Raw genomic sequence first — 129,573 nt, 5'->3', positions numbered from 1 at the left:
ACACTTCCGGGTGCGTGCAGGAAGCGCGAGTTTCGGAGGACGTCAATGTACGCCCTCCCAAAACTAGCCGGGCACACTATAGCTGTCATTCGGATATGGCACGGTCGGCAAGTGGTTAAGGAGTTGGGCCACTGCATCCTTAACAACTGATGACTCATTCAGCTGTCAGTGGGGTTCCCCTGTTGACAGCTGAAGTGTAAACAAAGTCCTAGCAATTGGAGCTGCCAAAAAAAACAGCAGCTGGGTAATGTTGAAGTCAGTTTAAAGCGGTTCTTCACCCTAAAGAGGAAGTTCCGCTAATTTGATCCAGGTAATTACCAGGTATCTGCATCCACTTCCGGGCAGACCGCCGCAGACGCCCCCCCCCGTTGTGTTCTGGGAAACACACAGTTCCCAGGACACAGCGGGGGACCAGAAGAGACGAGCAGCACGACTCGCGCATGCGCAGTAGGGAACCGGGCAGTGAAGCCGCGATGCTTCACTTCCCGATTCCCTGACAGAGGATGGCGGTGGGGGCAGCAGCGAGACGAGCGATCGCTCGCTATCTGCCGCCGACATCGCTGGACCCTGGGACAGGTAAGTGTGATTTTATTAAAAGTCAGCAGCTGCAATATTAGTAGCTGCTGGCTTTTAATATTTTTTTTTTAGGTGCAGAACCACTTTAATAAACTGTCAAGTAAAACATTTTTTTGCAGCTACAGTCAGCTTTTTCAGCCGGCGATTACCTACACCATAAGAATGATCATAACGGCTGTTCTGCTGCTTGATCGTTCTTATGGGAGGCGAGAGGGGACGTCCCACCCTCCCGTCGTACGTGTTGTACGTCACCGCATTCTTGGCGGTTGGAATTTGGTGTGACCGTGTGTAGGCAAGACAAGCTTGAGCGGAATTCCGTCGGAAAAACCATCATAGCTTTCCGATCATGTGTACGCGGCTTTACAGCCATTACATACCATAGGGCTAGATTATTGGAACTTTCAGATGCGACCCAATGCAAACGATTGGGTACTTTTCGATGTGGGGGATGCCCCTAAATGCTTTTTCAATACATGAATGTAAAATCAAATGTTGTTTTGCCCAATGGCCATCCATATAAACCATGTCACTTTGCCAATTGTAAAACAGTAGGGGTGGTATATCCACTAACAAGTCAATGCAACAGCTTTTATGTAGCTAAAACCTAAGTAGAATTTTGTAAAAGGGCATATAGACACATTCTTAGTATGCAAACCGCAAACCCAAAGGTACCCCTGGGTAGACGTGTTAGGGACTATCATCGGGGTATCTTTCCCTATATTCAGTTTCTCATCCTGGACCGGGTACATCCCAGCTCCAGGAGGGGAGACTGGAACAAGCTCCTCCTCGAGTGTGAGGCATGCTGGATTGTGGAACTTGAAGCTACCTCTCCTCCAGGCCTGAATGGCCAATTGAGTCTTTGTCTGATCCCGGAGGGTTTCTCCTCAGGTGGATGTGAAAAGGGGTGATTTAAGGTTGTCATCTGTGTTCATGGGTATTACCTCAAGGGACTAGATAGATCTCCATCTTTGTTATCCCTTCTCCCCTATTGCCGCTAAGGGGAGTTTTTGGGTTGTAACTACCTACAGTACCTTTCAAAAGTATTCACCCCCTTGGCTTTTTACCTATTTTGTTACATTACAGCCTTTAGTTCAATTTTTTTAAATCTGAATTATATGCGATGGATCAGAACACAATAGTCTAAGTTGAAGTAAAATTATAAAAATATATACATAAAACTATTTTTCAGAAATAAAAAAAATGATAATTGGCATGTGTGTATGTATTCACCCCTTTTGTTATGAAGCCCATAAAAAGCTCTGGTGTAGAGGTCGACCGATATGGGTTTTTCTCTGGCCGATGCCGATATATGATGCCGATTTTTTTGGGCCGATATGTTAGGCCGATTTTATTTATTTATTTATTTTTAATCCCCCTTGATCTAACACACCTTTCCCACTGTGGCGTTTTTCAGGCGCTTTTTGGCTAAAAATAGCGCCTGTAAAGTGCCTGCAAAATGGCTCCCCTGCAGTCTGCGTGAAAGACAGAGTGCTTTCACACTGAGGCGATGCGCTGGCAGGATCTTAAAAAAAAAAGTCCTGCAAGCAGTGGTGTATACCGCTCCTCCACCACTCCTGCCCATTGATATGAATGGGCACCACTGCCGAAGCGCATGCAATGCGATTTGGCAGCGGTGCTTCATGGGCGCATTTAACCTCTTCCTTGGCCGCTAGCTGGGTTATATGTGCCCCACTAGCAGCCAAATAGCACCGCTAAAATGATGGTAAAGAGCCGCTAAAACTTGCGTTTTACCATCAACGCCTGCCCGCTCCAGTGTGAAAGCAGTCTTCAAAAGTGATATAGAAAATTTCTTACATTTAAACATTTATTAAACAAAACAAACCTCCAATCAGTTTACTTGTATGTATGATTTAGATTTAAAAAAAAAAAACCTATACATTAAATAAAAACAGGTAGTCAAAACTTTTGGACAAAAAAAAAAAAAATGGGCTAACTTTACTGTTTTTATTTTATTTTTATTTTTTAAATGGTGTATTTTTTTCCCCAAAAAATGCATTTGAAAGACCTCTGTGCAAATGCCGTGTGACATAAAATATTGCAACAACCGCTATTTTATTCCCTAGGATCTCTGCTAAAAAAATATATATCATTTTTGGGGGGTCTAAGTGATTTTCTGGCAGAAAATACAGGACTTTTACTTGTAAGCAACAAGTGTCAGAAAAGATTTAGTCTTTAAATGGTTAAACTGAGAACTCTACACACTGAGATGACTTCATTCATTCAAGTGTAAACATTGTATCATTTTGTTCTTTTCTTGGCAGGCTGCCCAGAGGAGGAAAGGGTTTCTATGACGACTCAGTCAACTTGCACTGACTTCTATACAGAAGTCATCTCAAAGTCCCGCTGTAGTTCTAAATCGGCTTTTTATCAGCACAATCGGCCGATGCCGATTATTTAAAAAAACGGCAAATATCGGCCGATATATCGGTCGACCTCTACTCTGGTGCAACCAATTACCTTCATAAGCCACATAATTAGTGAATTGATGCCCACCTGTGTGCAATCTAAGTGTCATATGATCTGTCATTACATATACACACCATTTTGAAAGGCCCCAGAGGCTGCAACACCTAAGCAAGAGCCACCACTAACCAAAACACTGCCATGAAGACCAAGGAACTTTCCAAACAAGTAAGGGACAATGTTGTTGAGAAGTACAAGTCAGGGTTAGGTTATAAAAAAATATCCAAATCTTTGATGATCTATAGAAGCACCATCAAATCTATTACAACCAAATGCAAAGAACATGGCACAACAGCAAACCTGCCAAGAGACGGCTGCACACCAAACTCACGGACCAGGCAAGGAGGGCATTAATCAAAGAGGCCACACAGAGACCTAAGGTAACCCTGGAGGAGCTGCAGATTTTCACAGCAGACTGGAGTATCTGTACATAGGACGACAATAAGCCATACACTCCATATAGTTGTGCTTTATAGCAGAATGGCCAGAAGAAACCCATTACTTTCAGAAAAAAACAAAATGGCACGTTTTAAGTTTGAGAAAAGGCATGTGGGAGACTCCTAAAATGTATGGAGGAAGGTGCTCTGGTCTGATGAGACTAAAATTTAACTTTTTGGCTATTAAAAAAAAACGCTGTCTGGAGCAAACCCAACACATCACCTCACCCAAAGAACACCATCTCCGCAGTGAAACATGGTGGTGGCAGCAACATGCTGTGGGGATGTTTTTCAGCAGTCAGGACTGGGACACTGGTCAGAGTTGAGGGAAAGATGGATGGTGCTAAATACAGGGATATTCTTGCGCAAAACCTGTACCACTCTGTGTGTGATTTGAGCCTAGAATGGAGGTTCACATTCCAGCAGGACAATGACCCCAAACACACTAAACCAACACTTGAGTGGTTTAAGGGGAAACATGTAAATGTGTTGGAATGGCCTAGTCAAAGAACAGACCTCAATCCAATAGAAGATTTGTGGTTAGACTTAAAGATTGCTGTTCATAAGTGCAAACTATCCAACTTGAAGGAGCTGGAGCAGTTTTGCAAGGAGGAATGGGCAAAAATCCCAGTGGTAAGATGCGGCAAGCTCATAGAGACTTATCCAAAACGACTTGGTGCTGTGACAGCCGCAAAAGGTGGCTCTACAAAATATTGACTTTATAGGGTGAATAGTTATGCACATTGACTTTTTCTGTTATTTTGTCCTATATGTTGATTGCTTCACAATAATAATAAAAAAAAAATCTTCAAAGTTGTGGGCATGTTCTGTAAGTTAAATGATGAAAATCCTCAAACAGCCATGTTAATTCCAGGTTGTGAGGCAACAAAACACGAAAAATGCCAAGGGGCTGAATGCTTTTGCAAGGCACTGTAAATAGGGAGGCCTGATACACAGCCTCCCTGATGTTGCAGTTATAGGATCAGTCCTGCAGATGGCAGGTGAGATATTAAGTCCTTCCCAGCTTGCTAGATTTATTACACTATGGCCACAACTGGATATTACTGCGTGTTTTCTACCATAGGGGACCCTCTTTGGAAGATGTGGTGTACGCTTGCCTGATCAGTCTAAGGTTACAGTGCAGCATTAGCCCCCCTCTTGTGCATGCCTACTGTCTGCTGAAGGTGAGCTTTGAGTGTATATGTCCTCACGTTATTATTGAGTGATGCCTTGTGTATACTGACTGATGCAATATGCACCATGCCTGTTGGGTATCACATGCCTCTTCTCTTTTGCAATTTACCCTAGACATACCTGATGATAGAAATATACCCAAGGATTTCTATATGCCTATATACTCTACATACTGTTAGATGTAGATGTTTCCACAGGTTACCCGCTTATTCCCTAAGGTCAAGCATATATATATATATATATATATATATATATATATATATACAGTTTGAAGTTTGGGGCTTATTTTCTGAATAGCATATGTCTGAGTGTGATATAATTAAGTAGATGTAAATCCCCAATTTGTTTTTTTTTTTATGCCATGTTATGTTTTTATGTACAGTATAAGATGTCCTATCATTTGAGCCCAGTCTTGTCACAAAGAGTTAATCCATCTCTGAGCAATCCTCTTTTGTTGTTCAGGGAGATAAATCTTGACAAACAGAGAAAAACTTTGTCAAATCCCCCCCCCCCCCTTGCCGTGAGTGACAGGTGATTTACATATCTCATGCACTAGCCTAAGAGACATGCATTATTTTTTAATTCCCTCCCACTCCTTTCTTCTGCTGCTCTGCAAGGATTGGCCATTCCACATCGCAGCATGATTTGGCACGCTGCTCATGTGGGGACTTTTCTGGGTTTTGACTGGACGTTAGTGATCATAGCAGAAGTTTAGTGTAAGAAATACACAGGAGAAAATGCATGTTGCTAAGGGGAGTGTAGAGGTGGGCGGGGAGTCTACTGACATCATGGCTCCACCCACTGAGCCCTGGAAAACAGACCCAACCACAAAATCTGCAGTTTTTTGGGTCTCATAGCAGACAGAGGGGAGACATTTGACAGATAAGTATACATGCAGGAGGCATCTATATCCTTCTAGATAACCAATATTGAGGTAGTTTAGAAAGGATGAGAGTGGGTTTACATCCACTTTAATTTACTGATTTCAAAACCATCTGCTTTATCAGTGTATATATTACTCTAGCCTATGATCCTTAATATACATTTTCTTACTAGTCTGCGAGTTCCTGAATGTGGGGCCCCCAAACCCGTTGGGGCTGACTTGTTCTAAGGCAGCGCGCAGGGGACACTACCATACATGCTTTACATTTACCCAGATGCGGAACCAGCAACATGAAAGGCAACGTTGATGAGGTGAGTGGGTTGAGTGCAGGTATTTATGGAGCGAGACTCCTACAAATTCAGGCTGACCTATTTGTCTTCAGCAATTTGGTAACTTGCCAATTGTCTATGTAATACAATCCTTCTGTGTATTCTATATTACTGAAACATCATCTTAGCTATTCCTTTGAGGCCCTGTTCACATATTGCATAGCGGGAACAAGCATTCCCAGTTTTTGTTGTGTGATTCTGCATGTTGCACATAAGACATCCCATTTACTTAAAAGTGGTTGTACAGTACAACCACTTATACCTATAGGCAGGGCTGTAGATATTTTTTTTTTCAGGTCTTTCAAACTTAAAGTGGAGCTCCACCCTAAAGTGGAACTTCCACTCAGCGGATTCCTCCCCCCTGAAAGGTGCCATAATTGTCACCTTTCAGAGGGGAAGGGGGTGCAGATACCTGTATAATACAGGTATCTGCACCCACTTCCGGGCATAGCTAGCCGCAGAATAGCCGCAGATGCCCCCCCCCCCCCCCGTTGTGTTCTGGGAAACAGTTCAGACACACCGCATTTCCAATTACGGTAAAGAGCCTATGACGTAGTGTGACCATGTGATCAGCTGTGTCCAATCACAGCCAGTGTAAATAGGAAGTGCCTGTTATCAGCATTCTATTGATGCTGATAGGACGGGAGTAGACGAGAGTGGACTATCCTGACGGGGGGTTCTGCATTGATAATCAGTGCAGTCCCATCAGCAATGCCTGCCAGCGCTAACCTGTGCCCACTAGTGATGCCAATCAGTGCCCACCAGTGGTACTAATCAGTGATGCCTGTCAGTGCCGCCTATAAGTGCCCATTGGTGCCGCCTATCAGTGCCCAATATTAGTGCCTCCTCATCAGTGCCTGTCAGTGTAACCTCATCAGCGCACATCAGTGGAGAAAAATTACTCTTGTACAAAATTTTGAAACAGAAACAAAGAAAATATTTTCGTTCTTTTTTCGTTTAGCAAAAAATGAAGAAAAAAAAATAAGCGATTAACCGCTTGCCAACCAGCTTCCGTCATTATACTTCGGCAGGTTGGCATGGCTGAGCAAATAGCTGTACGGCGACTGCTTTAAGAGCAACAGCAATGCGCGTGGCCGGCGGCTGCGATGTCCGATGGTCACCCGCGATCGCTCCACAGAGAGCCAGCATGGGATCTGTCAATGTAAACAAACCGATCCCTGTTCTGTCAGGGGAGTAAAGAGTGATTGTCTGTTCCTAGTGATCACGAACAGCGATCTCTCTCCTCCTCCAGTCAGTCAACTCCCCCCACAGTTAGAAACACCTCCCTAAGGAACACTTAACCCCTTCATCACCCCCTAGTGTTAACCCCTTCCCTGCCAGTGCCATTTATACAGTAATTAGTGGCTATTTTTAGTTCCGATTGCTGTTAAGATGTCACGCGTCCTGAAAAAGTGTCACAAGTGTCCGATCTGTCCACCGCAATCCCACGGTGGACAGATCGGACACTTGTGACACTTTTTCGGGAAGTGTGACATCTAAACAGCAATCAGAACTAAAAATAGCCACTAATTACTATGTCATCGCCATTACTAGTAAAACAAAATAATAATAATAAAAATGCCATAAATATATCCCCTATTTTGTAGACACTAACTTTTGCACAACATACGCTTATTGCGATTTTTTGCGATATATATTGTAGAACAATTTATATTTACCTAAACTGATGGAAGATTTTTTTTTTATACTTTTTTTTGGGTTATTTATTACAGCAAAAAAAATGTTTTTTTTTTCATAATTGTCGACCTTTTTTTTTTTTATTTATAGTGTAAAAAATAAAAAAAAGCAGAGGTGATCAAATACCACCAAAAGACAACTCTATTTGTGGGGGGAAAAAAAAAGGACGTCAATTTTTAGTACAACGTTGTGCGACCGTGCAATTGTCAGTTAAAGTGGCGCAGTGCCGTACTGCAAAAATTGGCCTGGTCATTAAGGGGGTAAATCCTTTGGGCCTGAAGTGGTTAAATACCACCAAAAGAAAGCTCAGTCTAAAAAAAAAAAGATAAAAATTTACTTTGGTTACAGCGGTGCATGACTGTGCAATTGTCATTTAAAGTGTGATTGCGCTGAAAGCTGAAAAGTGGCCTGGGCAGGAAGGGTGTGAAAGTGCCCGGTATTGAAGCAGTTAAATGCGCGTTTTGCCGTGCGACAATCACAGTACTGCATTAATAAAAATGCACCCGAACGTGCTCGGTGTGTTTTGCCACAATTTAGAGTCGTGAGCCAAACTGCAGCGATTCCCAATCGTGCAATGTGAATAATGCCTGACTAAATACATACAATAAATATACGTATATCTTTGTCAATTATTACATGCCAATTTCAATACTAATAAAAATTATTTATAGGACTAATAAAAAAAATGTGTAAACTTTTGAAGACAAATATCTACACATGTATGTAAAGCTGTGCTGTGTGTGGCTATCTAGACAGAAGCAGGCCAATTCCCGCGGTGCTCTATAGGAATAAGACGTTGTACACGGGCAGAGGAAGGGAAAAGCTCCCCACAGCGTCAGCTCTGTCAGAGAAAGAAGACGGGCCGCCGGCTAATCAGCGACGAGCGGCCGGTCAGCCATTTTCTGTGGCTTGGCTTTTGTTTTCCCAGCGGCCATGTTCTGGACGCCTCAGCAGCGTGCCGTGCCCTTGTCAGGCGTGTAGATGGCAGTGTCGGCTTGTCCTCCGGAGCCTGTAGGGGCCGTGCCTGACTGACAAGAGGAGGGGATAAAACATGAACGTGCTATGGCGATACGGCTCGCTTAGGCTGTGCTCGGCTGCCTGGACTCGCCTTGGAAGGCCCGTGGCGCTCCTCCGCCGCTTCAGCATGCAGCGCTATAGCATTGAAGAGAGAGGGCGGCCCAACACCATAGAGTACCGGCTCTACTTCAGTAAGTAGACGCTGCTACCTCCACATGGAGAGGGGCGTCGGGTTGTGGTACGGTCGCGCTGCGCTGGGAATGAGCAGTACTCCTCACAGAACACCCCCTCCTCTTCTGTTCCCCACGTGGACTGTGCCGCAGCTATGGGTTAGTGCGTCACTCGCCAGCCTGACAAGCTTGCTGTGGTCTTCTGTGCTCCCTTCGCTGACCTGACTCACTACAAGGACAGCAGGGACGTGCCCTTGACTTAAAGTGGAAGGATGGCTGCACAAGACAAATGTGTCTTCCCCACTGCTTGTATACTCTCCATAGACAGTCTACTAAATTACTATCTAATCACAGGTCTTGTATGACCACAGAAGCTCCAACCTTCTCTGATATTGGTGCAGGTGGTGAGCTCTCTGCTGGCTGACAAGTGACCAGCTTGGTTTTGGTCCAAACCTGGAGGTTGGCTGTAATTGTGGGCCAATGAGCTGCAGAAGGGGATTCCTCTGCCTCACAGCCCATGTACACGAAGGGGCAGATTTGTCCATGACCTCAGATGGACACCTAGCCATGATAGGTCACTGCCCTTGTAATGTCACAAGTGTTCCCACCCCTTTGTATACATGTGGGCAGGATATATACTGCCTGCAGCTCATTGGTCCAATAATGATTGCTAACTTCAAGGTTGGGACCAAACCCAACATCATGCTCCCTGACCACGGACCCTGGAGCTATGCATGCCAGTGGGTGATAATGCTGCACTATGGGACTTCGCAATGTTATTGGTTGGCAGCAGGGGCGTTGCTAGGTCTACATAAGATCTGGGGCTAGAGCCCACAGCAGCATAGTAAAAAAAGTCCTACGCTTGGGCGGGCATACACATGTATATGTGTTATATATCTCCCCAGAGAGCCTCCCCTCCCCTTGGGGACTCCTGCAGAGATTCGGGGCTATAGCCCCAAAAGACACCCCCTAGCGACGCCACTGGCTAGCAGTGACACATGGACCAACAAAAGCTTTGTAGTCACATGATGACACAGAATTTTTTTTAAATGTGCACTTAGATGGCTATTAGTAGAACATTTCTGCAGGTAGTATAAAGCAGTAGAAAAGCAGAACTTGCTAAACTCAGAAGTTCGACCTCTTTCCCCTGCCCCGGGCCATTCAGAAAGCACAGCGCGCTTTGTCTGCTCAATAGGGAACTGGCTGTGAAGCCACGAATGGCGGTGGCAGCGCCCGAGAGCCAATGGAAGCATCTGCTGTGGTGCCAACATTGCTGGATTCCAGGACAGAATAAGTGTCCTAATATTAAAAGTCAGCAGCTACAGTATGTCTTTGCTGGAGGGAGGACGCCACTTTAACTGCCTCTCGCCAGGCTTATAGTCAAATGATGGATGAACAGGAGCTCTGCCATCCTGGGTGGATGTCATGATGTCCTCCCAGTTGTGTGCACCCTAGGGGCCGTGCTGCAGTGCGATCAGTCACCCGCTGTGTCCACTGGACAGCAGGTGACTGATCATTGTACCTTGCTGGCCCGATTCCATGTGATTGCTGTGACCAATCGCATGACAGTTGTATACAATGAATGGCTTTCATTCATAGCCATTCATTGTGTACTATTGTGTTGATCTCTATGATTGGTCACAGTGATCTAGTACAGACAGGCAAATCAAAATGCTTCTGTACCATGTGATCACATATTTCACAATAGTACACACTGAATGGATGTCATACATTAAAATGGTTGCTTTTATACAAGCAATTATAGTTTTAGTGTTAAAATTAAAAATAAAAAAATCCTGATCACCTTCCCAGAGCAGTACCGTGTGACTATGGTAACACTGCACTTCTCTTGTCACAGTATGTAAAAGAAGAAAATTGTAAAATATATATTAGAGCTGCATGATTCTGGATGAAATGAGAATCCGTTTTTTTTTTTTTCTTAGAATAAAGATCACATAACATTATCTTTCACATTATGCAAAAAAAGTGGGGTAACTTTACTGTTTAATTTTTTTAAAATTCATTGAAGTGTATTTTTTCTAAAAAAAAATTGCATTTGAAAGACCACTGCACAAATAGTGTGACATAAAATATTGCAATGACCGCCATTTTATTCTCTAGTGTCTCTGCTAAGAAAATATGTTTGGGGTTTCTACGTAATTTTCTAGCTAAAATTACTGAGCTTTTTTTTTTTTTTTTTGTCTTTTAAGAAACATGTATTACAGATATGCCTGATTTTAGAAGTGGTTAAACTGACCTCATTTGTAGACCGAAGTTCATCCCTTCTATCTCTAAAATAACTGAATGATACAATGTGGTTTATTTACTAAAGGCAAATCCATTTTTCACTGCAAGTGCACTTGGAAGTGCAGTAGCTGTAGCTCCGAGGGGGACATGCAAGGAAAATAAACAGCATTTTTGCTTGCACATGATTGGATGATAAAATCAGCAGCACTTTCCCTTGTTTCAGATCTTCCCCTCAGATCTAAAGCGACTGCACTTCCAAGTGCACTTGTAGTGCAGAGTGGAATATATAATTACACACGCGTGAGTACACTGCTAAAATATTTACAAAAATTAGATTATATCTTTTCATGTGACATCACTGAAGAAATTACACTTTGCTACAATGTAAAGTAGTGAGTGTACAGCTTGTAAAACAGTGTAAATGTGTTGTCCCCTCAAAATAACTCCACACACAGCCATTAACCCTCTTGGGCATGGAGTTCACCAGAACTTCGCAGAGCTCCTAGAGTCCTCTTCCACTCATCCATGACAACCTTATGGAGCTGGTGGATGTTGGAAACCTTCCGCTCCTCCACCTTTCATTTGAGGATGCCTCAGATGCTCAGTAGGGTTTAGGTCTGGAGACATGCTTGGCCATGTCCACCACCTTTACCCTTAGCTTCATTACTAAGGCAGTGGTAGTCTTGGAGGCGTCCCAGTCTCCGAAGGGAGGGTATCATGCTCTGCTTCATTATGTCACGGTACATGTTGGCCTTCAGGGTTCCCTCAATGAACTGCACTCGTGCAGCCCCAGACCATGACACTACCACCACCATGCTTTACTGTAGGCAAGACACACTTGTCTTTGTATTCCTCACCTGGTTGCCGCCACACATGCTTGACACCATCTGAAACAAATACATTTATCTTGGTCTCACCAGACCACAGGACATGGTTCCAGTAATCCATGTCCTTAGTCTGCTTGTCTTCAGCAAACGGTTTGTGGGCTTTCTTGTGCATAATCTTTAGAAGAGGCTTCCTTCTGGGATGACAGCCATGCAGACCAATTTGATGCAGTGTATGGTCTGAGCACTGACAGGCTGACACCCCCCCCCCCCCACAACAATGCTGGCAGCACTCATATGTCTATTTCCCAAAGACAACCTCTGGATATGACGCTGAGCACGTGCACTCAACTTCTTTGGTCGAGCATGGCGAAGCCTGTTTTGAGTATAACCTGTCCTGTTAAACCACTGTATGGTCTTGGTCACTGTGCTGCAGCTCAGTTCCAGGGTCTTGGCAATCTTCTTATAGCCTAGGCCATCTTTATGTAGAGCAACTTTTTTTCAGATCTGTAGAGAGTTTTGCCACGAGGTGCCATGTTGAACTTTCAGTGAGCAGTATGAGAGGGTGACAGTGATAACCCCAAATTCAACACGCCTGCTCCCCATTCACACCCGAGACCTTGTAACCCTAAAGAGTCACATGACACCGGGGAGGGAAAATGGCTAATTGGGCCCAATTTGGACATTTTCACTTAGGGGTGTACTCACTTTTGTTGCCAGCGGTTTAGACATTAATGGCTGTGTTTTAAGTTATTTTGACAGCAAATTTACACTGTTATACAAGCTGTAAACTCACTACTTTACATTGTAGTAAAGTGTAATTTCTTCAGTGTTTTCATGTGAAAAGATATATTAAAATATATACAAAAATGTAAGGGGTGTTCTCATTTTTATGGAGATATAATATTTCTCCATTTGTATTCTATAATATACATTACTTTTGGTTATTTTTATCAAAAAAATGCAAAATACATTTTGGCTTCAAATTTGTAAAAAGGAATTTTGCAAACAAATCTAACAGAAATTAAGAAACTTTTGTTTTTTGTTTTTAAATTTTTGCTAAATTTGTTTATTTTCCCCTCCTGCATTTTGCAAAAAATAAACAACCCAGTGCTGAATAAATGCCACCAAAAAAAAGCTCTACCTGTCTTAAAGCGGAGGTCCACCCTAAAGTAGACCTCCGCTCATCGGAACCCAGTACAGGTATTCTGCACCCACTTCCGGGATAGCTCTCTGCGGAAAGGGGCATAGATTACGCCCCTTTCCGCAAGTGCCCGCCCCTTTCCGCAAGTGCCCCGCTGCCTGCTGGGAAACACAGATCCCAGAGGCAGCGGGGACCGTCCTTATTGCGCAGCGCGATTCGCGCATGCGCAGTAGGGAACCGGGAAATGAAGCCGAAAGGCTCCATTTCCTGATTCCCATACCCAAGATGGCGGCGGCACCCCCCGACAAGACGATCTAGAGATCGGCTTCGGCTGCCGACATCGCGGGCGCGCTGGACAGGTAAGTGTCACTATTTTAAAAGTCAGCAGCTGCAGTATTTGTAGCTGCTGGCTTTTAAAAAAAACAAAAAAAAACAACGCGGAGTCCCGGCGGACTCCCGCTTTAACTTGCATTTGTGTGGGGTGCCTGACTTGGCATTCAAATTGTGACAGTGCTGAAAGTTGAAAATTGGCCTGGCAGGAAGGGGATTAAAGTGCCTGGTATTGAAGAGGTTAATTGGATGCAATCACAAAAATCTTATATCGTCTTTAACATGTTATTTAAAAAGTAATTTTTATTCTCTTTAAAGGATAAGTTCACCCTTGTAATTAAAAATGTACACATTGCACATGTTTTTGCAGGCAAAAACAATGTGGGTTTTTATTTATCTATTTTACTAGAACCCGCAGGAGATTGCTGCTGCAATGGAGGGCTCTTACAGACTGACAGTGTATGCTGTCTGCTTGTAACTTGTACAGTAGGCATTACACAGTGACAAGAAGCATCAATGAACTACTTGGAGTGCTCAGCAAGGAGTAGTTAATTGAGAACTACAAACCAACAGCTGCAAAGGATGTCGGTACTTGTAGTTCTCCCATTCACAGAATTCTGCGAATGAATGAGGCATCTGGGTGGGCGGAGCCCCACACGATTGAAGTTTTTAAAACATTGTGACAGCAAGTGCTGGGAGAATATCCCCTGCTTGTTGTCACAACAGGGAAACAGGTTGGTTGGCTATTGCAACCGTAACATGTTGCACCTTGAATACAGGTGTAACATTTTACAAAAGGTGAACTTATCCTTTAGATCAGGGGTAGGCAACCTTTTGAGCACGGTGTGCTGAAAAATGTTTTCAAAGAAATTGAGCATGCCAATTTTATAACAAAAAAAAATAACTTTACACTCCCTAAATCACGAAAAGGATTTTTTATAAAGTAAATGCTGTACTACTACTTTAGTAGTGAGGAATTTAACATCCTGCACTCATGCCTCAGATTAGCCACAATTCATGAACCTTCACACCTCAGGTCACTGTACTACCCTGCACATCTGCCCCACTACTGTACTACCCTGCACATCTGTTTCACCAATACACCTTCTTTCACATCTGCCCCACTGCTCTACCCCCCTGATTTTCTGTCCCACCACTGTAATCCCATTCTCATCTGCTGTACCCTCTTCTCATCTATATGTGTGATATGCAGAGTGGTGAAAGGAAGCAGAGATGAGACACATCTACCTGTCCTGGCACACTCATCCTGCTGATCCACCTCTTGCATCCAGCCCATGTTCTTGTATGGGATGTATGTGATGTCACATACAAGCATCTGGAATGGCTGCGCAATGATGAGCTTAGGTTAGGGGAGTTTTCTGAAAGCAGTGGGCCTGTGTGCAGGATCATAAGTTGGGGGGGGGGGGGGGGGCCCTGCAGCTGAGAGAGTGCAGCGCTCTGCACCGCAGCAAAAGGTGGGTGTGATTTATTTTTTTGTTTTTATTGTGCTGAATACTGGCTCTGGCTTAAAGGGACACAGAGTGCAGGGGTTCAGTAGTAAGTGACGCAAAGTTTCAGGAATAATTTCAAAAAAGTTCCCAGAAACTCAACAGTAATGCTACAAATTGTCACATGATTGTGGTTTTCTCAATCCCAGTGAAATCTCCTTTCTGAGATTGGTAGTGGTAACCAAGCGAGCCTACTTTCTTCAGATGGTGGACGGGGCTAGCAGGACTGTTATTGGCTTTCGCAGTCGCCAATGCCAGTCCTCCTCGAAACAGGGACCGCCCCCCCCCCCAGCAGAACTGCACCCAATCTCTTCCCCATCACAAAAGCCGGCAATTGCAGCTACAGCAAAGTTATAGAACCAAACATTTCCCATCTTTTACAATGTGTGAGGACACAGTGCCTCCTCCTCAGTGCAGGTGCAATGTGGGGAATGCATTAGTCTCTCGCTGATGCTTCCCTGCGTTGCTCTGCTGATGGGGGAGGGAGTCGAGTGTCGGCAAAAGAGGCTTTGCATGCCTACCCCTGCTTTAGATGTACAACACCCATTACTCATTGTTCCGGCTCTTCTGTTATGGCGTGGCTATATTCTTTTTTTTCCCAATTAAGTTGTCATCCAGTCACATAGGCTTTTGGTGGAAACTAAAGGGCCTAGGTCAATGGACTAATGTGAAAGCTGAACCTGTCTGATGTCAACAAGTCAGAATGTTAAAACTGCTTGAAGCAGGTCAGAAGAGTCAACTGCATGTCAGGTGTGCCTGTTAATGAATTCAGAATTATCTCAGATGTCAAATGGATGCCATCCATTCAAGCCCAAAGGCCATCATCACAGGCCCATATGTTGCTGCCTTCCCTGCGCATTCACCTACTACTCACACTGAAGCCATTGCATGTTGGCAGAAAATGTCTGGAAGTGGTTAGCATTGAGATGCAACAAAGAATAATAAAAAAAAAAAAGTGAAACTGTATTATCTGAAAATGGGAGGGGGAAGAACAATTAATTATGTCACCAGTGCTTTTGCAAACTCCATGTCATCTAGTTTCGGTTTATACTTGCAGGGTATGGATGTGGCTTGTGGTAGGTGCCCTTGTTGGCCATTAGATGCACCCATAGCATGAGCAAGAGATTTGACTTTGAGAGCTATATGGGTTAACCACTTCCTGCCCGCAGGACGCCATGTGACATCCTTGATTTGAAGGGGGATGATGCCTGTATCAAAATGTTCAGCCAGTGATTCTTCGTTCCTAACACTTTTCCTAGGGAACCACCAGAGTTCCCACCCCTCTTCTGCAATGTCAAACTGGAAGCGATGAGTATTTAGGGACTTCCAGTTTTGGTATGTTTACAAGCGGTTGTCGGCTTGTGAAGCAGCACAAGCGTCTCTGTACTCATGTGCTGGTCCCGCACCGCATGTATATGTAAATGGCGATCGCACCACACATGAGGTAGCCTTTAAAGGCCACGTTCACCTTTTCGGTTTGCATTTCACTTTCCTATAATTAATAAAAGCCTTTTTTAATGTCTTCTCTGCCTAAGCGATCCCAATGAGTTTCTCTCACTTGCCTCGCCCATGGCAGCTTTAAATGTTCACCTCTGTTTGAAATTTAAAAAAAAATGCTTTCTGTTTCTATCACTTCCTGTAGATCAGGGGTGCCCAACCTTTTTGAAGAGTGAGGACCACTTAAATGATTTGGTAAACAGTTGTGGGTTGCAATGAGCAGAGTGGATGGATGACGGTCGGTGTCCATCCACATATGCAGAGCAGACATGAACACAGCCCACTCTTCTCTACAGGCTCCTTCTATCCCCTTCTAGGGTTTTATTTTTTTATTTCTATTTTTTTAATTAAGGATTGAAGGTAGGCAGGTGTAAACAGACACAAATCTGTTTTACATCTGCCACACCATAGAGGTGAATGGAGGGTCCAATTTGGGTCCGCCAGAAAAATACAGACTGACCTGATCAGACTGATCGCGTGAAAGGGGCCTAAGGCTGCTTTCATAATGCTGTGCTGCGGTTTACCCGCACGGCAGTGCACCTGTGGCTTTCCTGCAGGTTAGCTACACCTTGCCATATTTGCTATTTATATCTTGCAGGTGTGTTGCACTTTCTGAAGGCGCACAAAACAAGCAGGTAATGACAGAAGTCTATGGCTCACTGCAGGTGCACTGCACTTTTGGATCACTTTGAAAGCAGCCCAGTGTAGCTAATTTACCAGTGTAGAGAACAGATTTGTCCATTGCTGTTTGATTTTAATTTTAAAACTGACCTCAGTCTTCACTTCTTCCTCAGGATTCCTGCAGGCATGGCTGGCTGTGGTTCCCCCGGCGGGCAGGCATGGCTGGTGGCTGCTGTCCCAGGCGGCGTGCATTTTGATATCGCTCTGCCTGTGACAGGAGCCATGCTATACCAGAAGCATCGGGCTCTGCTCTCTACTGCAGCCGCATGCTTCCTCTATTGCCGACACTTTTCTTCACACTGATGCTCTGGGATGGCAAGTCAGGAACACAGTCTGGGCTTACCGACCCACCATTCCAGAGCAGGAGGTCGCAGACAACATCAGAGGGCACTGCAGGCCACATGTGGCCACCCCTGCTGTAGATCATATCCCATCATGCACTGCCTTGTGCATCACAGAACAGGGCATGTATTATGCTGGACCACACCTTCCCCATTACTATACCACCTCTTGTTTTATTTCCACCCGCTTTCCTACTTGGATGACCATACACATTACAATTTGTACAATATCCTTTAAATCTAGCATCAACTATGTAGTGCAAATGCCTACCTGATTTGATACAAATTTAAATATTGTTCAGGTGGGTTTTCATAATCCATAGCTTTGGTAAATCTAAAGGAAATTTGTACAGAGAATGTACAATCAGATTGTATAGTGTATGGGCATCTTTAAACACGTGCATACAGTAGGAGGGAGTGGTCAGTCACCGTTCACATCTCCATGTAGCTGGAACTCTGATTCCTTTTTTCCCAAATCGTCTTTTGGGACAGCCTTGGAGAGAGTGTAGCTTCGCCCATTTTTCCAGGAAACACTTGCAGCCTTTAAAATCCCTCTTCTTCCACCATGGCCTCAGTTATTGTGTTTCCTCCACCGTGGTAGAAGTGCTGCAGAGAACCAAAGGGGGGGGCTTACCTCCTAAGAATCTTTAAAAAAAAAAGGGACCATTCCAGCATCCCCTCGGTACGAGCAGGGGGTGTTCCGGAGTCTCTGGCCTTCCTGGTTATGGGGAGTGATGGCCTGCAGGAAGGACCAGGTCTGTGTGCCTGGGGGGGTGTGGGTTTTGGCTCATGGGGCCAGGTGGGATGCTGTGATCGCACAGCTATCCCAGCATGACGGTCACGGCCGGCAGGTGACATCATTTACGGAGGTGGGAATTCCTGTTTGGGCGTGGCAACAGTGGTTCTTGTCGCCTGGAATGCAGGGGTCCGGTGCTTCCGGTTCTGGCCCTTGGGGAAGATGCCGGAACCAAAAAGTTAAAAAGCCAGGTGGTTTTTTCCAGTACCACGCTCCACTCTAAAGATGGAGGAGAGATCTGTAGCATCGGTGGAAGCAGGTGCCTCAAGCACCGGCCAGGCCCAGGTAAGAGGGGTACAGTGGTGCCCCTATCTTCCCTATTGGCTGCAGGAGGTGACTTCGCTCTGGCCCTGCAGTCTGGACAGGTGGTCTGTCAGCTGGTCTGGTGCACTTTTCGAGGGGTCCCTCTTCTTCCCCGGTTGTGTCCGGTGGGGAGGGGGGGGGGGGGGGTTCTCTTGGGTATATATATTTATGTACATCTCCCTGCCGGTGGGTGAAACTAAAGCTGATAACTGAACTAAAGGGAATATCTACTGTACCTTACCTAGACAACCTGTTAATTTTGCAGACTCCAAAAGCCAGGTGTTTTCAATTCTACAGGTGACTCAGACTCACCTCAGAAGCCTAGGTTGGCTCCTAAACTTAGAAAAATCATATCTGTCCTCAGCACAGGAAATGCGGTTTTTGGGGGTACACAAACTTGGTGCTCCAGAACATTTTCATCCCACAGGAGAAGGTAGAAAAAATTCAGTCTGCGGTAAAACTGATCCAATCTAACCTCTGTGACAGTATGGACGGCAATGGCAGTCTTGGGACTGCTCACCGGATTTATACCTGTCACAGTGGGCCAGGCTACATTCCCATCCACTCCAAATGGCTATCCTTCAGAAATGGTCACACCGGAAGCCTCTAGAGAAACGGATCAAGATCGCCTCGAACTTGGAGGGCTCACTGGTGGTGGTGAGATCCGATCTAACATGGGATTTCTCCTGGACTTTTCCCCTGGACAAACGTCTAACAATGGATGCAAGTGCTTGTGGCTGGAGAGCCCACCTAGATGGCCAGACCGTGCAGGGTTCCTGGACCAAAGTAAAGGCCCAGAAGTCATCAAACTGGCGGGAACTCAAGGCCATCTTTCCAGGAGTCCTGTACTTTCAACAATCAGGGGGCAACATGTACAGGTCCTTTCGGACAACACAACGGTGTCCTATGTATTGAAACTGGGAGGAACAAGGGGCAAGCGGCTCTTAGCGTTAGCCAGGCTATCTACATGAAAGTATGGAAGAAATGTAATTCCTGGTGCTCTTCTTCTTCTCTTCAAAAATACTATTTCATTTCTGGAATTCCTCCATTATGGAATGGAGGAGGGGCTGGCAGGCGGCACTCTAAAAACCCCAGGTGGTGGCTCTTTCGTGTGGGGGTTTTTTATTTATTTTCCCTGATGGATTTGTATTGTGTTGCAAGGATTCACGGAGGCTCCTTTCGACTCCATACAGGAGATGTCCTTGAGAAATTTATTCCTAAAGACAATTTATTTGGTGGCTATTGCGTCAGCCCGAAGAATCAGCGAGCTTCAGGCTTTGGTGGTCACAGAACCCTCTTTATTGATTATTCCCGGTTTGGGTGATCCTTAGAATGGACCCAGCATTCTTTCCCAAAGTTGCTACATCTTTTCATCGTTCACACGAGCTAGTGTTGCCCACCTTCTCTTTGGCCTCAGCCAATCCAAGAGAGGAAGCTTTCCATACATTGTAAGAAGATGCCTGTTACAATACCTAACCATGACTAAAACGTTTAGAAAGTCAAATGCACTTTTTTTATAATCTTTTCAGGACCCCACAAAGCTTCTAAGAGCACACTGGGAAGATGGCTTAAGTGGGCAATCATAGAGGCCCTACACAGTTAAGGGAGACGTGCCCCCTTAAGGTATTGCTGCTCACTCTACAAGATCTACTGCAGTTTCCTGGCCCGAAAGGGTCGGTGCTACGCCTGAACAAATATGCAAGGCCGCTAACTTCTCTATGTTCCTCCGGCACTATAGGCTGGACTTATTGCCATCTGGAGATCAGGCCTTCGGTAGAAAGGTGCTGCAGGCAGTAGTCTTACCCTAGGGTAAGTTTCTCAGTCATCTCCTCCAAGGCTGTCCTGAAAGTCGATTTTGGGAAAACCTTAGACTTACCGCGACAGTATTTCGAAGAGCCTTTCAGGACAGCAGTTACTATCCTTCCTGTTCTGTGTCTTAAAGTGATTTGTAAAGCTTTGTGTGTGTGTGTGTGTGTGTGGTACCTTGCAGGCACGCTCCTGAGTCCAGCATTTGTGTTCATAGACTCAGAATGCCAGACTCGGCCTTGCCACCTGCGTCATTGGATTTGATTGACAGCAGCGGGAGCCAATGGCTGCACTGCTATCAATCTATCCATTCAAGAGCTGAGACAACAGGCAGAGGGGAAGTGCGCGTCTGGTGGTTATTACAGGGCTCAGTTGAGTACAACGGGGGCTGGTGGGGGTGGTCAGTAACAGAAGTTTTTTCACCTTAATGCATAGGATACCGTGATGCATAGATGCCAAATCATTAAGGTGAAAAAAACATGAGGGTTTACAACCCTTTTAAGTATCAGTCGTGGGTGGCTGCTTGGTTTCTGTGCTTTGTTTTCTAGCATGTCGGAGGCCACACAATAACTGAGACCATGATGGAAGAAGAGGGATTTTAAAGGCTGCAAATGTTTCCTGGAAAAATGGGTGGAGCTACACTCTCTGCAAGGCTGTCCTGAAAGGCTCTTAGAAATACTGTCACAAGTAATTCTAACTAAGGTGTGCGGGGTCCATTCGTCAGGAATAGGATATCCTATTCACTTCAATGGTCTGCCCTGCATGCATCAAACATTCCAAAAAAGCTCCAGAACATTCTTATAACAAAGCGTGATACATTTTTTTTTTTTTTTTTTTTTTTTTTTTACTACACATTATTGTGTGCTTGCAGCACGCTTGTTGTATGGCAGACTCATGCCTGCTACCTGCGCTTAGGGTGCTTATAACATTTAATGCAGCGGTACCTTGGATTATGAGCATAATTAGTTCCAGAAGAATGCTTGTAATCCAAAGCACTCGTATCTCAAAGCGAGTTTCCCCATAAAGTCAATGGAAACTCAGATAATTAGTTCCACAATGACTTCTATTGTATGCAGTACAACGTGTGGCCAGAGGTGGGAGGGGGTGCTGGAGACACTCAGAAACCTCTGAGGCTTGGAAACACTTGAACGGCGTGTTTCCTAGTACATCCAAGTGGCTCCAAGTGTCATTGGCGCCCCCCGCACCTCTAGCCAAATGCGGTACTGCACATCGCAGAGGCTTGAATCCTGCTAGTTTTTGTGAGACTGCTCACAAACGGAGTCAGGATTTTAAAAAAATAGCTTGTATTGCGAAACGCTCATTAACTGCGTTACTCGCAATCAGAGTTATTGCTGTACTGTGATTCTGTACTTGTCAAATATTCAGTGGAGGGAGGTTTCTACAGAAATCTGGCTGCATCTATTTTGACTGTAAGCAGCTGAAGCTGCTGCCTGTTCACTTCCTGGATTTACACTGACACAAGGAGGCACACCTCCAGCTCTGCAGCTTTCATTGGTACTATTATGACTCGTCCACCCCTCCCTTCCTGGCAAACGCTCACTATAGAGCTGTGCATGTCATAAGCCTAAGTTGTTCCCTTTTGATCTCTAAAAGAACTAAAAATTAGTTTGCATCTCTTGGCTCTCTCAGCGTTGAGGAATGTTGATAAACATTTGTCGTTTTCTTTTTAAAAATTGACAGCTCTGCACTGTTTATATAGAATCGTGGAAAGGGCCAATTAGGATCAAGAGGGGGGTTGAAACGAGATTGCGTGGGGGATTTTTTTTTTTTTTTTTTTTTTATTTGGCTAATTTTTCCAGCAACGCACACAGGGCAGCCCCTACACATGCCAAAGTAGCTTATGGGAAATTTTGGTGTTGCACTTTTTTTTTATTTTGATGCGTTTGCTTGTTTTTTTCACAAAAGAAATGTTTTCTTCCACATTTGGGGTGCCATTGCCAATTAATGGCACCATAAGTGCGACTAGTTCATTTTAGGTGTATGAAATTGCCATACACTATACAATCAGTTTGCACAATCTCTGTACAATTTCCTTTTGTAGATTTATCAAATGAATATCATAGGATTACACACCTATCTATACAATCACAATCGCACTGTAGCCAATCAGGCAGGCCCTTGCACTACATAGTTGATGGTAGATCTAAAGGAGTTTGTACAATCAGATAGTGTATGGTGAGTTTTATAGACTTCTTCTAGGGACTTCTCATGTTTATCCACATAGGTTGTTATGTGATCACCCAGCACCTGCACATTGTTAATTTGGCACAATCTATTCAAGATGGCGGTAAAGTGCAAAACAATCGATAGCTATGTATTTGGTGAGAACAGTGCTGACTAAGGATCAGCTCAGGCGTGTTCGCACAGACCGTGTGCAGAGCCCGCCAGGAAGTGGGCGCAGCGCTGCACTAATCACAGGCAGTGAGACGTTGCCCGATCTCTGCAGTTGCGCATTGGGGCAATGTCTCACTGCCTGTGATTAGTGCAGCGCTGCGCCCACTTCCTGGCGGGTTCTGCACGTGGAGTATGCAAACACGCCTAAGCTCATCCTTAGTGCTGACATTGCCTGCATTGGAAAATGTGTAACTGCAGAAGTGGGTTGGAGTAATCTGGAGGGGGTGGGCAGGTTAATGAAGTCAGCTGGTGAACTACTTCTTGTAACAGTATTTCCATCCCACATGACAGATTTAGGCCGAGTTCACACTAGTATGACATGGAAATTTGGACGACTTCTGCTCTGACTTTGCCCTGTGACTTCATGTCAGACTTTAATGCAACTTCAATGAATGGGATCTGACAATACCAGGCCCTTTGAGTCTGGTATGAATCTTGAGGGGAAAGCCCACACCAAAATAAAAAAACATAAAAACCATACCAGGCCACATGCCCTCAACATGCGGGTGGGGGGTTGAGTCGATGGGGACAAAAAGGCCTCTTCCCAACAACCCTGGGCTGTGGTTGTTGGGGTCTGCAGGGGGGTGGGCTTATAGGAATCTGGAAGCCCCCCCGCCTTATGTGAATGAGTAGGGGTACATGCCCCTACTAATTTGCCCCAAAATAAGTGTCAAAAATCCAGTACACAAGGTTTTTGACAAAATCCTTTTATTAACAGGTTCCCGACCATCTTACTGCGGCACAATGGCGCCACTGCACCAAATCCCATACCTTTACGGTGTGTGCTCTCTCTGCGTGCGCGCGCATCGGATTTATTTCAGAACCCATCAATCTTCAGGTCCAGGCCAATCATTTCTGGCAAATGAAATGCTTCCCCTGCCTGTAAGTGCAATCACGGGGGGGGAAGTGATGTTGTCCTCCCCTCGTGGGGGAGGACAACAGAGGAGATCTAACTGTAAGTTACACCTACACTAACACCAGTAGACATAGGTACACTTGTTAACCCCTTCACTCATGTCAGTGCCACCAAGTGCAGTTGTCAGATTTTTCATTGTACTGGTGTCATTTGTGACACAAATCAGTGTTAGGGCAGTTAGTGGTAGGCCCAGGTAGCTTTAGGGTACCCCCCTTAGTAAAGGTTTAACCCCTTTTCACCCCCTGTCACCAGTGATCACCGTATTGGTGTTATGGGTGACTCTGATTAGTTTTTTTTTTTTTTTTTCTATAGCATCAGGGTACCTGCCATATATTGCCCGATATACTGGTGGGTGACATCAGTTAGGGTTTTAGTGTTGGGGTCAGCGTCGCCCCCAGGCAGCATCTGATTAGTGCCAGCAGCGCTAACCCCCCCGCGCACAATACAACCCCCTCACTAGTATAGTGTCTGAACGGATCAATATCTTTGATCAGATCTATACTAGCATCCCCAGTAGTTTAGGGTTCCCAAAAAGGTGGGGTTGGCGGGATAAGTCCGGATACCTGCTATCGCCTGTGTTGGGCCCCTCTGCCCAGCCCACCCAAGTGCAGTATCAATTTATTACTGTCACTTACAAAACGCATAGATCTCTACGAGAGAGAGAGAACCAAAGCAATTTGTATGCTGGTCAAGTCATCGCCGCTAATCCCCGGTTGACCCTTGCCAGGGATTGGAGACCTATTGTGGTCTCTGAATTTAAGACATTCATGGGCATAACTTAAAAAAAAGTGAGTTGCGGTCATATTGGTCCACTGACCCAATTCACCATATGCCAGTGTTCTCTGCCTCCATGACCAGGACACAAAACAAGCAGATCTTGCGGTTCATGCATTTTAATGACCATGAACTGTCATCCTCGGGGTGACCCTGAATACGATCGGCTCTACAAAATTCGGGCCCTCGTAAACCACTTCAACCAACAATTTGCACCCTTGTTTACTCCCAATCAAGTCTGCATTGAGTCCCTGATTAAGTTTTCAGGCCACTTGGCATTCAAACCATATCTTCCCAGCAAGCCTGCCAGATATGGGGTCAAGATGTATAAGCTCTGTGACAGGGCAATACATATAGTTTTATGGTTTACAAGGGAAGAGATGGTTCCGTCGATTCGGAGAACTGCCCAAACTACATGGGGAGCGCTGGTAAGATTGTGAGGAACTTGGTGTCACCCATATTCGGAAAGGGGTACCACTTGTACATGGACAATTATTACACGAGCGTGTCACTTGTTTGGTCATGGAAATGGCGCATGTGGAACTGTGCGATCTAATCGCTGGGGCTTACCCTAGAGGCTTGTAGATTTCTATCTTAGGCTGGGGGAGAGTGCCTGCTTGAGATGTAGTAATTTGCTTGCAGTAAAGTGGAGGGATAATAAGAATGTTTTTGTTCTGTCCTCCCTTCACGCAGATTTGACAGTCCAAATTACAACGGCGACTGGTGTTGTGGAGAAAATCCTATGTCCACAACTTCAACCTTAATATGGGAGGGGTGGGCCTCAACAACCAGTTGATGGCAGCGTACTTAATTGCCCATAAGGCCAGGCTCTGGTATAGAAGTGTCTATATACTTATTCCAACTTTCGCTCTGCTGAACGCTTATGTGCTATACAAAACATCAGGACGAACTTGATCCTCAAATTCCAGGAAGAGATCATCACAGCCCTTCTGTTTCCAGATGGTGCTGTGGCCCACCTTCCCAATGCAAATGCAGTGAGCTGGCTGCATGGGAGGCATTTTCCGTATGTCCTCCCTGGTACCCCTACCACTCGATCACCCCAAAGATGTGTCTGTAGCAAGTGCCAATTTAGGCGTGACACCCGGTTTTTGTTGTCCCTCCTGTCCTGACCAACCTGGTCTCTGCATTTAGTGAATGTTTCGAATGCTACCACACACTAATGGAGTATTAGCGTAGGGTACAGCACTGCACAGTCTAGGACACACTTTCACGGGGTCTCCAAACATGCCATTGCATTTTCTCTTGTATTCACCGACTGACACAGCTCCTCTCTTTAGACCATTGGGTTGTTACCTCACCTTTTAGGAGAGGACTAGGCTTGACATGTTAACATGTATTATAAAAACCAGAACTTTCTAGTTACACCCAAGGGGTGGTCCCTTGGGTAACAACCCCACAGCCTGCCTTGCAGCTTCAGTTTTTTTTTTTTTTTTTTTTTTTTTCCCTGCCTAGTGAGGGACCTAGGAACCATGTGGGCCCATCGGTCCGTGGATTTTTTTTTGCAGAAGCTTTGCTTTTTGTGCAACATTAAAGATCTTGTGGTCTATCAACAGCCGGCTGGGTGACGGGCTGGATGTTCTTATCCTTTTAGTCTCCCCAGCCTGGCCAGCGAGCGTGTGCAGACCAGAGCTACGCACTGGGTCGGCCACGACATGCCTCAGCTCCAGAGGCGGTCGGTGAGCGTTAATGCTCCGGGGCACACAGTTTGTTTCAGCGCCATTTGCAGCAGCTCTGCACAGCACAGTGTGGTCTCCTATGCACCTGAGAGCTGACACAGGCACTACTAGCTGGACAGCGCAGAACCAGTCAGGGTGGTGAGTCCTGCAGGAAAGAGCCCCTCAGCCAGCCAGCAGCAGTTAGGAGGGTGGGACCATCGCTGTCCTAAGTCCCCATCAGGTGGCAGACAGGGTAGGGTCAGCATGTCTTTAGAAACTGGTGTTTCTTCCCCCGAAATCCAGGCAATTGCAACCAGTTTGCCTGCAGACTGTGCAGTGCCTGCAGACGCTTTGTCGACGGTCCTCAATTCGTTAGTTTCGAAGATGGCGGCGGTGCGCGGGAGAGCTCTGACGCAGACTCGGGCCCTGCTGAGGCTGGTGACCCCTATTGTCATTTCAGATGATGCTGACCAGGACCGACCGGACAGTGAGGATGAGTCCCTGTCTGGGTCCGTGCGCAACAGAGCACTTGCTGGAGCACTTATCACAGCTGTGCATGATACCCTCAAGATTCAGAAGCCAGCAGATCCTTCTGCTAATGTAACGGCCCCTTTTCTGTCCCGTAAGCCAGCCCATTCACCCAAGGTGTTCCCGTATCCGACTTTTTTGATAAGTTAATTTTACAATGAATGGGGTTGACCACAACAGACCTTTTCGGTCCCCAAACACATGGTGGTGCGTTACTCCTTTGAGGAGAGCCTCCTCAAAGTGGTCGGCTCCTCCGGTCGTGGACCCCCCCGAGTATCCAGGTTAAACAAAGTAACCATGATCCCGGTAGAGGACTCCTGCCTTTAAGGACCCCACAGACGGGAAGGGAGAGGCAGTAGCTCATTCCTTGTTTACAGGTTTGGAGTCAACCATGTGACCAGTACTGGCATCCACACTTTTTTATCTCAGACACTAACCGAGTGGGCAAAACTTTTTTGCACTGCGAATTGGGGGAGCAACAGGGTTCTCCTGTCTGTGGAACTGGCAGACCAACTAGTGCAAGGCCTGAAGTACATTTGTGACGCAGCCCTGGTTACCCTTCCTCTGTTATCCAGGGCTTCAGCGTCAGCAGTGGTGCTGAGGTATATAAATAAGTGCAGCGCTTAGGCACCTATCTCAATAAGTGGAAATATACATATAAAGCAAGCAAACAAACAAATCGTAGTGATAGAAAAGTCCACTAGATTCGCAAATAGGTGTAAACAGTCCCAAAAATGCCCCTGTTGATGACTTAGAGGTCGAAATGCGTAGGGACAGCAGTTGTTTGTTCCCCACATTGCAATTACTTTCTTTTTATGTATCGCGTGATTTTATTATTTATTTATTTTTTTTGACTTAGTCCTGTTTTTATTTGAATTTTTCAATAAACCATCATTGGTTGTATTTCACCATGCGAGGCGTTTTTTATGCTTTGTCCCCCTTTATGGTGAACCCTTACGAGAATTCTGGTACCAAGTTCTACAGCGATTCACGGTACGGAAAATTCATTCACCTTTTCCACCTGGAGATCGCAAGGAATCCCAAGGGGAAATCATCATCCGGCCGGTGTATTGGGGTGGCTGGAGCCCCTCCATAAGCTCGTAAGACACACTACTATAAGGTGGATGTGTCCAACCCATCTGGTAAGAGTACCTACCTTCTTTAACTTGCCTAAAATCCACTCTCGAGGTTCTGAGGTCTGAGAACGTTGCGATTTATTCTGCCATGAATACCATCTGACAACTTCAAAAAAGCCCCAGATGCACCAGATCCATAGCGATTAATTTTGGGACTGTTTACACATTTGTGAATCTAGTGGACTTTTCTATCACTACTATTTGTTTGCTTTATATGTATATTTCCACTTATTGAGATAGGCTCCTTTAAGCGCTGTACTTGTGTATATATGTTAATTTAAACTTGGTTTGTTTGTGTGCTAGCAGCTTGGCTGTGTTCTTCACAGGAATATTGTAGTTTCACCATTTTTGTATTTGAATTAGCGTGGTGTTTTCCTTTTCTTTTGTATTTGTTTAGAGTGGTGCTGAGGTACCTGATTTGGCTAAAATGCTGGTCTGCTGACCAGGCATCCAAAAAAGCCCTGACGGATCTTCCCTTCCTTGGCGGCTGGCTCTTTGGAGCCTCATTGGTTGACCTTATTAAAAATGCCACCGGTGGTAAGAGTACTCTACTCCCACAGGCCAGGAAGGCTAAGGAGCCACTCCATAGGCAAGGGCCCTCCTTCTCCGCTCACAATCGGCTTTTTCATCTGCCCAGGGCTTCGACCAAGCGTCCCCAGCCCGACAGGATGACCTCTGAAAGACCAAAGCGTCCCTGGAACCACAAGCTGTGAGCAAAAGTGCTACCGCATGAAGGTTATGCCTATCCACATGGTCGATAAGACTTTGAGGGCGTCCGATCAGGATCCCGTCAGACGCATACGTCAATCGCCAAGGAGGAACACTAAGCTCGGCTGCAGCACGGGAGGTCGCTCACATCCTTCAGTGGGCAGAGCGACATGTACCGGCCCTGTCGGCCATTTACATCCCGGGAGTGGAGAACTGGCAAGTGGACTATCTAAGTCGCAAGATGCTGGACCCAGTAGAATGGGCGTTGCATCCGGAGGTGTTCAGGCTACTGTGCTTGCGATTGGGAGATTCATATTCAGGACAAGAGATCCTTGGGCAGACACGTTAGACGCGCTGGTGGCTCTGTGGGATCAGTACCAGCTGATCTATGCTTTTTTTTTTTTTTTTGTGTTTTTTTTTTTTTATTTTATTTTTTTTTTTTTTTTGAGGCGGAGGGCATTCCAGTAATACTGATTGCTCCAGCGTCCCTGGTGGCAGACGCCCCTTGGCGACTGCCGTTACGAGAAGACCTTCTGTCTCAAGGTCCGATTCTCCATCCTGCTTTACCATCGCTGGTTTTAACGGCATGGCTATTGAGAGCCAGGTGTTGAAGAACCGGGGTCTTTCGGACTTTGTGATTCCAAACTATGCTGAGAGCTCGGAAATCTTCTTCCCGGAAGATACATCATACCTGGAAGGCCTACATCTCCATGTGTGAGGAGAAAGGATGGTGTCCGTGCTCCTTTTTTCTATATCCAGGATCCTGCTGTTTCTCCAGCAAGGAGTAGAGCAGAAATTGGCTTTAAGCATCATTAAAGGACAAATATCAGCTTTTGGCTGTTTTTTGTGTGTGTGTGTTTTTTTTTTTTTTTTTTTTTTTTTTTTTTTTACAAACACAGAGACCCCTGGCGTCTCACTCTCTAGTGAGCACTTTTGTTCAAGGGGTCTGACATGTAGTTCCTACGGTGCGTCCACCGTTAGCCCCATGGGATCTGAACCTGGTGTTGTCGGCGCTTCAAAAACCGCCATTTGAAAATATCAGAGAGATGATCCCTCTGACTCTTTCCCAGAAAGTGGTCTTTCTAGTGGCCATTACTTTGGCCAGGAGGGTTTCAGAACTGGCAGCCTTCTCTTGCAAGTTACACTATCTGGTTATCCACAAGGATAAGGCGGTCTTGCGTCCGCAACCTTCTCTTCTGCCAAAGGTGGTTTCGGCGTTCCACAACAATGAAGACTAGGGATGGCTTTGCAGTTCGCCCGGTGGTCGGTTCGCTGCGAATTTTGCGTGTTCGTGATTCGCCAAACGGACTTCTGGCGCTGTTCGCGCGGCGTACATATGCGTTTACATTGTGAAAGAACTTTGACCCATGATGACACACATCGGGTACAGGACAGCCAATTGAGACATTTCAGCACATGGACAATTGGACATTCCCCCTACCTTATAAATAGACCTGATCTGGCGGCCATTTTACATTCTGTCTTTTGTCAGTGTAGGGAGAGGTTGCTGTGTGGAGCAGGGACAGACTGTAGTGACACAAATCGCTAGCTATTGGGTCCACAAAAGTCCAGTGACAAGACAGTGAGGTAGATGGCAGCGGAGAAGCCAATCGGCAGGCAGTGCCCGCACCATGGCTGAGGATCAGCACTGGACTGGCACCTCCGGACCACCGTAGTGGAGCCCTGCATAGGTGGAGGTAAGGGCCGGGCAGAGGGAGGGGCTCAAGCACAGGTTGGGACACTGGAACAGGACTGCCCTGACTGTGGCACTGATCATCTCCTGCACCTCCTTTTTATAGCCTAGCCTGCCCTGACCTTTCCTCTCCTCAATGGCCTTCATGTACTCCTGAATTGTCAAAATTTCACAGGTAAAAAAAGTGTTTGTCGTTGTCTATCCCAGATTCACTTAATACTTTTTGTTATGTCAGTGTCCATGTTGTGGGACTATGTGTGCACAGCTAGTAAGTATTTTGTGGCTGAAAATATGACCTGGAGGTTTTTAAGGTTCGCCTGCCATTAGTCAATGGGGTCTGCCGCAAACTTTGTGGTTCTCGAACTTTTGGCCGCGGTCGCGAAACATCCCGTCGAAGTTCGTCCATCACTAATGAAGACCTTGTGTTACCATCTGTGTCCGAAGCCAACACATCCTAAGGAGATGGCCCTTCACTCCCTGGACGTGGTTCGGGCTCTGAGGGTGTAATTGTTTGCCACGGCTCCCTTTCGGAACTCGGACTCCTTGTTTTGTTTCATTGGCTGGTCCAAAAAAAAAAAAACGGTCTCGTCGGCCACCATTTCCAGGTGGATCAGACAGATTGTAGTACAGGCCTACGCCTTGAAGGGGCAGGGGCCCCCCTTTCCTGGTACAGCCCACTCCTCAAGGGCAATCGGGACGTCTTGGACCTTCCGACATCAAGCGTCTGTCGCTCAAGTGTGTAAAGCAGCGACTTGGTCGTCTGTTCACATGTTTACAAAATTCTACAAGGTAGATGTCAGTGCATCGCCTGATGCCTGTTTTGGCCGCAAAGTTTTGCAGGCGGCTGCATAATTGCAATTGCACATACATTTTTTTTATTTTTGTGGTAAACACGCAGCTTTAAATGCACTGTTGCATTTGTTACTGCAGTTCTGGTGCAGTTTGAAGGTAGTGCCTCTGTTGAGGAGCACCCTGTGTTTTTTACCCACAAAAAAAAAGTTATTCCCACTGTTTTTGTGGGCACTGCTTGGGGAGGTCCCAATGGTCCAAAGAGGAGCTGTCAGTGAATATAAGAGAAAATAGGATTTTTTTTTTTTTTTCATTTTGTACTCGCCATAAAATCCTTTTTCTCTGTAAATTCACCGACTGACCTAGCACCCGCCCCTCCTATTTTGCTCTTCGTTATACTGCTTGTTGACGTACTGAAGCTGCAAGGCAAGCTGTGGGGTTGTTACCTAAGGGACCGCCCCTTGGGCGGAACTAGAAAGTCCTGTTTTTTTATATTACATGTTAACATGTCATGCCTAATCCTCTCCTAAAGGTGGCGTAACAACCCAATGGTCTAAAGAGGAGTTGTCAGTCAGTGAATTACAGAGAAAAGGATTTTACGGTGAGTACAAAAAAATCCTATTTTTTTAGAGACCCAAACCTGGAACCGTTAGTTACAAATAAAAGTGCAGCACTGATTTATTTATCTTGACAGCAACAGCATTTGCTTTCATGATACATAAATAAGCAACTCCAGCGCTGTACGAGGTGATTTCACCACTACAGTTAAAAAATGTAATGTATGCTAATGGTGGGCATACCCAACGATTCCCTCCCCCCCCCCCCCCCCATAAGCCCAAAAAGAACATTTACAATATATGCCCAACAGGGACCAGCAACGTACTGCCTGTGCAGGTTTAGGTATCATCTTGGTATCTTTCTTTTCAGCCAGCGGTCAGCATTCATGTAAAAGCAATCCTAGTGGATAATTTTCCGCTAGACTGCTTTTTATAAGCAGTGGGAGGGAACATTTAACCTCCACCCCCCCCCCCCCCCCGCCATCTTCCATGGTTTTCTCAGGCTCTCCTGTCCCACCGGGGAACCTGAGAATGCAGCTGGTGGGTCTGCCAGCTGACCATAGAGCTGATCGAAGACCAGAATGGCTCCAGTCATCTCTATGGCCTAAGAAGAAATCAGAAGATACAAGCATTTCATTACTTTGGTTTCGGCAGATATAAACATCGCCATTGAGAAAGCATCTTATCACGCCTATCAGACCCCAATTAAGTCTAACAGACCCCAATTATTAGAAAAAAAATAAAAATAAAAAAAGTACCTATTGCTATCATAGGGGATATTTACATTCCATAACAAAAAACTGGCCACTGCCCACACCCATAACTGGCCTTCACAGTGAGGAGCCCATGGAGAGCATAAACATATAAAACAATTCCATAGCTCAACTCACCAACCAGTCTGCTGACCAACCAAATTAACCTGTCTAACCGTCTGTTAAAAGCAGGGGGTTTAGTAAGCACCTTCTTTTAACAGACAGTTAGACAGGTTAATTTGGTTGGTCAGCAGACTGGTTGGTGAGTTGAGCTATGGAATTGTATTTGTTTTTATAGATATTTACATCCCCTGTGATAACAATAAAAATGATTAAAAAAAATCAAAAATGAAAGGAGCAGTGTAAAAACAAAAAGCACCCGTGCCCCATTCCCCCCCCCCCCCCTCGATGCATGCGCGCAATGGCGAACGCAAGCGTCGGTCTCGTGTCATATGTAAACAGCAATTGCACCATGCATGTGAGGTACCACTAAACACCAGCTTGAGGGCAGTAATTTTTGGCAGTAGACCTCCTCTGTAAATCTAAAGTGGTAACCTGTAAAGGCTTTTAAAAAAGGTATGTAGCCTGTCGCCTCTGCACTTTTGTGTGCAGTTTTAACGCATGTTGTGTTTGGTATCTATGTACTCGGCATAGGATCATCTTTTAGATTTTACCAAACATTTGGGCAATACAGTGTTTTTAGTGCATTAAAATTCAATAAGTGTGTGTGTGTGTGTGTGTGTGTGTGTGTGTGTGTGTGTGTGTGTGGGGGGGTCAAAAAAAGTTGCAACACCCATTTTAAAGAAGGCTACATTTTGTGGTTAAAAAAAGACACATTTTGTTTGGTATTGCATGACCGCGCAATTACCAGTTAAAGCAGCACTTTAGGCCAACACATACATTTTACAGCACAGTCTAGGGCCCCAGTAGTTTCCAAATCATTAGGTACAAATGTGACTACTACGTATGTCAATTATTTGGATTTGTGTGTATGGATAGCTAAGAGCAAAACGACTAAGCGAGAATTTGTAGGGCTTATTTAAAAATGTAAAATCACGTGTGTGTGTGTGTGTTTGTTTGTTCCCCCCCCCCCCCCCCCTCTTGATTTATGTAATCTGATACTGAAGTAGTGTTTCTAACAGTGTAATTTATTAGTGTCCTCTGCAAAAACAAGTTGTTCCTGCCTTGACTACCGTACAGGATGGGAGTTCAGATTATTTAGACAGAACTGGCTGCATGCGCATTTCAGGGCAGTGAATCGCAAATAAGGCCCCTTTCACACTGGGGTGGGGGGAGTGTCGTTTTACCGTCTGATTTGCAGCACTATTCGGTCTGAGAAAGGGTTAAAAACCACCGCAAAGTGCCTCTGCAGAGGTATAGCCGCTCTGCCCTATTGATTTCAATGGGAAGGAACGGTGTTTACACCGCTCCAAAGATGCTGCTAGCAGTGCTTTTTTAATTTTTACCGTCCTGCTAGCGCACCGCTCCCTCTGAGCTTTCACATTGGAGAGACAGCAGCGGCCGTTTCAGGTAAATTTGCAGGCACTATTTTTAGCACTGTAGTGCCTGCAAAACGACCCAGTGTGAAAGGAGTCTGAGAGCCCCTTTCACCCCGGGGGGGCGTCGGCGTTAAAGTGCCGCTATTTTTAGCACTGCTTTACCGTCTTAGCAGCGCTATTTGGCTGTTAGCGGGGTCGGTTTTACCCCCTGCTAGTAGCTGAGAAAGGGTTAAAACATCCGCAAAGCGCTGCGCCGCCCCTTCGATTTCAATGGGCAGGAGTGGTGTATACACAGCTCCAAAGATGCTGCTAGAAGGACTTTTTTACCGTCCTGCTAACGCACCGCTCCAATGTGAAAGCCCGCAGTGTGAATGGGGTCTTAATGTTAGGTTGACAACTGTGATCCTACTACATCAGCAATGGAAACTCCTTGTTTCATTTTAAAGCCCCTCGCCATGTCAATGTTCGGTCCCATTGAATACAAACTAGGAGGGGGTGTTGTGCTCACCTGGTTATAATAAGATTCAATGGTACAAAATATTCAGGAATAAAAGCTCCTAGTGTCTCCAAGAGTAAGAGCTCCCCTTCTATTCCTTCTACATTGCTGCTCTTTCCACACACAACACCCCTGTCAAGCTCTTCTAACCTTGAATAACAACAAAGGGGAAAGGCACAGAAGATCGCATGCCGTAACAGTCGGGGATTGCATGTTAAAGGAACACCCCTGCTTTACAACCATCTTTGCTGCTTCTCACAGTCTGTGCATGGAGGAAAATGCAATTGGGTAGATCCTCAGACACCAATCGCAACCTGTCCTGTCTTTAAATTGTTAAATGGATTAAATGTGATCGGTGATAATATAGGGAGAAATATATGCTGCTTGGGCCTCTGGAAGTTGACATCTCCTGCCCTCCTACTGAAATTTTTGGATGGTCTGTGACATCCAGATGTAGTGGAATAAAGAGATCTCAATTGTTGTTCTCTTGTACATCTCGGGTGCCACTGCTATCAAACTTCCAGGTATCAGATAGCGTGTACTCACCCAAGCGTTTGAGGCACCTAAACACTTTGCAAGCGTCAAGAATATTTAAGCCAAAATACTGCTGCCAGGAGGAAAGGCGTCTAGGAGACACTATCTTGTATGCATGAGAACTTGATGGTGAGGATCTTTTGCTTTTGACCCAAAGGTGTGTGGGGTTTTTTTTTTTTTTTTTTTTTTTGTGTTTCATGCTCACTTGTGGGGCCAAAAAGCACATTAGTGGCGCTGAAAGAAGCATCTGCACCTTTTTCCAAATTTCATAGACGCGTTTGTATAGGTGGGACAATAGACAATCCCATAGTTTAGACCAGGGATCTCCAAACTTTTTAAACAAAGGGCCAGTTTACTGTCCTTCAGACTTTAGGGGGGGCAGATGTTGGTGCCAGTGGGAAGAATAGTGTCCCATCATTGGTGTCAGTGGGAGGAATAGTACACAATCATTAGTAGTGGGAGGAATAGTACACAATCATTAGTAGTGGGAGGAATAGTACCCCATCATTGGTGTCAGTAGGAAAAATAGTACCCCAATCATTGGTTTCAGTAGGAGGAATAGTGCCTCATCATAAGTAGGAAAAATGGTACCACATTGGTGTCCGTAGGAAGAATGGTGCCCCAAAGTTGGTGTTAGTGGGAGGAATAATGTCTCATATCGGTGAGGGAAACAGTGCCTCAAGGGCTAGATAAAGGCACACAAAGGGCCGCATCTGGCCCCCGGCCACAGTTTGGAGACCACTGGTCTAGACAATATGGTTCCTCAAGTCAAGTGCCAGGCGAAGCGTGAATGCAGACTAAAGCCACGCACACACTTAGATTTTCGAACGTCCTTTTTTTGTGGCCTGCTAGTCTCGTGTCGAAAGTGAAGAGGTTACTCCCCATACGAAAATTTTCATACGTCAAAAGTGACGTAATCTGTTGAATAGTTTTGTATGTGTTCCTTCATTTCTGATCATGCATAGACTTGCTCTTACGATTTGTTTTGTATGAAAACCATACTAAAACAAAAAACGGACATTGAGTTCACATCCGATTAAATGTTATAGTCTGCATATCCAGCTTTTGTCTGACAAAAAGCTGAAATCGGCTGTCGAAAAGCACCGTCCTAACGATTCGAAAATCATCACTGCTTGTTTTATAAATTTTTTCCATCCAATTAGCGTATCGTGTGTACGGGCCTTGAGGGAACATTGCCCTTCCTGTCTTACTTTTCGATTGCTGTCTGGTACAGAAGTTTAAATAAAATCTCCCCTTGGATAGGAGTGATTAAAAAAATCCCAGCGCTTCCTCTAAGCTTACCCTATTCTATCCAAAATTAAGAAAAGTTCTGCTTCGATGAACAACCTTTTTTATAGCAGGACAACAGGTACTAAAAGACTCTGACTTCTTAAAACACAGCTTTATTGTGTCACGGGAGCCTGCCAATGCCTGCTGTATAGACATCACTAGGCTACATCCAACAATCTAATGCTGTGTGCCAGAGAGGCTTGGGCATTGTCACTTGGGACATAGGAATGTTTGTGCTTTCAACTTTTACAAACTTGGTAATGGCCCAAAATATGTACATACTTGAACATACACCAAATGTTGCTTTAAATATTACTAAGAAAAGCAAGATGTGATGAGCCTTTTTTTTTTTTTTTTTCTGGTTTTGGAAAGTTGGCACTGTGAATTCATGGCTTAAACACACGGTCTTCATTTAACTTTGTAGTCGGTACTGCTGCAGAAATGTGACTTGAGATCTTGGATCTGTGCCCTTTTTTTGGCCGTTTTTCCTTTCCTACTGTATGCAGTACTTTGTTTGACACTGGATGAGATCATTTGACCGGGTAAAACTTGCTGTGGCACACCAAAAGCACTGCTGTAGCCCAGCTTTGAATAGATATTAGCTCAGCCATACAGCAGTGTTTGTTTTAGTGGAAGGGTTCTTTTCCTGCATTGAGTTCTTTTGATTTAAATGCGTAAACAGGCTATTATATTATTTCAGAATTCCTGTGGGTAAACTTTGCTGTCACCGATCAGCATATAAACTGAATTGCAGCATAATAAAAGCCACCTGGAGCATATGTGGATTTTATATATACATTTTTATTTTTTTTGCTAGCAGTACAGTATTGGGAACACATTATAGAAAGTATATATTTTTAATCACCAGGAAAGAAATGTCAGTACAGAATGTGGATACTTTACACCCCTTACAACTAATTGTAATAAAGAATCCTCAAATGTTTAATGAGATATTTAACCACCTACAGATTTTACCTTTAAAAGCATATCACACAGAGAACTGAAAAATCAGCAAAGTCGGATGGGCAATATCTTTTTCCTGGGGGGAGGGAAACGACCCTTTTAATTCTTAAAATAGTGTATCTACTAATCTGTAATATATCTGTAATCTGTAACCCAGCCATCCCGAGAAGGTGCCGCTCACCAACTCTGTGCATTAGTATGTAGATGAATGTGGCCTCAGCCAGCACCGCTCCAGCCACGCCCTAGTGAGCAGGTCGCAACATGTCAGGGGGGCGTGGATGGAGCAGTGGCGGCTGAGGCCACATTCATTTACATACAGTGCCTTGCAAAAGTATTCACCCCCTTGGCATTTTTCGTATTTTGTTGCCTCACAACCTGGAATTAACATGGATTGTTTGAGGATTTGCATAATTTAAGTTATAGAACATGCCCACAACTTTGAAGGTGTGTATTTTGTGTGTGGGTTGGTGTGTAGCAAACAAGTAGGACAAAATGGTGCATAACTATTCAGCTCCCTTAAGTCAATACTTTGTAAAGCCACCTTTTGCGGCTATCAAAGCTCCAAGTCGCTTTGGATAAGTCTCAATGACCTTGCTATATCTTGCCACTGAGATTTTTGCCCATTCCTCCTTGCAAAACTGATCCAGCTCCTTAAAGTTGAATGGTTTGCGCATGTGAACAGCAATCTTTAAGTCTGACCACAGATTTTCTATTGGATTGGGGTCTGGACTTTGACTAGGCCATTGCAACACATTTACAGGTTTCCCCTTAAACCGCTCAAGTGTTGCTTTAGCAGTGTTTGGGGTGATTGTCCTGCTGGACGTTAAACCTCTGTCCAGCCTCAAATCACACACCTAGTGATATAGGCTTTGCTCAAGAATATCCCTGTATTTGGCACCATCCATCTTTCCCTCAACTCTGACCAGTTTCTCAGTCCCGACTGCAGAAAAGAATCCCCACAGCATGTTGCTGCCACCGCCATGTCTCTCTGTGAGGATGGTTTCTTTGGGTGATGTGATGTGTTGGGTTTGCGCCAGACATAGCATTTTCTTTGGCCAAAAAGTTAAATTTAAATTTCCTCAGACCAGAGTACCTTCTTCCATACATTTTGGGAGTCTCCAACATGCCTTTTTTGCTGAAGGTAATGGCTTTCTTCTGGTCACTCTGCCATAAAGCCCAACTCTATGGAACGTACGGCTTATTGACATCCTATGTACAGATACACCAGTCTCTGTGGAACTCTGCAACTCCTCCAGGGTTACCTTAGATCTCTGTGCTGCCTCTCTGATTTAATGCCCTCCTTGCCTGGTCCCTGAGTTTTGGTGTGCGGCCGTTTTCTATGTAATGACAGATCATGTGTCACTTGGATTGCACACAGGTGGACATCATTTCGCTAATTATGTGACTTCTGAAGGTAATTGGTTGCACCAGAGCTTTTTATGGGCTTCATAACAAAGGGGGTGAATACATACGCACATGCTAATTATCGTTTTTTTATTTCTGAAAAATTTGTTTTTATGTATGTACAGTGGGGCAAAAAAGTATTTAGTCAGCAATCAATTGTGCAAGTTTCCCACTTTTAAAAAGGAGAGAGGGAGAGAGACCTGTAATTGTCGTCATAGGTATACCTCAACTATGAGAGACAAAATGTGGAAACAAATCCAGACAATCACATTGTCTGTCTGTTTTTTTTTTTTTTTTTTAAAGAAATTTATTTGCAAATTATGGTGGAAAATAAGTATTTGGTCAATATCAAAAGTTCATCTCAATACTTTGTTACATATCCTTTGTAGGCAATGACAGAGGTCAAACGTTTTCTGTAAGTCTTCACAAGGTTGTCACACACTGTTGCTGGTATGTTGGGCCATTCCTCCATGCAGCTCTCCCCTAGAGTAGTGATGTTTTGGGGCTGTCGCTGTGCAACACAGACTTTCAACTCTCTCCAAAGGTTTTTTATGGGGTTGAGATTTGGAGACTTGCTAGGCCACTCCAGGACCTTGAAATGCTTTACGAAGCTACTCCTTCGTTGGTCGGGTGGTGTGTTTGGGATCATTGTCATGCTGAAAGACGTAGCCACGTTTCATCTTCAATGCCCTTGCTGATGGGAGGTGGTTTGCACTCAAAATCTCATGATACATGGCCCCATACATTCTTTCATGTACACGGATCAGCCGTCCTGTTCCCTTTGCAGAGAAATGGCCCCAAAGAATGTTGCCATCCCCATGCTTCACAGTAGGTATTTTGTTCTTTGGTTGCAACTCGGCATTCTCTCCTCCAAACACAAGAAGTTGTTTGGTAGAAAACAGTTCTACTTTGGTTTCATTGACCATATGACATTCTCCCAATCCTCTTCTGGATAATCCAAATGCTCTCTCTAGCAAACCTCAGACAGGCCCGGGCATGTACTGGCTTAAGCAGGGGGACACGTCTGGCACTGCAGGATCTTGGTCCCTGTCGGCGTAGTGTATTGCTGATGGTAGCCTTTGTTATGTTGGTTCCAGCTCTCTGCAGGTCATTCACTAGGTCCTTCAACAGCTCTTTGGTCTTCACCATAGTGGAGTTTTGGAGTGTGACTGTTTGAGGTTGTGGACAGGTGTCTTTTATACTGATAACAAGTTCAAACAGGTGCAATTAACCACTTCAATACAGAGCATTTATACACCCTTCCTTCCCAGACCAATTTTTAGCTTTCACCGCTCTCACACTTTGAATGCCAATTACTCAGTCATGCAACATGTACTCAAACACAATGTTTAATCTGTGTGTGTTGGTGTGTACATTAGGCAGTAACGAGATGTTACCGCAATCTCCTCACACACTATCGGCGTGTGAGGGGGAGAACCCGGTAACATCTTACCACGGTTTGTTTACATGCTGTGATTGGACACAGCCGGTCACGTGGTAATTTCATTGACTCTTTACTGCAATTGGGGTTGGGCTGTGTCAGAGTGACAAGCTGCATCCCCGATCGCCGCTCGCCACGCTCCCTAGGCGCGTGCATGAGAGCTGTGAATGTACAGTACATGTGACCGGCTGTGATTGGACACGGCCGGTCATGTGTATCGGGGGGGGGGGGGGTTGGCTGGCTATGAAAATCCAACAGATCGGGGAGGGGCTGTGTCCAAGGGACACACCTCATCCATGATTGCCCGCAGGAGCTCCAAATTAGAGGATGTCCTATGATGCCCGCCCAGGATGGGAGATCCCATCTGTGGGGGTCATTTGACTATGGCCCGGTATTGAAGTGGTTAATACAGGTAATGAGTGGCGGACAGAGGAGCCTCTTAAAGAAGAGGATCCAGGTCTGTGAGCCAGAAATCTTGCTTGTTTGTAGGTGACCAAATAATTATTTTCCACCATAATTTGCAAATAAATTCTTTCAAAAATCAGACAATATGATTGTCTGAATTTGTTTCCACATTAACTCTCTTAGTTGAGGTATACCTATGATGACAATTACAGGCCTCTCATCCTTTTTAAATGGGAGAACTTGTAAATTGGTGGTGTGTATGTATGGATATATGTATGTATGTATGTATATGTGTGTGTGTATATATATATATATATATATATATATATATATATATATATATATATATATAAACAGAATTCAGATTACAGCCTTTAGTTCAATGTGTTTTGTTACATAAAAAAAAAAAGCCAATGATGTGCATACTTTTGTGTGGCACCTTGTCATCTTTGATAAAGTTCTTACACCTCTGGTGCACTGATGCCAGCTCACTTCACTGCAACCTGCGGGGAGATCTGTCTCACCTGAGAGCGGCATGGCAAGCTTAATTTGAATCAATCAGCCGGCCATAGTTTAAAAAGCACTGCTTATTAATGCTGCCATTTGTACTTTTTTATTTTTTTTTTCCTAGTTGCTGGTTTTTATTCAGGTTACATTCGAATAGTACTATATAATTTTATTATTTTTTTCACTTTCATATTACTATTTATTTTTGTTTGCCTTTTCTTTACAGAGAATGCTGATGGTAAATTCATCTCACCCTTTCATGATATCCCACTACATGCAGGAACTGATGAGGTATGTTCTTAAACTTAGATTCCATGACAAATCTAAAATATAACGTGCTTTCTTAGTTGCAGCCGCCTTATTTGTTACTGTGTAAAATGCCTTGGAGGGGGAGATTCCAGTGTGGCGTGAGTTAAGGATGTCTCTTACTAGAACTCTCAGATCACTTAAACCACTTTCAGACCGGACCATTTTTCTGGCTTAAGACCAGACCACTTTTTGCGATTCTGCACTGCGTTGCTTTAACAGACAATTGCGCGGTCGTGCGACATGGCTCCCAAACAAAATTGACGTTTTTTTTTTTGGTTTTTTCCCTTATATTCATTCACCGACTGACACAGCTCCTCTCTGTAACAAAATGGGTTGTTAGCCCTATCACTGGAGATTACTAGGCAAAGTTGTAATACAACACTTCAGAACTTTTAGTTCCGTCCAGGGGCAGTCCATAGGCTACAATCCCCACAGTCTGCCCTAGCAGCCTCAGTTTTATTTTGCCTAGTGAAGGAGATACACCTAGGAACACTGCAGGCCCATAGGTCCGTGTGTGTGTGTGTTTTTTTTTTTTTTTTTTTTTTATGCAGGAGCTTGGCTTTTTGCGCAAGATGAATGATTCTGTGATCTTCTATCAACAGCCGGCTGGGTGACAGGCTGGTTCACTTATCCTTGTAGTCTCCCCAGTCCAGCCATCGAGCGTGTGCAGATCGCAGCTATGGCTCGGTGGGCCACGACATACCTCAGCTGCAGAGGTGGTCGGTGAGCTTTTATGCTCCGGGGCATACATATGACCGGGCTACTGATGTCTGCGTCACAGTATGCCGGGCCAGTAGACTTCTCTGTACTGATCAGGAGTTGGCTACAATGGAATGTCTCCCAGCTCTTCAAGACTGGCAAGTACAGCTCTCCCTTTTTTGGGGTCTCCCTTTTTTGGCAGGGTTGAGCAGCTGGGCACTCCCTGGAGGTTGATTCGGGGGGGGCCCCCTCACCCCCCTTTCTTCTGTGCCCTGTCCCTAACGCCCCTCCTTTCCCCCCCTCACAGAGGGGCTGTAAATGTACTGAGTGGTGTGGGTGGGTGTGGGTGGGTGTGGGTGGGTGTGGGTGGGTGTGTGTGTGTGTGTGTGTGTGTGTGTGCGCCCTGGGCTCTCATCTGGGTTCTGGCTGTGCTGGGGTGCCTGGGTCCTGTGTGCTTTAATCCCAGAGGGTGGGAGGGTGAGGCTTTCTGTGTAATCTGGACACGTGTTTCAGATCGCTCAGCGATCGTTCAATGATCGTGCTGATGGACTGCCACCGACACAGATTTGGTCCCTCTGCATCTGGGAGCGCTAGGGATCTACAGGCACTGCTGTAAAACAGCGCAGAACTCCTCAGGGCGGTGAGTCCGGTGGGTTAGAACCCCTCAGTCAGCGGCAGCAAGGAGAGTGGGACTGTCACTGTCCTAAGTCCCCTTTGGGTGGCAGACAGGGTAGAGTCAGCATGGCTTGGTGTTTCTTCCCCCAAAATCCAGGCAATTGCAACCGGGTCAGCTGCGGAATGCGCAGTCCCTATGGACACCCTGACGGCGATCCTCAATTCGTTCGTTGCCAAGATGGAGGCGGTGCATGGGAAGACGGGTGCTAAAAAACGGCCCCTGCCCCCTGTCCTCTGGGGAGAGCTCTGACTCAGACTCTGGTCCTGCTGAGGCCGGTGACCCCTGCTTTGTCTTGTCAGATGACGGTGTCCAGGACCGTTCGGACAGTGAGGATGAGTCCCTGTCCAGGTCCGTGCGCGACAAAGCGCTTGTTGGAGCACTTATCACAGCTGTATGTGATACCCTGAAGATTCAGGAGCCAACGGATCCATTTGCTGATGTACCGGTCCCTTTTGGGTCCCGCAAGCCAGCACTTTCACCTAAAGGTATTCCCGTATCTGACTTATTTTGACAAGTTCATTTACAAGGAATGGGGTCACCCACAATGGACCTTTTCGGTCCCCAAATACATGGCGGTGCGTTACCCTTTTGAGGAAAGCCTTCTCAAGAAATGGTCGGCTCCTCTGGTCGTGGACCCCCTAGTATCCAGGTTAAATAAAGTAACCACGATCCCGGTTGAGGGGATGCCTGCATTCAAGGATCCCATGGACAGGAAGGCCGAGGCGGTGGCTCGTTCCTTGTTTACGGTTGTGGGGTCAGCCGTGCGAACTGTACTGGCATCCGCATTGGTGTCGCAGACACTGACTGAGGGGGTAAACTTTTGCACCGCGAATTGGCAGAGCAACAGGCCTCCCCTGTCTGCGTGGAACTAGCAGACCAACTAGTGCAAGGCCTTAAGTACGTCTGTGATGCGCCCCTGGATACTCTCCCTCTGTTATCCAGGGCTTCAGTGTCGGCTGTGGTGCTGAGGTGCCCGATTTGGCTAAAATGCTGGTCTGCTGACCAGGCATCCAAAAAAGCCCTGACGGACCTTCCTTTCCTTGGCAACCGGCTCTTTTGCAGCCTCGATGGATGACATTATTAAAAATGCCACTGGTGGAAAGAGTACACTACTCCCACAGGCCAGGAAAGCTAAGGAGCCACGCCGTAGACAAGGGCCCTCTTTTTGCGCTCACAATCGGCTTTTTCGCCCGCCCGGAGCTTCGACGAAACAGCCCCAGCCTGTCAGGATGCCCACGGACGGTCAAAAACGTCCCTGGAACCGCAAGCCTATGAATAAAAGTGCTACGGCATGAAGGTTTGCCCCCACCCATGTCTCGGGTGGGGGGTCACCTTCGGGAGTTTGCAGCCCGGTGGTCCTCCCGGTTATCCGACCAATGGGTCTGCGATCGGATTTCCACAGGCTACAAGATAGAGTTCCTCTTTTGGCCGCCAAATAGATTCTTCCCCTCCAGCATACCCGTATCAACGGTTCGCCGGCCCTGTTGGTGGCGGTAAGGGATTTGCTTAATCGTGGGGTGATTGTACCAGTTCCGGAACGCTTCCAGGGATTTTACTTAAATCTGTTTGTGGCTCCCAAGAAGGAAGGGGTACGTCCGCTCTTGGCTTGAAAGCCCTCAATCACTTTGTAAAAGTGTAGAGGTTCAGAATGGAATCGGTTCGCTCAGTCGTCGCTGCGCTCCATCAAGGGGACTCCCTGGCGTCCTTAGACATCCAGGAAGCGTACCTGCACATACCCATATGCCTTCGGTATCAACAATTTCTGCATTATTTTTTTTTGCAGTCGGGGAAGCCCATTACCAATTTGTGGCTCTTCCCCCCCCCTTGGTCTGGCATCAGCCCCCCGAGTCTTTACCAAAGTTCTGGCTCCAGCATTGGCGTTGCTGAGACAACGTGGGATTGCAATCGTGGGCTACCTAGACTATCTCCCACCTGAGAGCCTCTTCCGCCTCAGAATTAGAGGAGGATGTGGCAATCGCCATGTAGACCCTGCAAGAATTTGGGTGTCTGCTGAACCTAAAAAGTCGGTGATTGTACCGACCCCAGCATCTGGCGTACCTAGGTTTGCTGTTGGACTCCAGGGAAGCGAGAGTTGATCTCCCTTCAGACAAATTGCAGACTCAGATCCGCGGTCAAACTACTGAAGAACCGCAAGTGGTCGTCGCTCCGATTTTGCATGCAAGTACTGGGACTCATGGTAGCCTCCTTCGAGGCAGTACCCTACGCCCAGTTCCACACCAGAGTGCTGCAGAAGGAGATCTTGTTAAAATGGGACAAATCTCAGTTGTCCCTAGATCGACAGATCCAGGTGAGCCAACCAGTCAGGGACTCTCTGATCTGGTGGTTGAGGTCCCTGGTGATTCAGTCCAGAAAATAGTTCCTTCCTCTGAAATGGACGGTGATCACTACGGACGCCACTCTATCCGGCAGGGGTGGAGTGATGGGGTGTTCAGTCGGCGCAGGGCCTCTGGTCGATGACAGAATCCGAGTTGAGAGAATTGAGAGCGATCAGGCTGTGTCTCCACACATGGTCTGTGAGTCTTCAAGGGCGTCCGATCAGGATACAGTCAGACAACACCACGGCTGTGGCATACGTAAATCACCAAGGGGGAACAAGAAGCTCAGCCACTGCTCGGGAGGTCGCTTACATACTTCGGTGGGCAGAGCGACACGTACGGGTCCTGTTGGCCATTTGCATCCTGCGGGTGGAGAACTGGCAGGTAGACTATCTATCTGAGTCGACAGATGCTGGACCCAGGAGAATGGGCATTGCATCCGGAGACATTTAGGCTGCTGTGCCTGAAGTGGGGAACACAAGATGTGGATCTACTGGCCTCCTGTCTCAATCGGAATGTGCCAAGATTCTTGTCCAGGACAAGAGATCCGTGGGCAGATGCGTCAGATGTGTGCTGGTGGCTCCGTGGGATCAGTACCAGCTTATTTACGCCTTTCCTCCATGGAAACTGTTGCCACGTGTGCTTCGCAGGGTGGAAGCCGAGTGGATCCCAGTAATACTGGTTGCCCCAGATTGGCCTCAGTGTCCTTTTGTACACAGAGCTGGTGCGTCTGGTGGCAGACGCTCCCTGGTGACTGCTGTTGCGAGAGGACCTCCTATCTCAAGGTCCAATTTTTCCATCCTGCTTTAACGGCATGACTATTGAGAGCCAGGTGTTGAGGAACCGGGGTCTGTCGGACTCGGTGATTCCAACTTGTTGAGGGCACGGAAATCTTCTTCTCGGAAGATATACCATCGTACCTGGAAGGCCTACATCTCCATGTGTAAGGAGAAAGGATGGCAGCCGCGCTCCTTTTCCATATCCAGGATCCTGCTGTTTCTCCAGCAGGGAGTGGGCCAGAGATTGGCATTAAGCACCATCAAAGGGCAAATCTCAGCCTTGGCTGTCTTTTTCCAATGACCCCTGGCATCGGACTGCTTAATGAGTACCTTCGTTCAGGAGGGACGACACGTCGTCCCTCCGGTGCGTCCATCGTTTCCCCCATGGGATTTGAACCTGGTGTTGGCGCTTCAAAAACCGCCGTTTGAGAATATCAGGGAGATTCCCCTTTTGACTCTTTTTTTACCAAAAAGTGGTCTTTCTAGTGGCCATCACCTCGGCCAGGAGGGTTTCGGAATTGGCGGCCTTGTCCTGCAAGTCGCCCTATCTGGTTATCCACAGGGATAAGGTGGTGTCGGCTTTTTATATCAATGAGGACATTGTATTGCCATCGCTGTGTCCTAAGCCGGAGCACCCTAAAGAGGTGGCCCTTCATGCTTTGGACATGGTTAGGGCTCTGGAGGTGTATTTGTCTGCCACGGCCCCCTTTCGGAAGTCGGACTCACTGTTTGTTTGTTTCAGTAGCTGGTCCCAAGAAAGGCACGGCGGTCTCGTCGGTCACCATTTCCAGGTGAATCACACAGATTATAGTACAAGTCTACACCTTGAAGGGGCAGGTGCCCCCCCTTTCCGGTCATGGCCCACTCCACAAGGGCAATTGGAAACGTCTTGGGCCTTCCGACACCAAGCGTCGGTCGCTCAGGTGTTTAAGGCGGTGACCTGGTAGTCTGTCCATACGTTTACCAAGTTCTACAAGGTAGACATCAGTGCATCGGCTGATGCCTGTTTTGGCCGCAAAGTTTTGCAGGCGGCCGTGTAGTTGCAATTGAATATGCAACCGATATTGTTTCCTTTTTTTTTTTTTTTTTTTTTTTTTTAAACGCAATACTGTTATGTTAATGCACTGTTGCATTACTTCAGCAGTTGGCTACGGTCTTGGGGATCACTCCTGTTGAGGATACCCTGTTTTGTGGTGGTTTTCCACGCACTGCGGTTTTTCTGTGGGTTTAGTTTCACTAGTTCCCACCTGCCATGGTGGATCAAGTTTTTATGCTGTTTTCCCACCTCGTTTGGCACTGCTTTGGGACGTCCCATTTTGTTAGAGAGGAGCTGTGTCGGTGAATATAAGAGAAAATAGGATTTTTATACTCGCCATAAAATCCTTTTCTCTGTAATTCACTGACCGACACAGCACCCACCCCCTCCTCCCTTTTTTTTTTTTTTTTTTTTTTTTCCGTTCTACTGCTTGTTGATGTACTGAGGCTGCTAGGGCAGACTGTGGGGATTGTAGCCTAGGGACTGCCCCCTGGGCAGAACTAAAAAGCTCTAAAGTGTTGTATTACAACTTTGCCTAGTAGTCTAACTACTAACTAATGGGGCCAACAACCCATTTTGTTAGAGAAGAGCTGTCGGTCGGTGAATTACAGAGAAAAGGATTTTACTGTGAGTACAAAAATCCTATTTTCTTTTTTTCCCCCCACAAATAGAGCTTTCTTTTGGTTTGTTTGATCACCTCTGCGGTTTTTATTTTTTGCGCTATAAACCAAAATAAAGCGACAATTTTGAAAAAAAACGCGTGGTGTTTTATTTTATTTTTTTGTTATCCCCAAAAATATATAAAACAGTTTTTTCCCTCAGTTTAGGCCGCTACGTATTCTTCTACATATTTTTGGTTAAAAAAAATCGCAATAAGCGATTTATTGATTGGTTTGCGCAAAAGTTATAGCGTTTACAAAATAGGGGATAGTTTTATGGCATTTTTATTATTATATATATATATATATATATATATATATATATATATATATATATATATATATATATATATATATATATATATATATATATATATATATATATATATATATATATATAAATTTTTTTTTTTTTTTTTTTTTTATTGTGACTGCGACGACATGGCAGACACATCGGACATTTTTGGGACCATTGTCAGTTTATATAGCAATCAGTGCTATACAAATGCACTGATTCCTGTGTAAATGACACTGGCAGTGTCGGGGTTAAGTGTTCCTAGGGGCGTGCTACTAATTGTGGGGGGCTGCGCTTTGTGCTAGTGAACACTGATCTCTGCTCCAATCACATGGAGCAGAGATCAGTGTCACTTGTTGCTAGGCAGAAAGGGGAGAAGCTGTTTACAATGGCATCTCCCCGTGAGACGATCGCGGGTATACCCGCGGCGATAGTCCGCGGGACACACGACCAGACTTGCTGGGGCCCCGACTGGCACGTGAGTGTGCCGGTGCGCATGCGATGGCAGGGCGGCATATAGAAATGGATGTACCTGTACACCAATATGCCTGTCCGTGCCATTCTGCCGACGTACATCGGCGTGCGCCGCTCGGGAAGTGATTAATGCATTTGGCTTGATTAAACTGCATTGCAGTATGTAAAACAAAGTTCTTAAAACGAATGATGGAGCTGGCAACTCCAAAATCCATATAAATTTTGTGATGGCCAACCTTGGCACCCAAGATGTTTGGGAACTAAGTTTCCCATGTTGCTCATGCACTCTGCAGTGTAGTTGAGCATCATGTAAAATGTAGTTTCAAAACTTCTGGAATGTCAAGGTTCACCATCACTGCTCTAGAGTATAAATGCGAACACGTTTTGGCAGGAAGTCTTCACAGCACACAACAAAATTGAAAACCAGAGCATATATAGTAAAAAGTTCACCACTGGATGAATCCATTAAACAATTGTGTAATTAAAAATTGAAATGACAGGTGTGACGCTGAGAAATGTATAAGGGTGCATAGACTTAAAGTGGAGGGCCACCCTGAAAAACAAAAACATTTTAAAAATTAGAAAAAAATCTAAAAAAAAAAATTAGAAAAAATTTTTTTTTTACTTACCAGAAATGCCTGTTGCTAGGCACTTTATCCTAATCTTCCTCTTCCTCCTCCGCGGAGATCTTCTGTCTTCTGTCTTCGTCGCGGCGTCTTCTGGGTAATGAGTCGCGCTGTGTTCTGGGAACTGTGTGTTCCAGAACACAGCGCGTCCCATTCGGAAAGCGCTGCGGGACTCGCGCATGCGCAGTAGCTGCGGGACTCGCGCATGCGCAGTAGGAAACGGGCAGTGAAGCCATAAGGCTCCACTGCCTGTTTCCCTTACAGGGAATGGCGGCGCCGGGACCCGAGAGCCGAGGGACAGGTCGGCCTCGGGCGGCCGACATCGCGGGCGCCCTGGACAGGTGAGTGTGTTTATTAAGTCAGCAACTGCAGTGTTTGCAGCTGCTGACTTTTTTTTTTTTTTTTTTTTTTAACCGGCCCTCCTCTTTAAAGCCGAGTTCCACCCATTTAAAAGTCAGCAGCTACAAAAAGTAGGGGCGTGCGGAAAGTGGAGCTGAGTGCCTGTAAAAACGGGGTACCCGCTGCTCCCCCAAAAAAATGACATGCCAAATGTGACATGTCAGGGGCTCACCAGCACTTAAAGCGGAAATTCCATTTTAATGTACTATCATGAGAACTTATTTATTTATTTATTTTTTTTTCATTTTGAATAGAGTAAGAGGAGGGTCATGACCCCTGTCAGTTTATTTTATGCCACCTGTGTCCCATTGGAGATTTCCCTTCCCTTCCTGCCCCATAGCCATAGCAGAAAGTGAGATGGAATCCTGTGGGGACCCCCAGTTCACTAGAACTAGTGTCCCCATTGGAAGGTTTCTCCCCTTTTCTGGGGACAACCCAGAATTCTGGATTTTTTTTTTTTTTCACTTTTTAATGATCTAATAGTAAATGGGACAAACTGAGTGGGTGAATCTCCCTAGTAGGGGCACAGACATCAATAAAAACTGACAGATGTTCTAATCTATGTCTCTGTCCATAACTAACATAAAATGTTTTGCTTTAATTCAGAATCTTCACTATAATAGTATTCTCAAAGTGGGGGATATGTGCCATTGGTGGAAGGTGTCCCTATACTATAGGGAGACCATTGAAGAGCTCTGGGTTTCTACTCTGTTGTCAGCTGTCGGTGAAATTGGGCATTGTCCTAGGAAATATGGTGAAACGTTAAAAGAAAAGCATTCTTGTTGGATGCCTTCTGTTTGGGTATGTGGGTGCATTTAGAAACTTCAAAGGTTGTGACAGTAGTGCACAACTGAGAAAAGTGGGGGAACCACTACATCCTACACCCGAAGGTTCAGTTTATAAACACAGTGGTTTAAGGTTGTAGCACTACTGACCCTTGTTTCTGTAATGATTCTTTCCAAATGTACTGTATATTGGTATGTAAATAAATTCCAGGCCATTCAGGATCACCATGGTGCCTTTCTTGGTATTTTAGACTGGAAACTGTCCTGAATTGCCTTCATGCTTTGGTCTCTAATACAAAATAATTTTAAAGTCAGCCTAGCATTTAGGTACTTGCTATAATGACATGTTTGATTGCTACATATGTGGATTTTTTTCTTTATTTAGAACAATGATGTGCCAGCAAAGAAATCAAAATCTAACTGGGATAAGGTATGATTAAAGGAATATTGTGTCTAAATAGTGAAAGAAATATACATGGTATTTAAAGGATAAATGTTTTTTGGTGCTTTGTGTTTTTTTTTTTTTCTTCAAAAACCATATAGCTTTGACCCTGCATCTCATTATGCATACTGCCACACTGTCGGCATATTGATTTTAATATCCATTTCTTTATTCCAGACTGTATTCAACATGGTGGTTGAAGTTCCACGATGGACAAATGCTAAAATGGAGGTAGCTGGCACTTTCGATATACATTAGATTTGGTATACATCAAATTGCAAGTAGTACTTTTGTAACACTAGGAATACCTACAGTTATTGCTCCTTCTTCTTTTTTTTTTTTTTTTTTCTTTAGATTGCAACTAAGGAGTCCCTGAATCCAATTAAGCAAGATATAAAAAAAGGAAAACTTCGATATGTGTCGAACGTCTTCCCTTACAAAGGATACATATGGAACTACGGGGCTCTTCCGCAGGTCTTATCAATTTTTTTTTTTTTTTCTCTTTGACATCCAGCCAGCTACTATGTATTGCAGTTTTATATATGGGATTTCGCATAATTCTCATAACATCATTTTGTAGTGAACTCAGTACTTCTCCTCCTTGAAGTCTGCCTAAAGCTTGAGATCAAATTGGTAGCATCCTTAGAAATGCCCCGTTCTAATGCTGGCAGTGTACGTAATGGTTTAAGAAAAAAAAATTAAGAAAAATTCAAACTGTCTTTTACTGCTTATTTAGTTTAGAATAAAATATAGGTTTAATGATTTAACGAGAAACTTCACTCTGGAAGTCTTGCCAAAGGAGGGCAGAGGTCTAGTGTTTTCCCAGCAGCTGATCTTTTCCCCATTACAGACTTGCCATGCCTTGTTCTGCACTTGATGGAAGCAGGGCTTTGCTTCCCTTGTCAGAGCCTCCACCAAGGAGAACCATGAGAAGCACAGTAGTGACATTCCCAAATCTTCAGAGTACAAGTCAAAGGACTTTTTCAGAGACTCTCCAATCCTATGGACCTCCTTACTCCAATCTATCTGCTAATCGCCTACTCTATTAGCTTTTAGACGATCCCTGAAAAGCCTCCTCTTCAAAGAAGCCTATCCTACCCACACCTAAGCCCTTGTACGCACTGTTAAAAAGTGAATGTAGAGAAGTAAAATGCAAATGTAGTGTAGATGCAACTCTACATACTCACTCACAGGGGCGTTTCTTAATGAATAGCAAAGTCTTTGTGTTATATGTGAATCAGTAAAGTCTGTCTTCCTTCCAAGGCATTTCAAACGTACTTTCAGGAGTAGTAATTGAAGAATCCTTCGTTCGTCCAATAGTTCGTTTATTATTCAGAAAGACAAGCAAAGACAAGATTGACATCTGGTAACATATGGCATGGTGATGGCTTCAGAAGGAGGATAGGGTCATCTGATCTACATTCTCCAAAGTGTAGAATCCTTTCTCTTCCCAACAATCCTCCCTTCTCTATAACCCTAGTCCATTCTTATACTGTTTCAAGATGTTATGTCAGCATATCCTAATAACACCCACATTTGCATATATACCCAATATGGTTCAGTCTATAGATAAGTAGCATAACTCCACCCATTGTCCTGACTAGTAACTCAAAATATAAATACCTACTCAGCAAATCCCCTCCTCCCTATATGATCTGCTGTTGTGTGACCTTCAGAAACCATCACTCACCACCAAACATATAACTTGCATATATTTTCAGAAACTTATCTTTTAAGATATTAATTACCTCAAAAACTTCTAACACACACGGTCAGACATTCCGACAGAAAATGTCAGATCGGACCGTGTTGTTGGATAATCCGACTGTGTGTGGGCTCCATCGGACTGTTTCCGTCCGGATATCCGACGGACAAAGTTTTAGAGCTGGGCTATAAAACTTTCCGACAACATGATCCGATTGGACTTTGTCCGATTGTGTGTAGAGAATTCTGATCGAACAAAGTGCCACGCATGCTCAGATCAAATTCCTAGACCAAAACTATTGGCTACTAGCCTGAACGTAGTCCCGTCGTAACTAAACTTCGTCCCGTTACGTTCGATCGGATTTTCTTGGCTGTGTGTACAAGGGCTAACAACTATATTTTCATTTTCTCCATCTGATCACCCCCCATAACTGTTACTTTTTGTTCCACTTGACCCTCCCTTCTAGACTGTAAGCTCTAATGAGCAGGGCCCTCTGATCCCTCCTGTAATGAATTGTAACTGTTCTGTTTGCCCCATTTTGTAAAGCTCTGCGCAAACTGTTGGTGCTATATAAACCCTGTATAATAACAGGTGAGGTCATTTAGGTGGTTCCTTTTTTGCGAAAACTGGAAGATACTGTTATCTTTTTATTGCAAATATGAACTGGTCTCTCTCTGTCTCTTTCTCTCCTTTTTGGCATTAATATTATACAGGATTTATATAGCACCAACAGTTTACGCAGCACTTGACAATACAGAAAGAATAGGAGGGCCCTGCCCATGGAGCTTACAATCTAAAGGGAGGGAGAGGTGGTACAAAAGGTAATAGCTGCAGGGGGTGGTGACTCGGGTACAGTTCTTAGGTGGAGGTGTGGTAGGCTTCCCCGAATAAGTGAGTTTTTCAGGGATCACCTAAAGGCAGACATATTGGGGCAGAGAGTTCCAGAGGATGGGAGAGGCTGTGGAGAAGTCCTGGAGGTAACAAGGAAGCTAGAGAGCAGGGGGTCTTGGGAGGAGCCGAGAGAGATTTGGGTGAGTTTTGTGATGTGTATGTTGTGGTTCGTATTTTGAATTTTATATGATGGGGAAGCCAGTGAGGGGGAACAGAGGTGTAGCAGTCACAAATTGGTTTGTAAGGTGTGTGTGTGTGTGTGTGGGTGTGTGTGTGTGTGTGTGTGTGTGTGTAAAAAATAAAATTATATATATATATATAATTTTTATTTCCACACACACCTTACAAACCATTTTTTAATGATTTAATATATATTTTTTTTTTTTTTACATACCATACCCTGGCAGAATCTGCCATTTTTTCAGAGAATATGAATAACAAACTTTTTTCACTTATTGTTAGTGTTTGGCTGAAGCCGTTTATCGATCAACTATGTTTATTCTTTTTAAATCGTAATAACAAATTATCCAAATAACCCAGATCAAAAGTTTACATACCCCAGTTCTTAATACCGTGTATTGCCCCCTTTAACATCGATGACAGCTTGAAGTCTTTTGTGGATGAGGCTCTTTATCTGCTCAGATGGTAAAGCTGCCCATTCCTATAGGCAAAAGCCTCCAGTTCCTATACATTCTTGGGTTGTCTTACATGAACTGCACATTTTGAGATCTCCCCAGAGTGGCTCAATGATATTTAGGTCAGGAGACTGACATGGCCACTCCAGAACCTTCGCTTTATTCTGCTGTAGCCAATGACAGGTCGACTTGGCAAAATGTTCCTCCGGTATTTTTTGATGACATACTGAATTCATCTTGCCAACAATTTAGCCCAAATTTCCTGTGCCTTTTTTGTAGCTCACACCCAAAACCACCAGCGATCCACCTTTTTCATCATGGGCCTTATGGACTCCTCTCCAAATGTAGCATTTATGCTTGTGGCCAAAAAGCTAAATTTTGGTCTCATCACTCCAAATGACTTTGTGCCAGAAGGTTTCAGGCTTGTCTCTGTGCTGTTTGTTGTATTGTAAGCGGGATACTTTGTGGCATTTGCATAGTAATGGCTTTCTTTCTTTCTTTCTGGTGACTCAACCGTGCAGCCCATCTTTCTTCAAGTGCCTCCTTATTGTGCATCTTGAAAAAGCCACACATGTTTTCAGAATCCTGTATTTCACCTGAAGTTATTTGGGTTTTTCTTTGTATCCTGAACAATTTTCCTGGCAGTTGTTGCTGAAATTTTAGTTGGTCTACCTGACTGTGGTTTGGTGTCAACAGAACCCCTCATTTCTACTTCTTGATTAGCGTTTGAACAGTGCTGATTGGCATTCTCAATTCCTTGGATGTATCTTTTTATATCCCTTTTCTGTTTTATGCAGTTCAACTACCTTTTCCCACAGATCCTTTGACAATTCTTTTGCTTTCCCCATTACACAGAAGCCAGAAACATCAGTGCTGCACTGAATGAAAGATGCAAGGGTCTGTCAGGAGTCCAGAAACTCATTGACCTTTTATACACACACACAAACAGATCACAGATGAGGATGGTTACCTTTAATAGCCATTCAAACCCCTTTGTGTCAACTTGTGTGCATGTTATCAGCCCAAAATCACCAGGGTATATAAACTTTTGATCAGGGTCATTTGGGTAGTTGCCATTATGATTTAAAAAGTAAACACAGTTGATTGATAATAAATGGCTTCAGCCAAACACTAACCATGAGTGAAAGCTGTTTTTGTGTTAACGTTCATATTCTCTGAAAAATGGCCAAGAAATCATAAATTCTGCCAGGGTATGTAAACTTATGAGCACAAATCTGTCTCTCCCTCTCGCCCTCTCTCTCCCTAGCACAGACCCCCTACCTTCTTGCATGTCATAGTGCTCCCCTCTTCTGGGATCATGCTCTTCTGTGCTGGCCCTTTTGACATATCTTACTCCCCTCTTCCCCCTTTTCAGTTGCCACTGACTACAAATGTCTAGCTGCATAAATGAGGCTGTGCATGATCCCTTGGTGTCTGAATGGTTAATTGCAGAGTGCATCACATTGGTGGAGGTGACTGCACATGGCAGAGGACAAGATGTTTTATCTTTGCAACCATGCTGGCAGTTGAGAGGGGCAGAGGTGGTAAGTATGGGCTTAGGGTGCCGATGCAGAAGGAAAGAAGTTTTTTGTTTTTTAGTAAATGTTTGATTTAAAATCTTGTCCGTTGTCCTTTATAGCTGGACGACCCTACATTGCATGCTCGATGATGGGTTTCAGTCTGGTAACCTGCATTCCTCTTCCGTAAGCAGCGTGTGAAATGTTCATGTTTGCTGATGTAACTTGCTGTGTGTTTATTTTTTTTATTTTTTTCTTAACAGACTTGGGAGGACCCTAGTCACAAAGACAAGGATACAAATTGCTGTGGAGATAATGATCCTATAGATGTCTGTGAAATTGGCTCCAAGGTGTGCTTTACGTTGGGTTACAGTTTTTAAATTGCATTGTACAGTTTTTAATTTGTTCTGTTATCCTAATGGGGGGGGGGGGGCGCGAGGGTATTTGCTAAAAAATGACATGTCTGTACTTGAATAGTGGTTCTGATTACTACTTGCAAAACAACCAGTCTGTCTGTTAGCGTTTCTAAGTGGTGAAAGCACTAGCAATCGAATCCACCATTTCCATCCTGTTGCAAAAATCTGACAGCGGCCCTTTTTTCCCCCCATGGGAAATCACCAACTCAAACTTTAGAAAAAAAGTGCCCTGATTATCAGTGTACATGTGCCTTTTTAGAAAAGCCAGCTATTGGCTCTTTTCCTTTCCTCATGCTGTCAAATGAGGAAAGGCGTGCAGATAACCAGCTTCTATTCACATCCGTCATCAGCTGTGATTGGACACTGCTGTTTACATGGTAAAGAGCTGCTGATTGGCTCTTTACCTCAATCTGTGATCAGCAGTGTCCTCAAGACACTGTGATCAGATTGCCGACAGTGGGATCTAATACGGGAGACTGTCTCATGATGGTATTTTGGAACTACTCGTCTGCACTGTAGCCATCATTCGGCTACAGCTTGGTTAAGTGATATAGCTTGATCCCTATAGACAGGCAGTAGAGCAAAAAGAGCTTCCCATTTCTAGAACTAATCCTAGTATAGCATTACTCTTCGATGTCCTGCATGTCTATGATGCAGCATATGCCTTGTACTTTAACGTCTTATTTGACTTCATAAAAAAAGAGGAAGACTGGGCACAGCTCACAAATTCTCCCATTTAGATAACACCTTAGGCCATCTTGAAGCACTAATTATTATGCTTCGACAGGAGTGGAGAATTACAACGCTGTACTGTTTATGGTATAAATCTACATGGAACTGTTTGGAAAAGTAGAAGGTACATCCATTAAAGAAAAATTTGCTAAAAATTTTGTTGAAAACTGTCCGTAATACTATTTTGTTTGAAGAAGGGGGTAAACCCTGAAAGCTTGGATGTTTGTGCAAAGTCGGCTACAATTACCTAAAACTGTAGGGTAGGCTTTAGGAGTATCTAGCTTGCCTAAATGGTCGCCTAGCATTTTATATGTGCATGAAGTTTAAATTTGGAAGGGTTTTTTTTTTTTCCCCCCCACTTTAGCTTCAAATTATCTAAGCATGTCTTAAACAAGGTCTTCGTTTTCCTATAGCTAGTAATTTGAGCTGTGAACGGGAACTTCTAATTAGAGGTATCACTTATGCGTTTACTCTTCAGGAAAAAGATACAGATGTTTGCTTTCTTGTGCTGGGAGTCTCCTGGGCGTTTTTATGAATGACATGCTTCATTGTATCTCTGAGTTTTTAATGAGCCACAGTTAATTTTCAATTGTGAGGGCTTATTGCAATGATTTGACTTTTTCTGAGAAAAGCATTTTTTTCTTAAGTCGGTGTGCTCCAGAAAGGAGAGATTTTAAGATTGGTGTATTCCAATAATAAAAGTAGCTGTTCAGTAATAGAGCCCGTGAAGCATGCTGACAAAATGTTAATGTCTACAGCTATTCTATACCTGCATGGGTGGCCTGTTTACATGAAATTCAGGCATTCTGCCTCAGCAGATGGATTACATCCAATGTCAGGAGGCTCTTTGTGTGGTCAGAATATGGCTGCACAAGTTCTGGTTTCAGTGATAAGATGATTATTGAGCATTTACGGGCTTCTTAGTCAGCACATGCATAAGTCCCAACATTAGACGTTTAAAGGAGGGTAAACTAGAAAGGAGAAAATGTGCAGCTAAATTGTGCTGAATGTTGGGCATGGTCTAAAGGAACATAGTCATAGAACACGCTTACTTATAGCACACAAGCTGCAGGCCTTCTACCCAAAAAAATACTCCTTAACTACTGTAGCACATGTGCATTTCACCGACACACATAAACCTAAAATGATCATCTTCAATATCTTAATTTTAGTGCTACCCCCGCAGGAGCCACTTGAATATTGTTGGTTCCTTGACCCCACTGGCACACCGGTCAACAATGTAGTATAAATACCACAGTAAATGGGCACTGGTTATAGTGAACACAGAGTATCTTTACTGTGAACTTGTTTTAAAGAAAAGCAAACCATAACCATAATATTGAGTAGTAAGCAAATGTGTATATGTAGAAGAGAGAGCAAAAGTTACTGGAAAAACTCCAAGATCAATTTGTCTGCTTTCAGGGAAATCCTTTAAGCCCTGTCTCCCATTGTGTTGAGTATAGTTCTAGTTATTTGAAGGTTTGAGTGACTAGAGCGGAGGGGACATGTGTTTTGGGGTTTGAGACGTTGTTTGAGGTGGGGTGGGGGGGCGCACGCACATGTCCATGTGTGCATTGGTGTGTGAGGAGGGAAACCTTGTACTCAATCCTGGCAGTGACAGTAATCCAATGGAGTGAGTGGAGAATGGGGGTAATATGCTCATGTTCCTGCACTTTCACCAGGATCCTTGCTACAGAGACTTGGATGTACTGAAGCCTCTGCAGACTCCTTCTAGGAATCCCAATGAAAAGTGTGTTAGCCCACGTACACACGGTCGGAGATTTTGCCAACCAAATCCATCGGATTTAGTCAGACGGATTGTGTCCGAAACTGTTGCATACACACGGTTGGGCCAAGTTGGCAAAAAATCTGATCTTTCAGAACGTGATGACGTAATTTCGTTACGATGGGACTACATTCAGGCTAGTAGCCAATAGCTTTGATGTAGGAATTTGATCTGAGCATGCGTGGCACTTGGTCCGATCAAAATGCTCTACACATGATTGGATTAGGTCCGTCTGGCCCAGTTGGTCGGGAAATATTTCCAACATGTTGGAAAATTGGGTCGGACGGAGATTCGGACAGAATCAGTCCGATGCATACCACACAGTCGGCTTATCTGATGACACGGTCCGATAAGACTCATTCCGACAGATTCTCTGACCGTGTGTACAAGGGCTTCCAGTAGTCCAGTCTGGAGGAGACAAAGACATGAACCAGCTTTTGGGCATCTGGGAGGGAAAGAATGGGATGGAGCTTAGAGATATTAGAGGTGGTAAAGTCTTGCATAGGTGATTTATATGGGCTTCAAAAGTGAGTTGTAAGTCCCATTTTTTTTATTTTATTTTTTTACACCAAGAATTGTGACTGTTGATGAGAGGGAGATATTGGGACCAGAAAAGGTGATGCTGGTTATGAATGATTTGGTCTGGTAATGAGTGCTAATCATGATGACTTCCGTTTTGGAACTGTTTAGTTGAAGAAAGTTGTGCTCCATCCATACCTTTTATTTTTTATTTATTTTTTTTATCTCCTCCAGACAGATGGTTTGTACTGATAGGGATGACTGTGAAGGTGAGGTTTCAGCTGTTGTATTTACATATAGCTGTGTGTCATCGGCATAGCAATGAAATTACATTTTGTGGCGGCTAATAATTTGGCCAAAAGGGGTGAGGTAGAGAATGGGGCCAACAACTGACCCCTGGGGGACACCGCAAGTAAATGTATGCGGTTTTCATTTGAAGTGGCCCAGTCCTGTTTGTGAGAGATGATTTGAACCAACTAAGGGCTGTGTCATTGAGTCACCAAGCCTCGACCTCGATTGACATTACTATGGCAACAGAACCATCTCCGATAATGACATGGCAGGCAGAGGAAGCTGAAACGGCACACATTGTGTGTCGTTAAGGAAGAAACCTAGTGAGCGACGTCACAGGACCGATAATCACAATTTGCATCTCAAAGAAAACGGAGTGCACTTTCACAGGCAGTGATCAGCTGCCTGTGCTATGTTGATTAGATTGATGTAAAGTTGTTGTAGAGGAGGTTTACAACCACTTTAAAAACACCAGTAAACGCTCCAACGCATATTAGTGTTCAGCGTTCTAATTTTTTTTTTCAATGCATTGTGGGATTTTTGGAGTGTCCGCTTTTTTTATTAAAAAATCCCATAAATGCTAACGCTCATAAACATGCATAAATGCCAGTTCAAAGCTCTGTATGCGTGTTTTTCAACCAGTGTTTTCTGCCAGCAATCTGGCATCCAGTGTACAATGGAGCCTTAGATGGTGCTGCAAAGATTCTACAGAGTGACAAAGCTGGCACATGCTAACACAAATTGTGCTGGTATGCTGCATTGTAGTAGTATGCTGTAGTGTATTGGTTGGCTAATGGGTGACAATATTGTAGGACTGATTTGAGGATTGTCACAGGAAAGTATGCCAGAAGTTCTGCTATGTTTAGTATGCCAATTTGTCCTGCATCAAACGGATGGTTATAATTGGAGTTATGCGAACCTTCGATATGCTTTATTTCCCTTTTTTTTTTTTTTTTTTTTGACTTGCACATTAAAGATCAGTGATGGTGTAACATTATGACAGTTGTTGAAAAGCCTTGAGTGTTGTATGCTGTTCTTTAAAAAAAAATTATAAGGAAACATTAACATAAGCTGTTGTGGTGTTGCAGGTTTTCTCCAGGGGAGATGTAATTCAAGTGAAAGTTCTGGGTGTTTTGGGACTCCTAGATGAAGGAGAGATGGACTGGAAAATAATCGCAATCAATATTGATGATCCTGAAGCCGATAAGTTCAATGGTTGGTTGTTCTACTCTAGCATAGATTGCAGAGATTATATGTACCTGCCTCCTAGGGTTTTTAAACAGGACTTTAGTATATAAAAAAAAAAAAAATAGTGAGAAAATTAAAGATACTATGGAGCTGATTGAGTAAATGATAAATGTGTTCTTTAGCCTCTGTTCACATCTAGCATACCATCAGTTTTAGAAAAGCTTGAAAACAGAAATTTTCCGTAAACCTGATTACATATTTAAAATTTAACGTGCATTGGGTTAAGCGATACCCTTTTGTTTCACCAAAAAAAAAAAATCTAATTGTTTTTATTGAAAATCTACAATAAAAGAACAAGGCACCAAATGAGAAGGTGATTTAATTTGTACACATATGCAAACACGTGCGTCGATCCAGAACAGTTACAACATTCCCTGAGTTGAGCATTAAACATTTCTATGTTGAGTCATCTAGGCACAGTGTATACCCTAGTTGGGCCCAAAAACACCAAGATTATTACGTCAGTTAACTGCATTCCTGTGCGGGATGGAATACCCAGGGCGGCCCTCCCATAACCAAAACTCCCTCTGGTAGGTTGGAGTGACCAAGAGGAAGAAATGTAGAGAAAAGGGGAAAAATAAAGAAGGGTTTTTTTTATGCTAATTGCTTTCATCTGTAATTTTGTGTCATTGTGTCTCGTTCTGTTCATTTTTGTGATCTTGTGTTGTCTTTGAATGCGACTGTGTTACAATAATTTCCCTTTGATATTAATAAAGTGTTCTGATTTCTGATCTTTCAATTGGGACACTAGTTCTGATTACCTTTTTTATATTGCAGGTATTTCCTTTCACTTCCTGTTTGGCTATGGGAAGTGAAGGGAAATCTCCACAATGGTACTCCAATGGGGGGGGGGGGGGGGTGCTCGATCCAAATTGGGGAAAAAAAAAGTTTTGCCCATAGCTCTACTTTAATACCAGCAAGGAAATCACTTGTAGGTATGGTGTTTTAAGTAATGAATAGCATACGTTTGCGCAATGAATACCCAGCTGTTACAACAAGGTGTGAAAACGGAGGCAGGTTAAAAATAGTCAATTATGGCTCCGCAAAGTATGGGAAATGTCTGTCTTGGCATATAGGATCAACATGGACAATACACAGGACAGGTCTCCTCCTGCCATTATAAGAGAGGCTTTCTTACAATTTTAAAAGGTGCCTAGCTGGCAAGCAGACAATTTTGCTTTTTCTACCTATAGCAGTCCACGTGCATTTATAATACTTTTTTTGGTGCATCATAGAACACAAAATGGGCATTTCTTTTGAATCCCATCATACTAATATTATATAAACACTATCAATTCTGTGAAATTCTGGGTCGATGGCTCAAAAGTACTGAATCCATATACTATGCAAAAGGGTCAACAGTAGTAGCCTATGTATTTGTCTCAACACAGGTCTCCCTTTTTTTTAGATTATAATTGGAAGTGATTTCATGATTTTTGTAATGCTTTTGTTTTCCCAAAGTAACCCTCACTCACAAGTCTACCCCTGAGGATGCATCTGTTCAACTTCTAAAAAAATAGAAAACTGGTATACGTGGGGAAATATCCCCCATTTTGCAAAGTCTATACACCAAATGAAAGCTAGAAGGATGGACAGGAAATTTTTTAACTAGCACCTTGAATTGGAAATAATTAAAGTCCCTTTTTAAAAGCTTCTTAAATAGATGATAGATTATTTTATTTTTTTCTTCACATCTAGTGAGGGTCTTTAAAATGAATTGAATATATGCACCAAATTGCCATTTGACTGTATGTGTTGTAATTACTCTGATTTTTGGTTTGTCAACTAATTGACTTAATTTATTTATTTTTATTTATTTTTTTGAGGCAGAAAAAATGGGCAATTTAAAACTTGTGGTCTGTATCAAGAATTGAAGCTTCTGAATTGAAGCATTAACCATTTCAGATAAACCCTGTTCTATCTAAATTCCTACCTAAAAAAACAGATTTTTGCTGATGGAGGAACTTGCACTCTGCTCCATCAAAGGGTTTTGCTTTACTCTGTTCACAAAGCACAATATGTATGGAAGAAAAGGGGACCCATAAAGTTTAATAGTATTCAGGATTAGGATTACCCAAATATGGGAAAAAATGTATGCATGTGTATAAAAAAATGGAACATATGAACATTTAATATAGCGTTCTAGCCAGGGCACAAAGATATAAATATATGCTGTATTTTACATGGTACAGTCATCAAAGAATAGAACAGTCAATTGTATCATCCCCACTTGTGTATTAAATGGGGTGTTTATTTCTTGCAACTTCAACATGTTTCACAGGACAAAAGCCCTGAAAGCAATAGATGCACCTGTGAAAGTGTAAGAAATGCATCAAAACAGTCAATTCAGTAAGTTTTCTATAAATCAATATTTCCAATGGATGACCACAGTGGAGAGAATGGATCCAAAAGCCGTTGTCTTCCTCACAGCAGAAGAAACCAATGTCCTTCAGCAGTCCAGTCTATAGATTGAAAAAGATTACATGCGGGCCCCGGGTTACAAACAAGATAGGGTCTGCAGGTTTGTTAAGTTGCATTTGTAAGTTGAAACTGGTACAATTTTTTTTTTTTTGTATCCAGCCTGAAGAATAATTTTTAAGATTTTTGGATGGCATAGGGAAAGGTTAACACTGCTGTAACATTTGTTTTGCTGTCTGTGACCCTGTTCAGAATATTTCACCTCACTTTCTGTCCCACTGACAGTTGGATTTTGAAAATTATAGGGGAAGGCCTGTATAGAAATGATCCATTGTGTGTTCTATACCCTTATAATGAAAAAGGAGGAAACTTAAACTGGGCTTAACATAGGACCTATTTCAGTGATTGCAAACCTTGGAACCCCTGATGTTTTGGAACTAAATTTCCCATGATGCTCATACACTCTCCTGTGTATTTGAGCAACATGGGGAATGTAGTTCCAAAAACATCTGGGGTGCCAAGGTTCGCCATCACTAATCTATTGTATAAGCAGATGGAACTGTATAATCGGCAAGGGCCCACTGGAATACCAACTACATCCCTACTCATTCAGAGAACTGAACATGTTCACACAGCCAATTTCTATCCAAATTATTATTATTTTTTTTTTCATAAGGCATGGATGGTGGTCGCAAGATCAAAAACTAAAGAGACTCAAAATATGTGCCTGTGGTACATGGGTATTTGTCTCAATAGCTTTGTTAGAACATGACTATCATTGTTGCAAACATTTTTCAATTTACAGGGTCATAGTAAAGTTGTAAGTGCACATCTCGGTCTTGGTGAGCTGTGTAGTCCTGGATTATAAAATGGGTGCAACTGTGAACCTATGGATTGCTCTTGTAGGAAAAAGCAAAACGTCAAATTTTTTAAGTATATGTAAAGCCTAACAAACTTCTGCTATATGCTCCCTTGTAGACTTTTTATTTATTTATTTATTTTTTTAAGTGTTCTGTTCTATATGAATAAAAACAGATACTGGCACATTGCTGTCATGTGTCCTGTGCACTTTGTAGGCTTATTTGCCCCTGATCAGCACAGATTTGGCCAGCTCTCACAATGACCTAAAAATAGTTGCGTTAAATGCCTATCTATACTCAGGAGTATATGGTATTTTTCTTTGGTTCTCAGAGCTGAACAGGGTGGCAAGGCGGCAAAGGAAAGGTTAGCATTCAATGCAGGAGAAGGGTAAAGCAAACGCAAACAAATACTGTAGCTGCTGATCTTTAATAAAAGGATGCTTGCCTGTCCAAGACTGTCCTCGCCAGAACCGGTTCTTTGCTTTTCTCACCATTTTAAAATTTTGTACTTCAGTGGTAATCGGTGGAATGTGTTTTTTAGGTTTTTATTTGCTGCTGGAGTATGGTGATGGAGATGTTTTGTTCAGTAAATTCAATTTTGATTGTATAGCATGTCATGCTTAGGTGGTAATGTATTCAGGTCATCTTACTCTTTTTTTTGGCTTTTTCACAGATATCGAAGATGTAAGAAAGCACAAGCCTGGTTATCTTGAGGCTACTGTTGATTGGCTGAAATCCTATAAAGTCCCAGATGGCAAACCAGAAAACCAGTTTGGCTTTAATGGGGAGTTTAAAAACCAAGTAAGGCCAAATGTGTGTGTGTGTGTGTGTGTGTGTGTGTGTGTGTGTGTGTGTATATATATATACGTTAAATGTTAATAGAACCAAGGGTTTGCTTATTCCCAAATATAATTCTATCTGCATGTATAATGGCTTTTAAGTATGACTGTAGAATGGTGGAACAATTCCAGGCTAAGGCTGCTACTTTCCATTTATTACATAGTAGGTAAAGTTGAATAAAGACCATGGTCCATCCAGTTCAACCTATGTAGGTTTACGTGTGCCAGTGTCGATAATCATTTCCCATATCCCTGTATGTTGTGTCATTAAGATGCACATCCAAGAAGCTTTTACAAACATCCATATTCCCTGCTGATACTACCAATTGTGGGAGAGTTCCACGTCCTTATCGCCCTGACAGTGAACCCCCGCCCCCCACGCAGCTAAGATTAAACCACTTCTCCAATCTCATTGTGTGGTCCCGCGTCCTTTTTACGCTCCCTGAGACTGAATACTTTTTTTCCTAGGCTGGGATCACCATTTGAGGTATTTGTATATTGCTATCATGTCTCCTCTCAAGCGTCTCTTCTCCAGGGAGAATACCTTTTTGTGCTTGTAGTCATTCCTCATATTTGAGGTCCTCTAGTCTCCTCCTTTATTATTTTTGTTGCCCTTCCCTGGACTCGCTCCAGCACATCCTTCCTGAGGACTGGTGACCAGAACTGGACTCCATACTCCAGATGTGGGCTAACCAGAGTTTTATATAGTGGCAAAGTATTCTGCCAGCTGAGGCCCACGGGGGATGGGGGACATGTGTGGCCAATATACCGTAGTGCAAAGTGAAATTTATGAAAAGCTGTGGCTGAGAACAGACTTGGATAACTGGAAGTATGCATTCATTTTCCATTGTTGAGCTTATCTTATTTCACACTCCGAATCATCTGGTCCTTATGAACTGCTGCTTTCTTGTTTCCAGAAGGTTTGCTGCTGAGTATTGCTTTTGATGTGAAATGTGCTATACTGTGTGATAATTGATTGCACTGAAACTCACAGGGGGCTTAGAATATAGATGCCATAACTTATTGTGCGTGTGCTTCTAATTGCGGTAAGAAGGTGTGGTAACTCTCATCAGCGGCACGTGACCTTGGTTTATTATAGTGCACATCTTACTGCTTTCCAGACATTCCAAGATGTAGGAAGCAACTAAATGTTCTCACCTTTTTTATAGTTTATTTGTGTATGCATTTAAAATATTAGTTATATAGATTTTTTTTTTTTTTTTTTTTTTTTTTTTTTTGAGCTGGGTCAATGGGTATAAAAAGATAAAAGGAAAAGGAGGTTTAAGATAGATGTGGACTTATAGTAGGGAAGATAAGAATTATAACAGATAGAGATGGAAAGAGAGAAGCAGAGTGGATAAGAAATATATATAAAAAGATTAGTGCCTGAACAGATGGCTCTGAGGTTCTACCATTGGGTGGTAGAAGGTAGCGTAAATGGGATGGGTAATGTCCTCTTGGATAGTAGTATAAAAGCTGCCTTTCTTAACTGGTGTTAACTTAAGTGCAGAATCCAGGGCTGTCGTTTTTTCATCCTCACTATTTGGGTCACTGGACCAAGCACACAGCAGGCTAAGTCTAGGAACCTAAATTTCCATCCTGCATACTTTGTAGCTAGTAATTCATTTCTAGGTAGTGAAGTCAGAATTCAGGTTGACCTTGCAGCCAACACCTTTTTCATAAAACAAAACGGAAATGGCAGTTTACAGCTGTCTTCAGTTTTTCTATCTGTATTGAGATGATTCTGACAAATCAAATAACCTTTTTCATGACTACTAGCACAATTTGCCTTGTGTTTTCCCCTTGATAATTTTGTAGGAATTTGCAATGGAGGTCATCAAAGCTACTCATGACTTTTGGAAAGACATGGTCCATAACAGATCGGAATGTGGTGAGATACAATGGTATGTGTCCTGCAGATATTCTTGAATAAAGTGTGTTCCCCTCCCTTTTAATGGCCTGATTTGTATATCTTTGGTAATGCACACTTCTTCATGTATACTGGCCTACATTTACTGCACAATTTTGCTGAATATTGTGTTTTCTTGCGGCCGTCGGTCAAAACGCTCCTTTCCTGAATGTGAATTTTCCGCCACCAGGAGAGGGAGGTCGAACACTGCAGCTCCTAAACTCTGCTAAGAGTGAGTACATTGACATATAGGCTTTTATGGAGTTGCGTTTAGGATCTTTGGCAAAAAAAAAAAACTCCAAAAACAAAAGCTCCCAAACTCAAATTTTAGGGGCTGCTAGTGGACATAAAGCTTTATAGCCTGAATGAGCCATTGTTTTGAAAGTATTTCCACTTTTGTAGTTTGTTTGGTTTTTCTTTTTTTTTTTTTTTTCTGAAGCGAATGTACCATGGCTGACTGCAAACATTTCTGAGCTAGCTCAGAGTGATCTGTCCCATTAGCCAAGCTAGGGACTGGCCAGTCTAGTTCTCATTAAAATACAATAGAGGCGCTCAGCGCCTAATCCTTTAACTTTTTGTTAAGTCCGTCTTCAAATCTAGTACAGCTATTTCAGAAATTTGTCACTGGCCAGAGTACATTATGGTAAACACAGCTACACAGTTCCCCCTCATAACAAAGGGCGCTAAATAGAATTTTTCCTTGTTGAAAGTTCCAGAAAAGCACATCTAGAAGGCGTAAGTTGCAATTTTTTAAATATATTTAAGTTTTAGTATGGGAATCGGGACATGTACTGAATATAAAATGGGTATTGTCCAAATTTAGCAGCAGGAATGGAAATGCCCTTTTAAGATTTTATTCACAAAACCTTGTATCTTTTGTATAAGTCTTGAGTAAAGTCCATATTTTCAGTATATTTTTATTATTTAGACCAAGAAGTCTGAAACGAGAAACTGGCTTCTCTTTCTGCATTTTCTTGGTAGTTGGTTAATGCTAACAAATGACAGGGATAAAATGGTTAAGATTTGGTTTTCTTTAAAAGTTTTTTGGATTTAACCACTAGCCGACCAGCTGCCACAGTTATACTGCAGCAGGTTGGCACGGCTGCGCAAATTTCTGTAGCTGTACATTTCTCTAAGACCTCACAGCAGGCGCGTGCACCGCCAGAGGCATGCACCCGCCGCATGTCCCTGGAGCCGATGCACATGCCCGGCGGGCGCGATGACTGCCGGGCACCCACCTTCGCTCATGACAGAGCAAGAACCAGGATCTGTGTAGGTAAATGCACAAATCCTGGTTCTCTAGGGGAGAGGAGACAGATTGTGTGTTCATACAAAGTGTGAACACCAATCTCTCGCCTCCCCTAGTCAGTCCCATCACCCCCTAGTGTTAACCCCCTTCCTTGTTGACATCTATACAGTAATCCATGGCTATTTTTAGCTTTGATCACTGTATAAATGACAGTGGTCCCAGAATAGTGTCAAAAGTGTCTGATCTGTCCACCGCAATGTAGCAGTCCTGATAAAAATCGTAGATCATTGCCATTACTAGTAAAAAAAAAATTGCATAAATCTATCCCCTATTTTGTAGACGCTATAACTTTTGCGCAAACCAATCGATATACACTTATTGTGAAATTTATTTATTTTTTTCACCAAAAATTTGTAGAATGCATATATCGGCCTAAACTGAGGGAAAAAACTTTGATATTTATTAAAGCGAAAAAACAAACTGCAGAGGCAATCCAATACCAAAATGGCACCAAAAGAAAGCTCTATTTGAACTTTTCTGGTCAGGAAGGGTGCAAATCCTTCCGGGGCTGAAGTGGTTAATTGTTGGCTCAGTCTGTTTTTTAGTAGATTGCTTTTTAGAACTTACAATTTTCACTTTTTTTTTTTTTTTATTTTTTTTTTTTTCTTCCAGTAAAAATGTTTTGATTGGAGAGAGCCCTTTCTGCTGCAATGAAAAAGAAGCTACAGAAATAGTGCATTCTGTAAGTGTTGTATCAACTTTTATACTCTTCAAATGAACACGCAAACCTTTTGTAGTGAATGTAATGCTAAAACGTTATTTCTCTGATGCAGTCATTTATCAAAGTATATGACTTTGCTATAAAGTGGAACTCTAGCCCATTTGTGTTTCTCCTTCTGACCTAGTGACAATGTTTTATGTGGCACAGAAAGGTAGAGGAAATCTCTTTAGTGCCGCGTATACACGGTTGGAATTTCGGCCAGCAAAAGACCAATGAGATTTTCATCGGAAAATGCGACCATGTGTATGCTCCATCGAAATTTTGCTGGCCGAATTTCCGCCAGCAAAAGATTGAGAGCAGGTTCTCAATTTTTCCGATGGAAAAAATTTCGTTCGGATTGTGTGTATGCAATTCCGACGCGCAAAAAACTCTCGCATGCTCAGGTTCAACTACGAAACGGAAGTCACCGCGTTCTTGACGGTTGGAATTTGGTGTGACCGTGTGTATGCAAGACAGCTTGAGCGAAATCCCGTGAGAATTCCGTTGGGAAAACCATCAGAGCTTATTCTGATCATGTGTACGGGGTATGAGGTACAAAACCTAGAAAAGCTGTTTCTTTTCGTACATCAGGGGACACAGAGCCATAGTACTTACTATGTGGGTTATAGGGTCACTGATGGGTGATGGACATTGGCACGACCTTAGGCAAGAAGTGTACTTCCTATATAACCCCTCCCATTACTGGGAGTCCTCAGTTTTTTTCGCCAGTGTCTAAGGTGTTGGTCACGAGTAAAGATGTGCTGTGCTCCACTGGAAGCTCCTTGCTGGGGCTAGCCATGCTGACCGGATCCATTCTGATGTCCTTTTCATGGGCTAAATGGATGGTACCCGGGCCTCGTGTCCGAAGAAACGAGGTTTTGCTTGCAAACGCTTCTTTTAGAGAGCTGGACCCTGAGATTCAGTACTTTTTGGTAGTAAAGCCATAAAGTTGTTTTTTTTTTTTTTTTTTTTTTTTTTTTTTACTGGCAGGGTAAAAGGTCCAGGGTTGTGGGTAACCTGAGGTTCCCCTGTTCCTGAAGTTTTCGGAGCCCACTGCGAAGGGTGAAGATTGGGTTTCATCTCAGATAGACCTGCTGCAAGGAAAGGTAAGGGAGATTTTCTCAGGAATTTCTCCTTCTATGCATAATGTTGTCATGCCTATGTGTCACCATCCGGGCGCTCAGCGGAGGATTTACCCCCCCCCCCCCCCCCCCCCCCGCCATGTCTGCTGTTTCACTGGATGCCGCTCACACGGGAAAACACTTTCCTTTGAAAGGAAAGGTGTAATTCGTGTGGGGGAGTGGCTAACGGCGTCAGAAGTTGCAGGAAGTTGTTAAAGCACTGTATGTGTACCGCTGCTGCTGGCTGTGAAGGGACAGAGCAGAAGGATGGCTTGTTTCAGGTCAATGACACAGGCATTTTCCCTTTGACACATTATACTTTACCAGGCTAGGATTAATAGCAGCTATTAGCGCTGGACTATAGCCTAGCAATGTACATTCTTTTGCTGATAGTGCCTCTGCTTTATACTTCAGGCTATGAGTGGTAATGGATCCAGGAACTCCTCTAAGGGTCCTAAAGGGGTCAATGGTTTCATGATAAACTAAATCCATTTCCAAAAGAATGTCGTCATCCTCTGAGAGGGATGCGGCTGGTCAGATTGAGCCGTCGGGGGGGGGGGGGGGGGGGATTGTTGTTGCAGCTGCGCTAGACACTTCAGTCCCTTTTATATATCACACAAGGTTTTCTCTTCTACCATTTTTAATTTGGATGCTTTGATATCTCTCCATAGTTGGGCCAAGCATGGCAGATCCCCATCTAGTGCGCAGGACTCTTATTGAGGTGCAAGAGTCTGGGGATCAGGTAGATCTTCCCAAAGATCTACCTGATCTTCCGAGGATCCTAGTTGGTTCGTTCAACTTTTTTTGCTGCCTCTTGACACAGGCTCTTGAGGAACCCACCTCTAATTTGGGTTCATTAGAACCTCCCCCCATCTGGGGATGTTTTTTCCTATTCATGAATGGGAACATCAGAATAAACAATATCCTCCTAAGTAATTCTCCACACTTTATCCTATGGAAGAGGATTAATATAAAAAATGGGGCGTTCCAGAAATTGATGCTGCAACCGCCTCAGTGAGCAAGAATCTCACATGTCCGGTGGATAATGGGCTGATGTTAAAGGATCCAACAGATAAAAAGTTGGCACTTCTTTCTAAAAGCAATATGTCTTTAGCAAGTTCTTTAGCGCAGACGGTTCTTGCTGCAATGGTTGTATCCCAGTCCTTTAAGGGACAGTTTGTGGAGATACTTAAAGTTCTGCCTGATCAGCAGGCCCAGCAACGAGCTGGTGTATCAAACGCATGGTTTCACAGTAGATGCTATGAAAGATTCTATCATTAAGCCTCACGGCTTATGCTTGGACTAGTGCATTCTCGCAGAGCTCTATGGCTGAAAGAATTGGTCAGCCGAAGCACCCTGTAAAAAGCTCCTAGCCAGTTTCCCCTTTTCATGGTAAATGGCTATTCGGAAATGATCTGGATAAAATGCAGCCAAAGGATCTCTAATGGGAAAAGCTCTTTTACCAGTAAAGAAGTTGTTCAAATATTTCTCCTTTTTAAGTGTGCTACCTCTCCTGTGCCAGGGGCATCAGCCTCTAGGCAGTCTCGACGGCGTCAACTGTCATGTTCAAGGGGAAGACCCCAAGGTCAGCACCAGGGTCAGAAGAGATTTTGGGGCAGAAAGCCCACAAAGCAGGATGCTAAAGCCTCCTCATGAAGGGGTGCCCCCGCTCGCTCGGGTGGGGGGTAGGCTCCTGCAATTCTCAAAGAGGAACAATGTCAAGACAGATGGTGGCTTCTGCAGTTTTCTCTAGGTTACAACTAGGGTTCCGAGAGTTTTTACGTCTCCTCGTTTTTTCTTAGGTCAAATGTTCCCAAGGATCCAGAGAAAAAAGTCTTTCTGGATCATCCATTATCTCAATCGGTGATATCAGAGGTTCCCTTAGTGGAACAGGGCACAGGTTTTGATTCAAACCTTTTCACAGTTCCAAAACCAAAAGGAGAGGTAAGACCCATTCTAGATCTCAGAGGTCTGAATCGACACTTATACATCCGATCCTTTCGCATGGAGTCAATCCGATCGGTTGTGTCCATCCTGCAAGGAGGGGGAGTTTTTGGCTTCAGTCGATATCAAAGATGCATATCCCCATGTGCCAATATTTCTCACCAGAAATTTCTGCGCTTTGAAATAGAAAATCATCATTTTCAGTTGTGACCCTGCCATTCGGTTTAGCCACATCACCACTGGTGTTCTCAAAGATTCTGCCACCTCCTTTAGCCAGATTAAGGGCTCAAGGCATAACGGTCCTAGCCTATTTAGACAATCTACTTTTAATAGATTATTCAGTCTCGGGTCTAAACCAGAGTCTGATCACAGCTGTAAACTACCTGGACTCTCTGGGTTGGATACTCAACCTAGGAAAATCCTCCTTAAACCCCATCAAGGAGATTACAGTACTTGGGGCTGGTTATAGATACCGTACAGAAGAAGGTATTCTTACCCCCAGACAAGAATCGGTTCCATTGTAGGACTAATTCAAGTTATCAAAACAAGTAAAATCTTTTCATTCGGCTGTGCATGAGATTGTTAGGGGAAATGGTGGCCTCCTTTGAGGCCGTCCCTTACGCGCAGTTTTCACTCAAGACTGCTTCAAAACACCATCCTGTTGGTCTGGAATAAAGATTCAGGCCTTGTTTTTTTTTCCCAAATACACTTGGCTCCTGACATAAGTCAGAGCCTAAATTTTGGTGGTTGTTATCCAGAAAAAGGGAAAATCTTTTCTACCTGTATCCTGGAAAAGTGTTAACAGATGCCAGCCTTCTAGGCTGGGGAGCAGCCCTGGAAGAAGATTCTCACCAGGGGAGATGGTCCAGGTTAGGGGACCTTGCCTATCAACATTTTGGAAGATTCGAGCAGTACATCTGGCCCTAGAATCTTGGACGGTCAGATTATGGGACTGTCCTGTCAGGATTCAGTCTGACAAGGCCACGGCTGTGGCTTGCATCAAGCACCAGGGGGCCACGAGAAGTCGTGCAGCCCAAAAAGAGGTGCATGATGTTCTAGCTTGGGCAGAACACAACATTCCTTGCCTATCGGCAATTTTCATTCCAGATATAGAGAATTGGCAGGTGGACTACTTGAGTCACTAACAATTATTTCTGGGAGAATGGTCTTCTCACTAGGGAGGGTGAAATGTCAGAGATGGGGGGTATTCCGGACATGGACCTATTCGTGTCCAGATTCAATGACAAAGTCGACAACATTGTGTAGAGAACAAGGGATCTGCTAGCAGGTGGAACGTACGCATTGGTCTTCCCATGGGATCAGTTTTTACTGATCAATGCGTTTCCTCCAGTTCTGCTACTTCCGCGCCTTGTCCGCAGGATCAAGCATGAACGAAAGGAGGCGATTCTGGTGGCCCCAGCAGGTCCCAGAAGATCTTGATTTACCGAGATCATAAAGATGGCAGTAGGAGTCCTTCGGGCTCTGTCGTTATAGCCAGACCTTCTCGCACAAGGTCCGGTATTCCATCCTACCTTACGGACGAAAGATTTAACAGGTTTGACTGTTGAATCCCACTTTATAAAGGATTGTTGGTGATCTCCTTCGGTAGTGTCTACTTTGATTAATGCCAGGAAGCCGGCTTCCAGAATCAATTTACTATAGAGTCTGGAAGGCATATGTTTCTTGGTGTGACTCCGGGGTTGGCACCCCAGGAAGTATGTCATAGGCAGGATCCCTGATTTCCTGCAAATGGGATCTGAAATTAAGCTGGCCTTGACTTCTATCAAGGGCCAGATCTCGACCTTGAGGTGTGTGTGTGTGTGGGGGGGGGGGGGGGGTTGTTTTGTTTTTTTTCAGTGGCCTCTTGCTTCCCAATCTTGGTTCATAGCTTATTCAAGGGGTAACACAAACTAATCCCCCTATCAAAGCACCTCTAAATCCTTGGGATTTAAATTTTGGTCTTATCGGCTTTGCTGAATCAGCCGTTTGAGCCTTTACGAGAAATTCCCTTGGTTCTTTTGACAAGAGAGATAATCTTTCTGGTTGCCATTTCTTCTGCTAGAAGAGTATCGAACTAGCGGCTCTGTCTTGTAAAGAGCCATATTTGATCATGCATAAAGATGAGGTGGTTTTTATTTCCTCATCCTAAATTCCTACCAAAAGTGGTAACAGGTTTTCATTTAAACCAAGATATTATTCTTTCTCCTTTCTCCCCAGAGCTTTAATCTAGGGAAGAGAAAGCACTAAATTCTCTTAATGTAGTAAGAGCGATCAGTCTATTCAAGGGTGACCGCACAGGTTCACAAAACACGTTTTGTTTGTACCACCAGGGGGTCCAAAATGTGGACAGGCAGCGTCAAAATCCACTATTTTTCCAAATAGATTTGCCAAGTGATTGTTCAAGCTTTAGCTTAAAGAAGAAAATTCTTCCTTATGTTAGAGCACACTCATCCAGGATGATTAGTGCCTCTTGGGTGGTGCATCATCAGGCCTTTGGATCTGTAAGGCCGCGACTTGGTCTTCAGTTCATATGTTTATCAAATCTATATTAAAGGTCATGAGGATATTGCCTTGGGCGCAGTATACTGCAGGCTGCAGTATGAGTCCTCTGGCCTCCTTTTTGCCCTACTTTTTTGTTGTCTCCCTCCCCTTCAGTTGCCATTGCTATGGGACATCCCACATAGTAAGTACTATGGCTCTGTGTCCCCTGATGTATATCAAAGAAAAGGATTTTATAGGTAAGCTGTTATAAGAATCCTGTTTTTCCCAAGTTCGTCTTTCAGGACAGCCACCTTAGAGAGACCCTGGCTCCTCCCCTCTCAGGAAACACCGCCTTCAATTTCAAGATTTAAGCCTCGTCCTCCCTCTGTTCCTCAGTTATGGTGTTTCCTCCGGCGGGGAGACGCCGCTAAGGAACCTTAGCTAAATCAGTTGGCGAAACTGAGGCTACGTATCTGAAACGGAGCTCTGACTCCGTTCGGCAGTCCGACTCCATCGTACTGACCGTCTTGCATGTACTCTATCTTCGCTTGGTGAAAGCAGGAAGTTTTAGAGGTTCATCCGTTCGTTCACCCAGGCGGGTGTTACGACGGGTTCGGCAGTCTGGGCGGCCAGAGAGCTGGTTTTTGACTGACCGTCTTTTACATGTACCCTAATCTTCGCTTGGGGAAAGCAGGAAGTTTTAGAGGTTCTCCTGTTCGTTCGCCCAGGAGGGTGCTACAACAGGGTAGGCAGTCCGGTCGGCTGGGGAGCTGGACCCTCGTACTGACCTTTTTTTTACACGCACTCTAAACTTCGCTTGGGGAAAGCAGGAAGTTTGGGGCGGTCCATCCCTTCGTTCGCCCAGGGGGGCGCTGCAACGAGACGTCCAAGGTCCCCCTGTGTTAGCAGTCGGCTTGGAGCTGGAGGCCGGACCGGATGACGGGCGACGTCAGTTCCGGTGGGGGCGGACTTCTTCGTTGTATCCGCGTCTTCCGGACGCGGCACGTGAAAGGGGACCAAGCGTTCGGCTGGTGCAGCCTCTCTTTCTAAAGTTGTACAGGCAGCTGTAGGAGGCACGTTCGCACCACTCTTCCTCAACAGGAGAATGTCTGAAGCAGAGGCTCCAAGAGCTCCTGGAGATAACAGCGCCAGCCACTCAAAGGTAAGGGGAACCCTGGGGAGGTGTTCCCTTACATTATAACCAGTAGCTCCACTGGTGTTTTTTCCCCCTTGGTGGTCGGGGGGGAAGGGCAGTGCGTCTGGGATCCTGGTGGTGGTGGTTGATCCTGGGGGGGGGCACTCCCGGTGGTCCTCTATGTAGCGCTGGTGTTTCTTTTTCTTTTTTAATTTTATGCTGCTCTCTCTTTTATTTCTGTTTTTCAGAAAGCCACAAGCAAGTCCCCCCATGGTTCTAGGAAGAAGTGTCCTTCATGTAGAGCCTCTATGGGGGATTCCTGGTCCAAGGCACTTTGCAGAGAGTGTATTGAGGGATTGGTTAGAGAGCAGGCAGCAGAACAGGGGGCAGATCTGGCGGCTTCTGTGAAGGAACTCTCTAATACTTTCCAGTCCTTCAAGACACTTTTTTCTAGTTTACAGTGGCCTCAGCCCCAGAGCACTCCTACACCAGCGCAGCAGAGTGTACCATCTAGCCCTGTGGATGTTCCTCCTGCAGGTGGATAGAATCCAGGGGGTCCCAGAGAGGAAGCTGAGGAAGAGGTTGACAGTGTCGGCTCAGACTCCCAAGGGGAATCTGATGATGAGGGGTTGGATGGGGAATCCAGTAGAACCTCACGGTATAAGCTTTCCCTGGAGGAAGTGGATGAGCTCTTAGGAGCTATTCATACCACTTTAGGCATACAAGAGGAAAAGAAGGCACTGTCACTCCATGATCAGATGTACAAGGGCATGGGGGAACAGAAAAAACGGGTGTTCCCGGTGCATGACATCTTGATCGATGCCATCAAGAAGGAATGGCAGGATCCTGAGAGGAAACCTTTCTTTTCTGGGGCATTAAAACGAAGGTTTCCTTTTTCGGAAGAGGAGGCTCTCGTCTGGAATAAATCTCCCAGATTAGATGCTGCTTTTTCCCAGGTGTCCAGACACACTGATCTGGCCTTCGAGGACATGGGGGTGCTTTCAAACCCTATGGATCGAAGGATGGATTCACTCCTAAAGAAAGCCTGGGACTCATCACAGGGGAATCTTAAACCGGCCATGGCAGCCACAGTGGTGGCTCGTAATATGGAGTATTGGCTTACCCAAATTAACGCGCACATTGAATCAGGGACGGCAAAGGAGACCATTTTATCCTCCTTTCCCATGCTGCTTAAGGGGATAGCATACATTGCGGATGCTTCAGCTGAATCTGTGCGAATGTCTGCAAGGTCCTCGGCTCTTACCAACTCAGCTAGGAGGGCTTTATGGCTGAAGACCTGGCAGGGGGACAATGTGTCAAAAGCAAAGCTTTATGGGATCCCCTTTACAGGAGACTTGCTGTTTGGGCCAGGTCTTGAAGCAGTGCTTGATCGCACAGCGGATAAGAAAAAGGCCTTTCCTGATAAGAGGAAAATCGGGGAGCAGTCAAAGAAAAAGACTCTTCCTCAGAAGAAGTTTGAAGCCCCTAGAACTAGTCGGCAGAGGAAAAGTTGGGGGCTCAAGGGCAAAGGGCGCGGGGGAGCAATTTTTCGCCCTCCTGAACAGCCCAAAAAGTCTCAGTGACAGGGTCACAGTGGGAGGAAGGTTGGGGGCTTTCCTCCCACAGTGGGAGATGATCACCTCCAATCAGTTCGTGTTGGGGAGTCATCAGAAGAGGTTACCGTTTGGAGTTTTCAGAACTCCCCCCTCTGAGACTCCTTGTCACCGAGCTGCCAAAATGTACAGAAAAATCGTCTGCCCTTCTTTCCTCTCTGCAGGAGTTAGAGGAACAAGAAGTGGTAGTACGGGTCCCAGCAGGAGAGACAGGCAGGGGCTTCTATTCCCACGTGTTTGTGGTTCGCAAGCCTTCGGGAAAGTTCAGGCTTATCCTGAACCTGAAGCCTCTGAATGTCTCAGTCACCTACAAAAGGTTTCGGATGGATTCAGTTTACTCGGTGAAAGCACTTCTTCCACCAAACTGTTTCATGGCATCGATAGATTTAAAAGATGCATACCTGCATATTCCCATCGCAGAGACCCACCAGCGTTTCCTCAGACTGGCAGTAAGAACCTCGGTAGGGGTGCTACACCTACAGTTCAAGGCTCTTCCCTTCGGGCTATCCTCTTCCCCCCGGATCTTCACCAAAGTAATGACAGAAGTTCTGGCTTATCTGTGTCTCAGGGGAATCTCGGTGATCGCGTATCTCGACGATCTTCTCCTGTTTGCCCCTTCTCCGACACAGTTGACTCGAGATTTACAGACAACAAGAGACCTGTTAGTAAACTTGGGTTGGCTTCTGAACCTGGAGAAGTCCAACTTAGATCCTTCCCAGAGGGTCACCTTCCTGGGATATGTGTTGGACTCAACAGTACAGAAGGTCTTCCTCCCTTCAGAAAAAATTCAAAAGGTAGACAAGGCACTGTTGTTTCTCCAGGGCAGCCACCAGATCTCAGTAAGGAAGGTCATGTCGGCATTGGGTTTGCTGACGTCCACGCTCCCGGCGGTCCAGTGGGCGGGATTACATTACCGTCCCCTGCAATTATTTATACTGAAGGTTTGGGATCACAGCCAGGGGTCCCTGGATTCTTTGGTGTCGGTTCCGGACCAAGTAAAGAGGTCCCTCTGGTGGTGGAGAAAGGGAGCAAATTTGTCCCAGGGCCTAGAGTGGGTTTTACCAATATCCAGGGTGGTCACAACCGATGCAAGCAGCTCAGGTTGGGGTGCACACCTAGACTCCCGCCTGATACAGGGTACCTGGGGAGAGGAGGGAGTCGAAGAGATCCTCGAATTGGAGGGAGCTGAGGGCAGTAGATCTGGCTCTCAGGACCTTTCAGAGAGAACTCAGGGGGCATCACGTAAAAGTCAGGTCGGACAATTCCTCAGTGGTAGCCTACATCAACAGACAGGGGGGCAGCAGGAGCGAATCCTTATGGGCCCTAACAAAAGCCATCCTCGGGTGGGCTGAAGCAAATGTCCTGTCCCTGTCAGCAGTTCACTTGAAGGGGGAGCAAAATCAGGTGGCAGATTTCCTCAGCAGGAGAACATTGAGAGAAGGCAACTGGGTTCTCAAACAGGAGGTTTTCGAAATGATCACCCAGAGGTGGGGGATTCCTTCGATAGACCTCTTTGCCTCGAGGGAAAACGCGAAGGTAGCCAGCTTCTTTTCTATAAACAAGGGGGACGGGGCGTTGGCGGTGGACGCACTAGCACAGAATTGGGGTTTCTCCAGGTGCTATGCTTTCCCCCCTCCCGTACTGATTCCGGCAGTGTTAAGGAAGTTTCAGGTGGAGAACACTACCCTTATCCTAATCGCACCTCACTGGCCCAGGAGGCCGTGGTTCTCCATTCTGAAGGGCCTGTCTGTAGAACCCCCCCCCCCCTGGATTCTCCCAGTCCAGGAGGATCTCCTTTCTCAGGGTCCAATCTGCTGTCCTCAGGTAGAGCGGTGGAACCTTGCAGCTTGGCTTCTGAGGAAGAACTGTTGAAGGGCAAGGGCTTCTCAGATCGCTTAGTAGCCACGCTCCTAAACTGCAGGAAAAAGGAAACCAGGACCATTTACTTAAAGGTATGGAGGCGGTTCAATAGCTGGTGCTCAGAGAGCTCCTTCAATGTGCACAGCTCTGTAGCCGTTCTAGAGTTCCTACAGGCTGGGACAGATAAAGGTTTAGCCCTTGGAACTCTGAAGGGTCAGGTATCCGCTTTAAGCGTGTTTTTAGAAAGGCAGCTAGCTTCAGACCCTTGGATAATGAGATTCTTCAAAGCCCTAAGTAGGCAGAGACCTGTTTCAAATTCCCCCTTCCCAGTTTGGGATCTTTCTTTTAGTTTTACAAGTTCTCACAGGAGAACCTTTTGAGCCATTGGAATGTTGCTCATTAAAACTGATCACTCTCAAAACTGTGTTTTTGGTGGCGATCACTACAGCAAGGAGAGTGAGTGAACTCGAAGCCCTTTCTGTTAGGGCACCTTTTTTTCAGGCTTTTCCGGACCGTTTGGTTTTTAAGACGGATCCGGCCTTTTTGCCTAAGGTAGCCTCTAGTTTTCATAGAGCCCAGGAGATTGTGCTACCTACTTTCTGTTCAAATCCAGTAAGAGAACAGGAACACATCTTTCATAGATTGTTTGTTAGAAGATGTGTCCTTCATTATTTAGATTGCACAAGTCAGTTCAGGCAGTCTGATTCACTTTTTGTGTTATTTTCAGGGGTTAGGAAGGGTTCCAGAGCCTCTAGACGTACGATAGCCAGATGGTTAAGGTTAGCCATTGGGCAGGCTTATGTGGCAGGGGGGTTAGAACCCCCAGTTGGGATTAGAGCACACTCAACCAGGGCAGTGGCAACTTCTCAGGCAGAGTGGGCTGGTGCATCTCCTGAACAGATCTGTAGAGCTGCAACGTGGTCCAGTTTTGCTACGTTCGTGAAACACTATAGACTGGATCTTCTGTCAGCCAAAGACCAGGCCTTTGGTCGTAAAGTGCTGCAAGCAGTGGTCCCACCCTAAGGTAATGTGCTCGCTTATCCTCTCTAAGGTGGCTGTCCTGAAAGACGAACTTGGGGAAAAACTGAGTTACGTACCGGTAACATCCTTTTCCGGGAGTCTTTCAGGACAGCCCCGGTTCCCACCCAGGTTTTTGGAGATCGTCGGGAACTCGTCACACGAGACCGTCAGGTAAGATTGAAAGTTTGTTTGTTTGACGTGTTCTTGTGTCTCCCCAGTTGGCCGGAGGTACTCTGGAAGAACTGAGGAACAGAGGGAGGACGAGGCTTAAATCTTGAAATTGAAGGCGGTGTTTCCTGAGAGGGGAGGAGCCAGGGTCTCTCTAAGGTGGCTGTCCTGAAAGACTCCCGGAAAAGGATGTTACCGGTACGTAACTCCGTTTTTTTTGTTTTTTAAATGAATGCGATGGAGGGCTGGGGCCTTAGTCTGCTTTTATTGCTGTGTCCCTATTTACACACAGTTTGAGGAAAATGTCCCAAAGATGGGTGGAAACCTTCCAGAAGATCTGACTCTTACCCATGACACTAAAAAACTTTTAGATGGGGTTAACTTAAGTAGGTACCATCACCCATGCAGAGCAAAGTAATAGTGTGTCTGTAAGGACCACACTTAACCTCCTTATATAATAATTATCTTTCACCAGTGATCACTTGCCCTCATTTACCAGCTTGCATTAGAATGAGCAGTGCTGGCAAGCTAGGAAGTAGCATCCCAGGATCACTGGTTACAAGAGTATATTGGGGTCAGCATTGCCCCTGTATGGGAAAAGGTCACGGTGTCTTTTTTAAAACTACACCTATGGCTAGTACGTTTGTACTAGAAAGATGACATCTGTTGACTCTTATTGAAAATATGGTATTTATTGAGATGTGTATATAATCAAACTATTAATAGACAAAATGTAAAGACCATGTAAAACTAAAAGCTATTAGAATCTTTACATTTTACTTTTGCTGAACGTTATTGTTTTTATTAAATACATGGTGACCTGCCAATCCACTGCCCACCCTCTGTTGTTAATGTAGCAGTTGTACAACAGTGTTTTTGACATACACTGAGGAGCGGGTTTATCAGCTTTGTCACTACTGATCGCCCTCACCGAAAATCAGAGCAGTACACTAAACCTTCCCTTCTGTCACTGCATTCACCTACCACTCCCTTCACCTGCTGTTGCCCTTGGTTATACTTGGACGAGTAAGTGACCTATTGCCCCTTCTCCCTTGATGCATTTCTTTGTCAGTTGTCAGGCCCATATATTGTCACACTGAGGATGGGGAAAGGGGCAATAGCACTCTACATGGGTAGATCAAACTCTAACAGAAGGCCAAAGTGGGATCGTGAGACGCACTCAGGCTTTGTCTACTAAGACTATGGGCTTTAAGCACCACCGCAAAGATGTCTGTGGGCATCATGTCTTGCATTTTGAAAACCATTGTTGCCCAAGTGCAGTATGCACACAAAAAGCTATTAAATAAAAAACATGGCTGCAGTTCAAGAAAGCAGAGCAACTTTGTGGTTCTGTTATCACACCTGAGATTTTTAAATAAAGCCTATATTCTTTGATATTATTTAATGATTGTATTATTTAACCAGGCTGCATCTCCAGGAGAATCGGTTCCAGTCTCTTCTGAAGGTAGATACATATTTACATATTCAAACCTGAAAATGAAATATTTCTATAGTAAATTTTAAATGTTTGCAAAGTCAGAACAGTAACAGCTGAACTTTAATATATAACTAAGAGAATTACTGAGTTTGCACATCGTTCCCTTCCTATTAAAATCAGCCCAAGTATGCAAGCCTGAATTAAAGCTGACTATACTGTAGGTATTCATTTTTCAAACATTTTACATTCTGCTCTCCCCAACTACATCTTGATCATGTTAACGATTTCTTGCTTGCAAACTGATTGCTTAGTGATGGCTATCCCCTAACCCCCAACCTTTCTAAAATGGGGAAAAATGCTGTTAGTTACCGGGGAATAACTTATCAACACAGGAATTGTCCAAAAAGAAGTAAAAAAATAAATAAAATTGTCCCCAAACTTTAATATCAAAATCTCTCTGTCGTAATTCTTTTTTTTCTACCTGGTAGCTCCTGTTGTGTACCCCATAATATAACGTAAAAAAACCTATTGGGCTAATGAAAAACCTGATGGTGGTTAAAGCAGGTGTACCAAAGTATACCCAGGAACTTGAGCACTCTCACCAAAAGAAGTCTGGTAAAGTAATACTCCAGGATCCGCCAAAAATTTAAAAATTCATTTTGGGCATCCTGACCCTTTGAGTCCCATTTTATTCATCCATTGCAATAGGTAATTTTTGTTAAACATTTGATGTGTTTTTTATATATATATATATATATATATATATATATATATATATATATATATATATATATATATATATATATATATATATATATATATATATATATATATATATATGTTTTTATTAATGTGGCTGTCCTTCTCTTACAGTTGATGTCTGGCATTTCCTCAGGAAGTAATTCAAATTGACATTTTTTTGAAGAAAATCGATCGTCTATCTTTGTGTGTGTGTGTGTATATATATATATATTATGTTTTACTACCACTTAATGGAATATGATGACGTGTAAATAAACACATTTTTTCGTTTAGTATTCTCTTTATCTGCTTGATCATTTTATTATGCTCTCTTGTGCATTTAAAGGTATAAAGTGCAGCAGCCCATAGCAACAAACTTAATATCTGATTGGAGAAATATGAATTCTGATGGGTTGGTATTGGTATCTTATTGAACAAGCCTCTGTGTGCAAGCAGGGAACCCCGAGAAAAAAGTCTCTTGTCTCTATAGGAGGCAAATTGCTAAGCAGATAAACATACACAGACTGTGCATTTTGCAAAGTTAAGCTTAATCTCAATTACTGAGCTCTGGAGCAACTTCATATTTGATTGTGAAGCAACTGCACTTGCAAAGTGCGCAGTATATTTGCCTTTAGTAAATTCACCCCAGTGTCAGCTGCCAAGTCCATATTCAGAACCTCTAAAGCCTATTTAAACCTTTGCAATATGCCTCTTTAATGATTGGTATATTGCACATTACCGTGTTTCATGAAGGCAGCTCGTTTTGTTTTTAATTGGCTGCCAACTGACCAAAAACAAGACCCACAACATTTATTGGCGCTTGCTTTATCAGTACATTGAAATGCCATTGCACAAAAGGTAAAATGTACATATAACCGTTACCAAGGGTCTTATGTAGCTTTAAAGAATTTCTTTACCCAGAGCAGACTGCTTTTGCTAATTCTTGGGCCTGGTTCACATATTTAGATTGCAGAAACCATGTACATTTTACTGCGTTTTTACAAAAACGTACCCAAACAAACACATACAGACCAGAGGTGTATTGCAGTACCAAGGCACAACAGACCTATGTTTTATTGCATACAGCCAGTGTATCTGCATGCTGCTGCGTTTGTGACTCGTGGCACTCATAATTTCAGGCTCAGCGGTACATGTATTGCAAGAGTAACCCCAAATCGAATCCTGAATCTTGCACTTTTTGTATTTTAGAAACTTAAGAGTTATTTATGATTAGCGTTGCATTCATTTGTGTCTTTAACCGCTTCGCGCCCGCCCTATAGCCGAAATACGGCTGCAGAACGGACGCTAACTGCCGGGAGGCCGTTCCTGAACGGCCTCCTGTTTACTTCCGCAATGTGCGCTCCCGCGAGCGCGCATCAGGGAATTTCTGTGCTGGCCGTGTCCCTCAGACACAGCCAGTCATAGATCGCTGTAAACTGCCAGTCGCAGCGGCCGTTTACAGCGCGATTGGCGTGTCCAATGTGAGATGATCTCATATGTAAACATATGAGATCATCTCTCAGCGCCGCTCTCCCTCCTCACACAGACAGCATGTGAGAAGGGAGAGATCAACGGCTGCAGCAGCTGTAAGTTTAAAAAAAAAGGAAAAAAAGTGCCATCCTCCCCAGAGCCACCTGCCCCCAGTGCCACCTGTTAGTGCCACCTGTCCCCAGTGCCACCTGTCCCCAGTGCCACCTGTCCCCAATGGCACTTATCAGTGCCATCTGTCATCAGTGTCATGCGTCATCGGTGCCACATATTAGTGCCATCTGTCGGTGCCGCGCATTAGTGCCATGTGTCATCAGTGCCATGTATTAGTGCCACGTGCCATCTGTCATCAGTGCCACGTGTCATTGTCCTGGTGCTCCAGGGCCTTCAAAAGAGTAATGGGTAAGTCAACAAGTTAGATGTGTAATTTATGCTCCTAGAACATGTGACGTGCTCCCTGCATGTTGGGCCTCTCTATGTGGCCAGGCTGAAAAAGTCCCACACATGTGGTATTGTAATACTCAGGAGGAGTAGCAGAATTTTTTTTTGGGGGGTGTCATTTGTGGTATACACATGCCACGTGAGAGAAATAACCTATTACAATGACAAATGAAAAATAACATCAAAAAGCTCACCATGCCTCTTACTAAATACCTTGGAATGTCTACATTCCAAAAAGAGGTCATTTGGGGGGTATTTGTACTTTCCTGACTTGTTCGGGTCACAAGAAGTGAGATAGGCCACCAGTACATCAGATGTGATCAAGTTTGTGCGATTCGCACCACAGCTTGTGGACTTTCTAACTTCCTCAAAGACCAAATAATATCCCCTAATTTGGATTATTTTTACCAAAGACATGTAGCAGTATAAATAGTGGCCAAAATTTATGACGAAAAATTAAAAATTTGCATAATTTTGTCACAGAAACAAATTTTTTTATTTTTTTTTTATTATTTTTTTTTTTTTCTTCAAAATTTTAGTTTTTCTCCTAAAGAAAAAAAAACACAAGTGGCTAAATGCCACCAAAAGAGAGCTCTATTTGTGTGAAGGGACTGCATACAAAAGCTGCAGATGGACACCGGTGGCAAGAAAGTGCCCTGAGGCGATTCAGTTCGCATAGGTAGCGCTATACAAGTCATTCATTCATTCAAGAAAATTGTAAAAATTTTCATTCAAAGTGGACAGTTCTGAAAGCTGAAAAATGGCCTGGGCAGGAAGGGGGTGTAAGTGCCCTGTATTGAGGAGGTTAAGAGCTACCCTGTTTCCCGGAAAATAAGACCTAGCATTAATGTCGGTGATGGCTGCAATATAAGCCCTACCCCCCAAATAAGCCCTAGTTAAAGTCCTTGTAGGTCTTATTTTTAGGGAAACAGGGTAGGGCTTTTTGGGGGGTAGGGCTTATATTGCAGCCATCACTGGCAATCGCGCTAGGTCCTATTTTCGGGGAAACCGGGTATAGCATGCACGAGAGCCAGAGTGTGTGTGTGTGTGTGTGTGTGTGTACACAAATCCTTGTTCTGACAGGGGAGGCGAAACAGATCATCTGTTTCTACTTAGGAGGAGCCAGACTGTTCCTACCGTCAGTCACATCCCCTCACAGTTAAAAACACATCTAGGGAACACATTTAACCCCTTGATCGCCCCTAGTGTAACCCCTTCCCTGCCAGTGACATTTAGTCGCAGCACAGCAGGGTTCAACACAAATACTGTCAGGTACCCTTTCCAGAGATGAAGGCACTCCTGGGGTTTCCAGGGAGGAGGCTGGGGTCCTCAAGGAATTACACTATAGCACAGGGACACCCCTAAGCAAAAAATAAAAAAAAGTCATGAGACACGGTGAAGAATGAGACAATGTAATTGCAACTAGACAAGAAAAGAGCTCATTGTGCCTTTCTGTGAGAGGCATTTAGCCTCAGACAAGAATGTGAGATTCTTATGGTCAGTAAAAATAAAAACTGGCACAGTGGTACCTTCAAGGAGATGTGTCTATTCTTTCAGGGCTAAAATGATCGCTAACAGCTGTCACCAATCTCGTAATTGCACTCCGCAGGTGACAATTTCTTAGAAAAGTAGCCACAAGGATGCATAGCTCTCTCAGCTGTAGGACGTTGAGACAGGAGGGTGCCAACTCCATTCTCAATAGCATCAACCTCAAGGAAAAAAGGTAACTTGGATAAGGATGTGCCAACACAGCAGCAGAAACAAGGGCAGCCTTCAGACTCTCAAAGGCCTTAATGGACTTCGGAGATCAACTCTGTGGGTTACCATCCTTTTTGGTCATATCAGTCAGGGACTTGACCAGAGACGAGCCGTTACAAATAAACGTCCAATAATAGTAGTTGGCAAAGCCAAGAAAACGCTGCAGAGGATGTAAACTCACGGTTGGGACCCCTGTAGGACTGCTGAAAGTTTCTCTGGGTCCATCGGAAAACCAGCAGTGGAAATTGCATAACCCAAGAATTTAACCTGTTTACAATGGAATTCACACTTCTCCAATTTACAATAGAGATTGTTCTCTCTTAGTTTCTGAAGCACATGACAGACATATGTGTGGTGGCTCTCCAGGGACTTGGAAAATATATGAGGATATCGTAGAGCTAAACCACCACACATAACTGCAACAAAGAGGACGTTGTTAATAAATTCCCGGAAAACTGCTGGGGCGTTAAAGGCCAAAAGGCATTACGAGGTACTCCTAATGGCCTGTTCTGGTATTAAATGCAGTTTTCCACTCATTGCCCTACTTAATCCTCACAAGATTGTATGCCCCTCTCAAATCAAGCTTTGTGAAAACTGTTGCTCCCTTGAGGTGGTCAAATAACTCTGTAATCGATGGAATTGGATAGGCATTCTTAATCATGAAACGATTGAAACCCCTATAATGAATACAAGGTCTCAGTTCACGACTCTTCTTGTTCAAAAAGAATAAACCAGCACCAGCAGGAGAGGAGGATTTGCGAATGAAGCCTCGAGAAAGTGCGTCTGCAACATACTCCTCCATTGCCCTATTCTCCAAGACCGACAAAGTGTAAACCCGGCCATGAGGGGGTATGGCATCAGGTTGAAGGTCAATTGTGCAATCATACGACTGGTGTGGAGGCAATCTACCGGCTTGACCTTTGTCAAAGACATCGCTAAAATCACGGTACTTGTCTACCTTTTGGAAGCATTTCTTGCTGCATTGTGGCAACCAGGAGGGAACCTCAGCACAGAGCCATTCAAAAGAGGGGTTGTGCCTCTGTAACCAAGGATAACCAATAACCAGCGAAAACTTAGGTGAGGAAGTAATTTGGAATTGGATTATCTCATGGTGAAGAGCCCCTACGGCCATGGACAATGTAACAGTCTCATGAGTCACATGGGCAGGCTGTAGAGGTCTCCCATCAAGAGCCTCAATGACAAGTGGAGTGTCGCACAGCTGCAGCGGAATCGAGTGCTACGATACAAAGGCAGCATCAATGAACAGGCCTGCAGCTCCAGAGTCGCTTAGAGCCTGTATCTCTATGGACGACTCAGCCCAAGAAATGGTAGTCAAAATAAGGGTCTTATCCTTCTGGATAACTGGGGATGAAACAACGCCACCTAAGGTCTGTCTGTGACAGGACCTCAAGGTTCAGGCATCCCCTGGAAGGGTAGAACAAGACTTAAAAAAAGTGACCTGTCTGGCAACAATAAAGGCACAATCTCTCCCTCCTAAGGGTTCTCTCATCCGCAGGTAGACATGTGACGCCCCCCGAGTGCATGGGTTCATCTTCACAGACCAACTCAGTACCAGGAGGCATGGGAGGTGAGAGAGGCAAAGGTGGAACTGCAAAGTTTGGAGACAAATGCACAGGAGGCTTCTGCAAGCGCTCCTTTAAAGGAAGTCTTTTTCTGAGTCTGGAGTCAATGAGGATGGCAAACGTGATCAACCTCTCCAGCTCAGTGGGTATATCTCTGGCTGCTATCTCATCCTTGATGGTATTTGATAGACCATGAGAAAAAGCAGCCACAAGGGCCAGCTCTGATGGACATGAGGCACTTGGAAGCAGAAACAGAGCGTGCGGGAGCGTCAACTACCCTTTTAAAATAAGCCACAAACTCTGGGTAACGCAAGACAGCAGTTTGTTTGCATCTCCCATAGAGGGTTTGCCGAGGCCAAGGCTCTCTCAGAAAGCAAAGATATCACAAAACCTACTTTGCTTCTGTCCGTGGGAAACACCTGGGGCAGCATCTCAAAGTATATCTCAGCCTGATTGAGAAATCCCCTGCATTGGACTGGATCACCCCCAAATCACTAGGGAAGCGGAGCGGAACCAGACATACCTCTTGGAGGTAATACTCAAGGCGGGAGCTGCAGCAGGGATGGCCTGCAGCACAGGTTGTACCTGAGCAGCCACAGTGGGGGATTCCAGGTGAGCCGTGCGACTCGGGAGCGTTTTCTAAAGCCATGGCAAACTGATCCATGCAATGATCCTGCTCATCAAATCTGGAAAAAATATTACCAACAAGTGGATTGACTGCATCTTCTGAAACCATGGTCTTCGCCTACTGTCAGAAACCATGAATAACTGAGACAGAAGTACAGTTAAATACCACTTGTTTAATAATAATGATGATAAAAAGGTAAACGAAGTAAATGTAGTCAAAACATAGCCAGAGTTCAGGAACCGTAACGGATAGTCAGAAAAGCCAAAACGTCAGGAAGCCAGAGGACAGCGTACTAGAACAGCAAGCAGGATCTGGAGCCAGAAGGAATGTCAACCAAGCAAGTCTTTGACAGGAACACAGGAGAGCGTCTCTAGAGATGTGACCAAGGCGAAGGCAGAGATCATCTGGGCTGGACGGCTTAAGTAAACAGGAATGACGAGCAGGATATCAACAGACGAGTCACTGTGGAGAGAAAGGAGCTGGTAATTAGCCAACAGCTGTGCAGCCAGCTTTGAGGAGGAAGGGCTGAGCCCAGCCCTGAGACATGATGGCTTAAGCTGGCTATTTGAAAGGCGTATGTCAGTACTGGTTAGAGGCTCCAGAGGGAATTTCTGCACATTTTACTAGGACAATTTTGCAGAGAAGGCTGCTAGTCCAGGACAAATTTGTAGAACCGCGACCTGGAGAAGTTTTGCCACATTTGTCAGGCACTATAGGTTCAATTCAGCTCACGTTCACACTGCCTGTGGCTTTGAATTTGTGCGACTTCATCTGAAATCTCACAATTTCAAAGCAGCATGTCGGTGCCACTTGGAAGACATCTGTACGGCTTCATGCACAGATGTCTATGCAAGTCACACCTGAAATCACCAAAAGTAGTGCAGGAACTACTTTTTTCAAATTGGTGTGGCACCACATTTGTACCAATTTGAACAGTGTGATTGCCGAGAATAGGGTGCGACAAGTAACTCTAATGTGAACGGGGGCTAAATATCATCTGAGGAGCAGGTCTTCGGGTGGAAGATTCTGCAGACTAGTCCTGCCCCAGCTGGTAAATTCTCGGTTATCTCAGAGCTGCTGTCCTGAAAGAAGCTTTTGGAAAAACCAAGTTACGATTACTGGTAATGTCTTTTCCAGTAGTCTTTCAGGGCACCCTTTTTTTTATTTATTTTTTTGCTGAAGTGAAGGTATTTTTTTTTTATGGTCCATGTTATGCTTGCCTGTATTTTGTGTCTTCCCACTAGGCCAGAGGTACTCTGAACAAACTGAAGATCTGACAGGAGTCATATTTTTTAAGGTTTTGGGAATTCAGTGTTTTTTGGGAACATAGAGAGGAGCCATTTCTTAGGTGCTGTCTGAAAGACAACTTTGGGGAAAAAAAAGAATTGGGCTTCACGTATACTTTTAAAGTTGAATTCTGGATAGCTAAAAAGTCCTCCTTTGCAGTAGGGGCTGTACCTACACTGCAGGAGTTAGCTGCTTAGTCTAGGGAAAAGTCACATCTTTTAAGGTTTTGAGAAAGCAGCGTTTCCTGTGAACAAGGAGAGAAGCCTTCTCTGTGGTGCTGTTCTGAAAAACTGCTGGAAAAGTTACTGGCAAGTGTTTTTTTTTGCCATCTTTTTTTCAGCAGGAGGTAATAGGATAGCTTTACAATTTGAGGGAAATACCCTCCTAGAGGAAGTAGCAAGTGTGCCTATTGAGAGATCTCCCCTCTATTCCTGTTCTGAGAGAAACTCCAAAACCATTCACTTTACCCTCACTTTCATTTCATGTGACAATGGTGATCAGGGCAATTAGTGAGTCTACCCAATAAGGACACAGGCAGCAATAAATACTTGACAGGGGTTCTAACCCCTTACTCTATTCTACATCATGGGAAAACTGTTTTGGCTTTAGTTATGCTTTAAAAGAATCAAAATTGTATCCTCTTGAATAAATTGGAGTGCTACTGGGTCACTTTAGAAACATAGAGCTTATACATTTATATCGCCACATCCTCTCAGTAACCCCTGTCCCTCACAGGGGCAAGGCTAGAGAGAGTAAGCTGTGGAGGTTCTGTGGGCTTCTTTCTCAGAAGCTTCAGCCTGGTTCCTTCTGTTCCCTGAACTCATAGATAGAGAGCCAGTTGAGGTCTCAAGCTGAGGGAGATATGGGAGGCCATCTCGCCTGGTAAATCCTAGCATACGTTCTGCAGGGCAGACATCTCTAGGTGGCATTGGTGGTGTGCAATGGTCCTTCCTCACTTTCCTAAGGCTCAGCGAGGGGGTGAAGCCTCAGGGTAGGGCTAGAGCAGGAGTAGGCAACCAGTAGCCCTCCATCTGCTGTTGAACTACATTTCTCATGAGGCATTGCAAGGTTGGCAGTTAGAATTACTCCCAGAGGGCCCCAGGTTTCCTTCATCTGGGCTGGAGTATAGTGCTTGGTGTCCCATATGCTCCCCTGTGGATGCCTGGTTCTAGAACCATGGTGGAATGCAATTCCACTCTGATGGTTTTGTGGGACTTTGTTGGCATTCTGTTTTCTTAGAACAGTAAGTAGGTTTTTTTCACTTTTTTTTATGTAACCGCTTTTGTTCCTAAGAGTCTGTAAGCCAATTTTATGCCTTTTTGTATGTTGCTGGACTAGGATTAAGGAGAGGTGGGTAGGGAGCAGTATAGGGGAATTTGAAACTGTAGGCTTTGAGGATGAACTTCAGCTTTCAGTTAATCTTAAAGTGGTTGTAAACCCTTACAACACACTTTGACCTACAGGTAAGCCTAGATTAAGGCTTACCTGTAGGTCCAAGAAATATCTCCTAAACCTACACGGTTTAGGAGATATTTGCCGAAAGACAAGCACCGCTGTCTACGGCGCATGCGCCGTAGACAGCGGCGCGCAGGCCACTGTCAACGGCGATATGCCGCGCGTGCCGGCTCCCGTGCGCATGCGCTGGAGTGACGTCATCGTGGCTTCGCCGAATGACAGCAGCGAGACCCACCGAGAAGATGGATGCGCCGGACTACAGGGGACAGCGGTGACATCGCTGGCTCCTGTGTCAGGTAAGTGACACATAATGGACTACTATGCGATGCATAGTAGTCCATTATGCTTTACCTTTGCAGGGAATGAAAGAGGAAGTAAACTCATCAGGGTTTACTTCCTCTTTAAATAGTTTGGACCAGGCTGATCCAAACTAACTATTTATTTTATGAACACTTGCACCCCCTATCAGTTCTTTATAAACAGTGTGTAGCATCAGTTACGTGCAGTATACAGTTCTGTGTTTCGGGCAGCGGGATAGGGACTTCCCATTCCCAGAACAAAATTTAGTTGGACTGGGTGCTGCTAAGTAATTTACGGAAAGCCTTGTATTTTATTAATGAATACAAGGCTACCTCTGGCTGAGGTGGAGATAGTGATGTCATCCACCTGCCTCTCCACCCCGGTAAATCAGAGGAGGCCTTGCACTTAAAAAACTAAACTAAAAAAAAAGTGAAAGGTTAAGCACTTCTCAGCCAAACTCTATTTTGTTCTAGGAATGGGAAAGAAGCTCCTACTATATCTACTATCTCAAATTTTTACTGTATAATATAAATAGGTATAAAATTCTATCTGTGCTTACACAATGCACTGATGGTGTTATTTGATGCCCAGACTGCAGGTGCTGCGTGCTTGCCCTCACGCCCCTCACTTGGCCTTATGTTACTTTTTCCATACATGTAACTCCTCGTAAGATTCGTAGTGGTTTTTTGCTCTCTCCCTTGACGTGCTGGTCGATTGGGGACCCATACTGGGACCGTTATGGTGGAGAATTCGAGAGGATCTTAAACTCAGGAGAAACCTGCTAAACACATGTGATTGGTAAATATATTTAACTATATTTAAAATAATGAATTGCTATACAACTATTATATTTACTGTGTACAATTTTTGTTTTTGAGTGGTGATAACGATATAGTTTAATAATTGTGAATTTCTCTATAGCACTCAATCCTCTGAAGATGACCCGTTGGGGTCGAAACGTGTCAGTTTTTCACTTTTTCATTTCATCATAGCGCTTGAATAGCTTATAATACTGTGTTTAGCTTCATATGTGTTGTGCCATTATCTCCTGGATCATAGCTCATATTTTTACTATTATTGTTACCTTTGAAATGATATGTCCTATTAAAGTTTATTCAACTTTTAATCATTGCCATCATTTCAAAATTTTGTTGTTGCCTAGAAAACCCCACCTTGGGGGACAATGCCCCTTTTCTGTTAATATTTGGGTATGCAGCACTTTTTTTTCCTCTTTTCCTAAGTGTCCTCAGTTCTACAGAAGTTCCTATTCTGCTGTCAGAGCACAGAGCTGTAGCAAATGCTACAGCGTATACACCAGTGTTAATTTTGGCAGCAAATTTCCATTTAGTTTTAGTCTTAGGATTAAAGTGGCATTTTAGTTTTAGTCCCATTTTAGTCTTCTGCAATTTTTTAGTTTTAGTTGTATTTAGTCTACTAAAATCTCCAGTATATTTTAATCGTCTAAAATCTAATGGATGTAATTCAATTGTAATGCATTCGTTAACAATTCTCTACAATTTGAAAACTCATTATATACTGCTGGAGTGAACAATCTAATATGTTATTTATTATTACATTGAGGTATGAACATGCACTACAGATCAGTGTTAATTTTGAAGCCAAATTTCAATTTAGTTTTAGTCTTTTGACTAAAATGGCATTTTAGCTTTAGTCCCATTTTAGTCTTTTGACTAAAATGCCATTTTAGTGTTAGTCGTATTTTAGTCACCTCAGTTGTTTTAGTTGTATTTTAGTTTACTAAAATAATATTAATTTAGTCGACTAAAATGTTTTAGTTGACAAAATTAACATTGGTATACAGTACTGACAGGGGGCCCAAGTGTTGGTCAACAAAATAGTTTGCACCCGCTTCAAAATTGCGCCCACTCGTGGAATGGCAACAAACGTATACCCTTAAAAATCTCCATAGGCGACGTTTAACATTTTTTAGACTAAAAATACTTACACTAAGAGCATTACACGAAGAGTATCCACCCTCCAATGCTATGGAACTGAGCGGGGGCCATCATTCCCTCACTCGTCATCCAAGCAGTGAGGGGAGAGGAACCGAACGGCTCCGCCACTACCAACGGCTCCAGTAAGCGGTGGAGTTGACCGCAGCGCAGTGGTAAGGGGGGCCCCCCGATAAAAGTGATCTCGTGACGGATCCACCGCAGAGACCACTTTTATCTTAAAGAGGGCTTTTTTTATGTTACATTCCGTTGTTATGGCAGACGTGTTGCCATAATTCATTCATATAAATCATATATGTGATTAATATTTTTTTTAATCCTCAAAGTACCTTATCCCTGTAGAGCTGTTGTGTGGTTACATGATCTTTGCCACAGATGGTCACAGATGCTGTTTGGCATCTGCAGGGAAAGATCTTTGGGAGAGGCTTCTATTACTCTGCCGTTGTATGCTGATTGGTGCTGTGCCAGTCACATGACTAAAAAAGTTAGAGTTAGAGTATAACTATCAAGTAACTGTTTTACAGCTCCCTATAAATCTTCATCATCAAATGTGTAAATTTGTGCATTAATATGGTGTAGGTAGAGTCAAAGATAATTGACACTAACATTCATTTTGTTCAGAGGGAATCTGCACTCAAGGCTCTTTTTTACTTTACAGATATTTGCAATTACATGTGGTATATTTAACCGCTTCAGCCCCGGAAGATTTTACCCCCTTCCTGACCAGAGCACTTTTTGCAATTTGGCACTGCGTTGTTTTAACTGACAATTGTGCAGTCATGCGATGTTGCACCCAAACAAAATTGTCTTTTTTTCCCCCACAAATAGAGCTTTCTTTTGGTGGTATTTGATCACCTCTGCGGTTTTTAGCTTTTGCACTATAAACAAAAAAAGAGAGACAGTTTTGAACAAAAACACATTATTTTATACTTTTTGCTATAATAAATATCCCCCAAAAATATATATTTTCCTCAGTTTAGGCCGATATGTATTCTTCTACATAATTTTGATTAAAAAAAATCATAATAAGCATATATTGATTGGTTTGCACAAAAGTTATAGCATCTACAAAATAGGGGATAGTTTTATGGCATTTTTATTATAAATTTTTTTTTTTTTTTACTAGTAATGGCGCCAATCTTCCGATCAGTTCTATAAAAATGCATTGATTACTGTAAAATGTCACTGTCAGGGAAGGGGTTAATGTGTTCCCTAGTGTGTGTTCGAACTGAAGGGGGAGGGGACTGTTTAGGGGAAGAGATAGATTGCTGTTCATACTCTGTATGAACAATCTGTCACTTCTCCCCTCAGAGAACCGGAAACTGTGTGTTTACACACACAGATCCTGGTTCTCCACATGCCCCAAGTGATCACAGGAGCCCGGCAGTGATCGTGACCACCAGGCACTTGCATTGGCTCCCTGGGCGAGCAGGGAGCGTGTGCGCCCCTAGTGGACAAAAAGGGAACTGACGTAATATGATGGCGATTCGCACAGCCGAGCCATGCTGCCGCAGTCTAACTGCGGCGGCTGGTCAGCAAGCGGTTAAAACTGATTTAAATAGAGAAAGAGAGGGGGTGAAGCGCAAGCTAGCTTGCTGTGGGAGCACTCAACAGAAGAGAGTGGCCAGGAGCACAGAAGAGGCACCCCAGAAAAGCAGGATCTGGGTTGCTCTGTGCCCAGAAAAAAACAGACTTTTACAATCACTTTAATTCCTGGTGGAGTGATATGGTATCTAACACTAAATTCTGTAGTATACTCATGGAAGGAGAATTCTTGGGCACAATCTTGGACAAGAGGGGGATGAAAAGGAATTGCTGAAGCAAAAGAAACAGTTTAAAAGAAAATCATCCCCGTAGAGATTACGGTAATTCAAGTACAAAGGGCAGTTTCAGAGAAATTCCAGAAAAAAGAACCTAATGGCACCTGCTGCTATCAATCTATGCAATGAGGACCCGAGACAGCGGCTGGAGCTGATGGGCTCGTCCCATCACTGGAAAGATCAGGTTCGGGTAAGTTAAAGGGGGGCTCTGGGGGGCTGCTGCACTACAGAAGGTTTTTCACCTTCATGTCCCCAGTGCAACTTATCAGTGCCAACTGTCCCCAGTGCCACATCAGTATCACGTGTCATCAGTGCCACGTATTAGTGCCACGTATTAGTGTCGCGTGTCATCAGTGCCATCTGTTATCAGTGTCATCAGTGCCATGCATCAGTGTCACGTGTCATCAGTGCCACATATTAGTGCCATCTGTCATCAGTGCCACGTATTAGTGCCATCTTTTATCAGTGCCACGTATTTGTGCCATCTGTCATCAGTGTCACGTGTCATCAGTGCCATGTATTAGTGCCATCTATCATCAGTGCCACATCAGTGTCACATGCCATTGTCCTGGTGCTCCAGAGCCTTCAAAAGTGTAATAGGTAGTCAGCAAGTTAGGTGTGTAATTTATGCTCCTAGAACACGTGATGGTGCTCCCTGCATGTTGGGCCTCTCTATGTGGCCAGGCTGTGAAAAAGTCCCACACGTGGTATCGTAATACTCAGGAGGAGTAGCGGAATGTATTTTGGTATCATTTGTGGTATACACATGCCATGTGAGAGAAATAACCTATTACAATTACAATTTTGTGGGGAAAAAAAATCTTCATTTTGCAAAGAATTGTGGGAAAAAAATGACATCAAAAACCTCACCATGCATTTTACTAAATACCTGGGAATGTCTACTTTCAAAAAAGGGGTCATTTGGGGGGTATTTGTACTTTCCTGGCTTGTTAGGATCACAGGAAATGAGATCAGCCACCAGTACATCAGATGTGATCAATTTTTTATGATTTGCACCACAGCTTGTAGACTCTCTAACTTTCACAAAGACCAAATAATATCCACTAATTTGGGTTATTTTTACTAAAGATATGTAGCAGTATAAATTGCGGCCAAAATTTATGAATAAAAATTAATAATTTGCAAAATTTTACCACAGAAACAAAGAAAAATGCGTTTAAAAAAAATAAACAATTTCATCTATAGCGCAAAAAAAAACAAAAAAAAAAACCCAGAGGTGATCAAAAACCACCAAAACAAAGCTCTATTTGTACAAAAAAAAAGGACAAAAAAATGTATTTGGGGTACAGTATTACTTGACAGTAATTGTCATTCAAAGTGTGAGAGCACCGAAAGCTGAAAATTGGTCTGGGTAGGACGGGGGTTTAAGTGCCCTGTAGGCAAGTAGTTAAATTAGGGGTGTGTTGCCAGAGGTTTAGACGTTAATGGCTGTGTGTTGAGTTATTTTGAGGGGACAGCAAATGTACACTGTTATACAAGCTGTACACTCATTACTTTACATTGTAGCAAAGTGTGATTTCTTCAGTGCTGTCACATGAAAAGATATAATAAAATATATATATTACACACACACACACACACACACACACACACACACACACACACACACACACACACACACACACACACACACACACACACACACACACACTATAGCACTAACAACGTACATATTGTACACACAAGAAGCTTGCAATCTAAGGTCACATGCATAATACACATACTAGGACTAATTTAAGCAGGAGCCAAGTAATCTGCCAGCTTGTTTTTGGATTGTAGGAGCAAATAAAAGTACCTGGGTGAAGTCCACACAAGCACAGGGAAAACATGCATGGTATCATGGTTGGGATTCAAACTGCTGATTCTAGGGCAATGCAGACTTGCTAGCCACTGTGTTTTAGTGTACTTCATGTTTCCTGTATTCACATGCATATGAGCTCTTTCACACATTGCTAATTAAATACAGTGGGCTTCTAAGGACCCATTCACACTACATGCCTTGGGCTGCATTGCTCACTGCAGGCCCAATGCAATAAAAAGCTGAAATTCATTGTTTCCCATAGGCTCTGTTAACACACATTAAGTAAATAAAAATAATGTATTGTGGCTCCTGATGTTAAAAAAAAAAAAAAAAAAACCCTCATCAATGCAATGGGTTAAAAAGAATGTCAACACACATCAACTCAAATGCATCCATTGTGCAATAAATGTGAACTGAGTGCTATGGGTGTGATGTGAATCCAGCCTAAATAATGCGGAAGGCATGCAGTTTAGAGCTTCACAGGTGAATAAATCTATTACTTACATACAGTGTTTGTATATATACTGTAAATACACTGGAGATCAAAATTAGAGAACAACCTACAATTTCCTAAATTTCAAGGTCACTGCTTAGTCCTATTTGAAATTAACTAAACAGGAGTAAAAGAGCAGTTTTGATAAGCATATTTCATGAGTTACATATACTGTATGTTGAAGCACAGAATTGAAAAACTTCAATGAGATTTGAAAAAGAACATTGATCAAAATTAGAGAACACTTTCAGATACTGCCCAGTTATTGGTGTTAATCTGGCACCTTGTGCTAAATTCTTACATTTTCTGTCGCTGTCATCGCCGGCAAGGTTGAGAACACAGTCTAGCTGGGTGTATTGAATGCCACTGTTCTTTTGGAACCAGCCCAGTGGGAGTGTTCTTCTGCTGTGCATTCTGGGAGGTGGTATTTAAGGTACTGACATCACGTGCTTCGGGGTCTGTTCTGCTCTGTCGGAGAGAATATTTTCTGCCTGTGTGGTTCTGGTCCTCCTGACCAGCCCCCATGGCCTTCCTGGCCTGGGGTGCGGAACCATGCACTCCAAGTCTTCGGGCTGGCTAGCCCGAGGCAACGCAACTGCAAGGACAGGCCTGAATGGATTTCGGGGCCTATTGATCCAATGGTGGTCTGGTGCCGTCTCATGCAAGGGAGAGGCCCAGCAACTGGAGAAACCCCAAGGGTGGACTCTTCAGGAGAAGGCAGTGCAAGGCTGGCTTCTCTGAAGGAGCCTGGAGGCTTAGTTGAAGGACACTACATGGATCTACACTCATACCGTATCGCCGGATCGGCTGAGAGATACTGGTATTGTATGATAGCTCTTTAAATTTGTCTATGTCCCTCAGTAACGCTAAAGTCTGTGGCAGAGACTTTTCTCAAGTATCCTATGCTCAAGTCTGTGGCAGAGACTTTTCTCAAATATCCTACACCAGTGATGGTGAACCTTGGCACCCCAGATGTTTTGGAACTACATTTCCCATGATGCTCCACTGCACTGCAGAGTGCCAGAGCATCATGGGAAATGTAGTTCCAAAACATCTGGGGTGCCAAGGTTCGCCATCACTGTCCTACACGCAAGTCTGTAGCAGAGGCCTAGTGAGAGGAGGTCTATCCGGGGGTTGTAAAATCCAGCTGTGAAACGGCTGCTATTCTCTGGATTTTTCCTATAAGAGACTTTCCATTTTTGCAGTCTAAAGTACCTGAGCTTAATCCTAACCCTCTACCCTTGCCTAAAGACTCTGTTTCTGGTTCAAATAAATAACCCAAAAGAAGATTCAGTGTCGGTTTCCACATTTCTTTGGGCCATCTACCACAGGAACCCCTAGACAAAGAAGAGGTCAAGAAGGTAACGGTAAGCCCAATAACACCAGCAGCTCCTTCGGAGGTCAGTGCTACATTTGTAACGTCACAAACTCATTCAAGTCCCCCAAGAAGGCTGATCATCCATGAAAGACAAATGCAAGAGAGGACAGGATAATGCAGAGAATCTCAATGGACAATCGGTTCAACACTGCGATTGCTTGCCATTTCAGCGCTGAACAGAGTAAGGATCTGTTTTGTCATACAGTGTCTCGCTGTTTAAGAAAACTTGGACTGAAAGCTCACATTACAGTGACCAAACTTCTCATTAGCAGAAAGAATCAAGACTAGACTAACCTTTGCTGAGGAGCATGTTGTGTGGACAGAGGAGAACTGGTCCAAAGATCACGTGATAAAAGCAAGTTTAATTTATTATTTTCGACAGGTACCCACAGCCCCTTCCGCTTCGGTCGCCTTATGCCGCGTACACACGACCGGACTTTCCATCGGAATGAACTCGTTTAATGTGATGACGTACGACGGGACTAGAAAAAGGAAGTTCAATAGCCAGTAGCCAATAGCTGCCCTTTTGTCGTCATTGGTCCGTCGGACCTGCATACAGATGAGCGGCTTTCTTGATAGGAACTGGTTCCGGCCGAAAGACTTGAAGCATGTTCTATTTCTAAAGTCCGTCAGATTTTTCAACAGAAAAGGTCAGATGAAGCCCACAAACGATCGAATTGTCCGAATTCATTCCGTTGGAACTTTGCTGTCGAAAAGTCCGGTTGTGTTTACATGGCGTTCTCCTTCCCCCTCCCTCCCAAAGTCTTCTGGGACACAGGACAGGTCCTAGAAGACTTCAGGACCAATCACAGACCACAGCTCCACTCGCACTTGTGCAGGTGGGCACCCGAGTGTGCAGCTGCAAGCTGTCACAGCTGGGTGCCCGTAGTAGAGATGCTGGCACCCCCGAGGGAGGAGAGAGGAAGAAAACTGAGTGAGTGCATCGCTGGACTGTGGGACAGGTAAGTGTGTGTTTATTAAAAGTCAGCAGCTGCAGTTTTTGTAATAACACAAATGACTGGAACTCCGCTTTAAGGACCCATTCCCACCATGTGCGGTTTGCCTATTATAACCTGCTAAATGCACGGAAGTGAATCCAGTCCTAATCTCTGGGTCATAAGAGATTTGACTGCCTATGCAGCCCTAGCCTTAAAGAACCAGAATTGAGATTCACTGATGCAGAAATCTAGTTCTGCGTTTTAAGATGTAACTTGTTCCCCATACTCTGTTTATCAACAGCAAAATGAATGACTGTTAACCACTTAACAACCGCCCATTGCCGATTAACGGCTTCAGGGCGGTTGTTTAACTCTGAGAGGCCGTTAATTAACGGCCTCCCAGAATTCTGCTCTCGCGCGCCCCCTGGGGCGCGCACTCGAGAGCATCCGTGACCGCCGGGTCCACAGGACCCGGCGCATCACGAATCACGGTAAACGGCCGCTCGGCGCGGCCGTTTACCACGTGATCGCTCCGTCAAATGACGGAGTGATCACTTGTAAACAAACCGGCGTCATGTTATGACGCCGGTTCCTCCCTCCCCTCTCTGTACCGATCGGTACAGCGGAGGGGGAAGAGATCGGTGTCAGCAGCGATGTGGGCTGCATCTGCAGTGCCCACATCGCTGCGCACCGAAATTTAACCCCTCAATTCCCTGCCAACACTCTGCAATACCCTGCCATTACTCTGCATTACTCTGCAATACCCCCATTACTCTGCATTACTCTGCAATACCCCCATTACTCTGCAATACCCCCATTACTCTGCATTACTCTGCAATACCCCCATTACTCTGCAATACCCCCATTACTCTGCATTACCCTGCAACACTCTGCATTACCCTGCAGCACTCTGCATTACCCTGCAGCACTCTGCATTACCCTGCAGCACTCTGCATTACCCTGCAGCACTCTGCATTACCCTGCAGCACTCTGCATTACCCTGCAACACTCTGCATTACCCTGCATTGCCCTGCAACACTCTGCATTGCCCTGCAACACTCCGCAATGCCCTGCAACACTCCGCAATACCCTGCAACACTCCGCAACACCTTGCAACACTCCGCAATACCCTGCAACACTCCGCAACACCTTGCAACACTCTGCAATACCCTGCAACACTCTGCAATACCTTGCAATACCCTGCAACGCTCTGCAATACCCTGCAACACTCCGCAACGCCCTGCAGCACTCCGCAACGCCCTGCAGCACTCCGCAACGCCCTGCAGCACTCCGCAACGCCCTGCAACACTCCGCAACGCCCTGCAACACTCCGCAACGCCCTGCAACACTCCGCAACGCCTTGCAACACTCTGCAATACTCTGCAACACTTTGCAATACCCTGCAACACTCTGCAATACCCTGCAACACCCGCCAATACCCTGCAACACTCTGCAATGCTCTGCAACACCCGCTAATACTCTGCAACACTCTGCAATGCTCTGCAACACCCGCCAATACCCTGCAATGCAATACTCTGCAACGCCATACTCTGAGATACCCAGCCATAGTCGGTGATACCCTGCAATACCCAGCCATAGACATCCCCCCCCTCCCGCCGCCCTCCGGTGCTTCTATCGAATCGCTAATACGATCAAAGACAATCTTTTTTTTTTTTCAGGCTTCCCAGCTTAGAGGTGAGATGCAGGGTCTTATTGACCCCACATCTCACTGTAAAGAGGACCTGTCATGCCATATTCCTATTACAAGGGATGTTTACATTCCTTGTAATAGGAATAAAAGTGATCAAAAAAATTATTTTTGGGGAAAAAAATGTCAAACTAAAATAAATAAAGTAAAATGAACAATAAAAAAAAATGTTTTTTTTTTAAAGCGCCCCTGTCCCCATGTGCTCGCATGCAGAAGCGAACGCATACGTAAGTCCCGCCCACATATGAAAACGGTGTTCAAACCACACATGTGAGGTATCGCTGCGAACGTTAGAGCGAGAGCAATAATTCTAGCCCTAGACCTCCTCTGTAACTCAAAACATATAACCAGTAAAAAAAAAATTAAATTGTCGCCTATGGGGATTTTTAAGTAGCGACGTTTGGCGCCATTCCACGAGCGTGTGCAATTTTGAAGAGTGACATATTAGGTATCTATTTACTCAGCGTAACTTCATCTTTCACATTATGGAAAAATTGGGCTAACTTTACTGTTTTTTTTTTTTTTTTAAGCCCAAAACTGTTTTTTTTTCCAAAAAAAAGCATTCGAAAAATTACTGCGCAAATACCGTGCGAGATAAAAAGTTGCAAAGACCACCATTGTATTCTCCAGGGTGTTTGCTAAAAAAAATATATAATGTTTTGGAGTTCTATGTAATTTTCTAGCAAATAAATGATGATTTTTACATGTAGGAGAGAAATGTCAGAATTGTCCTGGATGCTCCAGAACACCTGATGGCGCTCCCTGCATGTTGGGCCTCTGTATGTGGCCACACTGTGTAAAAGTCTCACACATGTGGTATCGCCATACTCGGGAGTAATAGCAGAATGTGTTTTGGGGTGTAATTTGTGGTATGCATATGCTGTGTGTGAGAAATAACCTGATAATATGACAATTTTGTGAAAAAAAAAAAAAAAGTAAAAAAAATCTTGATTTTGCAAAGAATTGTGGGAAAAAATGACAACTTCAAAAAACTCATCATGCCTCTTACTAAATACCTTGGAATGTCTTCTTTCCAAAAAGGGGTAATTTGGGGGGTATTTGTACTTTTCTGGCATGTTAGGGTCTCAAGAATTGAAATAGGCCGTCAGTACTTCAGGTGTGATCAATTTTCAGATATTGGCACCATAGCTTGTGGACTCTATAACTTTCACAAAGACCAAATAATATCCACCAATTTGTACTTATTTTTACCAAAGATATGTAGTAGTATAAATTTTGGCCAAAATTTATGAAGAAAAAATTACTAATCTGCTAAATTTTCTAACAGAAACAAAGAAAAATTCATTTTTTTACAGAATTTTCTGTATTTTTTCCTTTATAGCACAAAAAATAAAAAACCCAGCGGTGATTAAATACCACCAAAAGAAAGCTCTATTTGTGTGAAAAAAAGGACAAAAATTTCATATAGGTCCAGTGTTGCATGACTGAGTAATTGTCATTCAAAATGCGAGAGCACCGAAAGCTGAAAATTGGTCTGGTTATTAAGGGTGTTTAAGTGCCCAGTGGTCAAGTGGTTAAGAATGAGTTCCAGAATTTTCTGATGGTAGCATTGCATGCCTTTTTTTTCCCTAATGTAATAAGCCACACTAAAATGAGATTGAGAATAATGCTGATATATAGGTTGTACCTTCTTGTTGGGAGAATAGCTATCTCTACTGCCAAGATAAAAAGCCAAAGTGTAGTGTGTCATCGTAAAACCACATACATTTTTTTCTGAAGCATCCCCTTTTGTGTGTCATAAATACATGTTTAAAAAGAAAAAATCATGCAGGGAAAAGCAACGCAAGATATGCTTTAAAGCAAAGCTCCACTCAAAACGGAAAGTTCCACTTTAAGTACTCGCCCCCCACTCCTCTTGAACAATTGGCACTTTTGAGGCGCGAGGGGGGGTACCCGTGACAGGTCCCAGAAGACTGCATTTACAATTCACGATGCACAGCACCGCTCACGCAGTGTGCACCCGGCTGTGAAGCCGCAAGCTGTCACAGCCGGGTGCCCATAGTGAAGATGCCAGGGCCAAGGAAAAAAGACAGCGGGTGAGCTTGTCTGAGGTGAGCACTCCGCTGGATCATGGGACAGGTGTGTGGCTGTTTTTTAAAAGTCAGTAGCTTCAGTTTTTGTAGCTGCTGAATTTTATTTTTTCCACAGGGGACTGGAATCCTGTTTTTAAACCTCCATCCATAGCAGCCCATAAACACTTTTTCTTTGCTCCCCCAGTGCTTTGTTCAGGCACAAGGGACAATACTGCTGGTCAAAGAGAAACGTGATTTCATGTCCCTTCCTCTCCCATGATAGCATTGGTAATTGATTCTGTGCTATGAATTTGGACTGGAAAAAGCGTTTCAGTGTAAGCTCTAACTAGAATAACTCTAAATTTACACAGTGCACATGCATGCAAACCTGTTGCTTTGTTTTAAAGGGAAGCTGTCAGGAAAGGTTCATTTTTCTGGGGATCTGTTATTGTTATCCTGCCCTCACAATTCAGTGAGTCACTGGCCTGGACAAGCATGTGCACATTTGGTAGCGAAGGGTGCGAAGATTCTAATGCAATGATATGGATGTATTGTTGATCTGCTGATCTCCCTGTATAACCTGCTATATTGTTATGCCGCGTACACACGACCAGACTTTTTGACAGCAAAGGTCCGACGGATCGACTCCGTTGGACAATTCGATCTTGTGTGGGCTCCATCGGACCTTTGCTTGCCAAAAATCTGGCGGACTTTATAAATAGAACATGTTTTAAATTTTTCCACCGGAACTCCGCCGGACAGAGAAATCCGTTTGTGTGTATGCTAGTCCGATGGACAAAAACCGACGCTAGGGCAGCTATTGGCTACTGGCTATGAACTTCCTTATTCTAGTCCAGTCGTATGTCATCACGTTAGAATCCGTCGGACTTTGGTGTGATTGTGTGTGGCCAAGTCCCTTCATTCGGAAAGTCAGTTGGAAAGACCGTCGGATCTAGTCCCTCGAACGGTCCAGTCGTGTGTACACGGCATTAGTGTACATAAACCTTTCCTATGGGCAAGATCACTTCCTGTAAGAATGACTTATGCCGCGTACACACAACCGGACTTTCAGGCAGAAAAGGTCCGATGGAATCATTTCATAAGATATTCCGATTGTGTGTGGGCTTCATCTGACTTTTTTTTTCAAAAATTCTGATGGATCTACTAATAGAACATGTTTTAAATCTTTGCGAATCGGGAAAACCGTTCGTTTGTATGCCATTCCGACGGACCAAAAACGACACAAGGGCAGCTATTGGCTATTGGCTATTGAACTTCCTTTTCTAGTCCCATCGTACGTCATCACGTTCTAAATGAATGGACTTTGGTGTGATCATTTGTAGGCTAGTCCATTTCAGCAGAACTCCGTCGGAAAGACCATCAGAGTTTATTCTGTTGGAAAGTCTGGTCGTGTGTACGCAGCATTACCCTACTACACATCATCAAATGCTTACATTTTTCTTGCAGCAAAGGCAACTCTTGGCTATATGTCATGGGCATATACAGAAGCACCTATGATATATTACTTAAACAGGAATTTGTGGAATAATATATCATAAAAGGTGCCATGATCAAAGTAAAAAAAATACCTGTTTTAACACTTTTTATTAATGTTGTTAAATTATCACAATATTTCCCAGTTCATCTCTGTTCACAAGAGCGGGGGATGTGGTCCTAGCGACAACTTCCCACCTGTGGCAGTGTTGTAGCTGTTAGCTCAGAAACTACCGGAGCTGAGGTCAGTCATGCTATGCAGACAACAGAATCAGCAGGTATCAAGGGCCTATGCACATTGTTGCAAGGGCATGTTACTGTAACACACGTTACAGTGGCATTCAATAGAAATAGCATCCCAATGCACATGCCTTGCAACATACATGCATGTCTAACATTTTTTCTGTTGGCAGTCCTTTCATTTAAGTAGGCTAGTTTATCATAATGCCCTTTAAATTAAGTACCTGAAAATACAGATGAGAGTTCAGTCTTATTCTTTGTTCTCAATTACAGTACAGCATGCAATATGAGTAATAACTATGACAGAGGAATAAAATAAGTGCTTTTATGTAGGTGTACAGACACCTTAATGTTATGCACAGTATCTCAGAAAAGTGAGTATACCCATCACATTTTTGTAAATATTTTATTATATCTTTTCATGTGACAACACTGAAGAAATTACACTTTGCTACAATGTAAAGTAGTGAGTGTACAGCTTGTATAACAGCGTAAATTTGCTGTCCCCTCAAAATAACACAACACACAGCCATTAATGTCTAAACTGCTGGCAAAAAAAAGCGAGTACACCCCTAAGTGAAAATATCCAAATTGGGTCCAATTAGCCATTTTCCCTCCCAGTGTCATGTGACTCATTCGTTTTACAAGGTCTCAGGTGTTAATGGGGAGCAGGTGTGTTAAATACTGGTCACTGGAAGTCCAACATGGCACATCATGTCAAAGAACTCTCTCAGGATCCGAAAACAAGAATTGTTGCTCTACATCAAGATGGCCTAGGCTATAGGAAGATTACCAAGACCCTATAACTGAGCTGCAGAACGGTGGCCAAGACTATACAGCGGTTTAACAGGACAAGTTCCACTCAGAACAGGCCTCGCTATGGCTGACCAAAAAAGTTGTATGCACATGCTCATCATCATATCCAGAGGTTGTCTTTGGAAAATAGATTTATGAGTGCTGCCAGCATTGCTGCAGAGGTTGAAGTGGTGGGGGGGGGGGGGTAAGCCTGTCAGTGCTCAGACCATACACCACACACTGCATCAGATTGGTCTGCATGGCTGTCATCCCAGAAGGAACCCTCTTCTAAAGATGATGCACAAGAAAGCCTGCAAACAATTTGCTGAAGACAAGCAGACTAAAGACATGGATTGCTGGAACCATGTCCTGTGGTCTGATGAGACCAAAATAAATGTATTTGATTCAGATGGTGTCAAGCATGTGTGGCGGCAACCAGGTGAGGAGTACAAAGACAAGTGTGTCTTGCCTACAGTTATGCATGGTGGTGGTAGTGTCATGGTCTGGGGCTGCATAAGTGCTGCTAGCACTGGGGAGCTACAGTTCAATGAGGGAACCATGAATGCCATCATGTACTCTGACATACTGAAGCAGATCATGACCCCCTCCCTTTGGAGACTGGGCTGCAGGGCAGTATTCCAACATGATATATCACCACAGGTACCAAAAGAAGAGCACACACGGCTCCAGGCAAATCTTCAGGTGTAAATGGATGACAGGTTCAGGCCCCAGCTCACCACCATCCAATGCGAATGAAATGAAGAAATGGTCGCACTCTGAATTTACAAAAAACTTGCTTGATGTACCTTTATTGTCACAAGTGTATCAGACAAACACAGGTCAAGCAGTTGGTTGTCTTGTGTTTGTCTGATACACTTGTGACAATAAAGGTACATCAAGAAAGTTTTTTGGAAATTCAGAGTGCGACCATTTCTTCATTTTATTCCAACATGATAACGACCCCAAACACACCTCCAAGACAACCACTGCCTTGCTAAAGAAGCTGAGGGTAAAGGTGGTGGACTGGCCAAGCATGTCTCCAGACCTAAACCCTATTGAGCATCTGTGGGGCATCCCCAAATGGAAGGTGGAGGAGCCCATGGTCTCTAACATCCGCGAGTCGCGCTGTGCTTTCTGAAGTTTTCAGAGACCTCTGTCTCTTCCAGAATACAGCGGGGGAGGGGGCCCGACAGGGCTTAGTTTGCCGGAAGTGGGAGCAAATACCTGTATTAGACAGGTATCTGCGCCCCCCCCTCCCCGCTGAAAGGTGCCAAATGTGACACCGGAGGGGGGAAGGAACCGGATCATCGGAAGTTTCATTTCTGGGTGGAACTCCGCTTGAAGACCGTGCTGGAAAATAATGGTGGCTAATTTGGACATTTTCACTTAGGATTGTAATCATTTTTATTGTCAGCGGTTTAGACATTAATGGCTGTGTGTTGAGTTATTTTGAGGGCACAGCAAATTTACACTGTTATACAAGCTGTACAACCACTACTTTACATTGTAGCAAAGTGTAATTTCTTCAGTGTTGTCACATGAAAATATATAATAAAATATTTACAATAATGTGGGGGGTGTACTCACTTTTGTGAGATACTGTATATGGCCACAGGATGAGCTCCATATACAATGTAAGTACATATGAAATGTGCTCTTTGTTAATAGCCAAATATAGGTCTGATAAGCACCTGACATTTACCTTTGTCATCAAACTTTCCTATAGGAAGACATGATAGAAATAACAAAGGTTCCATTGCTGCTCGACTACAAAAAAAAGAAAAGAGTATTGCTGTGTCCCCATTATAGATATGTTCTGGAATGTCTATGACATGATGATAAGTTAGGAAAAATCTCCCTAATATTGACACAGACAACAATAAAAACAACTTCACAGAGGTTTTTATCACTCACTGTTCTAACCCCTTTGCTTTTTGAAATTAATGATTTGTCTAGTGTACATCCACAATTGTATGAATTTGTATTGGTTTTGTGTGTTTCTTGCCAAACTGTATGAAACAGGGGTGTCCAACCTTTTGACCTTCCTGGGCCACTTTGGAAGAAGAGGAATTGTCTTGGGCCACACATAAAATACACTAACAATAAGGATAGCTCATGAGCAGAAAAAGTTGGCAGATCACAAGATAAAGATCACGGACATAGAAAATGAGTAATAAAATGGAATATTTTTTTATTATAAAAGTAAAAAGAGGGCAACATAAAATGAATGTGATATTTGAAATATTTGTTTTTGATAAACTAACACATCATTATCTGGTTTAATTTACAAATTGTCAATGAATACTCAAGGTGCTCATATTTTGGTTTTAATTTTGCCTTTCACGTGCTTCAACCATACTCTTCCATACTTTACTTTTCCATACTTGTGGTTATTTTACCTCCAGCTGTCCTATCCATGTCCTCCTTTGTCCAGTATACTTAGGGACAGGTGAGCAGCAAAGAAAGCTTCCTAAGCAAGAGCCCATGCCTGTCTAACATCTAATGTATCTGTACATCCATATAAGAAGCTAGTGAATTACGTGTTGAAGTGTACGTAGTTTTGGAGACTGAAGGATAAGAAGGGTTTATAGAGAGTAAATTTATGGACAGCCTTTGTCCATACATTGTGGTTATTTTACCTCCAGGTGTCGTATCCATCTCCTCCTTTGCCCACTGTGCGTTGGGACAGGTGATCAGCACAGAAAGCTTCCCAAGGAAGAGTTCATGCCTGTTTACCATCTAATGTGTCTGTACATTCATACGAGTATGAGAAGCCAATGAATTATGTGTTGTGGAGACTGAAGGATAAGAAGGGTTTAATGCATTCTGAAACCTGAGCAAAACATAATGCAAACACAAGATCAGTATTTTCCTCTGCTTAAATGTTTCCTGTGAGTATTCTTAAAGCGCTCATTGATTCTTTGCAGATGTTCTTTGAATGCTAGTTATTTCAAATTCCATTCCCCAAGAACCTTTCAGTATATTGGCGTGGAGTCAAGTGCTTGGCGTTCACAGTTTCCACTGACAGCAGGCTATAGATTGGCAAACTGTTTGGCCCCACTTTTAAAGTAATTCTTGATTCATTTTATGTGTGAAGATATTAAGGTTTCCCTGTGGACTGAATCGCCTAGAGATTTATCCAAGAGGTTCTACACAGTCGCATCGAGCTGTGTTGTTCACCAGTAAATCTCTGTGATTATTAGTCCCTCCAGCAGATTCAACTGTCTTATCCATTGCTTTCCAGAAGCAATGTGGTGAAATAAGCACTTTGACTGAGGTCATTTTTAGTGTGGTAAATGATATCCTGGAGGGAACCCAGTATAAACTTCATCTTCTAGACAGTAAAGAGCTGCTGGAATGAGCAATGCAGCTTTTACCTTCATGTATACCGCCAAATAAAGAAGCAAGACATGATGACCTAATGGTAAGGTCACTGCATCTGTCCATAGTACACTTCAGGCATTCTGTAGTCATTCACTATTTACCAGAGCTGAGAAATATGCACAATGCAAGAGTCATCTAGATGCTTGGAACAGAGATAAATGATCTATTCCTTACCCACAGATTTGTGAACCAGAGATGTTTGTTTACTAAAAAAAAATATTGCACTATTCTGCCTACAGAACAGTTACTATGCACTAAACTAATAACAGACATACAAATTTCTCTTGCAGTAAAAGCTGGAAGTAAACCTATATAACAAAAAGTTATTTCAACTTAGGAGACATCTACCCATACCTATGTAAAGTCAAAGCCCAATGCTGTGTCTCATGTGACTCATTTGATAGACTCAACATTGTTCATATTCCCATCGCGCACGTTCCTGAATTAAAGACTCATCTGTAGTGGGTGCTGCAGCGATCACCAGCTGGGCAGACACTGGATATATCACAGATAAATAGACATGTTCACCAACACACCATGGATCTCGAAGTGCAGTCCAAAGCTTTTGTTGTAGAAAGATCACAGCAGGATAAGTGCAACATTTCATAGCCACGCAACACCCCTTCATCAGGAACATGTCTGGCGAAGGGGTCCTGTGTGCCTCTGAAACGTTGCACTTTTCCTGTTGTGATGTGATCTTTCTACAATAAAAGCTTTGGACTGCAATTCGAGATCCATGGTGTGCTGGCAAACACGTCTATTTTTTTTATTTGATAGATTAATGCCCTGTACATACGATAGGATTTTCCAAAACAAATGTTGGATGTGAGCTTGTTGTCGCAAAGTCCGATCATGTGTATGCTCCATAAAACATTTTCGACAATTTCCGACAACAAATGTTTGGGAGCAGGTTCTCAAATTTTCTGACAACAAAACTTGTTGTCGGAAATTCCGAGCATGTGTACACAATTCCAGTGTTCCAAAATCTGAATCAAGCAGAAGAGCCGCACTGGCTATTGAACTTCATTTTTCTTGGCTTGTCATTGTGAGGGCTGGCTTAGCCCTTCCTTCTCTGGGCTGGCTACTCAGCTGTCGGCTAATTGCCAGCTCTCATCTCTCTCTCCACAGTTACCCAGCTGTCCCTGATCCTGCTCGTCTGACCTGCCTACTTAAAGCTGTCCAGCTCACTTCATCTCTGCCTTCGCCTTGGTCACAGCACAAGAAACCAACTCTGCGGTTCTGTTTAAAGACTGACTTGCTGACATCCCTTCTGGCTCCTTATCATGCTTTCTGTTGCTCCCCTTGGATCCCTGACTTCTGGCCTGGCTGATTACCCGATCTGGTATTGAACCCTGGACTGGATGACTACTCAATCTGGTTACTGGACTCTGGCTATGCTTTGACTACGCTTACTCTACCTTTTTATTTTTTATTAATAAACAAGTGTGGTTTAATTGTACTTCTGTCTCGGTATGGTTCATGGTTTCTGACAGTCGTACGTGTTGTACGTAAGCATGTTCTTGACGTTCGGAATTTACGACAACATTTGTGTGACCGTGTGTATGCAAGACAAGTTTGAGCCAACATCCTTTGGAAAAAAAATCGGTGGTTTGGTTGTTGGTAAATCCTATCGTGTTTACAGGGCATAACAGTGGGCCATGTATGTTCAATGCACAGCATTTCTGACACCTAAGACACTTGTTTTTGCTTTCTTGAGAAAACCTATATGTCCTGATAGCAAGCTGTCCAATTAAAGTAGTATTAATCCCAAAAGCAAATATTTATTATAGGGTTGCACCGATATTAGTATTGGTATCGGTGCCGATACCGAGTATTTGCACAAGTATTGGTACTCGTGCAAATGCACCGATACCTGAATCTGATACTTTCGGGCTTGGTTCTTTGAGCTGCCAGGGATGAACAAATGTTCCTGTTTAACCCCTTATTAACCGATTATTTACTCTAGCCTTAATTAACTCCCTATTCTCCTCCATTTAATTGTTATTTTCCTACTTTTTTTTTTTTTCACATCTATTTTATAAACGATAAACAATGAAAAGTTTTTTTTGTTTGCTTTGTTAGTGAATATTTTCACACATATATATTAACATATATTTACATATATTACACATTTCACATTAAAAAAAGCGCAAAATGAAATCAATTTATTTCATTTGTAAATGACTTTTCAATGCTTTGTACCATTGCTGACAGCTGAAGTGTAAAAAAAACAGTTGCGGTAGGTATCGGCGAGTACTAAAGATAAAAAAGTATCGGTACTTGTACTCGTAAAAAAAATGGTATTGGCACATCCCTAATTTATTATACTGCAGCTTATCAATTCTTATGCCACGTACACACGACCGGACTTTTCGATGGACTAGGTCCTACGGTCTTCCCGAAGGACTTTCAGTGGAGGTCCGATGGACTTTCCAAACAAACAGACTTGGCCACACACGAATGGACTAAGTACATTCGAAAGTCCGTTCGGTTTGAACGTGATGACATAAGACGGGATTAAACAAGGAGGTTTAATAGCCAGTAGCCAATAGCCGTCCTTGTGTCTTATTTGGTCCTTCGGACTAGCATACAGACAAACAGATTTTTCGACCAGACTCGAGTCCGTCGGAAAGATTTGAAACATGTTTTATTTCTAGGTTTGTTGGATTTTTTTTGCCGAAAAACGATTGGACTAGCCCACACATGATCGGATTGTCCAACGGACTGATCCCGTCGGACCTAGTCTGCCGGAAAGTGTGTACACAGCATTAGATGTGGTAGCTGCATTTGTTATGCAGTCTTTTTTAAAGCTTTCTTTCCTTTATTATCACCTGGTAATCCTTTGAGTAAGTCTTTTGTTTTTCAGCAGAACAAGCTGCCCTTCAGACGTAGCAGTTAGAGGGTTTAGACAAATCATTTACCACTGACAGATCAGCTTTTATTTTATGTAAAACCTTTATCCCAAAGCAAAAAAATAAATAAATAGCTGTAATTGCTTATAAAGTGTTAGCTGGAGTTTGCCTTCAGCTTGTTTAATGTATATAAATCTGCTAGTGCAGCCACCACACTAAATGATTGGTAAGCTGCAATATATTACATTTTTAGTTTTGGGTTTAATACCACTTATATTGGTCCATTCACATGGGATTTGTCCTCCGTGAAAAGATCCCCTGCTGAATCAGTGCTGAACAGGGCATCTGTGCCTGTTCGTTTTTTTTTCTCCACATTTTGACAGCAAACTCAGCCAGACCTGTGTTGGATATATAGGCTGCCAGGCTTGTATTCATATCAGGCTACCTCTGATTAGAAATGGGAAGGCCTGGAAAGAAATGGAAAAATTGTAAAAAAAACTTTTTTTTCACATTTTTTTTTTCAATGCTGTTTTTTAAGGGGAGGGGGGGGGGGGAGGGTTCCAGAAAAAAATGAAAAAAAGAGGTGGAATACGTTTTTACAATGATAAATTTTATATATATATATATATATATATATATATATATATATATATATATATATATGACATGGTATTCAAACTATATAACACGAAGACCTTAATTAAAAAATGTATGAGACTTTATGTGAATTCTTGCTAATTCTCTCAGCTGAAGACAAGCAAATCTTGGAACACAGTTCAAGTAACACTACTTCTCAATGCAGTTCACAAACAATATAAATGTGTGTTTCTGCCACTTGGGGGCACTGCAAGGGAAAGGCTCCAGTTTAGTTTGCTTGTGGGCTCCATCATGTACCTCCTACAGTTGGGTGATTGTTAGGATACAGTAGATGATAGTTATCCTCTCAGGTTTTAATTGACAGGTAAGAGGGTAAATTTGTATGACAAATTAGTTTTATCTTTATAACTTTTAAAGCAAAACTCTGGACAAATTTTTTACCCATGTCCTTGTTGATCTCCTACTTTCACCCACTTTGTCATTCATGTTCTTCTGAGTTTTGTAGTTCCTCTGTAATAGGTTGCTGAACTTCCTGAATAAACGTTATTGCCTACTGACATCCTGTTTATAAGATTGCTGGCTTCTATCCCTCTCCTCAGCTCAGCCAGCAGTCTGCACGCCCCCTTGAAGTCCTCTGAAAGCCAAGCAGGAGGAAGCAGACATGTTGTGGGTGGAAGGGATCTCACAGCCCCCGGTCTGTGCCGCCCTTGGAGGAGGTGTCCACCTTCTCCTCTCTCCTCCCTCCTCCTCCTCTGCTCCTGCCAGCAATCCACCCCCACCCCACCTCCACTCAGCCCCCTGCCACTCTATCCCCACCGCCCCCCCTGAAACCGCACCGCCCCCCCGCGCCTTCTATCTCCGTGCAGACCGGTGATTATCATCAGCAATTGCTTGTATATATACAGTGGGAATCTCCTGCAGTGTCCGGTATTGTTATATGAAAACACCAATGCTGATGTCCCACCCTCCACCATTATAAGAACAGTGCGCTGTCAACCATAATAACAGCGGGGGGGGGGGCAGGGAATCAGCTCTCAGCATTCTCATATGACAATACCGATCACTGCGGGAGATCCCCGCTGTGTATATACAAGTAATTACTGATGATAATCCCTGCTCTGCACTGATGGTCCCTGACAAGTGCCACTGGTGATACCTGACATGGTGGTCCCTGACAAGAGGCAGTAGTGGTCCCTAACATGGTGGTCCCTGACACGGTGGTCCTTGACATGGTGGTCCCTAACAAGCGGCACTGGTGGTCTCTGACAAGCGGCACTGGAGGTCCCTGACATGGTGGTCTCTAACAAGCAGCACTGGTAGTCCCTGACATTCGACACTGGTGGTCCTTGACAGATGGTCCCTGCCATGGTGGCCCTTGACATTCAGCACTGGGAGACACTGATAAGCTGCACTGGTTTGCATTTATATTAAATGCATTATATTTATTAATTTAATTAAAATGTATTTATTAAACGCATTAAATTAATATATTAACTGGTTCCCGACCAGCGCACGCCGATGTACGTCGGCAGAATGGCACGGGCAGGCATATTGGCGTACAGGTACGTTCAATCTTCAATGCCGCCCTGCCATCGCGAGCGACTCGATCGCCGCGGGGATACCCGCGATCGTCTCACGGGACGGCCGAATGGAGAAATGCCGTTGTAAACAGCATTTCTCCATTCTGCCTAGCAACTAGTGACGCTGATCTCTGCTCCATGTGATTGGAGCAGAGATCAGTGTTCACTAAATGAAAGTCCAATCCCCCACAGTTAGTAACACACCCCTAGGAACACTTAACCCCTACACTGCCACCCACTGGTTAACCCCTTCACTGCCAGTGTCATTTACACAGGAATCACTGCATTTATAGGGCAGTGAATGCTGTATAACTGACAATGGTCCCAAAAATGTCCGATGTGTCCGCCTTAATGTCACAGTCACAATAAAAATCGCTGATCGCCGCCATTACTAGTAAAAAAAAATAATAAAAAATTATTAATAAAAATGCCATAAAACTATCCCTATTTTGTAAACGCTATAACTTTTGCGCAAACCAATCAATAATCGCTTATTGCGATTTTTTTTTTACCAAAAATATGTAGAAGAATATGTATCGGCCTAAACTGAGGGAAAAAAATGTTTTTTTATATATTTTTGGGGGATATTTATTATAACAAAAAGTAAAAAATAATGCGTTTTTTTCAAAATTGTCGCTCTATTTTTGTTTATAGCGCAAAAAATAAAAACCACAGGGGTGATCAAATACCACCAAAAGAAAGCTCTATTTGTGGGAAAAAAGGATGTAAATTTTGTTTGGGAACCACGTCGCACGACCGCACAATTGTCAGTTAAAGCGACGCAGTGCCGAATCGCAAAAAGTGGTCTGGTCTTTGACCAGCAAAATGGTCCAGTCTGTAAGTCGTTAATATGCATTTATATTGAAATGCTTTGCAATTATAAGGCTGTGACCTATCATGCCGTGCGTTATGTATGGCTTGATGGCTGCAGAATTAGGGGTGTGATTTATGTTGAAGAGGGCGAGTTCACATTTACATGTACAAGCCTAGTGTTCCCTCCCACATTCACTCCCATCCCAAGGATTCATGGGAAATATAGGCTGATTACAGTTACAGAGAGAGAGAGAAGAGGATATGATGCAATCTCTGTTCTAACACCTACTCTTGGGCAGAATACAGGCTGCATTTTTTTAATCTGAAAACTGACTTCCTGAAAATAAAATCAGCCATATATCTTTAACCACTTGCCACCCGCCCTATTACAAATTGACGGCGGCAAAGTGGTTTCATAATCCTAACCGGACGTCATATGACGTGATTAGGATTATGAGCCGCTGCGCACCCCCGGGGGCGCGCATCGCGGCGATCGTTGTTGCGGGGTGTCAGTCTGACACCCGGCAACTACGATCTCGGTAAAGAGTCTCCGACGGAGACTCTTTACCATGTGATCAGCCGTGTCCAATCACGGCTGATCACAGTGTAAATGGGAAGAGCCGGTGATCGGCTTTCCCTCACTCGCGTCTGTCAGACGCGAGTAGAGGAGAGCCGATCGGCTGCTCCTCTGACAGGGGGGGTCTGTGCTGATCGATTATTAGCACAGCCCCCCCGAGCATGCCCACACTGGACCACCAGGGACACCACTAGACCACCAGGGAAAAGGTAATAAAAATCCATAATCCTCCCTAGACCACCAGGGTGCCAGTCAGCACAATGGGTGCCAATCAGTGCCCATAATGGATGCCAATCAGTGGCCACAATGGGCATCACTGATTGGCATGCATTATTGTTTGGCACTGATTGGCATCCATTACTATAACACCGATGCCGCCTATGAGTGCCCACCTGTGCCGCCTATGAGTGCCCACCTGTGCCGCCTGAGTGCCCACCTGTGCCGCCTGAGTGCCCACCTGTGCCGCCTATGAGTGCCCACCTGTGCCGCCTATCCATGCCCACCTTTGCCGCCTATCTATGCCCACCTGTGCCGCCTATCTATGCCCACCTGTGCCGCCTATCCATGCCCACCTGTGCCGCCTATCCATGCCCATCCGTGCCGCCCATCCGTGCCGCCCATCCGTGCCAGCTATCAGTGCCAATTTGTGCCACCTATCAGTGTCCGTCCGTGTCGCCCATCCGTGTCGCCCATCAGTGCCGCCTATCAGTGCCACTTCATTGGTGCCACATTGGTGCCCATCAGTGCCACCTTATCAGTGCCCATCAGTGTAGCCCCATCAGTGCCCATCAGTGAAGGAGAAAACGTACTTATTTACAAAGTTTTGAAACTGAAACAAAAAAAAACATTTTTTTTTTCAAAATTTTCGGTATTTTTTTATTTGTAGCGCAAAAAATAAAAACCGTAGAGGTGATCAAATACCACCAAAAGAAAGCTCTATTTGTGGGAAAAAAATGATAAAAATTTCATTTGGGTACAGTGTAGCATGACCGCGCAATTGTCATTCAAAGTGCGACAGCGCTGAAAGCTCAAAATTGGTCTGGGCAGGAAGGTGTTAAAAAAATAAAAGGTGTTGAAGGTGTTGAAAAAATAAAATAATATGGTTGCAGAAGTGTGCACACTCTTAATCACTTCCCGCCCAGGCTTATAGTAGATTGACGGCCGGGAAGTGGTTCTGTTATCCTGACTGGGTGTCATATGACATGCGCGCGGCGATCACAAGTGCGGCATGTCAGCCTGACACGTCGCATCTCCGATCATGGTAAGGATTCTCTGACAGAGGCTTCTTACCACCTGATCAGCTGTGACCAATCACAGCTGGTCATCGCGTGAACCAGGAAGTGCCGGTAAACACCATTACTAGGTTTGCACCGTCAGGGAGAGCTGATCGGTGGCTCTCCCTGTCAGACGGGGGATCTGTGCTGATAATCAGCACATTGACAATCAGCACAGCCCCCATCAGATGTGCCAATCAGTGCCCAACTGCTGCCAGTGCCCCCTTAATAAAGACTTAGTGCCAATCAGTGCCCAGCAGTAACACCTGTCAGTACCTCATCTTCAGTGCTGTCCATCAGTGCCACCTATCGGTGCCCATCAGTGCTGCATATCAGTGCCTCCTCATCAATGCCACCTTATCAGTGCCAACTCATCAGTGCCCATCAGTGAAGAAAAAAACTGAATTTTATGACAGAAACAAAGAAAAACTTTGTTTAGCAAAACATAAATACCCCAGTGGTGATCAAATAACACCAAAATAAAGCTCTATTTGTGGGAAGAAAATTATAAAAATGTAGTTTGGGTACAGTGTAGCATGACCGCACAATTGTCATTCAAAATGTGACAGTGCTGAAAGCTGAAGATTGTCCGCCCAGTATTGAAGTGGTTAAAGTATAACTAAAGGCAAAACTTTTTTGGGGGATTTTGGATAGATTGGAGATGAATTTGAAGACCTTTTAGGTTTTTATTGCTACATCTGTCCCCGTTAGATTCACCATTTCTATTTTTCCTGTTTACCATCATTAGGGATGAGCTTCGTGTTCGAGTCGAACATACGTTCGCCCATTCGGCGAATTCCGAACGTTATGGGCCGTTCGCGCCAAATTCTTGTGCCGCTCACGGCCCACAATGCACTGCGCCATCGCAGTGCATTGCTGGCTCATGATTGGCCAAGCATGCACTGTGACCCCGCATGCTTGGCCAATCACAGCGCCGGCAGCGAGGAGAGCCATGATTGGCCACAGGCAGGATGCCTATGGCCAATCATAGCTCAGGCTGTGTAGTACATGCCCCACACTATAAAAGGCCGCCAGCGCGGCGGCCTTGTGTAGTGTGTTGGCGTCTGTAGGAGTTAGTGGGTGTTCTGTGTACCTTCAACACAGTATACACTGATCGTTATCGGCCGATTTTTTCATTCTTGCTCTTCTGTAGTGGTTGTTGTCTGCGTGCCCTGACCACAGTATACACCGCTATATCCACCTATATAGCTAGCTATATTTCTCTTTTTTTAATAGAGCTTGTAGTCAGTGGTAGGAGATTGTGCTTGCTGTCTGCGTTCTCTGAACCCAGTATACACCGCTATATCCATCTATATAGCTAGCTATCTTGCTCGTTTTAAATATAGCTTGCAGTCAGTGATAGGAGATTGTGCGTGCTGTCTGCGTGCTCTGAACCCAGTATACACCGCTTTATCCATCTATATAGCTAGCTATCTTGCTCATTTTAAATAGAGCTTGCAGTCAGTGGTAGGAGATTGTGCGTGCTGTCTGCGTGCTCTGAACCCAGTATACACCACTATATCCACCTATATAGCTAACTATCTTGCTCGTTTAAATAGAGCTTGTAGTCAGTGGTAGGAGATTGTGCGTGCTGTCTGCGTGCTCTGAACCCAGTATACACCGCTATATCCATCTATATAGCTAGCTATCTTGCTCGTTTTAAATAGAGCTTGCAGTCAGTTGTAGGAGATTGTGCGTGCTGTCTGCGTGCTCTGAACCCAGTATACACCGTTATATCCACCTACATAGCTCTTCTCTAATTGAACCATCTGCCATCTGCAGGAGTTAGTGATTGTTGTGTGTGCCTCCAGCACAATATACACGACCCAATTGCTGGTTTTCCCAACTCCCTTCAGGCCGTTACCATGTCTGGAAGGCCAGCAAGGAGAGGCAGACAGGCGCAAGCCGATAAAAGAGGGCAAGCAGGCTCTGTGTCTAGAGACAACAGTGTTGGTCGTGGACGCGGTGCATCGTCATCATCAGCACGTGGCCATGGGACACGATTGTCCTTCTTTTCGGCAGCTGGACATGTTGAGCCGCAACATGCCAACGACTTGGTAGAGTGGATGACCAAGCCCTCTTTATTCTCCTCATCCTGTCTCACCCAGGCTCAGGGTACTAGCAAAGCAACTGCCAACGCATAGTCTTCCCTCCTCTCAATGTCATCATCAGTGACTCCTTCCCTAGACCCACCACGTCCTCCTGAGGAGTCTCCTGAACTCTTTGAGCACAGTGTTGGGTACATGCTCCAGGAGGATGCCCAGTGTTTTGTAGGCTCTGATGATGATACTCAGCTAGAGGAAGGCAGTAGCGTGAATGCAGAGAGAGGGGATGCTCAAGAAGGACAGCAATCTGGCATTCATGTTCCACAAGCTGCAGCATACTGCCAGGTTTGCTCCAGCGAGGAAGAGGGAGGGGATGATGAGGGCACTGACTCCACGTGAGTGCCTGGTAGGAGAGAGGAGGAGGAGGAGGAGGAGGCACATGTCCAACTAGGCAGGATGCCCTCCGGGGGCCAGCTTAGGGGCAGCACACCGACTGAATCACACCGCAGAGCTCCGCCTGTGCAGGGCGCTGCCTCTGCGCGTTATTCTAAAAGTTCTTTGGTGTGGGCCTTTTTTGAGACGAGTGCATCAGATCGCACCGCTGCTATTTGCAACATATGTCTCAAGCGTATCTCGCGTGGCCAAAACATCAGCCGCTTGGGCACCACATGCTTGACCAAACATATGTTGACCTGCCATGCAGCTCGTTGGCAAGCGTACCTCAAAGACCCACACCAAAGAACAAAGCGGACCTCTCCTTGCTCCTCATCAGCTGGGATCTCCAACCCCACTAGACCTTCAGTCCTCTCTGAAACCTGCTCTGAGAGGAGTGAAGGTGTAGAATTAGGTGTGTCACAGCCAAGTGCACTCTGCTAGCATTACACCCATGTCCGATTATAGCAGGCAAATATCCCTGCCCCAGCTGCTGGACTGGCGAAAGAAGTTCACTCCCAGCCATCCACATGCCCAGCGGTTGAATGCTAGCTTGGCTAAATTGCTAGCACTTCAACTGCTGCCTTTTCAGTTGGTAGACTCTGCCCCCTTCCGTGAGTTTGCAATGTGCAGTTCCTCAGTGGCAGGTCCCCAAACGCCACTTTTTCTCACGGAAGGTGATTCCGGCTCTCTACCGGCATGTGGAAGGCAATGTCCTTGCCTCGCTGGACAGGGCAGTCAGCGGTAAGGTGCATATTACCGCTGACTCATGGTCCAGCAGGTATGGACAGGGACGTTACCTGTCTTTCACGGCCCATTGGGTCACTCTTCTGGCAGCTGTGAAGGATGCAGGACAAGGTGCAGTAGTGTTGGAGGTTGTTCCGCCACCACGCCTCCAAAATGCTACTATTGGTTGTGACACACCTCTCTCCTTCACCCCCCTCCTCTTCTTCTTCCTCCATGGCCTCTTCCAGTGCTCTGTCCTCAGAACCAGCAGTGCTCCGTAGGCGTTCCAGGGGCTACGCAAGTACGCAGGCAAAACGATGCCATGCCGTGCTTGCGCTGGTTTGTTTGGGGGACAGGAGCCACACTGGGGCGGATGTTTTGTCAGCTCTGCAGGGGCAGGCCGAGAGGTGGTTGACGCCAGCTTAAGCCTGGAATGGTGGTTTGCGACAATGGCACCAACCTCCTCCCCGCCCTCCGACAGGGACAACTGACCCATGTGCCCTGTGTGGCTCACGTCCTTAACCTGGTGGTGCAGCAGTTCTTGGGCGGGTACCCGGCTTACAGGATGTCCTGAAGCAGGCCAGGAAAGTCTGTGTGCATTTCCGCCAATCATTTAATGCCTGTGCTCGGCTGGCTGAGCTCCAAAAGGAGTTGAACCTGCCCAAGAACCGCCTTATATGTGACATGCCCACCAGGTGGAACTCAACGTTGGTCATGCTGCAGCGGCTACACACGCAGCAGAGGGCCATCAATGAGTACCTGTGCGACTACGGCACCAGGACAGGGTCAGGGGAGCTCGGTTTTTTCTCACCACGCCAGTGGGGCATGATCAGGGATGCATGCACTGTCCTGTCACCGTTTGAGGCCACAAGGATGGTGAACAGTGACAGTGCATGCATCAGTAACACTGTACCTCTTGTCCACCTCTTGGAGCATACGCTGCATGGAATAATGGACAGGGCACTTGAGGCAGAACAGAGGCAGGAAGAGGAGGACTTCCTTGCCTCTCAGGGGCCCCTTTATCCAGACAGTGTTCCTGCTGTGCCACCCATCACACAGGAAGAGGATGAGGAGGAGGATGATTGTGTCAGAATGGAGGTGGAGGCTGGCACTCAGCATCAGCAGCAGCAGCAGCAGCAGTCTTGTAGGGATGATTTACAGTCCCAAGAAACCCGTGGACTTATATGTGGCTGGAAGGAGGTAGCTGCAGATCATGTTGTCCTTAGTGACCCAGAGGACTCCGGACCGAATGCCTCGGCTAACCTACGCTGCATGGCCTCCCTGATCCTGCAAAGCCTGCGGAAGGATCCTCGTATTCTTGGGATCAAGGAGAGGGGCCATTACTGGCTGGCCACTCTCCTTGATCCACGGTACAAGGGTAAGGTTGCCGACCTTATCTTGCCATCGCAGAGGGAGCAGAGGATGAGACATCTCCGGGAGGCCTTGCAGAAAGGTCTGTGCAACGCGTTTCCAGAGACTGGGAGGTTACAAACTCCTGGTCCTGGACAACGTGTTGCTGAGGCATCGGTCAGAAGGAGCGGTGGAGAAGGTGGCCGTCTGACCGATGCTTTCAGACAATTTTTTAGTCCGCAGCCCCAAGGTATGATCGGTTCCAGCAACCATCGCCAGCGTCTGATTTACATGGTGCAGGAATACCTAGGGGCAAGGTCAGACTTGGACACCTTTCCCACCGAAAATCCTCTGGATTACTGGGTCTTGAGGATGGATCACTGGCCAGAGCTTGCACAGTATGCAATTGAGCTACTGGCCTGTCCTGCATCCAGCGTTATTTCGGAACGCACCTTCAGTGCTGCTGGTGGCTTTGTTACCGATCACAGGGTGCGCCTGTCCACCGAATCAGTTGATCGACTGACCTTCATCAAGATGAATCAGTCTTGGATCACCCACAGCTACAGTGCCTTGCGAAAGTATTCGGCCCCCTTGAACTTTTCAACCTTTTGCCACATTTCAGGCTTCAGACATAAAGATATAACATTTTTATTTTTTGTGAAGAATCACCAACAAGTGGGACATAATTGTGAAGTAGAACGAAATCAATTGGATTTTTGAAACTTTTTTAACTAATAAAAAAATGAAAAGTGGGGCGTGCAAAATTATTCGGCCCCCTTGCGTTAATACTTTGTAGAGCCACCTTTTGCTGCGATTACAGCTGCAAGTCGCTTGGGGTATGTCTCTATCAGTTTTGCACATCGAGAGACTGAAATTCTTGCCCATTCTTCCTTGCAAAACAGCTCGAGCTCAGTGAGGTTGGATGGAGAGTGTTTGTGAACAGCAGTTTTCAGCTCTTTCCACAGATTCTCGATTGGATTCAGGTCTGGACTTTGACTTGGCCATTCTAACACCTGGATACGTTTATTTGTGAACCATTCATTTGTAGATTTTGCTGTATGTTTGGGATCATTGTCTTGTTGGAAGATAAATCTCGGTCCCAGTTTCAGGTCTTTTGCAGACTCCAACAGGTTTTCATCCAGAATGGTCCTATATTTGGCTGCATCCATCTTCCCCTCAATTTTAACCATCTTCCCTGTCCCTGCTGAAGAAAAGCAGGCCCAAACCATGATGCTGCCACCACCATGTTTGACAGTGGGGATGGTGTGTTGAGGGTGATGAGCTGTGTTGCTTTTACGCCAAACATATCGTTTTGCATTGTGGGCAAAAAGTTGGATTTTGGTTTCATCTGACCAGAGCACCTTCTTCCACATGTTTGGTGTGTCTCCCAGGTGGCTTGTGGCAAACTTTAGACAAGACTTTTTATGGATATCTTTGAGAAATGGCTTTCTTCTTGCCACTCTTCCATAAAGGCCAGATTTGTGTACGACTGATTGTTGTCCTATGGACAGACTCTCCCACCTCAGCTGTAGTTCTCTGCAGTTCATCAAGAGTGATAATGGGCCTCTTGGCTGCATCTCTGATCAGTCTTCTCCTTGTCTGAGCTGAAAGTTTAGAGGGACGGCCAGGTCTTGGTAGATTTGCAGTGGTCTGATACTCCTTCCATTTCAAAATGATCGCTTGCACAGTGCTCCTTGGGATGTTTAAAGCTTGGGAAATCTTTTTGTATCCAAATCCGGCTTTAAACTTCTCCACAACAGTATTACGGTTCTGCCTGGTGTGTTCCTTGGTCTTCATGATGCTCTCTGCACTTTCAACAGAACCCTGAGACTATCACAGAGCAGGTGCATTTATACAGAGACTTGATTACACACAGGTGGATTCTATTTATCAACATCAGTCATTTAGGACAACATTGGATCATTCAGAGATCCTCGCTGAACTTCTGGAGTGAGTTTGCTGCACTGAAAGTAAAGGGGCCGAATAATTTTGCACGCACCACTTTTCAGTTTTTTATTTGCTAAAAAAGTTTAAATTATCCAATAGATTTCGTTCCACTTCACAATTGTGTCCCACTTGTTGGTGTTTCTTCACAAAAAATTTAAATGTTATATCTTTATGTTTGAAGCCTGAAATGTGGCAAAAGGTTGAAAAGTTCAAGGGGGCCGAATACTTTCGCAAGGCACTGTACCAAGCACCTGAAGCTGATGTAACTGAATAATTTTTTTGAAATATCACATCCCTTCAAGACTGCCTATGCTGATGCTGAGTGACTGTCCTGTTATGTTGATTGTCTATCCTCTTCCTCCTCCGCTGATATGTTGGAAGAACATTTTTGGTTCTGGGTGATGCCATCAGCCCAATTTTTCTGCCCCTGTTTAACAGGGGCGTTTAATTACAATTTTTGATGCAATGCTTTGCAGCAGGGCTAATTCCTGCACTAAAACTAGAGTATATGGGAGAGGTTGCAGTGTCGTGGCACCAGCACCAGTGCCTAAGGCCCAATTTTTCTGCCCCTGTTTAACAGGGGCGTTTAATTACAATTTTTGATGCAATGCTTTGCAGCAGGGCTAATTCCTGCACTTAAACTAGAGTATATGGGAGAGGTTGCAGTGTCGTGGCACCAGCACCAGTGCCTAAGGGCCAATTTTTCTGCCCCTGTTTAACAGGGGCTTTAATTCCAATTTTGTATGCAATGCTTTGCAGCAGGGCTAATTCCCGCACTACAACTAGAGTATATGGGAGAGGTTGCAGTGTCGTGGCACCAGCACCAGTGCCAGCAGCCCAATTTTTCAGCCCCTGTTTAACAGGGACATGTAATTACAATTCTTGATATAATATTTCACAGGAGGGCCCGTTCCTGTGCCCACCCAGAGTAACTGTGAGGACTTATAGTGTTGTGGCACCAGCACCACAACCACCAAAGCTCAATTTTTCTACCACTGTTCAACAATGGCATGTAATTACAATTCTTGATATAATCGTTCACAGCAGGGCGCTCCAGCGCCCACCAAGAGTCACTTTGAGGGCTTACAATGTTGTGACAAAACCAACACCTTGTTCCGCCATTTCTGCAGAGCATATAGGGCAGGCCCCTACTTTCAAACATCCAACTTACAAACATCTCCTACTTGCAAACGGAAGGAGACAACAGAAAGTGAGATGAAAAAAGACGGACGGCAAAACAAATTATGCAGGGGTGATAACCCTTCCCTATGTTTTCCAAAAAGCTTAAAAATAGTTTTTTTGACTGGAACTACACTTTAAAAATGTACCAGTTGAAAATTACAAACAGATTCTACTTAACACAACAAATCTACACAGTCCCTGTCTTGTTTGCACCACCTGTATACTGCTGTTCTGAGTATATAGGGCCTGGGGGCCACACGTATTTCCTTTTTTTAATATGGGTACAGGGTTCCCCTTAATATCCGTACAAGACCCAAAGGGGATGGTAATGGGCAGGGAGGGCTACCCATGCCATTTTTCTCAATGATTTTCAACCATATTGCAGGAACCAGATATAACATTAAAACCGCAAGCAGTTTTAAATGACGTTATTTCTGTTAAATGTCATTTTGTGCAGGGACTGTTCTAAACACGGGAAACACGTGCCACTTCACAGGCATACTATAGACACACCCCAGGCACGATATTTAAAGGAATATTTCACTTTTTTTTCACTTTAATCATCATTAAAATCAGTGCTCCCGCCAAAACGATCGTTTTTAAAACTTTTTTTTGCATTGACCCATGTCCCTTGGGGCAGGAGCCAGGTCCCCAAACCCTTTTTGGGACAGTATCTTGCATATTAGCCGTTAAAATTAGCACTTTTTATTTTGAACGTTTGAGTCCCATAGACTTCAATGGGGTTCTAACGTTCGTACGAATTTGGGGTCCGTTTGAAAGTTCTGGTGCGAACCAAATCGGGGGGGTGTTCGGCTTATCCCTAACCATCATCATTAAAAGTAAAAGAAAAATCTAATTTTGGGTTATCCCAATGTAATACAGGGGAAAACCTCCAATGGGAACACTAGTTCTGGTGACCTGGGGGTCCCCAAGAAAGTCCCTTAATTTTCAGGTATTTTATTTCACTTCCTGTTTGGCTATGGGACAGAAAATGGAAGTAAATCACCCCAATGGGACACAGATGGAAAAAATAAACTAACAGGGGTTATAACACTCCATTACTCTATCCAAAAAGAAGAAAAAAAGTTTTGCCTATAGTTCTAATTTAAACTAACACTTTGTTGAAGCACCTTTTGATTTTGTTACAGCACTCAGTCTTTTTGGGTATGAGTCTATCAGCATGGCACATCTTGACTTGGCAATATTTGCCCACTCTTCTTTGCAAAAACACTCCAAATCTGTCAGATTGCGAGGGCATCTCCTGTACACAGTCCTCTTCAGATCACCCCACAGATTTTCAATCGGATTCAGGTCTGGGCTCTGGCTGGGACATTCCAAAACTTCAATCTTTAATTCTGGATGTATGCTTTGGGTCATTGTCATGCTGAAAGATGAAGTTCTTCTTTATGTTCAGATTTCTAGCAGAAGCCTGAAGGTTTTGTGCCAATATTAACTGGTATTTGGAACTGTTCATAATTGCCCCCACCTTGACTGTTCCAACTGAAGAAAAAAAGCCCCAAAGCATGATGCTGCCCCCTCCATGCTTGACAGTGGGTATGGTCTTATTTTGGTGATGTACAGTGTTGTTTTTGCACCACACATATCTTTTGTAATTATGGCCAAAAAGTTCAGCCTTGGTTTGATCAGACCATAACACATTTCCCCACATGCTTTTAAGAGACTTCAGATGTGTTTTTGCAAAATTTACCTGGGCTTAGATGTTTTTCTTTGTAAACAAAGGCTTCTGTCTTGCCACTCTACCCCATAGCCCAGACATATGAACAATTCCGGGAGATTGTTGTCACATGTACCACACAGCCAGTAATTGCCAGATATTCCTGCAGCTCCTTTAATGTTGCTGTAGGCCTCTTGGCAGCCTCCCAGACCAGATTTCTTCTTGTATACTTATATTTTCATCAATTTTGGAGGCACGTCCAGTTTTTGGTAATGTCACTGTTGTGCCATATTTTCTCCACTTGATGATGACTGTCTTCACTGTGTTCCATGGTATATCTAATGCCTTGGAAATTCTTTTGTACCCTTCTCCTGACTGATACCTGTTAACAATGAGATCCCCCTGATGCTTTGGAAGCTCCCTGCAGATCATGGCTTTTGCTGTAGGATGCTACTAAGAAAATGTCAGGACCTACTAGAACAGCTGAACTTTATTTGGGTTAATCACTTTAAATGATAACAGGTGTGTACTGACTCCTATTTAACATTAGTTTGAATATGATTGCTTAACCACTTCCCACCCGGCCAATGCATATATACGGCCGGGTGGGAGCCGTCTACTCCTGATAGGACGTTCAGGAACGTCCTGCAGGAGTAGCGGGATTGCGCGCGCGCGCGCGCCCGCGCAGCGGCGCGATCCCGATGTGCTTGTGTCACCCGGACACGGCACATCTCAGATCGGCAGGAGGGCTCTGTGATTGGCCCTCCTGATCACATGACGGCCGTGTCCAATCACGGCTGTCATGTGATGTAAACAAACAGCCGGTTGCTAGGCAATCGGCTCTCCTCTCCTCACACGGAAGTCACCATTGAGGAGAGGAGAGCAGAACGCTGCAGCCGGCTGATGATCAGTGAGTATGGGCTGCTTTTTACAGCTTTTTACTCACTGATCATCAGTGTAGTGTAAACACACAACACACCACACAGTACAAACACAGTCCCCACACATGTCCCCAAAACACACATGTCCCCAAAACATACATGTCCCCAAATAATAAAAACACATGTCCCTAATAATAAAAACATGTCCCCCACATATGTCCCACTAAAATCACATGTCCCAATGATTATCTGCACACATATGTACGTGATCACCTGCACACATATGTACATGATCATTTGCGTACATATGTCCGTGATCACACAAACCAATTATTATACACTTAACGGAATTTTTTTTACCAAAAACATGTAGCAGAATACATTTTGGCTTAAATTTATGACAAAATTTGATTTTATTGGATTTCTTTTCAAATAGAAAAAAGAAAATATTGTTTTTTTTCCAAATTTCCGCTATTTTTGCGCTTATATCGCAAAAAAAAAAAACGGAGTCGTGAATAAATAACACCAAAATAAAGCTCTATTTGTGTGAACAAAATGATAACAATTTCATTTGGGTACAGTGTAGCATGACCGCGCAATTGTCAGGCCACGTACACACGCGGGGACTGTTCGCTCAACTTTGTCCGCTGAACAGTGTTTCAGCAGACAGTCCGCTCGTGTGTGGGCTTTCAGCGGACAGTTTCAGCGAACAGTCTGCTGAACAAGGTTTTTCGGAATTTCCGAAAAACTGTCCGCTGAAACCTTGTTTCAGCGAACAGTCCCCTCGTGTGTAGGCTTGTTCGTCAAACAAAGTTCCGCGCATGCTCAGAAAGAATTTATACGCCGAAGGTTGCATTGCAGTGTATAGGACGTCGTTTTCTAGTCCCGTCGTACGTGCCGTTCACGTCATCGCGCACGGTTTCAGCAAACTGTTCGTACGTCGTGTGTGGCCATGTCCGTCCATGCTAATTTTGAGCGGACTGTCCGCTGAAACTGTTTGACGAACAAAGTTGAGCGAACAGTCCCCGCGTGTGTACGCGGCCTTACTGAAAGCGCTAGAGCGCTGAAAGCTGAAAATTGGACTGGGAAGGAAGGGGGTGAAAGTGCCCTGTATTGTAGTGGTTAAAGAGGAAGTAAACCCTTTCAAACCACTTTGACCTACAGGTAAGCCTAGATTAAGGCTTACCTGTAGGTCCAAGCAATATCTCCTAAACCTATATGGTTTAGGAGATATTTGCCTGAAAATGGGCACCGCTGTCTACGGCGCAGGCGCACTAAATGCGGCAAGTCCAAGAATGGATTTGCCTAATTTGTCGACTCCCGTGCGCATGCGCGGGAGTGACGTCATCGCGGCTTCGCCGAATGGCAGCGGCGGAGCTGCGAGACGCGACTCCCGTGCGCATGCGCGGGAGTGACGTAATCGCGGCTTCGCCGCTGTGATTCGTCGGAGCTGCGAGACGCCACCAGCAAGATGGATGCGGCGGACTACAGGGGACAGCGGCGACTTCGCTGGCTCCTGTGTCAGGTAAGTGACACATAATGGGCTACTATGCGATGCATAGTAGTCCATTATGCTTTACCTTTGCAGGGAAAAAAAGAGGAAGTAAACCCATCAGGGTTTACTTCCTCTTTAACCCTCCTTGGCTTTTTACTATTTTGTTACATTACAGCCCTTAGTTCAAATTTTTTTTTAATCTGGATTAATTATATGTGATGGATCAGAACGCAATAGTCTAAGTTGGTGAAGTAAAATTCATTTCAGAAAAAAAACCTGATAATTGGCACATTGTTATGAAGCCCATAAAAAGCTCTGGAAGTCACATAATTAGTGAAATGATGTCCCCTGTGTGCAATCTAAGTGTCACATGATCTGTCATTACATATACACACCTTTTTGAAAGGCCCCAGAGGCTGCAATATCTAAGCAAGAGGCACCACTAACCAAACACTGTCATGAAGACCAATGAACTCTCCAAACAAGTAAGTTGAGAAGTGTTGTTGAGAAGTACAAATCAGGGTTAGGTTATAAAAAAATATCCAGATATTTGATTATCCTTAGGAGCACCATCAAATTTATCATAACCAAATGGAAAGAACATGACACAACAGAAAACCTGCCAAGAGATGGCTGCACACCAAAATGGACCGGGCAAGGAGGTCTTTAATCAGAGAGGCAGCACAGAGACCTAAGGTAGCCCTGGAGGAGCTGCAGAGTTCCACAGCAGAGACTGGAGTATCTGTACATAGGACGACAATAAGCTGTATGCTCTATAGAGTTGGGCTTTATGGCAGAGTGGCCAGAAGAAACCCATTACTTTCAGCAAAAAACAAAAGGGCACGTTTTGAGTTTGTGAAAAGGCATGTGGGAGACTCCCAAAATGTATGGAGGAAGGGTCTCTGGTCTGATGAGACTAAAATTTAACTTTTTGTCCATCAAAGAAAATGCTATGTCTGGCGCAAACCCAACACATCACATTACCCAAAGAACACCATCCCCACAGTGAAACATGATGGTGGCAGCAACATGCTGTGGGGAGATTTTTCAGCAGTCGGGACTGGGAAACTGCTCAGAGTTGAGGGAAAGATGGATGGTGCTAAATACAGGGATATTCTTGAGCAAAACCTGTACCACTCTGTGTGTGATTCGAGGCTAGGATGGAGGTTCACCTTCCAGCAGGACAAAGACCCCAAACACACTGCTAAAGCAACACTTGAGTGGTTTAAGGGGAAACATGTAAATGTGTTGGAATGGCCTAGTGGCCCAGACCTCAATCCAGTAGAAAATCTGTGGTCAGACTTAAAGATTGCTATTCACAAGCGCAAACCATCCAACTTGAAGGAGCTGGAGCAGTTTTCCTAGGAGGAATTGGCAAAAATCCCAGTGGCAAGTTCATAGAGACTTATCCAAAGCGACTTGGAGCTGTGATAGCCACAAATTGGTTCTACAAAGTATTGACTTTAAGGGGCTGAATAGTTATGCACATTGATTTTTTTCTGTTATTTTGTCCTATTTGTTATTTGCTTCACAATAAAAAAAAAAAAATCTTCAAAGTTGCGGACATGTT

At 44.2% G+C, this 129,573-nt stretch overlaps 1 protein-coding gene across 3 annotated transcripts; it reads left to right on the top strand.

Moving 5' to 3' along the window:
* The first annotated feature begins 8,596 nt into the window (after positions 1-8,596).
* On the top strand, positions 8,597-81,855 carry PPA2 (inorganic pyrophosphatase 2). 3 transcript variants are annotated; one of them, XR_013272292.1, is made up of 13 exons: positions 8,597-8,809; positions 40,975-41,039; positions 50,207-50,251; positions 50,441-50,494; positions 50,618-50,737; positions 55,275-55,361; positions 59,844-59,970; positions 63,955-64,082; positions 65,939-66,024; positions 67,951-68,020; positions 69,029-69,144; positions 80,806-80,845; positions 81,692-81,855. XR_013272292.1 is itself a non-coding variant. In XM_077476665.1 (12 exons), the coding sequence occupies exons 1-12, from the start codon at positions 8,653-8,655 to the stop codon at positions 81,718-81,720; spliced, it is 1,008 nt and encodes a 335-aa protein (XP_077332791.1). In that variant the 5' UTR covers positions 8,601-8,652; the 3' UTR covers positions 81,721-81,855. The 3 variants fall into 3 exon arrangements, 2 of the variants coding, with proteins under 2 accessions (XP_077332792.1, XP_077332791.1); XM_077476665.1 differs by lacking the exon at positions 69,029-69,144 and having other exon boundaries at positions 8,601-8,809; XM_077476666.1 differs by lacking the exons at positions 69,029-69,144; positions 80,806-80,845.
* Positions 81,856-129,573: the final 47,718 nt, after the last annotated feature.

Source organism: Lithobates pipiens, unplaced genomic scaffold, assembly GCF_037356315.1.
Source record: "Lithobates pipiens isolate NorthernLeopardFrog02 unplaced genomic scaffold, aLitPip1_a1.2 Scaffold_13, whole genome shotgun sequence".
NCBI lineage: Eukaryota > Metazoa > Chordata > Amphibia > Anura > Ranidae > Lithobates > Lithobates pipiens.
Note: the sequence above shows the minus strand (reverse complement) of the source record. Positions and strands in the feature narration are given on the sequence as shown.

Bases quoted from the DNA above. Each gene is read 5' to 3' on its own strand.
- PPA2 (XM_077476665.1), top strand. From the start codon at position 8,653: ATGAACGTGCTATGGCGATACGGCTCGCTTAGGCTGTGCTCGGCTGCC. The intron at 68,021-80,805 runs GTAAGTGTTGTA...TTATTTAACCAG, and splicing joins CTACAGAAATAGTGCATTCT to GCTGCATCTCCAGGAGAATC. The intron at 80,846-81,691 runs GTAGATACATAT...CTTCTCTTACAG, and splicing joins GGTTCCAGTCTCTTCTGAAG to TTGATGTCTGGCATTTCCTC.